Source organism: Sturnira hondurensis, unplaced genomic scaffold (genome assembly GCF_014824575.4).
Source record: "Sturnira hondurensis isolate 20B ecotype Veracruz unplaced genomic scaffold, ASM1482457v3 Scaffold0024400, whole genome shotgun sequence".
Classification (NCBI taxonomy): Eukaryota; Metazoa; Chordata; class Mammalia; order Chiroptera; family Phyllostomidae; genus Sturnira; species Sturnira hondurensis.
In genome coordinates this window covers 686,110-830,288 of record NW_028097031.1, presented here as the reverse complement: position 1 = coordinate 830,288, position 144,179 = coordinate 686,110, and the positions used below count along the sequence as shown (strand labels likewise).

The 144,179-nt window shown below is 39.7% G+C and overlaps 1 protein-coding gene across 1 annotated transcript; it reads left to right on the top strand.

Moving 5' to 3' along the window:
• The first annotated feature begins 33,724 nt into the window (after positions 1-33,724).
• FGF10 (fibroblast growth factor 10) lies at positions 33,725-116,535 on the top strand. The gene is made up of 3 exons (XM_037038491.1): positions 33,725-34,895; positions 107,652-107,755; positions 112,522-116,535. The coding sequence occupies exons 1-3, from the start codon at positions 34,565-34,567 to the stop codon at positions 112,717-112,719; spliced, it is 633 nt and encodes a 210-aa protein (XP_036894386.1). The 5' UTR covers positions 33,725-34,564; the 3' UTR covers positions 112,720-116,535.
• Positions 116,536-144,179: the final 27,644 nt, after the last annotated feature.

The following is a 144,179-nucleotide window of genomic DNA, read 5'->3' as shown; positions in this document are numbered from 1 at the left end:
TGAGGAAATTCCATGCTGTTTTCCACAGTGGCTGTACCAGTCTGCATTCCCACCAACAATGTACCAGGGTTCTCTTTTCTCCACATCCTCTCCAAGACTTGCTTATTCATTTGTTTATGATGATCATTCTCATGCGTCTGAAGTGGTATCTCATTGTGGTTTTAGTTGGCATCTCTCTGATGGCTAGTGATGCTGAGCATCTTCTCATGTTTCTGGGCCCTCTGTATGTCCTCCATGGAGTGTCTGTTCAGGTCCTTTGCCCATTTTTTAATTGGATTGTTTGTCTTCTTGGTGTGGAATCGTGTGAGTTCTTTATATATTTTGGAATCACACCATTGTCCAAGGTATCACTGGCAAATATATTTTCCCATATAGTTGGTTCTCTTTTCATGACATTTCTGACTAAATGAAATGCACCTTCAACTACACCAGCAAAACATGTAGGTCCCCATTAGGCCAATTTTAAAGTTCTTGCAGTTTTGTAAAAACCATCACATGTATACTTCAGAATTTTCCATTCTCAACTACTCCTTTCATGTCCCAAGAAATTTACTCAATTTAAAAAGGAAAAATTTTAAATTAAGTTATAAGAGATTCAGGGAACTTTAAATTCAGTCCAGTTTTTCAAACCACAACTGGGGGAAATAAAAAGTTCTTTTGCAAACTTCAATTTGTGTTATACTCTTAATTTTATTTAAATGTAGATATTTCATAATTTCCATTTTCTTTCATATAAAAAGGGAAGGTCTGAGGGAAATTATGGATATACAGCTTTATGAGCTGAAAGTACCCTGCAGAAGCTAGTCTGTGCCTCGTGCTTACCCTTCATGCAGCTGATGCGGACCTTCCGGAGTTATTATCTATCCTCAGATTGTGTGCATAGCATGTAACTTCAAGGAATTCAGAGCTAGCACATCCCAAAGGCCATTAGAAAAGAAAGAGAAGAATCAATGTCCTACTAGAAATGCATATAAAATTTTTAGTTTGTTTAATACATTGGTAATCTTATTGTAGGTTTTATAGAGATTATTATCCTATTTTGAAATACAGTATTACTGTAAACCAGTCTCTCTGGAAGCATTTTCTGATTTTTTGTGTGTGTGTTATATATTTTTAATATATTTTATTGGTTGTGCTATTACAGTTGTCCCAATTTTCCCCCTTTGCCCTCCTCCACCTAGTACCCTTGATTCCCTCAGGCAATCCTCCCTACCTTAGTTCATGTCCATAGGTCATACATACAAGTATTTGGGCTACTCCATTTTCTATACCATTCTTACCATTTCCTTGTGTGTTCTGTACCTACCTCATTGGTTGATTTTAACATGTCCCCATGGCATCTTCTAAACCATGTAAAGTTTTCTGTAAAGAATCAGGCCTAAATTTGGACTGTGTAGTTTTCAACCACACAGTGCCTAAGTGTTGCACGAACAGGCACCACACACTGGAGAGTGACACTCAACAGCTGGGAGGAATGAATGCTAGTCAGCCAAGAGCTCATGCAACAGGCATCAGGAAAGTAGGAGGAATAAGACAAGAGGAAAGAATTAGTATTTTTAAGTTAATTAACTGCTCTATTTCCTGACTGCATTTAGTATTTGATAGTTTAAAACTGTCATACTAATGGTAGATACAGAGCAAATTCACACAGGAAGTTCAGAAGGTGAGAAGGCACTGGGACCAGCGAAAAGACCTCCACATTCCACTCACTTGTTCGTATAGTTTTCCTAGGGGTGGAGGAGTTGGGTAGTTTAGTATAAAGACCCTGCCAGTCTTCTTTCTAGAAGTAATCAAAAATTATGTTGGTATCTGCAAGGCAACAAAATCAAATGAATGAAATTAAAAGATCAAAGTTAATGGATCTTTATCTTTTGTAGCATTGATTGAAAGAGAAAATAACTTCCTGGAGAACAGTAGGAAGCAGCTGGAGCAGGAAATTGAAAGGGAAGAGGTCTTGAATGAGCAGAAGTAATTCAAGATCAAGTTCAATGGAAGAATAGTACACAAAGGGAGGAGAGAAGGAGAAGAAAATCTGATCCACCAGAGAGATCCTTTGGGAAAAGATCTATAATTTCTAGAGAGAAAGCAACAAGCAGTATTTCTTTAACAAGACAGAAGAGTCCTCTAGAGTTAGGTAATGTGTAGAAATTAGTGGATCTACAAAGAAGCAATAGGAAAATAGAGAGAGCCATTTATTTAAATTGCATGGACAGTCAGTAGCTGTTCTCTGTTCCTAGACTGAAGGCCATCATCTCAGTGTGGGATCCACAGGGACACAGCAGTTTGCTAACTAGTACTGTACCTGGAACAAAGACCAGTCAATAAATGTAGTTTGAAGATGAACAATAAATGAACACATTCCCTGGCTCACCTTCACTTACTTTTAATGTTAAATAGGGATGCATGCAATAAACAGAATCAGAGTTCTAAGCTGGGAAGTACAGGATTATTGATAGCACGGTCTCATCTATGCTCCCATTTTGGAAGAGGTGAGGATTTTGTAGGTGGAAAGAAGACTGACCAAGTGATGGCTAGTTTGATAAATAGAGATACAGAATAGGATCTGATTGCTGCACCGAGGATTATTCTGCCAGATTGATGAACACCTGACCGCAGAGCATTACACAGTATCAGCTGGAAGCCTGCCAGGTTTATACTAACTTTAAACTCAAAGTCTAGGGAGAGGGAGAATATTATCAGATAAAACTAGAAAACTGGGTATAATGAAGGACTCCTGCCATTACAACAAAATAGGTTATGCGATTGGTCCAGATGAAATCATTCATAGTTAAAGCGACTAAAAAGAAGGTCAGGCTAGGGTGGAGGGGTTGATGGTGGGAAAATGGAGACAACTGTACTTGAACAACAATTTAAAAAAAAGAATTCTACGGTGTATTCAGAGCTCAAAGTATCAACAACATTTCGAGTTTAATTCCAGATAGGAAATTAAGGTTTGTTGTTTGAAACTATGATTAAAACAACAACAAAAAGTTGTGTACTTTGCTGTAGTAAAACCTTGAAAGAACTAGATGGAGCTGAATTCTACATGTCATGCAGATGTGAGCTTGTGTGGAACTGGAATTTTTTGCCAGCATGAAAAAAACTTCAGTGAAGGTAGAGGAAGGGGGGACACGGTGAATGTTAGAGAATGCTCTACAGGCAGTTACTGAAAGAAGATCTTGTTCCTACTCTCAGAACCACGGTAATTTTGGAAGTGTGCCTGGGGATAGCTCAAGGTAAAAGTCCAGAGCTGGTCATGTTATGAACAGTGTTTACCTAAGGAATTAAAGGCCTTGTATTTGGAAGAAAAAACTGGATGTTAGTGGAACAGAAAACAGTATTGAATGGCAGATTTAACAATCAAGGCAAAATAGGAGTGGTCAGAAGCAGGAAGGATTAAGGGTGAGCTAGTATGTTATGGAAAAGTTTGGGACAGGCAGTTCACAATTAAAACAATAGACAGCAAGAGAGTGTTTGGATTACCCTCACAGGGGATGTTTCGTGTGGGAGGCGTGGGTGTGGGTAGGAACATGAACAGGTGGCAGAGGCAGGGGCTCCAAAGAATCAATGCATGAACTTGAACAGGGAGACAAATATAATTGCGTGGGGAATTTTCAACTTCCTTGTTACCTGTTAAAAGTCTCATGTCGCCAAGAAAAATAGCAGTTGGCCATCATCATGGAAAGCACGGGTTTTATAGCCACTTGGGCTCCATCTGAAAACTCGCTCTGCAGCGTGACCTTGGGCAAAACAATTACCTCAATATTGGCCTCGAATTCCTCATCTGCAAAATGGGTATTATAATAATGGTATATCTACATCACCGTCACATCAGGCAGATCAAATGAGATGATAAATCTAAAGAGTTGTACTGTGAACATCATCATCCCTACATAAATTTTAGTCTGTTCTTATTAATATGTAAGCTATCTGATAATATTTTATCACAAGTCTATCTGCCTAATTATTAAATAAGACTTGGTCAGGGGGGTGGAAATGAGAAGACCTTTGAAAAAAGGGACCTTGCCTAGTCATCTTAGGAGTTCGCTAAGTCCGTGTACCTGTAAGACATCTGGATGTTTTTTTTACTGTGTCCTCTGATTTAGTTGGCCTGGTGTGGGGGCCGGGCATTCTGCCCTTCTAACAAGCTCCCAGGCAACACTAATGGTGCTACTCCATGCGCCACACTTGGATTATTAGAATGGCCATCAACTACCTAAAAGTTGGCACAGGAAATGTGGCAGGACGTCACACGGATTTCCACATGGCAAATTTCTGAGGCAGCGAGAAATATTGGTAGGATTTCTTGGATCAAAGCCTAAAAAAAAGGATGGCTGAAAATCCAAAGCCAATGTTATGAGATGTAGGTTTCAAAAATGATATTCTGACTCTATAATCTCAAGTAATCCTGAGGGTGTTTCTATATAGCTACAGGTACCAATGAAAAAATACAGAAAATAAAAGAAAGAAAAATAACTTAGGAACAAATGAAGCCTAGGCTTGCATAAATAATATTAAAAAGTTGACAAATTCTAGAATTTATTGAGGTTGGGAAAGCCATCTAAAAGTAGGTTGAAAAGATATTTTTAGACAAAGAACAACACAATGAAATAGGCCCTCTGTAAAAAGATCGACAGATCAACAATTATGGAGAGAACACCAAAGTCCTCAGCTTTCAGCTTGCTTCTTCTGGTCATGGTCTAAATTGTAGCAAATGGAGGTTAAAATTGGTACAAAGGACAAGAAGCTAGTACGGGCTGGAACTACCATATTATAGCATCCCATTTCACTAAATGATTTCAAATGTTTCCACTGAGGTTATACTTCATACTAATTAGAGATTGCTACACAAAGCTTTGTGAAACAATGAGGAGCATGAAAGTTCTAGACAACCCTAAATGACCAAACATTGTCCTATTGTTTTAATAGTGGTTTCCGTGAAGCGTTGTCTAATGAATGCTAACGATGCTAATCTTTGGCTGGATTTGAGACATATTATTTTAATGAAAACTAATAAAGACAAGTATTTTTTCCAATTTTTCTAATGAACTCTTATTCATCCTTAAAGAACCTATCCAAATGTAGCTTTCTTGATGGAGTAATTTCTCATTCTCTTACACAGAATTCATTACATTCATTCTCTGTGTTCGCATTAATCTTAGAATAATTTTTTTTTTACTTAACATCTTAACCGTACTTAAGTAACATTACATTTTGGTATCTTATTGGCATGCTCATTTTCCAACCTGACAGAGAATGGCTTATTTTTATCCTTACAGTCTTTATGTTCTGTACAGTGTGTGATACATAGATTAACAAAAGTTTCAAAACTGGAGTCTATGCTCACAGAGCATGTACACCAAACTTGGCCTTAACCTACACTCACAGAAATCCAGGACATGAGAGATGTAAGTCACCAGTCAGTTGAGTGGTGCAGCCACTACGTTTCAAGTGCAAGTTTTTAAACAAGCGGTTTATCCCGGCTACGCACAGTGTGGCCTCTGCAGCCCCTGTCACTTGAGGGGGTGACAGTATCAGCTATGTCATGCACTTGGACAAGAGGCTTCTGTGGTGGACTCTGGCCAGCAGAGTCCACTTGTTGTGACTGAAGATGAGAATAAATGCACAGGTGACAGAAATGCTGTGGAGAAAAAGGGGATGGCATGGCCACTCTCTCAAGAGGAGAGTGCCCCGACCCTTGCCTAGACAGGCTTTTATTGTTTTTCTCAGGTCTTACCTCAAAGAAGGATTTATTATCCATTACATAGAATATTGTTGTCTACATTTTAGGTACAATCAAGGAAATGAAAATAGCATGCAGAGGGGAATGGCGATGAGCTGATTAGCTCCGTCCTTGGGAAAATTCGCACAGGCTTTGGATATTACCTTGAAGATAGACAATACACATTTGTTGTTTTAGATCAGGCTGAGGGAGCTTTAGCAAGAGCAAAATGTAACAGTGTGAATGCATTTTCTAGGCCTGATTCCCATGGGAAAACTTGGATTGAAGACCTGGCTCCTGCCCACCACTTCGCTTCTGTAGGTTTTCCATACAGAGCTGAGTCACATGTGCCAGGCCAAGACAAACCGGTCCCCTGCAGGCTTCATCTCTCTTGCTCTCAGTTTTCACGTGGGTAACAATAGTACTACTGCATAAATGCTGCTGGGCTGATTGGGCGAAACAATAGAGACAGAAAACACTGGGAACGGTGGCCAGCGTGTCAATGCTCTGGTGTTGTTATTGCTGCTATTTGGTCTTTGTTCTGGGTGCTGCCTGTTAAGAACACCATTGATAAGTGGCCCAGTCCAGAGACGAGAGACCAAGAGAACAAGAGAGTCATAATCATTTCATGAGGAAGGATAAACTCTCTCCAGCTGCGAGGCTGAAACTGAGACGTGAGGAGGGGAAGAGATGGAGGGGCAGGATGGTCCTCTTCAAAAACGAGACAGTAAGTACTCTGGTTCTAGTTCACTCGAGAGGACAAAAATGGCACAAAAATTGGAAACCACACAGAGGAAGATTTAGGTTCAAATAAAGAAAAACTTTTCTCACACAGCAAGTAGACTGGGATGTCTCTAGAGCACAGGAGGCAAACACAAGGCCCGGGGACCGAATTCACCCTCCACCTTGTTTTATCCGGCGCCAAAGCCAAGCTCTTGCTTAACTGTTAAGGAGCAGTTACATTTATACAGTCCTAAAATTATGCTCGGCCCTTTGAAGGCGCCCGCAAGGCTGATGTGGACCCCGGTGAAAATTTGGGGCCACGCCCCTGCTCTAGAGGTATTTGAGCAGGATTAGGCAACTTGCTGGTAGAGTTGGTAAATACGAGATCGAATCACTGAACGGCAGGGAGCGTGGATTACCTTGTTCATACATTTGTTGCACTCTAGACCCTTCACTTTGCAGATGAGGGACTGAGGCCCAGAAAAATGAAGAGATGTGGCCAGAGAGAGACACAGAACTCAGTAGTGGCAGGTCCTGGGCTAGAACCCAGTTTGCCCAGTCCCCTCCCTAGGGCTCTTTTTCAGGAAGTCCTTTTGCTTCCGAAAGAAAGTACTGTCCAGAACATGTAGATATGCGCTCCCAAGTACAAGTGTGAAGGATGTGGACAAATGAGGCAGAGCACTTGAGAGGGAATGAGTAGAACAAACCCTGTGGAATGAAGCCATGGAGTCCTGGATACACAATGTCTAGAATTGTCCTGGTGACTTTGTGTATGCTGTTCCCAGACATGAATTTATTTGTATATATAAATAAAATATACAAAATACATAAAACCATAGGGCATTCTAACATGTGAAATTTAAGGAGTATAAACTCTACCAACCTGAGACTGTATTTGCCAATTTTGTTTCATATGTCCCAAATTTCCATCTGAAATAAATGTTTGCTAGGCTTCAGTTCAGTGGTCATATAGATCAACGGATTTCTCTCTGTGTCCACTTAACTGCATCTGTGTGGTATTTAAGCTTTACAAGAAAAACATTTTGAAAAACATGAGTTTTTAACACAGAGACTCTTTGGGAGAGATGATAGGCCCAGATGATTGACACCCAGCAACCGTGGAGTAAAACCTCTTCCATTCAACTTCTGAATTTAGGAAAACCACTTGACTTCTAAAATCCCAGCTTCAACCTCTGTAAAATGGAGGTAACAACAGTACCCATGACACAAAACTGTAAGGATTCATTAAAATGATTCATGCTGGAGTACTACTTAATTTTCAGTTTTATTTGATTAAATTTTTACATTGTTTTTATGTAGGAAATGATTCAAAGAGAAGAGTAAGCAACTAGAAAATGTTGACTTAAGCTAAAAAGAAACATGTAGTTAATTTAATATTATCCTGATGAAGTTTATTGGTGTTGAATCCAAGGGAATTCTGTGCACAGATGTTCTTCTGCAGAAGAGGTTCTGACTACGTGTTGCAGAAACTCACCGTGGAAAGGAAGCTCGTGGACCACTCCCCTCCTGCTCCAACCATCCCTGTATCTTTACGCAGGACAGCAACCAGACTACCCTTGACTGTCTCCAGAGGTGGCGCCCATTGTAACTGCATTTAACAGCAATGCAAATGGTGTGAGGAAAAAAGAGAAATTTCTTTCACAAAAAAACCCCAGGTGGTTTATGAAAGAGTTCACCCTACTTCTTCAGGCATCAGTCATATGAAGAATAAAATAAGAGACTGATTAATGCGTTGATCGATAACATATAAATTTAGATGCTTCAAGTTTATTAGTGATAAAATAATCTACAGATTTTAACTGGGCAATAAACTATATATTCCAAGTAGGTTTTATAATTGCAGATATTTTGTTCAGTGTGGAAAAGATGAAAATGCCTTCAAAATTATTCTTAATACTTGACATATAATTTGTTCTTAATAGATATTAGTTGAATACATGAATAAAAAGTGAATGAACTGATAAGTTGTAGTGAAAAGATAGTTCATGAAAGTTGCTTTAATTTTGCCAGATTTAACAAGTAAGAAACTTCTAATGTTTCTTTTTATTTGAAGAAACTTCATAAATTGTTGTTTACCTGAAATCCAACTTCAACTGAGCACCCTTTATGTGTCCGAGCAAGTTTATACTCAGTGGGGTGGGGGGAAGTCTAAGGGCAAACATACATGAAAACATCAATATTTACCTAGAGTAAAGGAAGAAATGAATTTTCTTCCAAGACTGTTGATAAATACAAGGAAAACACAATATATATGTTGAAAACATAAAACAAAACTTAAAAAGAATTAAGGAGGATAAAGGCAAAACCCCTTTAAAAACACAGCTTTGGAAAAAACCTTGCCAGACACAAAGAGATGTTCTGACCTCCTCTATCCTGTGTGTGTGGGCGTGTTTTGGGATAAACCCTGAAACAGCTTCTACGTGTTTACTGTGCTTTGTCCTTGTCCACTTGGAGGTCATGAGGGATGAGCTGTTGCTTTGGTTGCAAGCACAGTCTTACACTTTGAGTTTCATTGTAAAGTCCTCAAAGATAATTACACTAAAAGTAAAATAAAAATGGACTCACAGCCAAAACCTCAAACAGAATTAGTTTATTCACTGACACTGGGAACGATATACCTGACAGGTTCTTAAATATTAAGAAAAACCTTGAAATCCTAGGCTAGTGACTCTTAAGATCCTTCGAATCCTAATTTATAAATTAACAAAAGTGAAAAATATTAATTATATAAAAATTATATGTCTGGCCGATAATATCGTAAATGCCAGAAATATTAGGAACCACATCTGAATTGTCCACCATTTAGGTATCTGGATTGTAGCATGAATCCTGGTATATAATTGGTACTCAATTATCATTAATCAAATTTAGGGCAAATAAAACATAAATGGGAGCATCACCATCTTTATCTTATGTAGTTAACTTCTCATCAGTATGTTTTTCTGTTCCCTCGTGGCTTCTTGGTGTTTATTGATTAAATGCGATAGTGAAGCGATGCCTCAGTTTCTCTAGCTGTGCAGTGGGAGCAGCGCGATCCCACAGTGTTGTCCCACTAAGTTAATACAGGGAAAGGGCTTCGGGTCCGTAACAGCGCTTGGCACACAGTAAATGCTATTTTCCATTAGCAGCAGTAGCAGCACTTATAGCTGAACCTTTTTCCAGTGAGCATTTCATTCTGTTAAACTCTTTTGTCTTTATAGTCGGGTTAGAAGTCTAGTCGAGGTCTGAAGAGACTCGCCTAGAGTCGAAAAAGAACCCTCATCCCTGCTGGAAGAGTCTAGCCTAACAGTTTCCGTGAAGAACGTTGTTTTCCATACACGTTTGAGTGTTTGTCGCCCCCACAATGCCGCTTCTGTAGAACCCTCTCCTGAATGTTGATTATAACACTGTATCTGTCTGACTGTGCTGGCTGCCCACCACCGCCCGATTTTCCCTTTTATTCTAATAGTCCATGGTGACATCACCATCTCAGCTGCTTTTGATGGGAGAACATCAACTGAAAATGGAGAGTGCTCCAACAAATTGTCTTTTGCAGATCTGTTTAACATAGAATAGTGCGTTTTCTGTATGGGGGGTATTTCGCAGTTACATCAGGACTTCCTATCACCCAGTGTTTGAATAGACCACCATTAACAGACCCGAATTCAACGTTTAGTACATGTTATGGCTTGAAATACTAAGCTATACTAAGCTAATGTTCTTTCTGTATAAACACTAGCTCTCAAGCTCTCTTAAAACAGAGTTTTATTAATAAATGTAATGAACTTAAAACTCAGCCCGACAACACAAATCTGTGGTTGTTATACGAAGTTGTCAAAATCCCCATCCCCCATATTGCCAAAATCACCCTCCTGGATCACCTTGCACAGTGATGAAAGATGGAATACTATTTTTACTGGGCTTTCTTCCTAGGGGAACACAAGTTTCCAATGCGATCGTGTTCCAAATCTGGCAGAAACCAGTGTTCAATCCCCCCAGCTTGTTGCCTCCTGAAATTCGGGAACGGTGAGCCGCCACCCACCGGCCAACCTCACCTCATTCCCTTTCCCTCTAACCCGGTTCAGCGAGTTTTTTCTCTTGCGGTGCTGTAATTTACTTTTTAAAATGTTTCAATGCTAATAAAGTTTTTATTTCTATAAAAATTTGTAACACTGCATCTTCCCTTTTAAAAATTATTCGTGCTCTAGATAATCCAATCCAGTGACACGCTGCCTTGGCTGTGCAGCATCTTAAAAATACAGAGGTTTCTCTCCCTGACTCCTAGAAAAGTGAGTGAACATGTTATGGGTGAAAAGCAGGCATTATATTTTCATATAAACTTTATAGGGTATTCTGATGATCAGCCATGAGATTCTTCTCATTCACCCTAACTCAACAAATTAGTAATATTGTCTTATTACAGACTAAAAAAATAATAAAGGTAATAATAATAAGATGTTAAAGAATAAAGGCAAAATCTAGACATGAAAAAGAAATATATACCGGCCTTATTGCTTTATATCCTAGCACGTCATCTTATAATTGGGAACACCTTGCTCTTGAAAGTCTTGATTTCTGATGAGGAATGGGGGAATAATAGAAAATTGCCTGTGGTACTCTTTAAAATACCCTTTAGATGAATGACATTAGAATTATTTGCTCTTCAAATGCCTTCTTTTTAGTAAGTATTCTGCTTGATGAAAAGAAACACCCGATGTAGAGTTACATATGTAAATGAAGTTCTTTGAGCTAATTATTAGTACCAAATCACAATGTGATGAAAAGATGTATTAATTTGAATTTTAATGGTCAGTTTTTATTTATACACTTTTAAAATAATTTTCAGCTTAAAGGGAAATAGAATATATCACTGCACTTTTGAATGATTTCTTAATCCCAAACATATTGTACACATTGTAAATTCTGCTGGACAGAGGTTACCGTATCATGATGGTTCAATTATGCATTTTAATCTTAATAACGATTCAGAGAGTTCGTTAATCAATATGCATCATGACGAAATAGAGAAATGCCCAAGCCAAACTTTCAGAAGAATCTTAGTAGGGGGGAAATATCTTTTCTTGGAAAGGTTGTACTCTGAAGTTCAAATAACTGTGACCTACTGAGTCATACAATAAACATTAGTATCTGTGTACCATAATGAGAACTGAAAATGAAATGTTGTTTGTAGATTCCTAATATCTATTCAAAAACAACTTATTAACTCAGTTATGCAGGGGCCTATTCTCCAGCGTATGAATTATTTAGTCCCTCTGTTTTGAAAAGGTTATCACAGCTGTCATAACCATGACAATAATAAAGATGCAACTTGGTGAGAATATCCAGGAGATGCTTAAGCACAAAGGCAGGCACTGATTACAAGAGCAAATCGCTTTTAATTGGATGAAGAGCCTATATGCAAAATGCTTTAGCATTGTGAAGACTCATTCTATATGGATTATTGAACAAAAGCATAAAATGAACTGTCCGTGAATTCCCATGAGCTTCTGGTTTGAAGTGAAATACAACAGATATGATCTCTGCCAACACTGGATCTGGGAAAGGAGCTGATATCAGGTATTACAGCCACAGCTTTTATCTGATACCGTTTGCAAACCGAACCAAAGTTCCGCCATTGCTTGGGCCGGGCCGCCCTGAGCCCACCAAATTCCAAGGACGATTTCAGTTTTTCCACCCAAAGAATGTTGTAGTTGGTGCTTCCCCATGGATTAAGTGGGACGTTAACAATAGATGCAATTCATTATAGGATAGATTATTCCAACCCCGGTTTCAAAATAGGTTTCTAAAAATTGAGAAACTCTTTTCATATCACCAAAAATAATGAGCAAATCACTAACTGTACCTAATACTATCATTAAAGTATAATTTGTTGCTTTGTCAATATAAGGCAGTGCTATGGATGAATGTTATTAACGACAAGTTATACAATTTCCCAGCCTGATTCAGGGGAATTATATATGACTAAAACGAGTGTGAACAATGTTAGGTAAAGCTAGCACTAATAACAGCTTTGAATTTTGTAAAGAAGTTTTCCGGTAAATTGTATCACCACAATGGCAAATAATGGCCAGACGAAGAAGCTGTGACATTTGTAACTACCCAGGTGTTACATCCTTTTCTTTAAGTCATTTTATCAACGTCACCTTGGAGCCTCTTTAAACATTAATAAGAGTGATTTAAAACCACCCATTTCTGATGAAAAAATGTATTTTCTATTAAACAGCAGAAGTAACACATTCTTCATTGCACTATAATCCCACCAGACTTAATTTATATAATAGATGGGGAATAAACTAAGAGCTGACGCAATCCTGCTTTGGAACACTCAGCACCTTCTTCATCATCATCAGAAAACCAAGGTCTTTATACCACTATTTCAGGCCTGCCAAACAGTTACCTTAAATTACCTTGCAGTTCCCTTCTATTTCAGTATGTTTCAGCTGAAATATGTAATTGTGACTGATATCATGCTGCTCAACTTCAGAAAGTACTCTTCCTTGAACACCAGCGTAATGAGAGTGACGGTGGATGGCCCGTGAGATGAAAGGGAGAGCCCAGAAGCAGGTCGCACACCAGCCGTCTATAACCAATTGTGCTGCTGGCCAGCTTGGCCCAGAGAACAGCTGTGGTGACTGCCCGGTGCGGCCCCCATTGCTCAGAAAGAACCTGATTTTTTTACATTCTTTTTCTGGCATTACTCCTTTTAAAGTTCATAGAGTAAAGCTTAGTTTTACTTCTTTGATAGTTCTATTATCTCAATACAAGTAGATACTTAAAGTCAAGACTTAGCTACTATTAAAAAATAAGTTCGGCAATAAGACATCAATGACATCATTGCCGAAATCAAACAATTACTCAAGTTTTCTGAACATTGTTACTAGAGTAAAAAACTCTAGTAAACATGTTAGCAAAAAAACTCTAGTAAAAATGTTAGTAAAAAACATCGTGACTATAAAGCTAAAAGTGTTCTTTCTCTCACATTTTGAAAACAGACATATTTGGAGGGGGGAATTACAAATCTTTACATTAAGAGAAGCATCAAATAAAACAATAAAGATAAACTAGTCAAGATATTTAAGAATTAAGAGGAATCCATTAGCATCTATATCTCAAGACACCTTACCCATCGCAGTGCCACCTGTCTGCTGTCACTTTCCTAGCCCTGGCAGGGAAAACGTTTGTTTCCATCACTCGATTCTATTTAAAGCCTTGACTCTCAGAAGGGTCAGAATGAACGTTTCCCTGAGGGCCACCCTGCCTGGGTTTGCGCATGGTCCTCATGAACTGGTGCTGTCACATGCACTCCCAATGTCCCTGTCCCTATTCTCAGTCCCTGCACCTCTGCGCACAATGCGTACTCGGTGACAACACGTCACGGTCTAGAATTCACAGACCATGAGCTCAAAAGCCGTGAGAGACAGAGTGGGTCTCTGTACCGCAGCCAGGTAAGGGAACAGAAAGAAGCAGGACCTGGGGTGAACTCGGAAGCATTCAAATTCAAATTCTTCTTGAAACGAATGCTGAAGCGACCCAGCACGACAGGTTAAGAGGGTGCCTACGGCTCAGCGGCAGCCATGGCCCAACTTTCCGCATGGACCCGGGGTTCTCAAGACTGGCTGCACGTTAGAGGCCCTTCCTGAGGGAGAACGAAAGAGAACCAGCGGCACGTGCCCCGGCCCTCCCTCCAAAATCTGGTTCAGCGGGCCTGGAGGTACTTATGGCAAGTTCCCTAGGGGACACTCGTAGCTGCCGGAGTTGAGAGCTTCTGGTCCAAGGAATAGATTTTAGACCTAATAACTGGATTTTATTGTATCAGAGGAAGAATATTTCTGTTTTTCTCCTCAGATGTTAACTCCTACAGGCACAGGCTGGTAATTCACATATTGATCATAAAGCCCATTGACTGAGCTGGTTTTCAGTGCTCCTCAGAGGTTTCCCTATGCCATCTCTGGTCACCAATTAACGTGTTAGACGGTTAGCTGGCATTAGGGATACAGACCGGCACCCCAGAATGTAACATCTGTAGCTTTGTGTATTAGGAAAGGCTCAGCAGGGACACAGAGCCAGTCGGATACATGTGTGTGCACGCATATCACATCTATCTTTCCCGTTGAGTGAAACACATGAGCAACCTTAAACAGAGCGCCACAGTACACAGGACAGGCTGCCACCAGGCTGGCTCTTTTCTCTACAGGCAAGCGCGGTGCTGATGCTACACTACCGTGGTGTTCTGCTGCCTAGTCGATAGGCGCTTCAGAAAGTGCATGTCAAAGACTCGATGTTCTGCCCCAGGCCTGACCCATCCTAGTCAGCCCGGATCTACCCAGGTACAGTGCGAGAAGTTCAGAGTCATCCCAGACGTCCCCTTTCCTTCAACCAGCACCATAGAGCCTGTTGTGTTGGTCTCTGAAATGTTCCTCGAAGACACCCACTCCTCTGCTTCCCTACCACCCCCACCCAGGCCGCCGCCATTCCTTGTTGGGTTTATGGCAAGAACCTCCTGACTGGTCACCTCACTTGGGCTCAGGTCATTTCACCGCTCTGCTTAAAACTGTCATTTTCTTCTCACTATTTTTGGAGTAAAACTCTAGTAAAAAACCATGGTATCCTCACCGTGACCTGTAAGTTCTTACTGATCTGGCTCCAGCAACATCTGCAATCTTACACAGTCTACACACCAGTTTCCAGCTACTCCAGCTTTTCCCAAGTTTCCGGAACTTTCCAGACTTTTTCCTGCCAGAGTGTTTCTTGGCTTCCCGTTTTCTTTGTCTAGAACACTCTTTCCATGTCTGACCCCCCTCATTTCCACGTTTCCTGATATTCTCTATTAAGTAGCTCTTTTTGTTTCTCTCCTATTCATTTCAACATTTCGCATCTCTCTTATTATTTTCCTACTGAAAAGTAAACCCCGGGCAGAGGCAGAGATCCTGCCTGTCCTAATCCTCCATGCATTTCCAGTGCCTCGCACACCATACACAAAACAGATGCTCAGTAAATATTTTTGAATATCTCAGTGTTGAATGAGTACTTTAACTTCTGACACTTTACTACATCTGTAAATAATAGAATGATCCATATGCCTAGATTTTCCTAAAAGCCTGATTCTATTGCAGGGTGTTGGTCTACTTAACTAGAGTGCTCTCAATAAATGCTTTCAGTTATCATCAACACAGCTCTCATTCATCTACTGATTCAAACATTTGTTGAATGCTTTGTGCCTCATTACAGGAGAGCATAGAGAGTGCACACATGTCTCATCAATCTGTGATACACCTCAGGTTACATTAACATTCGTACTTGAAGATTTCTATTTCCAACTTCCCATCTGGTCATTCAAGAACTCAACTGCCTCGAGCCTTCCCACCACCCCAGGAGCAAAGAGGGTCCTCCATGAACTCCCACAGCAGTTTGTACTGTAACTCCTCAATGCAGTTTTCTATCTAAGCTCTCTCATTCCTGTCACTGCTGGTCTGGTTAGCTCAGAAAATCAGCCTCAGATTACACATCCTTATCTTTTCTTCGGCAACATTAATGCTCTCAACTCTAACAGTACAGTGATATGTCAGTGGCCTTTGCAGTATTCCATCTCATTTTATTAAGTTCGATAGAAAGAGAATAGTGTTCCGTTGCAAGATGGGATGGGAATCTAAACTCCTAAGAGTAGACCCCCCCAGCTGTACCAAGTAGACTCAATACTGCACAAGGCTCAAGACCACAGAAGTGCATTCTTGACCATAGGACAGAACTGCATGGGACCACAGCTTGGCGGGGCAGCTGTCTCCCACATAGTCATTCAGAGACTCAGCCTGATGAAGGTTATGCCATCTCTAGCATGTGGCTTCCACAGTTACCTGGGAGAGGTCTACATCATAGGCAACAGGAAGGTAAGGATTACGATGAGGGAGTTTTATGAACCAGGCCTGGAAGTAGCACTGTGACCTCGTAGCAGAGTCTATGGGCTAGAACTCAGTCATGTGGGAATACCCAGTGCCGAGGAGAGCTGGGAAATGGGACACCTACTCAAGAAGTCACTTTTCAGTAACAATTCATAAGCTTTTGAAGGATAATTGGCTGTGCCTAGCACAGCCCACAGGGCTTCAGAACATAGCAGACAGATCTCCTAGTCCATGCAAGGAGCCATACCCACCCTCCAGGATCCACACAGACTTCTAGGGTAGCCAAATTTGGACTAGTTTCAGGACTGGATACCACAACATACGCAGACTTACAATTCCACTCTGATCTTTAGTTCTTGTTGCTGAATCCAAAAATTCTGCAAGGGGTCAAGCTTCTCATTTGACCTTGCCTTTTGGATTCTTCTACTAAAGCGTAAGTTATATCTGTATGTTTTTAACATTTTGGAAAAAGTACAGTTTTCCACCCAAAGGAAACTCTTCAATCCTCTAAAAGTCCCTGGAAACAAATATATATAATCATGTTGCTTAAAACTATCTTCCAGTCATACCTCATACCTTAACTCCAATACTTCTGGGATCTTTGTTAGGAATTTGAGATGAGCCCCTCCCCCATATTGGTTGAAATTTATGTTGGGCACGGGAGCTAAAGAATTCTCAATTAGAGGTAAATTTGAGCAAACACTGACAATAAATCACTCATTCATTCATGCACTCATTTATCCAATGTGTATAGCTCTGAGGCTCAGAGAAAGAAACTTTCTGATTTATGAACCAAATATAATATTTGAGTAGACTATAAACCACTTTATGGAAGGGGCCATAATATTTACATAATTGATTATAAAGTCTACTTCCATAATAAAATTTACAAGTATATCACAGAGTTCAAAATACTTGGAGGTTTTATACCCTGATTTTTTTGATGAAGGAAATTATACCCTGATTTCTTTGATGACTTCAAGTCAAAAACAGAGTTAAGGTTGGAACAAATGAGGACAGATTACCAGCATTTTCAAGGTGATTCCAGGAAGCAAACAACTGAAACCAATGTATTTCAGAATTGTAAGCATAGGCATGAGTCCCCGTTTCACGGAACTGAGTCTTCAGAACCCTAGTTGAACAATGACATTTGGGAAAGCCAGCAGAAGCCACTCCCCAGCTCCCTCTCTGAAAGAAGACCTGGACAGGCCTGGCCTACCTGCTGGCATTTGAGGGGCACCTCACAAGGTCAGTGTGCCTCTTGCTTGCATCTGTGGTCCATGGCACCAGAGTCCAAAAACTACTCATGTTCAAAAACAGATACCAAGGGTCAACTTGCAAAAAGTGTCCAAATGTGCTGTCAATCCAAAGAAGTCTGAGAGTCAAAGCCAAGAGAGCCCCAAATCCAAGCAACGCTACACCAAGAAGCAACAGGTCAGGACTGGGAACCAGAGAGTAATGACCAGGATCCAGAATGGCCTTTGGCTATTCTTGTTCTAGGTGGGGTATAGGCTGAGACAAACCAATAGGGTGTTTAAAAGACCTAGGACAGAGTGGACAGCAAGCAAATTGGCTTTACAAATTAGCTTAGATAGAAATTAAATATACCACAGGAAATTTCGATGAATATGAAGTAGGTAGTAACAAATGAAACTTGATTTGGAAAAAAACTGATAAATCTTGGCTCTTCTTTAACATTATTCTTTAGTGACTCAATTTTCAAATAGAATTTTAAGTTTTGACCACTAAAGTCATTGGTCCAGCATAAGCAATTGTGAACAGCAGATTTATATAAAATCTAATTAACAGAACACTAAGACATCAATCTCCTTTTAAAACAGTTTAATTTGTCATCACCTAGCAAAGCAGAGACCTAAAGAATGCATTATGACAGTGTAACCATTTAATGGCAGTATTTTTTAATGTAACTTTCTTAGACTCTGGTTCCCTGAAAAACACTCAGTGATAAGAATTCACCGGTAAGTGATTCATGAAGAAAGTGCTCCCAGGACAAGCCAGTAAGGCAAAGGGAGAAGCAGGGCAGGGAGAGGAAAGCCAACCAAGAAGGCAATATCAGCAAAGCCCCTGCACTGGGAGGAGGCTGCAACGTGATCGCACCAGGGATCTCTCCCATGGAGCCAGACTCAGCTTTGCATCGCTCCTGAGCAACATTAGCTAACAGTCACCCTGAACTAACGCCAGGCATTTCTAGCTGTCATTGAGCACAAGCAAATGTCATTCCTCTTTTGAGTAGTCATGGGTACAGGCCATTGGAAGCGAAAATACAACAAACTTCGGGTCAAGATTTCAGTTGTACAATTCTACAATACATTGCCATTTGGTTGGTTGCCTTTTTGTTTTGTTGATGACTTCTTTTCCTGTGTAGAAGCTTTTTAGTTTGATGTAGTCCCATTCATTTATTTTTGCCTTTATTTCCTTTGCCTTCGGGGTTAGTATACAAAAACCTTTTTGAGACCAAGATCCATAAGTTTAGCAACTACATCTTCTTCTATGTATTTTATTGTTTGGGGTCTTATAGTTAAGTCTTTAACCTATTTTGAGTTAATTTTTATGTATGGTTTCAAATGGAGGTCTAGTTTCATTCTATTACATGTGGCTTTCCAATTTTTCTTAACATCATTCATTGAAGAGGCTTTTCTTTCTCCCTTGTGTGTTTTTGCTTCTTTTTCAAATATTAGTTACCCACATATGTGTGGGCTTATTTCTGGGCTCTCAATTCTGTTCCATTGGCCTGTGTGTCTGTTTTTCGGCCAATGCCATACAGTTTTGAGTGTTGTAGCATTGTAGTATAATTTGAAGTCAGGAAGTGTGATACTTCTGGCTTTTTCTTTTTTCTTAGTTTTGCTTTGTTTTTTGTGGTTCCATACAAATTTAACAATTTTTGTTCTTTTTTAAAATGTCATTGCGATTTTAATGGGGATCGCATTAAGTCTGTACATTGCTTTAGGTAACCTGGCCTTTTTAAGTATGTTGATTTTTCCAATCCATCAACATAGAAAAACTTTCCATTTCTTTGTGCCTACTTCAATTTCTTTCCATGTCACAGTTTTCAGCATATAAAACCTTCACTTTCTTTGTTAAGTTTATTCCTAGGTATTTTATCTTTTTGTTGCAATTGCAAATGGCATTTTCTTTATTTCTTCTTCTGACGTTTGATGGTTAGCATATAAAAATACAATGCATTTTTTTACATTGATTTTGTATTCTGCAACCTTACTGGGGGTTTGTTGTTGTTGCTGCTGATTCCAATAGTCTTTTGATGGAGTCTTTAGGGTTGTCTATGTACAGACTCTTGTCTCAGCTTTGCTCCTCTATAAGTAATGTATTTCCTTCTCTCTGACTTCTTTCAATTTTTTCTATCTTTGGTTTCTCTGAAGCTTGAATATAATGTGCCTAGGTGCATATTTTAGAGGTTTTCTCCTCCTTGGTATTCTTTGAGCTTCCTGAGTCTGCGGTTTGCTGTTTGACCTTAATTGAAGTAAATTTTCAACCATTTATTACTTTAAGTATTGCTTTTGTTCACTTCTTTTTCCCTTCTTGTGTTCCAATTATGCATATGTATAGTTCCCACAGTGCTTGAATATTTTGTTCTATTTTTGCACTCTTTTTTTTCTCTCTGGTTTGGGAAGTTTCCATCATCACATCCGCAATCTCAGTGAGTCTTTCCTTAGCATGTCAAATCAACTGGTAAACCCATCAAAGGCATTCTTCATTTTTGTCACAGTATTTTTGACCTCTAGCATTTATTTTTTCTTTCTTTGAATTTCCATCTCTCTGCCTATGTACCTGTCTGTTTTTACATATTGTCTACTTTTTTCATAAAATATTGTAGCATTCTGTTCAGCTCTTAACTTGTTAGGATGGCATGGTGATTTCTAAGCTGTCTACATGTGAGACAAAAAACCCTCAATCTCAATTAAGTTTTTTTTAAAATTTAATCTGGATACCCAGTTATCACAACAGAATTTATTGAAAAGATATTCCTTTCCCATTGGATTGCTTAGGTAACTTCGTTGAAAATCCAATCGCTGTGTAAATGTAGATCTATTTCTTAGGTTTCTATTCTGCTCCGGTGCCAAGCTTTTGCTGTTTGTGTAGAACAACCATGTCTTTTGATCCTACCATTTTGTTTTTCTTGAAGAGTGTTTTAAATATTTTAGGATTTTGGAATTGCTATATACATTTTTAGTCATTTGTTGATGTTTTCATATAAGTCTGCTGAGTTTATGATATGGTTAAATTTGGGGAGAATTAACATCTTAAGAATACTGAATCTTCCAATTTTGAAATCATTTACCTTTCCATTTACATAGCTCTTCTTTATTTTTTTCAAAAATGTTTTGTGTTTTTTAGTGGAGAGATCTCATACATCTCCTGTTTAATTTATCCTTAAGTTCTATGTGTATGGTGACATGCTTGCAAGTAGAATCCTTTATATTTTATTTTCCACTTGTTAACTGCTAATATACAAAAGTACAATAGGTTTTTCGTGTTACTCTAATACACTGCAACACTGTCAAAGTTAGTTACTATTTCTACTATTACTATTTTGGTAGATTCTTTAGGATTTTCTTTATAAACAATCAGATCATCTGTGAATTCAGTGTAATTTTATTTCTTCCTTTCTGGTTGTAATTAAATTATTTATTTCTTGTCTTATTCTGATGACTAGAACTTCCAACCAATGTTAAATAGAAGTAATGACTATTTGTATTTTTTACTTGTTTCCATTATATGGGGAATTATTTAGCATTTTACCAATGTGTATGATATTAGCTGTAGATTTTTACATATGTCTTTTATTAGATAAAGCAAATCCCCTTTTATTTGTAATTAGCTAAGAATTTTTTTACAAATAGATGTGGAATTTTCTCAAATGCTTTCTCTGCACTTATTGAAAAGATCATAATATTTTTCTTATTTATTACATTAACAGAGTGACTTACATAGATTTATTTTAAATGTTAAAACAAATTAGCATTCTTAAGAAAAACCTGCTTAGTCAAGATTTAATGTTTTATGCTATTATTTTGTTATGCTAATATTTTGTTCGTTATTTTTATATTTAAATACACAAGGGATATGGTTTTATGATTGTTGGTTTTTTTGCAACACTTTACTCAGACTTTCTATTCGACTCGTAACAACTTATGAGCAATTTGTTCTCTTTTTCATAAAATGTGTAGTGTATCATTGAGGTTATTTCTTCATTAGTTTTTCTTAGAATTCATCAGTGAAGACATCGGTGCCTGTAGTTCACTTTATGGTAAATTTGCTGTAAAAATTCAACTTACTTAAGAGATACAGGGCTTAAGCTCATATGAGTTTGGAAGTCACTGAGCTTTTGTGAATCTGTTAATTTGTGTCTTTCATAACTTCGGTCACTTTTCCTGATTTTTCTCTTCCTTCTTCTTCTTGCCGTATATTCCTCTTTCTCTCCTTTGGGAAATCAGTTACACATATGATAGAACACACTATATTATGCTGTAAGTCCCAGAGTTTCTTTTTACGTTTTCAAACTCTTTTCCTCTTTATTTTCCTCTTTATTTAACATATGTGTAATTGCAATGACCTAGTTCAGTTTCACTAATTACTTGGCCTAAAATCTTCATTCTATTATTCATATTTTTATTGAGGTTGCTGTATTTTTCATTTCCAGGATTTTTTAAATGTTCATCTCTATTTTGATTTTCTACCTTTGTAGTCATTGTGAGCATATTTACCTGCATATTAATTTACTTCGTGGAGTACAATTCCTTAAAGTCCTTCTGTGCTAATTTTAACATTCAGGTCACTTTGGTAATGGTATCTGCGCACTGTTCCTTCTTTTGAGAAGGGGTCATGTTTTCCTGGTTCTTCATATGTTGAGTGAATCTGGGTTGTAGAGTAGATATTAGGAGTGATGGGCTGTGGATTCAGTTATATTGCTCTGACTTCCATTTGACTGGATTCAATGTACAAATTTTTCAGTAGCTCAAGCCTCAGCTCAGTTATTTTATCCTTAGTTAGGGTCTGTTCACACATATGTGTTACAGTTCCTTATGTAGAGCTTACCCAGGGGATGTGGGGCTCACATTCCCTGCCTCTTCGCTTTACAGAATTGCTCCTCACTTTCCGACAGCCAAGGCCATGACTCTGTATTTTGGTGTTTCCGATCAGAATACCTGTGTTGTGTCATCAGCATTTTAGGCATCCCACCTGGCTGGTCACTGCAGTTTGCACCTCACTTTACAAGCACAAACTCCGCCACAGTTCCGGTGGCCACATCCACATGGGACAATGGCTATGCTAAGAAGAGAGGAGCCTACGTGGTCGGGAGGCTGGGTTCACCAAATGCATTCGAGACTCTATCACAAAGCGAAAGGCTGGTATTGTTCCTCAACAGGCAGCCAGCAGCGCTGCCACGTAACCTCCGCACTGCGAAATACCAGGAGACACGTTTCACATGGACTGACACCCAACGATGGGCCCCGGAATGCTGCAATGGGCTGGTGTTAAAATCAGTAACTTTACGAAAACAGGATCAGGAAAATTACCAAGGGAAATCACTTTTATTTCCATCCAAGTGCAGAGGCACTGGAAGGGGAGTGAGATTAGCATTGGTTCAGAATTCCAGGTATGGAAACCCTAAGCACGGCATAAAGGGAGAAGGGGAGCATTCCGGAGGATGGAGAGTGCTATATTTTCATACTGAGAACACGCACAGATAAAGTGAAAGTGCTAGACTAGGATTTTCTAGAATGTCCATAGTCAGTTTCCTATTTAAAAAAAGCAAAGAAAGTGTATTATAAATAAGAAACACCAGGTGATAATAAAAGCAAACTTGTCTGTTTCAAGAAGTATTCTTCGCAGAGGGCAGGGATAAAGTCCAGTCAGTTCCAAGGTGAAATTGATATTTAAAATTAAGTCATTTTTCCATATAGAAGAAGAGAAAGCCAAGGATTATTTCCTTGGGATAAATTCCTAGAAATTACCTGGTGAGAGATTGCATCATTTCCTGCTTATTCATGCAGCTTTTGATATTTCCTTGTCAATTAATTTCTATTGGCTGAGAATGTCCAACCGCCCACCATCCATGGTCACTGCCAACTTTCAATATTACAAATGCCAGTCATCATGCAGAGTAAGTCTCCTTCCATCAGGAGTATCTCCTAATTTCTTATCTTCAATGAAGTACCATGTACTTGACTTCCAACCTTTTCCCATCCTAATGTACCCAGATGTATTCCAGTTTTTATAGAAACTTGCATAAGATTGTTTAAAAAACTATTTGTCAGTTCCTTTAGTTACATTTGCATTTACTTACTACATTTCTCACTCTATTACTTAGTACCTTTCTAAACAACAACAATTTTACATTCCATTGGCCGTGAAGGATTTGTACATTGAGAAAAACATTTGGAAAGTTGAGCGCACAGCTTCTACAGGCTCTGTAACGAAGGGCCCAGATAATCCCCAGAAAGTGATGTTTCCCCTTAAGGATCATCGTTGTCTCAGTTGCAACTGAAAGGGAAAAAACAAAAATAGAGTTTGGTAATAGATGGGCCGTGTTCTGTCATTCTGTGATTCCAGAATTATTCCATAAAAAATTCAAGTGATAATAAGACCAGGCTGTCAGTGTTAAATGCCATCTGTTCCTGCTACTGCCTGGATGGTAAAATGCATCTTTTATTATTTTGGGTCTCACAGATTAGAGAATTTTAGAGCCAAAAGGTATTTATCCCTTTCCTATATATTCACCTTTGGCCATATAATAATTTGTGTCAGAGGCAGAAATAGAACCTAGATTCCCTAACTTCGAGGTTTGGTGCTCTTCCCTCTTTTCCTGCTCACCTGAAAATGCAACAGTTACAAAGTGTATCAGCCCAACAGATGGTTTGAGTTCGTCTTTCCTCACCACAGGAGCACAGTGGGCGACACTGCTGGGCGGAAGAATCACCACACAGGCCGTCAGCGTGTCATTCTGCATCTCCCTGGCCTCCTGGACAGACTCGGGACTCTCCAGCAGTGTGCGAGTCTCAACACGGAGGGCTGAGGAAGTGTGTTTCCTATAAGAAAGTGTCCCAGGGAATATACTTCTGCCAGGAAATTAACCCAAAATAACATTTAACACCTGGCTGGTGTAGCTCAGTGGACTGAGCGCAGGCCTGCGAACAAAAGGATTGTGGTTCGATTCCCAGTCAGGGCACATGCCTGGGTTGCAGGCCAGTTCCCAGCGGGGGACTCACAAGAGGCAACCATTCATTGATATTTCTCTCCCTCTCTCCTTCCCTTCCCCTTTAAAGATAAATAAATAAAATCTTTAAAAAAACTATTAAAAGTAATAATAATATTTAAAAGCACGCGGCACACACAGCGTCTGCTGAGGTAGATTGGTTTGAGTCTCAAAACACGGCTCAGTTGAAAACAAATCACCTTCACATTCTGTAAATGTTAGAACCTTTTTAAGTGAAAAAAAAATCATTAAAAATGTCCTGGTTACAGGTCCTCTTTGCTCTAAAACAAATACATAAAAATAACATCAGTTATTTTTACCAACTGTAATAAGATGGATACAACAGTGCTGAAAATAAAGTAGAACAAGACAATTGGATAATGACTGATGGAACCAGTCCTAACAATGTCACTCCCTAACAATGTCACTCCCGGAAAACGTGCTCACAGGGGCCACCGTTCTCTCCATCACCGACCCAGGCGCTCAGCCTCTTCCTCAGGAAGCTCACTCTCCGAATGGAGGACAGGCCTCACTCACCCTCTTCTCCCCACCAGAAGCAGAGTGTATGGGTCCAGGCCCTGAGACCCGCAGCTGCTGGGATGAAGGGCAGGGACCAGATCAGCGGCCCTCAGTTTGCAGGCCAGCAGAGCATCACTGGGCCCTTTGCAGGGGGAGAGCCTGGGTGACAGAATATTTCACCTTCCCGTCATCCCCTCTCAACGATGATTTCCTTCCAGCTTCTACCCTTTCCTCATGGGAGCTGGGAGACACAGAACTTTCTCTTCCCACTCCACCAACATCAAGTTGGCCACAAATTCCCATTTTCCCTAGCAGCCACTCAGGGCAGTGGCCTTGGGAAATTCACTTGGTAATAAAGACAATTCAAACAGGAGAAAAGGGATTCCCTCTACGGGACAGAAGCAAATGTTTTCAAGACCGAAAATGGTGTAAATGAAGCTGGCTTTCAAAACTTTATACAAATATTAATTTCTTCCTGAAACATTCATCTGCTGTCATGTGGATTACAGCCTTGTGTATTTGCAGGAGAATTGAAAGGGTCATGTTTATCAATAAAACATTCCTAAGTACCAAAACTAATTAGACTTTATATTGCTAAATCTGGAAGTTGCTTTTTTTAAAAAGAGAAAAAATCCGAGGTTTCTAGCTTTACCAAATATGTGGCTTTCTCACTGTCTGTATTTCATTTCCCTTGCTTATTTACCAAAAGATAAACTAGTCACTTTTTCCCCCTGGCCTTGCTAGTATAAATTTTTTTAAACCTCAGGACAATTTTATTTTGAACTTTGATAATGGAAGATTCTGTCCTTAGGTTTACTATGTTGGTTTTAATTTAAATTTTCACTTAATTTAAAAATGTGTTAACAAAATTTCAACTGACAAAATCAAAGTGCAAAAGCAGAGTTGAAGATACTGGCAGTTTGCTACCTAAATTCTGACTCTTCAGCCTTGAGCAAATGGGGAAATTTTTCCATATGACCTTCATTGTTCTACTTTTAAGCGATTTGGCATCAGGCCTCAGGTCTTAGGTGGTCAGATTGGGATCTGGTGTAAAGAATCCTCAATCCTGGATGCTCAAGAGGCTCACTGGGCATGTCCTCAAGTAGCTTGGAAGGTTTTGTCCCCACGAATTGTGTAGCACCTCTGTGAAGCCATCAGCCTTGGTTGCTAAGCAAAATAACCAAATTATTTTTCATCCTGGAACAAAAGTAGCTCAGGACTCAGGTCTCCGTCCCAAGGGAAAGGAGGAAAAGGGAAACCTGACACAGAGCACAGCCCCAAGTTAGAAAAAAGGCTCTCTTTACTGGGACTGGTGAAGACTCTATGACAGAGGAGAAGAGGCAGGTTCACAGAGCAAATGTCCGCATTTAGGAAAGAAATAAAGACACCGGGGTTTTTTCAGAGTACACATTCAGAACTCAAAACTTTCTGGAAGAAATAATAAAATCGGGCACCTGAAAGAGCAAAATACAAAACCACATCAATGAAATGCACCACTGTCCTGACCCCCTGGGGCCGGCCTTTCAACACAGATACCCCCACAATTTGCCACCTGGCATTTCTGAAGTTCCAAGTGCCCGGTCTGGGGATTCCGTGCTTTTCTCTCTGTGGGACTGTGTTCGAGGACGAGCGTAGGTTCTGGCTCTGCCATTTGGTCCGGTGACTGCACCTTCGTGGACTTCACCGTGTACACTTAAAGGCAATACTCCCTCTCCACTTCGTTTGTCAGTGACAAAGAACTCAAGGCCTAGTCTTGTAACACTTAAACTTCCTTGACAGACCAAATATTCATAGTTGCCTTTCTGGGACAGTGGCTACCTTCCCTGTTCTGCCAAGTAATTCTTTTTCTACAGTTATTTTTGGGTTCAGAAGCTGATCTCTGAGAGACAGAATCTAGCAAAAACAAATTGGACTGCAAAATAGTACTATCAGTTTCTCTTCTTCTGTTCATGCTAAAGTATAAACAAAGGTCAATATAGCACATTTACTCACAAAGAGTTAATGATTTTTGGCCCTGGCTTGTGTAGCTCAGTGGATTGAGCTCGGGCCTATGAACCACACGATCGCGGTTCAATTCCCAGTCGGGGCACATGCCTGGGTTGCAGGCCTGTTCCTGGTTCCTGGCAGGGGATGCGCAAGAGGTAACCATACATTGATATTTCTTTCCCTCTCTTCTTTCCTTCCCCTCTAAAGATAAATAAAAAGTAATAAAATATTTTTTAAAAAGAGTTAATGATTTTTAAGATTAGTAAAAATTTACATTAAAAAACTTCAAAATTTCCATCAGAAACTGGAAAAGTGAATGATAATCTTATTATGGAGCTTTTACTACAGCTTTGCACAAATGTATGTCAGTTATGAACATAATTTTGACTTTATTAAGTTCTTTTGCAAAAGTTATTTATGTAAAAGTATTTTACTGGCTATTTAGCAGTCAAAATGTTTTACTCTTGGACTTTGGATCTCAAAATCATTCACTAACACCCCAAATAATCAATAATCAATCACAACTCAATGCTAGATTATATTTATGGAGGACAAGTGCTGTGTGTCATTTGTTATCTTTTCTACAGTTCCAAGGACACAGCAGGTGGAGCACGCACTAAATGCCTCGCGTGCACTTTGTACGCAATTGCGCTGTCCTGTTAGCTGGCAGACACACACGCTTGGACTACTGTGTGCTGCTTACTTACTGCAGGAGATGTGTGCAGTCGTCATCGGTGCCCTAAGACACAGAATTTACCTGTTGGACTCAGGGGAAGAGACTCAAGCACAGCTGCCAATTACAGAGATGCTGGCTGTAAGGAAAGAGCAGAGGAGGGATGATGTCAGCTGACCAGCAACAGAGAGGAAGTTGTCCCTCCTTGAGCTTCAGGGGCAAGAGAAAGAGTTATTTTTGCAGGGACTGCGGTGGGAAGTGTTGATGGGGGAGAGACAGCCACTGGCAGAAAAGTGGTGCTAAAACAAAGAGAAGGAGGCAGGGAAGAAATACCCAGAGTTCCTTCTCCTCCTGTTCTCTGATCTTCTGAAGCTCCCATTTTCCCACTGACAAAACCAACCGCATGTCCGCTGTCCAGAGGACACTGGGGATGCAGCAATGTCAGCACAGAGCTGGGCAGGGAAGGGCAGAAAATGTATCTGGGGACCAAGCCAAGAAAAACCAGCACCACAAATATTGCATTTTCCCAACATAATCCTATTTCAGTTAACAGTAGTTCATAGTTAATACATCTTCTTCATCAAAGGCTGATAATAGAGGCATAATTTGTCAAAGAGGGAGAAGGGGTATCGGGTCAAATTCTATTTGATCATATGTATGTTTTAATAGGAGACATACAGGACAGCAGATGGACTAGGGGACTCTTTGGGGAGTGATTAAAATAACATGTTAGAAAGCATAAAACGTGCATCCAGGAGTCTGAGAGCAGAAAGAAAGAAGAGAAAGTTAGACTGAGTTGGCAGAAAGGATACGGCCCAAATCCCAGACTGCAGCAGAAACAGTGAGGGATGGTGCCAGGGACACAAAGCAGGGCAAGATTGAGTCTCAATCCTTCGAGAAGCCAGAAAACAGGAGCCACAGTTTCCTTCGGCTCTTTGGGTACAGACTAGGAAAACCATCAAGGAATTTTAGGGGAGACTTCTCCTCCCCTTCTTTCTCCTGCCAAACCTCCCCACCTGCCTTCTGAGGCCTAAGATAAGCCTGTTTTGTTCATTGATTTGTGTTCTTTACAAAGTAAGTTACTGTTGGTGAAGCTGCACTAAGTGCATAACACCTACCTGGCACCTGACAGGCATCAATCAGCATTCATGGAATAGAGACCCATTAAATGAATGGACGAAGAAATGAACACATTATCAGTGCCTGCGGCAACTTCAAAGAAAACATTATGAACTGCCCATTAAATAAAAAACATAGCTATCGTAACTGATATGGGGATGTTTAAAATTTTGACGTAGGACGCAGGGCTAAGAAACTGAGGGCATAGCTCAGCAGAGGGACAGCAGAGAACTCAGAGAACAAAACAGAGCTCTTTGGACACCTCACAGCTTTGTCAGAGGACTGTTCTGTCCACCACCATTGGGGAGGAAACAAACAGCCACTTGGTGCAAACATGCTTGTGTTTGGTGCCAGGATGCAGAATTCAGTTCCAGAAAATTTTGGCGATTTATTGCATGATTTAAACATTCTTATGAAGCATTATTTTTCCATCAAATAATCTTTTTTACTTCATGACCATTTTTTTCCTTCTCAATAAAACATCATTAAGCCAGGGAATAGAAAACTTGCCTTACTTTGAAAACACAAAATGTGTGTGTGTGTGTGTGTATACATATATATACACACACACATATATATAATGCCTATATATGTATATATATGCCCATACCTATGCTTTGAAATACCCTGCTACTTTATGATTAAAATATAGAAAGCAGAATCAAATTATAAATGTACTTTTTTAGAAGGTGCTATAAGTTTTCTAAAAAAGAACTTATAAATCCAGATTATATAGAAAAAAATCTTTTAATATTCTGAAAATACGCGCTATGAGTTGCTTTCTAGTTGTTTTCATTCCACAAACTTTGATAAAAATAGCCCCTTTGCCAAATATGTATCACTATTTATTTGGCTCATCAACTGGTACTTAATTATTCAATAGTAAATTATTTTATTACTTTTCTCTGGCTAATTTTTTTGCCCCAAAGATATACTGTTCTTCCATAAGCAAAGCCTTCTAATGTTTTTATCACTTCTACTCTGTGTCTAAGATATGTTAGAATGATGAGCGGTCAGTGATAGGAGAAGGGGAACAGGGAGGGAGAAAAAGAAAAAAAATAGAACAGGTGCTTAAAAAAATAGAACAACAGCCTAGAGCCTCACACCTGCTGTCTAAACTCTGTTCTACCACTGATTGACTTGTGTACTGGTTCATTCATTTTTTAAATGAATGAGACAAATTCAATTCATGCTAAGCTCCCCACTGACTTTGAAGTATTGCACTACTTACTCTCTGTGAGCTAATAAGACCTCTTTTCCTTTCACTAGATGTCCCTAGTTTAAAAAAACATATGAGGTCTCCCTATTTTATTTGCCCCCAATGTCACTGACTCTAAGCATCCTCTGTAACTACATCCTGGGAAGACAGCAAGCTCCAGCAATGCCTTCCAACTGGCTCCTTCCTCATCCAAAGAGATCTTGGGCCTCATGCTGCTATTGACATACCCATGGGGGCTCCGCCACAGGTTTTGCAGGTGAGGCCTGCACACGCCCACTTTGTAGAACGGCTTGGCTGGCTTTTGACCTTACTTCATTACTATCTGAATCAGCTCCTGACACTGCCAATAACATCACACATAATAAATAGAACACACATCTTATAACTAAAACCACAGAGAGTGCCCAGGTACAGAAAGAATCCAGGAAATGCACACTAAAACCATGACCTGCTCAAACAGAAGAGCTACCGACGGATCTGCAAGCACAGATGCCAAGTGCTTCTCGGGGGTTAAATGGCCACATTTTAAGATTCCTCAATGGCTGCTGCCCTGGCCTCACTTTTAAAAGCCTCCATCATTTCGCAAGGAATCACATTGAACAAAAGGCCACATCTAGTTCCCCCCCAAATCAAGATTTAGCCTGCTATTACTGGAGCTGTTTAGGGCATAGAAATAAAGCATGCCTTCCAGAGGGTGGAAAAAAAAAAGAGAAAAACAGCCTTTTCGAATGAGTAGGTCTCACTCTGATCTGAAGCTTGTACTGTCCTTTTCAATTGCTGCAGAGAAACAATTAATAAAGGAACCCATTAAGACCTGATTATTGCTGCAAAAAAAAGGAAGGTAGAGTTTCAGTCCTTTGAAGTAACTGAGAAAGATTCAGGCCTCATTACAGAGATATAATCTACATTCATACATTTATGTTAGTGATTCGAATCTATTGGGAGAGATTGAATTCCGTTAAATAGAGCATCTTTCGTGCAGCGCCTTTCTCAGGCTTTCTCCGGCTAACCTCAGAGGCAACCTAACAATGCAAAGGCAGTGGACTATTTAGGGATTCGGCTGTGCTGCAAAGAAAGGCCGCACAGAAAAGAAAAAGAAGAGGGAGATATAATCTAAAAAGCTATGTCAGCTTTTCCTTGGGGCCGGTCTGTAAATGCCCTCCCTGTCATCATGCCCTGCCGGAAAGCAGGGCAACGACTCCGGGACTCTCAGCCGTGCACCTGCTGCAGACAGGCTTTTCACGCGGGAGTTTGGAAGATGCGTTTCCCCTAATTTCAGACAGAATAAAAACAGAAAACTTCTACCTTAAAGATCTGAATGGCCTCTTCCACTGGCTCAGAAAGTTAGTAGCTAGATCTGGGTGAGAAAGAGGGGCCGGGGGAGAAGGAGAGAAAGAGAAGAAGAGAAAGAGAGACTCGTTTTGGGGTGGGGGTGGGTGTCTCTTGTAAGTTAAAAGGTTCTCAAGTGGCATCAATAGTGTCGATGTCCAGCATAGAGAAACCTCAAGTAGCTTCTTGTGTTTTGCAATTTTTCACGACAGAATTTTTATTGTATGGTTTCTCAGGCATAATTTTTAAAACCATATAATTTTAATTAGCTGTCAATTCAAACCTTTGGGTTCTGCTGAACAATTGGGCTGAAACCCTGGTCCCTTAGGGGAACTACACTGTCTTTCAGGCATTTGTCAGCTCAAGGAGGAAACTGCGAACTACAACATTGAAATTAGCACTGTGAGTTCAGTTTTAAGTGTCCACACTGCAAGGAAAGAACAAGATTTGTTTGACGTATGTTGTTTATTTGCTTCACTCTCCAATTAATAGCTACGGAAATCAGATCTAATTACATTACATTTAAAATTTTTAAATGCGTGTGTTCACCCTATTGTCAAAATCTTTCTGAATGTGCATTACAATGGCTTAGAAAATAATGCAGTTAAAACCGCTGATTCTAGTTTTAAATGCTCCTATTTCAAAGGCTCTAAATGCACAGGAAAATATATATTCACGTAAAGTCGTTTTTTGGTCACTAAACAACATCAGTGGGCAGTGATTCTGGATGCCGGTCTCAAAGGTGAGGTTTTTCCCTTCTTTGTATCTTCTCCTGTTCCCCATGAAGACTGAAGCCAAACTAACAGTGGAGGGACTCTGGCTTATGGTACCTACACAAGCTCTTCCCACCAGGTGCCTCCAAATCGTAGTTGCAGAGGGCAAACTCCCAAGTTCACCTACGAGCGATTCTTTCTCTTAGAACAGCAGCTGAAATATATTAGGTGAAACCACATGAAATTGCCGGGTTTTTAAGGTGAAAACCCGGCAATTTCACATGGTTTCACCTAACAACAAAGTCCACTTGCTTCACAAAACACAAATATTTCACACCAGTACAGCTTTAGCCACTCCCCCCAAGGAAGCTTTCCCTAGTTTGATGTATTCTTCAAGAAGCGACCCCGAAGGCTCTGTCTCTTACTCGTATTGGAACCGGTGATCACAGTCTTTCTTCCTGTCGCTCTTAATTCTTGCCCAAGGTTTTCTTAACTGAGGACTTGGTTTTGCCTATATGCCCGGGCTTCGTGAGAGTTTCTGTGAGCGACGAGGGCGTAATGGGCTGGAGAGTGTGAACAAGCCAGAGAGACTGATAGTGCAGCGACGTCGTAAAACGCAGCTCTTTAAAACGTTACATTTGAAGATAGAAAAAAGAAAACGCCCCTTCATGGCAAAGTGCAAAGGAAATCGCGTGGAAAAGAGAACAGCAGAATATTAGCCCAGCTGTGTTGGGCTTAAATCTGTGCGGTCCTAATAAAGTGAGTTCGCTTTGAAGTGCACGCGTGGTTCCGTCAACGACTCGGGTTAGCACTGACAGATCCGTCCATCACTGGGGTCCCCGATTTCGTCTGCGCCCAGAGAGGCAACCTTTACGCTCCGTAAGTTTAAAAGGCAGAGAGGGCCCGAGTGTGAACTTTTTACTCCAGCAGCGGAAGGAAAAATCAGTGACTCATTAAAGCGGAGACCTCCTCGGAAGCTGGCAGAGAGGAGGGAAGAAGGCTAATTATGTCTCTCTCTCTTTTTTTTTTTTTTTTTTTTCTGTGCTCGCTTCGACCCGTTTATACTCTGCAGGTCTGGAGGATTTGTCCTCAGCATCCTCTGCTTTCTCCCACCGCCCTCCCCTCCTGCTGGGAGTGCGAGGGGGAGGGAAAAAGTCAGCCAAGCACCAGGCTCCAGGTGGCTCTCAAGTACTTCGCTGCCAAAAGGGGGGAAAAAAGGAAAAGAAAAAAAGAAATCCTACGCAGGAAAACAAGTGAGAAAGGGGCTCCCCGGAGGGGATTGGTTCCGGCTGGAAGGCAGCAAAATTGGGAAAGCCTGAGGACAGGGCTCGCGCTGGTGGCCTGCGCAGGGAGCACAGGGCACCGCGGCAGCAATTAGCCAGAGCTGCAGGCGCAGCGGGGTGGAGGCTGCGGCTGGGGCGCGGGGAGAGGACCCGCAGCCCCCCAGCCCCCGCAGAGGGAGCGCGCTCCCTTCCCCTCGCTCTCGGCTCCCCACTCTCGGCCCCCTCCCCCTCCCTCTCCCTGGCGTTCCCAGCAGCCCGGGGTTTCAGATGTCCCACCGCCGTTTGACCCCCTCCCCCTGCTTCTCCACCCTGCAAATGAGGTTTGACCAGCAGACGCAGAGCCCACCTCTGGCTCAGAATCACTGACATTTAGACTCCTGGCTTCAACCTGTTTACAAGCCGGCTTTCCAAAGGAGGGGGGTGGAGGGACACGGGGCCAAACAAAACACCAACTGCCCAACTGCCGTCCCCCCAAAACAAGAAGTGACTTTCTGCAGACCTCACATCCACAGGCACCACCAAAAAGAGAAAGCAAGAGGCAGAAGAGAACAGCGGCTGGTGACCGGGCAGCTGCCTCCAGCCCTGACAGCCGGGGAGGAGGGACGCGCTGCGGGAGCCGTCTAGGGGCTGGGGCTCCGCAGAGAGGGGCCGGCGGGCGCGACCTCGGACAGGAGCAGAGCGCTGCCCCAGCCTCGCGCCACAACCTCTGTGGGTCTCGTTCGCCGTACTGTCATCTGTTTTTCAGACTGTTTTCTTTTTTCGTCTAACATGGTGAAGAAGGGAGTGAAGAAGAGAACAAAGTAACTCCTGGGGGGGTGAAGATCGCCGGTGACCCACTGCACTATCGCCACCAAGCAGCTCCCGCGACTGCGGCCACCCACCCTGGTCCACCATCGCCCGGAGTCTGCAGGGGCGCCCAGCGGATTCCGGACGGGAGCGAGGAGAGGCAGCGGCCCTTGCGAGGAGTTATGGATGGTGGTGCATTGCCTGCTGGCCAGATCTGCACCCGGAGGGAGCTAACCAGCGGCCGCCACCTCCAGCTGTCTCCTTGCCGAGCACCGGGTCTCACCCTTCCAGTATGTTCGTTCTGATAAGACGATCTCCAGCGCCGAGAGTTTCAGTACAATGTGGAAATGGATACTGACACATTGTGCCTCAGCCTTTCCCCACCTGCCCGGCTGCTGCTCCTGCTTCTTGTTGCTGTTCTTGGTGTCTTCCATCCCTGTCACCTGCCAAGCCCTTGGTCAGGACATGGTGTCACCAGAGGCCACCAACTCCTCTTCCTCCTCCTCCTCCTCCTTCTCCTCTCCCCCCAGCGCCGGGAGGCACGTGCGGAGCTACAATCACCTCCAAGGGGATGTCCGCTGGAGAAAGCTCTTCTCGTTCACCAAGTACTTTCTCAAGATCGAGAAGAACGGGAAGGTCAGCGGCACCAAGAAGGAGAACTGCCCGTACAGTAAGTAACAAGTCTGCACTGCCTCCCTGCAGTCATCCACCCCCACCCCGCAGGGGGGAATTTGTTCCAGATGTGGCCAGCTAAATATTTACGTCCCCAACCCCTGTAAAATGATTAAGTGGAATACTTTCACACTAAATCACCCCCCCGCCCCGTGTATACATTGTGCGGTCGCACCCCTCCCTGCGGGGCTGCTGCTCACCCCCCACTCCCTGTCACCCTGTCTGCCCTGTCTCTTGGCTTGTCACTCGCCCCGCGGGACGCCGCAGAGCGGTTGCCGCGCACCGACGCCCCCTCCGTCGCCATCGCCCTTCCCTACCTCAGCCAAAGGTCCCCTTCCCCTCCCTTTGGAAAATGGCTCGAGTAAACACATTTTGTTTCTTTTCGCTGGCAATCTTATTAAGAGTTTTGGGACAGTTTCCTCAAGCTGAAAATAATTACCCGCTGTCAATTACAGGGGCTTTATGGCAACTTTATTTAAGAAAGCAAAGTCCATTCCACTCGCTCCCCACCCCCAGTCCGTTACCCCACCACCTCTCTAGATAGGAGCGAAAGCATTTTCTGGTTTTGATTGTTTTTTTGGGGGGGTCCCTCATGTTGGCTTGAGTGATTGCAGTCCACAAAGTCCGCTTTTCCGGCACCGCTATTAGTCTTGGGCCTGCCTCCTCTCTGGGTAACATGATGCTCCTGTCTGCGTTGTCTGTAGCATCTGCGCTGCTTTGGGGCGTCCCGTTGTACTGTTTCTTCTGAAACCTCTCAGATTGCAGAGCCTTACTACTCCGGCATTGGGAACATCTGGGGCCGGATTCACACAGACCTCACACAAATTCCATTGTCATTCTTCTGTTTTCAAAGTAAAAGTCATACGTCTGTTTCCATGGCTGTAGTTTATCCGGGGAGCATGAGGTTTTTCTCCTTGCTCAAATTATGCCCTGGATTTCTGGATTTCTTTCCTTTTTGCCCCCTCTCTCTTTTCTTCTTGGGCTCTTTTTCTTCTTTCTTTCTTGCAGGGGTGTGGGCTGGGAGGGGGTGGGAGCCGTAGAAGGGAAGGGTGGATACCATGTCTCTTCTTGAATCAGCCCTGGCAAAGCCAGATGACTCTGTTGGCTTCCTCTCTGAGTTACTTTCAAGTGGTGAGACTTCCTCACTCTCTCCTGATTGCTGTTTGAAAGGGTCCTGGGCACTACAGATAGTAGACAAAGGCATTTCAACATCTTTAAGGACCAGTTCGCATCATCTCAATGGTACTTTCAAGTCACCTTTCAAAGGGACTTCTTTGTGTCAGCTGTTCAGGAATTTGAACCCTGTTTGCCAGTTCCCTTAAATACGTGGGTCCCACATTTCAAGGTCCCTTGGCCCAGAAAGGATCTGGTATGAACAGGAAAGACAGTTAACCAGAACTTAGCATTTTCTTTTTAAATATGGGTGGACGAGAATGAAGACTTCATTTTCGTATGAGGGGGCTCACGTACTTTCAACATTAACTTCTGTTTTCCTCCGCTGCTGCTTCCATGTACTAAAATTAGCAATATGTTTACAAGTAATCATAGTTGTGGAAGGATTCTGAAGTATTCCATTTTACGTTCAATACTAAAAATGTGAAAAGCCCATTGCCTACATATGCTTTCCACGCTGGTTTATAGAAAGTGGCTGGAATAATGTCCTTTACGATAAAGATTTTTCCAATTGTTGCCTGAATTCATTAGGTTCTCTCTACAGAGATGCCACCGTTGATTAAAAATTTGACACTTCATTCGATAGTTGTGGTGGCATCCAGGTAGGGCTGGGGAAGGAGTGGTCCAAACACTGAACAGCGAGCTGAGAGGTTAAAACAAAAAATATCCATGGACCGAAATTTTTTTGTATGTTTAGTTCATAAAGATAACTCAAAGAAACATAATAAAATTCTAGCGCGTTACCCTTGAGCAAACTTTCTGTCTCTCTCTCTCTCTCTTTTTGACACTAACTGGATTTTGCTGTTGTTGTCTGTCAAGTGTTTTTATGAGGTGCTGCAGGGACCCACCCACACTGGTTAATTTATGCAACTTGAATTACTAATTTCTAAAATAGCAATCACTGCGTGATTAATGGTTTCATGAAATGATTTCCAGGGTGCCAACTGAATTATATTTTTACAGGTTAGAATTATCTGCAAAGAGAAAGGTATACAACTTTCATTGCGTAGAAACCAGTGTGAAAATTTTCCATCCTCACTGTCCAAATCTACTCATGTCCCTTCCAGATGATAAAGTGCACTGATAGTTCTTGTTAAAATCACAATATCTTCTATAGTAATGTTATAGGAATCTTAACCAGTGGTTGAAAATGAAAGGGGGGAGGGTCTCACTCCGTTAAACAATGTCAAGCAGTAAATAATTTAGGCTTTTAAAGAACATCTGTATAAGGACATAGCACGTGGAAAATAGAGGTTGAAAAAGCCTTAACTTCACATGTGGCCAGGTAATCAGAATGCTGCTACAATTTCCAGCTGGACTGATGTAGCTGAACTACATGGTATCATTAAGATATTGTCTAAATGCTCCATAATTACATGTGAACAGACTTGTGCCATGCCTACGGGGTAACCAGCCAGCCAGCCCGCCCACCAAATGGTAGCCTGTTAAATATTAGGGTATCTAACCTCTGAAGAGTGTTAGTTCCTTGTCCAAAAACCACATTTCAGTAACATTTTCCTAAACAAGTTATTAATTATTCTCAATACACAAAGCTGTTCTTTTGAGGTTTGCTTATTTGAAGCTTAATTTTCTTTGTTACTTCTGACCCTAGTATTGCTGCTAAAATACAATAACAGCTTATCTAAGAGGTTACATGTTTGCGATGTTCAGAAGCTTAATTAAACAACTGGTTTACTGGCTCTCTGCCAACAAAATGCTCACGAAAGGGAAGTAAGGAAATCACCCCTAAGCATTGCAAAATCATTTTTAACTTCTACCTCCAAAGCTGGTTCCCAGAATTTGGGTGGTTCTAAAAATATTGCATGTGCTAAAGAAACTCTTCTCAATTTGGGTGATTATTGTCATTTCTTTTTTGGAGGGGGGGGTATTTTTTTCTTCTTAGCCGTTATAGGATAGTAGAATAAAGGAGAGCGGAGATGAATTATGCTTCTCCCGTTAGAAGTCCGAGAAAGCCTGAATAATTTAGAGTAGCTGCGGTGTGTCTGTCACTAGATATGCTCAGGCTCATTTAGGGCTGTTTTATCATTCTTTACATCTAGAGCTTTGCCCTTGAAACATTACCACTTGGCTCCAGCTCTGGCCTCCTAGGAAGGCTGGATACAGCTGTTAGGTGCCCTTGCAACTGGGGCTGGTGGACAAATTTCGGAACATAAGTGAAACAGCTGTGAGCTTCTCCCATGCTTGTCACTTGGAGGAAAGGGCAGTGTAGGGCAAAGAAAGTGTAGCCCTCAACTTGAGACAACAAAGGCTGGATATTCTCAAAATGGAAAGCCACCATGCCTACGAGTCTTTCCAGAAAAGGAGCATGGGAGACAGTAGAGAAATCGGTATGTACTGAACACGCAAGACGTGCCTTATCTCATTTAACACCCACAAGAGGCTTATGATTTACATAAAACTACCCACATTCTCCAAATATGAAAACCAAGCCTGAAAAAAAGTGAATTATTCAAGGTCATCAACTAGAATTTGGCAGAGCTTAAGATTCAAGCCCGAGTCCGTGCGGTTGTATCACTCAGTATTCCCCTACCCCTCTGCTACCGGCAACATCGGTACACACGTATCAGAATTACGGTAGATGCCCCCAAACTCTAAAAAACAAATTATGCAAAAGCATAATACCAACAGCTCCTCAGATTAAATTGGAATGGGAGTAAAGTGATGGTGGAAGAGAAAAGAACTACCTCAAAGGTGTTGCTGCAGGTTGCTGCGTGGAATCAGAGTCTGCTGGGCACCCTGGAGGGGGAACGGCTTGTGTGATAGGATGTTTGGGAATATGATCACGTATGTGTACACAAAATACACATACATCCATCTCACTCATTTCAACAGAGGGCATCAGAAATGCATGACTATTTAAGAAAACTCCATGAATGTCATTGTACATAGTAATTGTTTACAGCTGAGGGTGGAATGTTTAATTGATTCCATGTGTAATAAAATAATTGGATTGTAAATACCAATGTGAAATCGGGCTTTTGCAGAAACTTCTGATATATGAATCTAAATGGGGTAAAATCTTAAGAGTCCTAAAGATAGATAGATCCATATACAGAAACTAAAAGCTTTCAAATAAGTCTACAAGTCAAAAAGGCACTTCACTCCCCCCCCCCAAAACTAAAGGTTATTGTTTAGGATTAAAGGTTTGTAGTATTGCTTTTTAATCAAGATGAAAGCTTACTGTAGGAAGTTCAATGAAGTGAGAAAATTGTTGAGGAAAATGGGGACTCATATATTGTCTCCTAAAAATAACACAGCAGCTTCCCAGGAAGAAAGCCAGTATACAACTGAAAGCTTCCACTAGTGTCTTAAAAAGCTGTGGTTGTTTCTAGAGTTTGGTTGCATAATTTATAACCGGCAGCATTTAATCACAAGCACTGAGGATTTATGAAGGGGGAAGGCACTGTATTTAATGTTTACGTGACATTGGTCCTGTTACCTTTACTGCATTCCTACCACGTGGACCCTCCACTTTGATGGCTTTATCATAAATCCATTAAAAATGCACAATTACAGAGTTTCCTCTTCATAAACCTGATTTATAACCATCTACCAGAAAAAAAAACCCACAAGAAAAAAACAGAAATCACATGCCAATACTAAAGTATGAGAATTCAGAGGTGCTGATGTCTAGGGCTTGGGTCACCTATTACCCAAAGGTATGGACTAGTCTTTCCAAACAGGCTTTTCACAATGATGTTTAAGCATGGAATTGAAAAGAAGAATCATGTCTTACAGAACGAAAGAAACTCCATTGTATGCATGTTTCCTGTACATTTTTACTATCCAGTTTAGAGCTCAAAGTGTTAGTCCAGTACATTTTTTTCATGTTTAATGAACTTATAGAACATGAATGAGCACTTTAAATTCCTGCACAATTACCTTAATGTTCAGAGGCAAACCCCATTTATTATCCACATGTCTGACTTTCCACAAGCCAAAATGTTGGGAAAAAGTTGACAGCTCATTTGAAATGGAGCTAATGTTCCTTACATTTATGAGCTGCCTATGAATATCTATATCTTTCCTAAGCCTTAAATGTCTATATGCTTATCCAAAACTGTAGTACAAATGATATTTCTTTATTATGCTTCAGAAGGAAGATGAATGCATGTGTATTAGTTCAAAGTGATTTTAATCTATCTTAACATTAATTCTGTGAACTTTGCAATGAAGAGTAATTCAGATGACGTTTTTAGTATTACTGTTCCAACATTTGTCAGCATTAATAGTTGATGTTTGCTTAATGTAAGTCAGTAAAATATTAGCATTTCCCTCGAAGAAATTAAAGTTCTCTTTTAATTTTCCAGTGTGTTGGCACATAAGATTCATGTTTATATAATTTTAATACAGTTCTATTTGTCTAGAAAAGTAATGAACCTCATTTTGTCTCAAGTCCTCTATACAGAAGTGCTTTAATTGTTCATGGTATATTGCAGTGATGGAAGGTCATTTACATTTGCCATTCGACCAATGGTATTTGTTATTTCGGTTTGCAGATTTAAAGTGTTTACTTTTCATAATTGGTACTCTTCTTTTTTTCAGTGCCTGTTAACTCGACCCCTGCCTGTCAGTCAGTATAACAAGTGATAACCTAGAAACGTGCCTTTAGTGTTAGTGGGAGAAAACAAGGCTACATCCTGGGAAGCCACCAGCGACATTCTGATCCTGAATTAATGAATACAAAATGGTCGTGCCTATCAGATATGGTGGCATACCAAGTATTTGATTAACACGGTTTTTACACAAATAGCAAGTTTTAAGATATCTAAAAGGGAGCCAGGTGACCCACCAAATAATTGTCTTAAAGGCTCCCTGGCTTTTAAATCAGGTCAGTTGTGTTCTTTCTTTGAACACTGCGTTCTAATTGGAACGATAAATCAAAGAGGACGCCCAGAGTAGATTCCCATGGAAGGTGGACAACTGGACAGTGACTTTTTACTGCTGCTAACACGTGCATCCAATTACCATCAATAGACCCATGGTGCCGACAGTAAAGCACTGCCTCATTTTACAGTTCGCCTCATAATTCTTCACCCTCCATCTGTCCAGCTTTCCCTATATCTAATCTGTCAGTGTGCATGTTATCATTAATGAGGAATTTTCGAATGTCTGGCATGCTTCCCACGATGAACAACGACACTGAGATATTAATGAATCATTTGGTTAATCAGAATAGAAGAGGCAAAGTATTAAGTCGATGTATCCCCAACTTCAAGTCACTGTGAACTAAATATAACCTAATAATTAAACTAACACTATAATTTAATTATCAACAGTACAGTTTAACTGCAATTTAGTTTTACATAGTAACCGTTAACTACAAAATTAAGAACTTAAAAAAAAAGACATTTTTCTATCATTATTATTTCCTTTCATGGCCTTTGAGTTAATGCTCTTTGCTGAAAAATATCCATGATAGTTCATGCTTAACCTTTTTCAAGGCATTGCCCTGTATCAGGATAACTTGACATATTCACCGAGTCTTTACAACTCAGGTCCATGAACTTCGTGCTAACAGTTCTGCCTTGAGGCAGTTTTACTTCTGAAATATTGGCCACCTGGGACAACCCTGCCTCTGAGACCTCGAGGATCCCTGGCACTTTATCCCTGGCACTTTATTGAAAGAACCCCTTCACCACTCCATTATTTTCCCCTCCTTTGCTTCTTTTTTTCCTTCCCCTAGCTTCTAAACCCCTTTCATACAGTTTCATCCATTACCGATGCCTAGCATCCACGGCACAGTGCAAGCCAGTGGGCTGGACAGCTGTGGGTGTGTAGCACCCAAAATAGGCAGTTAACAGTCTGTGCCTAAAAGTCTTCAGCAAACTCAACAGGCTCCAAGGGGAGCCTTTCCTAATGCTGACTCACCATTGAAGTCACCCTTCCCCCAGCAAGCAGGCCAATTTCTTACAGCTTGGGCTTTTTGTGAAGTTGGAAAACCACGGATGAGCACCTTCGGAGAATGCATGCTGACTGTCCAGTGACTAAATCATCCTTCTGCATGTTTGCCCCAGATTCGGTATTCTGTTCCAAAGAACGCCTCCTGCAGGTTCGTTTTACCTTTCTCTCAAATTGTTTCAGTGCAGGCAGCGTGCACCAGCCACTCTGTCCGTTTCCTTACCTTTTGCACGTGTATCTGGACTCGCAGAGGAGGGGGAAAGAGAAGATGCTGAGGAAGTCAAATAATTATTCCTCTTCTGCTTTAGTCATCATTTATTTCAAAGAAGATGAATGCTCATTTAGAAGTCTTTACTATTTCCAACTTTCTGAATGCCCCCTTCATTATAAAGCCTCTCTGTGCAGCCCCGCCAAACACAGCTCCTTAAAATGAAACCCATGTTCTCATTCATAGTGGTTATCAAGGGGAAGATGTACAGCACACATGCATGTCCACTCCAAGCGGACCAAATATACACATGTGCATATCTTTATCAGAAAGATTTTGAGATGCCAACAGAAGTTAGAATTCTGTACAAGCTTACTTGTGTTCACATCTTTCACTGACTGCCGAATTATTTTTATTATATGCAGAAGCTGACTCTTTACATATGTTAAGTCGGTTGTCACTGTAATAATGATTAAATGCCAACCTTCTTCTTATAGTTGGTTTCAAATCATGTAGTGATACAGATATAAGCATATTTCCATAGCCTAAATAGCTTTGATGTATAGATAGAATTACTAAAAGAAAAATTAAAATTTCACAACATGGGGAAAATGATAATACATGGATGCTAAACTGCATACTATTTATGATATATAGTGAGCTATATTTAAGGACAATGCTATTAGTAATTGTCATTAACATTGTAATAAGGCAAGCTTTTAGGGGATTTTTTTGATATCTCTGTAGAAGGCTATGGTTCACAAATATAAAACCAAAAGTGCTGGGGATGCTTAATGAACAAAATTACAAAAGGGCTTTAAAGCTGAAGCAGGAAAGATGGTAAAAGGTATACAATTAGGATGTTCAAAGCCAGAGGAAAAGCAGAAGAGGCCGTGGAGCATTCAGACAGACTGGGAAGGGGGGAGGAGCTGTTTGGCTGGAGTGATGGAGACAAGGGTTTTGAACTCCCAGGGAAGAAATCAAGCTAATGAGTCGCAATGCACAAGGGCTGACATGACAAGAAAGGTGTGAGGGAAATATAACCCAAGCCCTGGCATTTGACTGCTTGTTAAATGAACTGAAATGAGAACCTGTGATCTAAAAGGAATCCCGCTGAAGTAATCACAGCCAGGGTGTCAGAGGAAGGAAAGCTACGTTTAAGCTTCTGCTACAGGCAGTGGGCTGCAGGGACTAAAGGTGTGGACTCGAATCAAAAGTGACCCCAAATCCAGGCCTGGATTGAAAGTGACCTTTGGAGACACGGGGGTGGTTGCATTCGAGGCTCCACACTGCCAGAGAATAGTATATTACTTGGGCAAGTTGTCATCAGTAACACAAGGATATTCACAATCCCTACCTCTTTCCTACATGGTAAAGATTTAATGAGGTCATTCCTTCATTCAACAGAAATTTATTGAGTGCCTGCTTTGTGTCAGATACCGTGTGACACCTAAATACACAGCTAAAGGAAACACTGCCGGGTCTGCTCTCACAGAGCTTTCTTCCCCAGTGTCAAAAACTGAGCAAGTCAACAAGGAGATGTGTGATGAACATTTGGGGGTTCTGTAACAAAACATTTGGGAACTCTTCTGAGCCGCGTGGCCAGGGAAGCCTTTGAAGGGGGCAGGGAGGAAACCCCATGGGGCGAGTCTAATGTGCACCCCAAAAGTATGAAAAAGGCACACCAAGCCCAGGCAGGGTGAGAAGTTTGGTGAAGTTGGAGTTAATGCATGTAATAGCCTAATGGTGCTGGGTACATCGTAAGCCCTCATGAGGTGGGTAGTATAAAAAAATAACTATGGTGCTTCCCCTTGTGTGAGGGGAAAGCATTAGAAAAGCAACTAGATGATTTGATGAAGTTGGAATTGAAATATGGGAATTGAAGAAAGAGGCAGGGATGAGGAATACACCTGGCATTTTTTTTTACAAAGGGAAATACCAGAAGCTCTGAAATTATTGAAGATTTAGAATTGCAATGTTTATAATGTTGTGAAGCTTTGAGAAAAAGCTGGTTCATTGCGAGATGAGCTGCAGATATTTGAAAATTGAAAGTAACTTGAGGAGCGAGAGAAGAGCTGCAAAGAAAGGATCGATGGTGGGGAATATGTTCAAGGACTCAACTACAGAACAGAACAAAAGAAAGTAAAGAACAAAAATAGGGCCCAAACAGATAACTGATGGAGCTGGGAAAAGGCAGATTATTTCATAAAAGGCAAAAGGGAGAGTGACTCAGTTTTTAAATATTTCAAAACAAATCTAGTATTTCAAGTTACGATATGGTTTTGAAGCAGGATTATCACAGTTGCTCGGCTTTCAGTAAATTCTGCGGTTCAGGGTCTTGTTTCTCCTCCCGTGACTGTGACCTTTTTGCCCCAGGCCCTCCAGAGAATCTGTGATCCAGAGACAGGAGAATGTCACGGGGAACTGGAAGATAATATAAGGCCATTTATACTACACGCCAAAGAAACAGGGCAGAAAACCAGCAACCTGCAGGAGAGGGAGGGGTGAGCGACTTGAGGAGGGTCACACTGAGGATAAGGGAGTAGGCATAGACTCGGATAAAAAAAGAGGAGCAAGAATATCCTTAAAGAAAGCACAGAACCTTACATGAGTTCTTCCAGAAACAACAGGCAGGCCAAAGGGCTGGGGCAGAGTGGACGAACTAGTGGGTATGTTACGAAACACACAGCAAAATGCACTGAAATGTGTTATCACCTGCAAGCAAAGCAGGTAAATATCCTTTGATTTGAGTACTTAGGTTTTTTTTGCTAAAATATTAGGTTAGCAAGGTTTTCACTTAAAACTGGCCTTTATTTGTTTATTTTACTTTTTGAAGTAGAGAATAAACAAAGAGAATAAACAAAGAGAAAGGACCTCAGAGGAGTATTGGGGAAAACTATAAACGGCACTACAATGGACATGACCTACATACATTACGATTGTAGTTTGATTGGAAAACAAAAACAGTACTTGTTTTGTACTAGGAGCATGAGACTGTAGTGCTTCTGACATGCACCGAATGCCATCGTCCTCAGCATTCCTGATTTGCTAAATGGCCGTAACTTAAAAATGTAATAGGCCCCACTGCAGCAGTGAACACACTGGCATGTCCCTGGGGGTCAGGGGGTCTGCCCCTTCCCAGCAGGTCCCCAAGGAGACTCCTGAGGCTCCAGAATTACCTTCTGCCCTCGGGTATTTTTCCTTGTCATTCCTGTACTAAAACGTTTAAAAGAAACAAAGGAGACTAGAGCTCTGCATCTTGCAAAAGAGGTTGCTTAACGACTTCTTTTTAAAACAAATTAGGGTCACAGCACAACAAGACAGCCTTATGCAGCCAAGTCCACTGTCAAGACCTTGGGCTTCTGGGACAAATTTCTTGATGTAGAATCTAGGTTCCTAAACTGTGTGGCCACGGACAAGCCACTCCCTGGGCCTGGATCTCTGTGACTGTACCACCCGCCTCAGTCACTGCTGGAAGGATGGGTTTGTAAATTTACAGGTGAGGCTCTGAATGCAAAGGTCCCAGTACAGGCCCTGGCACACTTTAAGAGTGCAGAAATGTTAGTTCTCTCTACTGTGTTTTGTGCTATGACTACTGTGTTGTTTTTTTACCACACCACTTGATGAAAAGATACCTAAGTCACGGGATACTAAACAGTTTAGAAAGCTGGTATTCTTTCACCTTATTTGACAGGTATAAAGTGCTTGGATGTTCTCATTAACTGGTTGTCAGAAATGGATGAAGCGATCATTGTTGCTGCTGTGCGGTGTTTAGATGAGAAAATCGGGTTTAACGGTCACGGTGCAGCCTGAAGCCAGCCAGCCAGGCACACATGGTCGGACCTAGGCCGTCTTAGCTGGTGTGACCCTCTGTCTTGGGATGCCTGGGACAGCCTCAGTGTGCAGCCCTTGTTCTAATATATTGTTAAGGGGACACCCATTCATTCTCAAATGACCCATTACAAAGTCACCCCTGTCCTAGCCTGTCTGGCTTGTGTGAGGCACAAATCTAACCAGCTGCTTTCCTAGCAAATACGTGTCTCCCCAGCATCCTCAGATAGCAGCTACATTTTTTTTGCATGTCAGGAATTGTTCCCTGCTGACCCCCTCCCACCTCATGTCCTATGATCCTCCCCACTACAGATACACTGGGCTCATTTCAGTTCCGGAACGGGCCACTCTTCTCAGGTGCAGCATTTGCGCACAGGACTAGGTCTGGCTGGGGTGATGTTCCGGCCCTCACTGTCCCCGGGACTCATTCCTTTCAGGTGTCAGGTAGATGTCATCTCTGGGAAGCCTTCCTCACCACTCCATTTTCCCAGAGCCTGTATCTAATATTTTAACCCGGTCTCGCATTTTATTAATTTGCCCAGGCCATTTCCTCACACACAGAGAGCTTGTTGAGCGGGAGGGCTGGGTGTCCCCACTGACCTTTGCCTGTAGGCCTTAATACAGTGCCTGGCATATAACGGCTCCTTTCTATGTATTTATCGGGTAAATTGCTCCCTGTAACTGCATCCTTGACACAAGTCACCGAGACCCTCTTTGGTTTGGTCGCCTGGCTTAGAAAGTGTGATTAATAACACTACCTACCCAAAAAACTATGGTTGAAGTCAACTGTGTTTTAACACTTCACTTCAGTTCTACGTTGTACAATTCTGAGAAGTTAGAAAATAAGTGAGAGCCATAAACTACTTAAATGAATGTTGAGTATTTAATCTCATAGAAACGTGTGAGTGGAAATCGTGTGTAACCCTTTCAGTGGATTGTCTCCCATATACATCTCCAACTCGCCTGAGGTTACTATTGGCTTTGTTCAGTGGGGATAAATGAGGACTGGACTCCATCCGAAAACTGAGGCTGGCTGTGAGACGGTTACGGATGGTTTCAGAGCTGCCTCTGGGTTGTGGGGTAATTCGGTAACCACTGAGAAACAAGCAATCCTTGGTACTTCGTGTAGCGAAGAATAATGAACTGCAAAGAGTGGGAGTGAAGGGACCTGGTTCATAGTCTTGGCTGTGTTGGCACATCTGCCATGCGATCCTTGGCAGGTCTGCACGTTATCTCGCCCTCAGAGACTTAATCTATGAAATGAGTGTACTGAACTAAATTATAATTCATATTTGTGTTCAGTGTGCTCATTTTCCATTGTCCAGATGAAGGACTCGATTCGAGGAGCATACCTATTAGCAGATAACAGATGCAGAATGCTGAATAATAGCCACCTGCAGATACCAGGCCCTGATCCCTGCAGCCAGTGACTGTGGTTACTCCACAGGACAAAATTTTTATAGATGTGATCAAGTTATGGATTTTGAAATGGGGTCACTTGTTCTTATTATAAGAGAGACCGAAAACGGTTAAGCACATGGAGAAGGCAGAAAAGGATTTGATGATGGAGTCAGAGAAAGAGAGATTTGTAGACGCAGTGCTTTGGCTTTTAAGACAGATGAAGGAGACCTGAGCCAAAGAATGGAGCTGCAGAAGCTGGCAGAGGAGAGAAGCAGTTTTTCCCTCTGGACTCAATGGGAGGAAACTGGCCCTACTATCGACTCGATTTGGGCCCGGTGAAACTGATACTGGACTTCTGGCCTCCAGAACTGTGGGGGAATAAATTTTTATTGTTTTAAACCACCAATCTTTGGTAATTAGTTTTAGCAGCCACAGGGAACTAATATAGATTTTGGTACTCAAAGTGGGGTGCTCCTGTAACAAATCCCTAAAAATGTGGGGTGGCTTTTGAATTGGATAATGGGTATAGGCTGAAAAAAGGTTGAGGCACTGGATAAAAAAAAATGCCTAAACTGCCTTCAACAGACTTCTGGTAGAAATATAGATGTTGAAGGCACTCTGGTAAGGGCTCAGAAGAAAGAGAAGAGCACAGTAGAGAAAGCCTAGGTCATTTTAGAGAATACATGTATCTTTATCAACAGAATATCGGTAGAAACATAGCTGTTAAAAATGCTCCTGGTAGGAGCCTGTCGCTGGAAACTGGAGTGAAGGCAATCCCTGTCCTAATGGGGCAGACACTTAGTTGAACTAGGCTGTCGAGTTGCATGGAAAGCAGGACTTGAAAGAGATGAACTTGGAGATTTAGCTGATGAGGTTTCCAACAAAAATGTTGAAGGTGAAGCTCATTTTCTTCTTGCTGCTTATCGTAAAATGTGAGAGGAAAGAGGTGAAGTAAAGAAAGACGTGTCAAATAAAATAAAACCAGCTCTTGATAATTTGTGAATTTCTCAGCCTATCCAGATTGCAAAAGAGGCTAAATTAGGAGGTTTATTCTTTGGAAAGTTTGCTCCAAGGCCAAAGATGTGGCTGGTTGGCCTTAGGCTAGTGCTGACAGATTAGACATGGGATTGGTGGGTTTTCCCCAGCCATCTCAACAAAGCTGGGAAAAGAGATCGTCAAGGAAAGACCTCAGGAGGACGATATACCCAGGAGACACACAAACTTTTTCAGAATGTTGTATCAGCAGAAACACTGCCAGCTTGGACAAAAAGTGCTGGAGTTAGGACCAGATAAAAGAAAGCTCTTGGACTCCCAAAATTCTACAAACAGGAAATAAGCTGGTAAAACTATGCAGTTGCAAACACATGGAGTCTTCCAGCAGAAGGAAGAATCGTGGCGACCACAAAGCCTTGGGCACAGAGGGCAGAACCATAGGCACCGAGGCAGAGAACCCAACCGTAGGCCCAGGAACCTCAAGCACAGCGGACTATTCCTAGGCTTCGGAACATAATTTCATTTTTCCTGCTGGATTTTGAAATTGGTTGGGACTGATGAGGCTTCCCTTCCTTCCATTTTTCCCTTTCTGTAATGAGAATGTTTATAATTGTTGTGCTATGCCTATCCCACCCTTCTGCTTTGCAGCAGATACCTCATTGTCTAGTTTTACAGATCCAGAATAAAGAAATTTTGCCTCAAGTTGGGTCATAGCCAGAGTCTCACCCATACCTGATTTAGATTATGTAGATGATGAGATCTGGGGTGTTTGAGCTGATGATATTTAAATGATTTTCGGACTGGAGCTTCTGCTATAATGGGTGGTGACTTTTGGAGGTGGGGTGAACTTAGTTTACATGTGGGATGGATGTGAATTCTGGAGTCTAGGAGGTGGGCTGAAATACGATGAATAATGGCCATTTGAAGATATCGGGCCCTAAACTCTAGAACCTGTGACTGTTATATGAGTAAATTTTGACTATATAAAACATTATTCAGTAAAGTTTCACATATGTGATTGAAGTAAGGATACTGAGATTGGGAGATTATCCCGGGTTGTTCAAACACCACCAGAAATGTCTTTACAGCACAGAGACAGTGGAAGACTTGATGTACACACAGAGGGTAGAGGGTGATTTGATGATGAAGGTGTAGAGAGAGAAATCTAAAGATACTATCTTGTTGGCCTTGAAGAAGGAGGAAGAGTCCTGAGTGAAGGAATGTGGCCCAAGGACTGGTTTGCCCCTAAGAACCCTGGCCTCTTAATTTCAGTCCAATGAACCTGGTATTGGACTTCTGGCTTCTGGTACTGTGAAAGGAGAAGTCTCTACTGTTTTAAGCCACCAATTTTGTGGTTGTTTTGTTATAGCAGCCACAGGAAACTAATACAGTAACCCATGATGACTTTGTGTGGTCCAAATTAAGGACAATGTGACCAAACAGTATCTTAGCATAGGAAGTACTAAGCAGTGACTCAGTCACAGATGTGAGTCAATTTATCCGCCTCTTACCAATTGCACGACTGAGATAGGTCTCTGAGCTTCTGAGCCTCCAGCTGATGAAGGAAGATTAGAATAATTTATGCAAAAATATCTAGCAAAAGTATCAGGCTCATAATGGAACCCCAAATTTTAGTTTGGTTTAAGTTGTTCAGTTTAGGTGACTATCTGTAAAACAGTGTTTAAAAATATAGTACATTTGCCGAGTCTATTTGCTGCTGGGCACTATGAGAACAAAGGGGTGACTTCGATGGTTTTGTGCAGTACCTGGCTGTATAGGTGGTCTGTTTTTGCATTGGGTCATAAATTCAATCTGTATTAAAGAGAGCATTCTCTTCCTTCTCATGAGTCCAAGAACCACTCTCCTGAAGTCGCATGCTAAACCCATGAGAACCTTTCCCACCTAAAGTGGATCCTTTATAGTTAAGGATGACAGAAGAACCATTTACTAAATGGATAATTAGTACAATTAAAATGTGAGCGACCTTCCTGAAGTACTTCAGTGTTTAACTCTGTTGGAGTTGGTATACATGTGTTGCTTTGACACCTGCACTGTCTATCCTCTCTCAGTAGGGATGACATCCATGCAACATCCTATGTTTCGGCTTCTCACATCTAAAAACGCTTCCATCAAAGTGCCACTCTCAAAATCTAGTAATCATGACTGTTTATGTCCCTGGAATTTTTAAGGCCTGGAAAAAAAGCATGGTTCCAAACCTGGCCTTTCCTTCCACAGAAAAGTAGCTTCTCACACTCAGAGGGGCCAGGCAAGTCATAGTAGATGGATGTGTGGCTCTGTGTTAGGGCACTGGGACTTCTTACGAGCGGAGGCCGACAGCGGCATCTCCAAATGTCATGTTATGAGCTCACTCCCTTTTCTCTTCCACACTCATTGTTAACTGAGTGCTGGGGCCACAGTCATTTGAGAAGACAGGTGATGGTGGTGGCACTGGGAAAGGTGGGTGCAGTCGGGAACAGCTGCAAGGGGCATGGCTCCCAGGTCTGACCCAGGATCAGCTGGAGCGAGCTGGAGGTGAGGGCCGTTCCACCAGCCCTGGTGGCTTTGAAGAGTTCTACTTCTGTTCTCCAAGACCAGGCGAATAGCATCAGTCCTTCCAAATCAACAGGCATCTTTTGAAACTTTCTCGACAATGGAATGGCTATCAAGAGACAATTGTGAGTTCGTTTGAGATCCAGCCCCTACCATCTCCCTCCATAAAAATAAGGTTCCTCTAACACATACTTAGAAGAGAGGTTTGAAGCAAATGGAGGAAGAGGCCAGATTTTAAATAGCTGGTAATACCAAGTACTAGGTATTTCTCAAATTTGGGCCTATGGCCCTCGTGATCAGAATAACTAGGGCGTTTGCTTAAAATACAAATTATAAAGTCCTATTCCAGAAGTACTGCTCAGGGAAAGAGGGATGGATAAGGGGTGCATGCAAGGAAACCTGAACTTCAATAAATATCCCAAGCATTTCTTAGTCCCAACCCACCTCTAAGAAACAGTAAAATTAAGGTTGACACTGTTCAGTGTGGATGTGATGCGACGAAAGGCCGAAGGTGTTCGGCAGAATGAATTTCTTACACAGGGTCCACGTTCACAGATTTCCCTTCTCACACATATTGTGGCCAAGGAGAAACTGCCAGTATAAAGAGGAAGTCATTTTTGAAGTTAAAACATATGCTAATGTTTAAATACTTCTTGGTTGGTAGGAGATTTTCCAGTAACTCTGAGATTAGATCCATTTTCAACTCAAGATTGTAAATGTGCTAAATCTGGGTGAGGGGCGGGAAGACGGGGTACCCACTAAAGCTGGCTGTTTGTCCTCAGGTCAGAGAACTCTCCCTCTGCTATTTAGGAGGGAGAGCTTGGATGCTACACCAAATGACAATAGTGTAAACACACTCCCAGAGATTCGGGGCTCCTCCCTATTTTTTTTAAAGCCACAGGAATTTGTGGACAACCGCCTCTAACCCCAAGAGTGTTGGCCGGAGCCTGGCCCTCAACGTGACCACTCGAGCCTGTGGCACAGCTTCCAGAGCCAGACACGTGGAACAGGGAGTATTGATGAGATTCCCTCATTTCCTTGGGAACATTCTTTTGAACTCAAGCAGCCCCTTCACATCTTATCTGTTACTGAGAGGAATTCCTCTTTATTGTGAGAAGTTCTTTCCCTCAGCTGTGGAAATTTGTTTTGTTTCAGTTCCTGCAAATGACCCTTTGGTCAGGTATTGGGGTAAAATGGCCTGCAGGAAAGCTGCGACCATGTCCATCTGGGGTGTCCCGTGGCTAGGAGAGTTACGGGCCCCTCTTGGTAGCCTGACATTTCTTTACACCTCCAAAAGACACCCGAGACTAGATGAACGGCCCTATAGGACAGGAAATGCCTCCTGCCAAGTCACGGGGCATGTGACTCTGGAAATGCTAGTAAAAATTAAAAACACTTAGCACACCCTCTGATGTGTCTTTATTTTTCCTCTAGATGTCTTGTACTCATATTTCTTCTTTGCACTGAAGGAGTCCTTTAATAAGATTAACCAGGATCTGTTCAGCTGAGTTTAGCAGTACGTAACCACTGTCATTGGCCTTAATTTATTAGCCCGGAGTGGTTATGGTACCGGCCAACTGAAAGTGCTGTGACTGGGTTTTTCACAATCCAAAAGGACTCCGTGGGGCTTGAAATTATTTGTTATATCCTGTTGTGCTATGAGTATATGAGGCATTCGGCCAGAGGCATTTGGCCCTAATATTTTGTGCTCCAAAGAATACTTCAAATTATTTGAACTGTTACAGAATCTGAAATAGAACACTGCGTATTCTGTTCGGCACAAAAGAGGCCATCCATCAATTGTCATATCACTTTTCCTCTTGGTGACAGTGGTTATAAAATAAAAGCATGCTGTTCTGGACTCTCCTAAAATCCCATGCCCTTACTTAGCGATGGAGACTTGCGTTGAATGAAAACGTTTTCAACTAGTGACAGTGACATTTTGTGATGCAGTGGAACTGAATACTAGAAAGAGAAACATTAGAACTTGTAAGAAGTTATAATATTAAATTCATCTTCTTTTATATTAAAAATGAAGCATTCAGTAATATTCCTACAATCTTTTAAATTGACTACATAAAAACCCCTGTTTTTCTGTGTCGATCGTGGAAAACATTTTGAGGCAGTTCAGTTTTAATCAGCATATGGGGGAGTTCTTTGTGGACCAGTTTATCATTTTGGATACTGGCAGAATCCACTGAATGAAGCTGCTTTTTTTTTTAACTGATGTAACAAGGATTGTTTTAGATAACATTGGATGATCGATTTAAACAGATTGAACAGTAGCAGCCATTTCAGTGCTGTTTTTATAATGGGATAAAATAATGATAACAGCTAATGGTATCGAATGCTTAGTTAGTGCTAAATAGTTCACATGGATCCTCGTTTAATCTCCAAACGGCACTAGGGTGTGAACGTCAGTGTCTTTCTCATTTATAGATGGGAAAATCTGAAGCTGCTAAGGGACTGAAAAACTTAACCGCAGTCGTATAGTTAATAAAAGTGGCGGAGCTAGGGTTTGAACCTGGTGAGGGTGACTTCAGTGCCCATGCAATCAATCACTATAATATTGTGCCCTTCCATAAGATAAAATATAAACCAGTCTACTTTGAGATCCTTTAGCCAAGCAGAGGCAAACCCAACACTATGGTACATCAGCATATTACATTTTATAGCTAGAAGAGCCTATGTAGTGTCCTATGCTTTCTTTATTCAACTCCACCTACATAAAAGATGAAAGAATATCACTCCTTACCATTGACAAATTTGTACCTGAAGCTGCAAAAATCTACCTCCTGATCATTTTTTGTCTTGATACTTCCCATGACAAAAAAAATAAAAACAGAGAGAGAAAAAAATATGTGATTTTCCAGCAGTGACCTCTTTAAAGAGTGATAACTGGACATATTTTAAAAATAAAGTTTTATTGTACATTAACTTTTTTCAGTTTGAAATTCTTTCTGTAATTTATTTAATATCAAAGATGATATTTTTAACCCAATTACATATGAGGAAAAAATATTTATTCTGTTTTCTTGTAGTTTGGAAAATATTTGTCTTGATGCCAAACTGCCCAAAGACATCCTCTTTCACTAGGAAAGCAAAGTTTTAGGAGAGTTTACTTAGAATTGCTGATCTTTTTCTTTTTCTTTGGTGTTCCCACAGTGCCCAAGTTCAACACCTGGAGTATTCTCTTTGCTAGAGTCATTCGTATTAAACTCCTCCATCTACATGTAGCCATTTCTTAGTCCAAAGCAGAACTTAAAAACGATCCAAGTATCTAATCAAATGAAAGATTTATTTCTTCATCTTGGCAAATGTCTTTCCTAATGAATTTCAACCAAACTAACCTAGAATTAACTTTTGGCATACCTCATGGTAATGGTAGATTTGCTTTCTACTTTTGAAGGCAAATTGATATTCACAAATCATACGTCACAACCCACTAAAAGTGTCAGAAGCCTACAGCAGGCCCATGGTGGCTTGTTAATCTCTCCTGTTTAAAGGAAACAGACTAATTCACTTAAATATAATGAAAGCCATACCTACTCCAGCCCAGTCCCTCAAAGAGTTCCAGCCATTCAAGTCCTGCCTTCTTTCTTCGCCTCCTTTCCTGGCTTGGACCATTAAACATGAAGCGAAGAAGCAATGATTCCCTTAATTTTGCCATGTCTGAGTTACTTCAGATGCCACATGTGTCTGAAATGTAGAAGACTTTTTTCTTTTTTGCACTGAAAATATATGCAAGTAGGGTATCCCTGCCCACCTTTCACCATTGTTTTCAACAAAGCATAAATGATAAACCAGGATGTTGAATTGAGGGGCCAGATGTATATATAACCTTTTGCCCTCACTATTCTAATTGGCTTCCATTAGGGGGAGGGAGAGAAAAATAAAATAGTACAACACAGGAATTAATAGATAGAGGGGTGTGAGAGTGAACTTTTATAGTGGATTGGCTGAAATTGACATCCTAGGATCGGGACGGAAGCACCGTTTTCAAAAGGATCAAACCAAAGATGATCGGCATAATATTAACAGAAAGAGGAAAAATTCATCTGACTCTATGTGTCCAGAAATTGTCCAACTGTGATAAATTGTCCCAAAGACACATTATTTTTAACCTTTCTCCTATTGACATTCATTGCTGTACTTGGAAGAGTCGGATCTTCTCTGCCCCCTGCACATGCCCCGCCCACATCGGGCTAATAGTTGTGTAGTGAGTTTCCCCCTTCCTTGCACGTGTCTCCTTTCTGACACCACTATTTGTGGCTCTCCATGCTGAAACTAACTGCCACGTGTGGGTCTTCCTATCACATACCCTGAACCGAAAACTTCCTAGAATGAAACAGTTTTACTGTTGACCTGTGTCTTAATCAAGGCCTGAAAATCTGAGTGTTAGGATATTTAGGGGCAAGCAATTCCCATTGCAAGCCTACTGTACATGTTAGTCATGTCCTGATGGAACGGGAGTATTGTGGAGCAAGAAGGGGGTTTTGAGTTTTCTTCTAAATGAATTTTTAAATAGCATTACAGAATCAGAATTTGTGAAGAAAAGAAGACAAGAACAACCACTCAGAAAAGTTCTTCCCTTGGCAAATTACGTGAGAACTGAATTGGCCCCCGGGAAAGGGCGTCAAGAGGCTGCAGTGAGCTGACTGATTGAAGAGCCCTGGAATGTAGCAGTGTCTGGGGTGCCCCGGGACAACCTGCCAGGGCCTTCTGACAGCTAATCTCGGAGTATGAAGTCTTGGTGGAGGCTGTAGGCTTGGAAGGAGCTTTCCAAGGTCATCTGGGTTACCCCTACTCTTCGCCCAGAAACCATACTCTTTGTCATTGGAGATATCTCACACCCACACTGATGTTTGAGGAGAATCATCACAACTGGAGACTCTACCGTACTCCATAGCCAATTCTGGTGTTTAGATATAATGTCTAGATATATGCATATTGAAAATTTTTAATTTAACCCTTTGGTTATCTAATTTTAGCTTATTTTGCATTGAATTCTCCTCATGAAAAATGAGTCCAAATATCCTGTTTAAAACCTTTTACATTTTTCATGTATTACTGTCTTAACTATTTCATGGATGCTGTATTGCTTTCAGTATACAGGCTGTTTATCCTCTTTGTTAAGTTTAATCCTAAGTATTTTACAGTGATGCTGCCGTTACTGGGATAGTTTTCTTCTTTTTCAGAGAGTTGGTTGTTTGTATAGAGAAATATGGCTGATTTTGTATCCTACAGCCTTCTACTTTCCACAGTATAACCATCGCAGAAAACCACCCACAGAGATTATACTGCTATATTTCTAGCTTAATTTTCTCAAATCAAAGGGATTCATAGTATGACTGAATTCATTTGGACACTTTCTTTGGTTGACAGGATACTTTTACATATAGGATCATATTTGGTTTTCCCAGCAGCTCTTTCAATTAGGCAGGGCAGGTGGCAATATCTTCATCCCGTCTGGGCACACACTGATGATACTGCACATAAACTAGGATCCTCTCCTCCGATGTCTAGTCAATAATATTGCTGCTGCACTTACCATGTCTCCTGGGTCAGGGTTTCTTAGCCACAGCATTGTGGGTATTTTGGATTGGGCAATTCTTTGTTGTGGGTGGCTGGCCTAAGGACTGTAGGATGTTTAGCAGTGTTCCTGGTCTAGGTGCCACTAGGTAGTAGTAATACCCTTTTCTCAGTTGTGACAACAACAACAAAATTATTGTCATAGGCCATGGGCTGGGTGAGTGACGGTATTAACTTACTGTTAGGTGTCATGAAATTCCCTAGAGTTGCATGTGTATCTTCATATTAATATGCAGAGCACTGTGGCATCGTCAGCTTTTTGATCCACTCAGGAAGGATATCATTCAGCACCTCCTCTTAATGCTACGAAGGCCTTTAGCTTCCCATCATAAAGGAGTTTTCCATCTCTCCTAGAAGAAGACTCACAGTAAGAAATGTTAATTGGATTTTCTTTGCTTCTTTAAGGTTTAAATTGCAAAAGAAGACATGTAACTTAGAGTTTGGAAGTCTCTTAGCCACCTAGGCTTTGGTCTATAGCCCAGGTCTGAGCCTGAGTCTTTCTTTTTTTAGTCCGAAGCTGTGAGCTTCTGAAAAATTTCGTGAATTCTACAGTATAACTCAAATATGAGGAAGTCATGTTTATTGCCTGGGACTAATTCGTCACCTCATTGCCCTCTGATGGAGAGGTACCTCACCTTGTATAGTGGTGGGTATATGAGAAAGCTGGGAGACAAAGGAAGGAGGAAAAAATGTATCAGTGGAAACCAAGAAGATAGCTAATGAGAACAAATAAAATAATTAAAATTTCCAGTGGACCAAGACTGTTTACAAATTTATGAGTGATTTCAAGTTGATACGTAGACAGTAACACTCTACCTTCCAAGTCAATGATAAATTTCCTAATGACATAGAACTAATACCAAGTTGCCAAAAATTACTATCTTCACATTGCAGACAAGGTCTCATGGGTCAGCGAAGAAAGATATTGTCACTGATCTTATTGGAAAGTCACATTTAAACTGGACAAATTCTTCACACTCTATTTTCACTTTTCTATAAACTTATCATTTTTAGTCATTGTTGAGTATATAAAGCAATTTGTGTGAAACTTGCTCAGTCCAAATTCTTACAGGAAATTTATAGCAGTCAAGCTTTATTTGAAATGTCTTTAAACCATCCATCTCTATTGTTTTTGAAATCACTATTATTTTAAAAATATCTAATGGCTGAATCTTGCTGGGTCACCACAATTAGTAATTTTATTTTCTTATCAAATTTTATTACTTCTATTTATCTAAGTTTCCTAATGACATTCACAATTATATATTAAAAGAAAATTATTTCTAATTGAGATACATCAGTTATTTTAATGCTAGTCTTCACTTGAAGAGCCATTCATTATCTTTTGTGTTACAAATTGAAAATTATTAATAGGGTAGGAAATGATGGATATTTAGAGATCTGAGCAAGTGAAATGCAACTTATTTATCACATGTAATTTTTGGTAAATTATATTCATCTGGTGTTTTTCCCCTCAACGAACTCCAGGAAAACTGATATTGTTGTAGAATACTGAAAAAGCTACAGAGCATAATTATTCAGAAATGTATTCATTACTTAACAAACACACATATTTCTTATCCTCAACTAAGGACATGCTTATTGACTTTTTTAGAAAGAAGGGAAGGGAGGATGAAAGAGAGGGAAACATCTATGTGTGAGAGAGTGAGGAACCTATTGGTTTGCCTTTCATACACACCCTGACCAGGGACTGAATCCATAATCCAGGGATGTGCCCTGAATGGGAATTGAGCCTGTGCCCTGTTTACAGGACGGTTTGTTTACAGGATGGTAATCCAACCAACTGAGTCACACTGGGCAGGGTGTTATTTAACAAATATTTTCTGAGAACATACTACATAATAGGCCATGTGGAATATCTTGGGGACAGTAAAGATCAGTCACTGCTATCTCCCACATGGGACTTACAGTCTGTAACCAGAGACAGACACCTAAGCACAAAATCCTATAGAACAGCAAAATAACAAAGCAAAGCAATGGAGACACGAAAAGAGGGAAGAGTTTGCGGCAGGAACACTCAGAGAAGAGTGATGTCGATTCAAGTGTCTCCAAGGGTCGGGGAAAACCTCTTCAACAGAGAAGAATACATAGAATATCTCCAGGAGTTGGGGTACCTTGTGGGTAAGGGGAGAGTACAGAGCACACAGAAGGGTAGATTGGATGAAACAATGTCTCATGTTTAGGGGAGCAAAATACACTTTCCTTAGTATTTATTCTCTAGCACATAACATCCATTGATACTCCGTGCTATGTCTACCTAGGAGAGAGAATAATGACAAAACACACAGGACCAAGCTACTGTAAATATGTTAATGCTGTCAGATTCAAGGAAATATACAAGTAGCTACTACGCTCTATGCTGTGTTATAGAAGCTTTACATATGGGTCAGCTAATTCTACCAAAAATAGTATGAAACGGATGTGGGTTTTTTTTTCATTGTTTAAGCAGAACTAGGGGATAATCTGTCAAAGCTGATAAAGACAGCAAGTAGCTATGGGGCCAAGTTCTTCTTCAATCTCATCGTTACAGAATGTTGTCCCTCTTCTATGTGCGTGGTCAGGTATAGTAAGAGTTTTAAGACAGTGTAGTCCCCTCAAGGGACCTTCAGGAATGGAAGTAGAAAGCATAAAGTCATGGGATTTGTTTGGACAGAGGAAATACCGATCACTTTTCTAGTAAGAAAGCAGCTGAGAGAGTGGTAGCAGGTGACTGTGGTAGAGACTTTTTTTTGAGAGAGACTTTTTGCAAATGCAGGTAAAAGGAGCAAGAAATGGTGTCCAGGTACTTAGGAAATGGAAACTACAAAACTGCTGAGCAGACAAATCAAAATCAGCGAAAAATGTCAAGTAAACTTACAGAAAACATCAAATGCAGATTTATTAAGTGCAATGTAATAATGAGTTTGTGAGGCACAAAGAATCTGTCGAAGTCCAATGTTTCTAAGGCTTGCCAGACTGTCCAAGACAGGCTTCTCTCTTCTCCTTGGCTCAGCTCCTAAACAGAGCTATTATCTGGAGAGATAATTCCGGATGCTCTGACCCCTTCCAAAGTCTCATGTGACGATCAGTCATCTGGAGTAGAACTCTTACTCTCATTGGGTTTTCAGAATGATGCACCAAGCTTTGCTCTCCTAATTAACCCTCTGGGTCATCTCCATGCACCCAGTAGTTCTTGAAGACTGTCAGAATTCTCAAATCTATGACATTGCCCTTGGGGAGGGGAGGGCTGGGTGGACCCCTTGAGTGGCCTACGGATGCCTCAGCATTGAAATAGAAGTTTCTCATGAGTGTCTGAAAAATCTCAGCTGTTATTTTCTCCAACTTAAAATTTTCTTGAACTCAGAAAGCAATAAACTACAAGCTAGAGAGACCCAGAGAGCTTCTGTGGGGCGGCAGAAGCTGTTTCTTAGCTGAACTAGCAAACTCTTCATTGTCATCATTCCAGTCAGGATTTCAACACTGAGAAATAAACTTGACAAAGAGAGTTGCATCCACAAGGCCATCTTTCCATTTAAGATTTTTATTATTGCCTGTGAGTACATAGAGTGCCTATTAACACAGACATTTCGGGGCCCGTTGGTTTACGTTTTATATGGGTCAATGAGATAACTAGAGCAATTATTCAGAAAACATGAGAAGTCAAAGTTAGAAAAAATTAGGAGTGTGTCCATGTTTTCATCAGCAGAGTCCTCCATAGAAGACCCAAATCTTAAAATATCATTTTGCAGATAAAGCCATGCCCTTAATATTGTTTGTCAAACATGCAGTTTGGGATGGAGCAGCTAGAGGTGTCTTGCTCCTCTGAGTGGAAGTGATAACGATTGTTATCATATGCTTGCAGCAAACCTTCATTAAGAACCTGTGGGCTTACGGTTCTAGCTCCCAAGCTAAAGAGTCTTACTGTCTCATTTAGGACACAAGGTTGATAGTATAATAATAAAGATCTATAAAAATACCTAATTATTGATTGCAAGTGAAATGGTAGATAAAATCAATACAGAGGCAGGCATGAAGAAGCCAGGAAGAATTGCACAATCAGAGAAGTGGCTGAGACAGCAAGGAATTCAAGGTGGTGGCCATGGATGAAGATAAAAATGAAGCCAGTGTGTTCAGGGATCCAGGACCAGATGAGTGTGGCAGAATGAATGGTGGCCACAGAGAAGGGGCAATGGAGGACCAGCAGGAAAAGCTTATGGGGCGTAGCAAAAGCCATCAGAAAATCTCAAATGTGAGAAAGTTCCGTGAACACCTTAAATGCCTTACCCTTCAAAACTACTTTTCTCCATGCAGTATATATTGAACAATTAAATAAAATCGGGTTTAATTAAAGAGGATTCTTACGTGGTTAAGATGATGTCATTTCAGAGTGGAATAATTCTAACACTTGGACTTCAAAATTCTCCAAATGTCATTGTGAGCCAGGACATTGGACGGACAGTGCTACATTCAGAGCTTTTTGTGGTTTTCAGGACTAAGAGGATAGGAATGATTTGAAAGGGCAACTTTTAGGGCTCCTAAAGGTTACAGGTATTCCAAGAAGGCGGTTCAGTTCAGGAAGATGGCATATTCTACCAGAGCTGTCCAACCCTTTGGCATCTGGAAGAAGAAGAGCTGTCTTGGGCCACACATTAAATACACAAACAGTAATAAAAACTGATGATCCAAAAAGAAAAGGTTTTAAGTAAATTTACGATTTTGTGTTTGGCCACATTCACAACCATCCTGGGCCACATGTGGCCTGTGGGCCACACAATAGACACTTCTGTTTAAACATAGATTTCATATTTTCAAGATGGACTCAGATCTTCCAGTCCAGCCAAATTAGACCACCATCACCTAGCCAGCACAAACTCTCTGGGGCCATAATGGGCCACACGCAAATGCTATTGTATAGGTGCGCACCGAGAAGTCCGATGAAGGGCACTCTCCCCTCTGATTCAGTCTGCGGGATTGGCCCCTAAGATGTTATGTAGTTCCAACTCCCCCAGCCCCAGTAATGTGGAGGGCTGTGTGGTTTCCTGGGAAAGCTGTCTGATGACCAAATGCTCGGCAGAATAATTAAGGATAATGTTCCTTAGGAGATCCAAAACATGTCCGCGTTTTTGAATACTCATGTGGTTTTTGCATTACTGTCTTTCCAATGTGTGTCAACATCATTTTTCCTTGCAAAATCCCCTTTGTAAAAATGTGCAGGTTCAGAACATTCCTAAAGCAGAAAGAAAACCATCAAATTAAAAGAGAAACTAAGAAAATAAGCACTCGGTGAGCTACTGTGGATGGTCCAGGAGAAGTGCATGGTGATACCCCAACTTTACAGATGTTGGCTCTCATTCGGAGGCTTCCGATGGGGTGTGAGACCGCACAGAATCCATTGCTGAAAGGCTTGAGCCCCTGTGCGGGCTGCGGCGTGGAGGTTTGGGACTGTGAGCATTGCATCGCGTTGAAAACAAATGCACCACAAAAGGAGAGAGTGCCTCTTGGAGAATATCATTCTGAAATCTTCTATTTTGGGAGGCTAATCCTATTCATTATATAATTCCATTTGTTTCTTTTCAAAAGAGATACATCAATTTAAGATACAATGTACTAACTTTCAGTGTTGTCATGGGTAGAACATGTACCATTCAAACTGATGTGTGGAGATAATGTGCACCACATGGTTTCTTATGTCTATATGTCTGGCTTTAATCACCGATTCTTCATGAAATGTTGCAATCCCGGGGTGAGCTAGCTGTGAGATTCTTCTGGGGTGCGGGCTGGCCTGTGGATTATAGGTGGGACTGCATGACGAGGCTACTGAGGTTAATTACGTCTGAGGGTTTGCAGTCCATCCACATCTGTTGACACTCTGTGCACACTACATAAACAATCTGGAGGGAGTGAGCCCTTTATTAGCAGAGCAAGAAAGCAGCGAGCTGTCTGTGCTCTGTAACGTCCTTTTGTTCTTTAGAGCTTCTGACTCAGCCCTTCTGTTTGCTTAACGTATGCTTAGTCAAAGGTCTGGGTAGTAAGCCAAATCATTAAGAGCCAAGAGGATCAAAATGTGAAATACAAATTCTCTATCGAACAGAACGGTTCTCATTTGAAGTTTCTGGGCTCCAGCGCAGCAGTCCACACTGCGCGCCCAGTGTTTACCCGGCACTTGAATGTTCGTGATTCGTGCTGGGAGTCTTTCTAACGTGCAGAAGTTTTGTAAAGAAAGCCAACAAGCACAGATGCAAGATCTCCCTGGAGTATGTGGTCGGTGCCTTATCCATTGAAGCTTGTGCCACGGAGAAGCCTCCCAATTCTCAATGAGTCACGGTGCCCTTATCTGTAACTCTTTCGGTATCAGACAAAGGAAGGACGGAAACACACCAGGGGCGCCATGGCCTAGGCTGACTGGGAAATGCCTTTGCCTCCCACCCAGTCTCCTGACTTGGAAGTCACTCAGCCTCTGAAATTGCCCAGCCTCTGAAAGGCACTGGCTCTACTTTTCCTCACATGGGCTCTGCCTCATCATCGTATAATTTGGTGGGTATGGTAAGTTCTGAAGGAGAAGGAGAGAAATGAGCAATTCCTACAGGGCCCCCTAAGTACCTCTATGGCAGAGAAGATTACAAAGCTTTAGGGTCCAGATAACCTGACACGTGAAAATGCGCCATACGTAGCCATAGAGGGAAAACCACAGCTACCGAGAAGTTGAGAAAGCAGGAGAATTTTGCCCCGCATTGCCATCTTTGTCATTAAACTCCTTCAGCACCTCAAAAAGAGAGGCAAAATAGCATCATGGTTCAGAAAAAAGACACCAGCTGTAACACTGAATTTGAATCCTGGCTTTCCCATTGAACAGGGCAGGAGGCCTCAGGCAGGCTACTGAATTCAGATGCTTTTAGTATCTGCAAAACAGACACTAATTGCACCTCACTCAGAGCCATTGGATGGCTAGTTCATATAGTGTCAAACAAAATTTCTATCGGAAATTCTCTAGTACATCCTTTTCTCCGATATCAAGTTCACTGTTAGTCCCTTACCTAGAGATCAATTCTTATATCTGTAAACTAATGAGAAAAGAAATGCACACAGGGTACAAGATCATCTGTTTCCTCCCCAGCCCTAGCAAGTTACGTGACTGGATCTTTTCAGGTTCAGGTTCAGGTTCCCTCCACAGTAAAATGAGGAGCTGGAGGTAGGTTACTTCCTTGGCCCCTTTTGGAGCTAACATCCAGTTACTTCGACTTGAGTTTTGTGAGTGCCAAGGCTAAATAACTCATCGTGTTTCCAAATTGCATTAGAATGGTTTTTTTCTTTATTTTTTAAATTTTTCAACTGCAGTTGACACTCAATATTATATTAGATCCAGGTGGATAACATAGGAGTTAGACATTTCTATAATTAATTACTATATTTGTTTTTCAATAAAATCTTGGGAAATTACAGGTAGTATTAGTGATCTAAATGGCATCCCTCACCTATGCACGCAGGCGCATTTTCTGTAACAGATTTTTTTCCTAAAAATTTTGGCCATTGGAGCAGGAAGTGAAACACTAGATTTCTGAAAGTCAAGTATGTCGCGGGGAAAGGGTGCCAAGGTGACCTGGTTAGTCTGAAGTGTGCAGTTCTCTTCTCTCTCACCTCATTCTTGCTTCTTCAGAGAGGCAGTTGAGTAACGCCGCATCAGTGTGATAAGGGCCTCCTGCCTTTCCAACAGCTAAAACCATCCTGGACACCTTTCCATGGACACTCCCTCCATTTAGAGCATCAGAGAGCTTCAGAGCTGCTTTTAAAAATAGCAGATAAATTGATGCCTTTCTTGAGAAATACTCTTCACCAAAGAGTCGGACTGAGAAATGGCCGACAGAGCCACATCAGATCCTTCCAGGGGATAAAGATAGGGAGCGTTTCTGCATTCAGAAAATATGCCTGGGACGTAGAGACTAGAAAAGGAACAGACACAAACTCCAGTGCATTTGGCTGCCAGTAAAAGAGCTCGTTTTGTTTACATTAGTGCTCTCCAAAGAGACAAGATGAGATTGTCATTATCCAAATGTTGTCCAGTGTTTTCCAGCTCAGTTCCTGAACTAAAACAAGAGATTGCCAAGAAGCGTGTTTACAACATTGAATGCATTGTGTAATAAAGTGTTAGGTAGATCGCTAATAAAATTACTTCTTTTAGACTTAAATCTCAGTTGAATTTGGGTCTGATTCTCTTCCCCAAAGAGGACAAAGAGAGTTGGCTTTTTGATAAACTGAAACATACCCAACTTTTTGTTAATAATAGGGGGCAAGATCCCTTTTCCAGATACTGCTCTGGGGAACTACTCCCTTTCAATGGAAGAAGTTGGCCAATCTCAACTGAATTGCTAATGGCCATTATCTAATTGATTTTGATCTTCGGATTTGTTAAAACTAAGTTGGCAAAGAATAGTTTTTGGTGTCCCTATTGGCTGACCCATGAAGGCCGAGCTGGAGTGGAGCTGGCCGGAGTTTAGGAATGGAACTGAAACTCAACCCTTAGCTCCTCATCATTGATTTCCTAGGGGAGATTGTAACAACTTCACCTCCCACCCTTTCCTGACACGGAGAATTGTCTGATCAGCATTCTCGTGTTAAAGCATTAGTGGACCGAGCCTCTTGGGAAAGGCAATGATGTGCTTTGAGCATTTGGCCCAAAGTACCACTTAAGATCATTTATCTCAATTTATTCTACTTACAAATGCAGATTAGGAAAACTGAATCATGATGCTTTAAATGTAAGTGTGCCCTACTCCCAAAACATCCATGCGGAGTCGCGCCTAAGAACTCTTTTATCCTATGTTGTAGATATGGTTATTACTGCAGCGTTGCTAAAGCATTGTAGGAAAAAAATGGGTTCCTGGATTGTCCTTGTTTTCATGACACCTCTGTACACTAACACCTAATTAGTCACCCTTTGTTTTGAGTTCAGGAATCTGAGATGCTTGTTAGTTCGCTACTTTCTTAGGAAATGGTTCCATTTGAATGTCGATTGTAACTATAGAGAGCAGGATATACCCACACTGTGGAGTTCTCAACAAACTTCCTTCTCCACTGGAGTCTATTCCTATCAACTCCCGATGCACTGTGTTCTCTTTCTGTTAATCATGTCCACAACAAAGACATCGTTATCCAAAGTAGAATAGGAATACACTTTGACTTTTCTATAGATAACCACTTTGGAAGAATATTTGTAATATTAGGTTGGAGCCACGTGCCTCAGAGTTTTCTTTTTTAAATCGCAGGTCTTTGAAGAACCTGGGAAACGATGGCTCTGCTCCCTAAATCAATCGTTGTCTTTCCTCCCCCATTTTTGCAATTCCAAGTACAAGTCAAATCATGTTCTTGTACGTTCTAGCTTCCTTTTCCTTGTCACAGAGAGCAGCCACAGTGCTGCCCTCTCTGACACATCACCTGGGGACCCGGTACATTCGAGGAGGATGCTGTTACTGTCTCTTTCAGGTCAAAGTTTCTATCCATCCTCTGAGCCAAATGGAAAGCCTAATGAATGGAAAAGGGAACTGCTATTGCAACAGTGAATCATGAAAGCTAATAAAACCAAGACCCGACCCAAGCCGCATCTGGGAGTGAGGTTTTAAGGAGAAGGAAGGAATGTGCACTAATTATCAGATTGTTAATATGTTACATGTGTTTTGGAGAGGAGATAGTGTGACTCAGGGCAGGCAGTAGCTGAACCAGTAGTCCTGGGTTTTATCCACCGCAGATTTAGTAGTAAAGTAGCAGCTGTATTACAACTTTTCTAATGGAACCAATTCCCATACATTCCCATACATGACCTGGTGTTGCAACCAAGCATCCCCGCCACTCTCAGCAATTTTAACACTCATGTGGAGACTGGGGTTTGTATAGACCCCTTCTGAACAGGAAGAAAAGATTAGGTATATCCATTAGGCGATGTTTATGGCTCTGTTGTGTCAATAAACAAAATTTGAGGGCTCTTAAGGTCCTCAGATGTGATTAGAATTAAGAGTAGAGTCATCATTTGACTTCAAAAAGTCAATGTAACTGGCTAGGAGGGTGAAGTAGTTGAACAGCCAAAGAAAGATACATTAACTGTAATGCAAATTATACTATATTAATGTTTAATAAGGACTTCTACTTAAAAAGATACCTGTTTTAGCTAGTCTGCAGAATGCCAATAATTACAATAGTAAGGCAACACATATAAGTGTATTAGGCAGAAATATTTTAGTAAGAACTGAGAACATGAACACAATGCCACCAATTTTTTAATTTCTATTTAAGAGTTTTACTTGAAAAGAAGATTTCAGTGTTACTAGAGATGCAATTTAAAAATCTGTGTTCTTTTTTAAGTGGTCTATTTCTTTGTATTCTCAGAAAAGGGAACTTTCTAACTTTCAAAAGGGAAGGTAGATCTAACCTCCTCTAATTCATCTAAACTAGGAAAAAAGGAATGCCACGTAATTATAGCTTGTTACTCACCATCTTATCCTGAGCTTTGCTTTATTACCTAGGTCTATTCCTGTCGGTATGAGATACAAAAATAGAAGAAAACAACCTTCAAATTATTATAAAATAAGTACATTTGTTACAATTTCCTTTTATTTTAGAAATAGAACCATATGACCTAGCCGGATAAATTAGAAGTGCTCTTTTAAGCTAAGCTGTATTCAGGCAAATAAAATAGAACCTTTTCTTTTTAAATCATTTTAATAATATTTATTTATTTATTTTTAGAGAGAGGGGAAGGGAGAGAGAGAGAGAGGGAGAGAAACATCCATGTGCAAGAGAAACATGTATTGGGTGTCTCTCAACGCCTACCTGGGAAGCTGGCCTGCAACCCAGCATGTGCTCTGATCTGGAGTCAAACCAGTGGCGACCCTTTGGTTCACAGGCTGGCACTCAGTCCACTGAGCCACCCCAGCTAGGGCAATAGAACCTTTTCTTCATGAGCAATTACTAAGTTCTTTCTCCCCAATGATGACTTACTTAGTAGACAGTTCATTTAATTGTAAGGCCAATAGGAAGAGTCTGCAAAACCTCTAAAAATTTCCTTATTTCCCAACTTCTGTTGCTGAAAAAAAAAATCAGATAGATCCCATTTTACAAACAGAATCTTCCAATTAGAAGGTATCTAAGAAACACTCATTATGACATTTGGATAGTACCCTCAGAATTCCTTTTTAAAAAAATTTCCACATAATTACTGAAGGGTTTGAGGCAATTTAAAATAAAATGTAAATGCAAACTAAAAACAAATAAGGAAATACAAATAGGAATTATGTAATAAGGGCTCAATTGTATTAGTTTTACTAGAAACTAAGTTAGGGGTTGTTATTAAGCATAACATTTAACTCTAAGCTTCCTGAACCATGAAGAGGGGGAAAAACAGAACAAAGCATATAGTTCTCAATAAGAAAAAAAGAAAAACTAACAACCACTATAGAAAGTTTATCTGACCAATAAAAATAAGTCCTGGCATTAGATTCTTTCATGGCTGCTGAAGAGGGAGGCTGGATTGCAGCTCTGGAAACCAATATTAACAAGGAGAGAGACTGGTCAGACTTTGCTCTAAGTACTTTACCTGCATAATTTAGTACATAATTATCATATGATCTCTATGAAATGAGTAGTATTATCTCTATAAAATGAGAACGCTAGAGCTATATGATTTCGTTCTATCTACATATTGTGCTGTTATATTAAGTCAATTTTAATTTAATTTTAAGACAGTATCTCTTATCTATTCTTTTTTATTAGTTTATTTTTATTTTATTTTCCATTACCATTGATCCCCCTTATACCCCTTTCCACCTCCACCCACTCCCCTCCCCCACAATCACCACACTGTTATCCACGTCCATGAGTTTTTTCTCTTTTTGGCTTGTTTGCTTTACCCCCCAACACCCTGCCCCTGCCCCCAGAGCTGTCAGCCTGCTCTTTATCTATTAGTTTGTCTCTTTGGCTTGTACCCCTATGTTCATTGCTCCATTTGTGTACAAAAGCCAGGCCTGGGAAGCAGCCCGAGTGCCCACTGGGGGGTGTGTATGGGTAACAGGGCTGTGGGGCACAATGGAACACTACTTGGCTCTTATCCATTTCTAATGACCAGTATAGGACATGATATTAAGTAAGCCTGGAAGTTTATTTTTAATTAGAATAAAGCAACTCTATTAGCATTTATTGAGCACATTTTATATATTAACTCCTCTAAATTTCAGAAAAACCCTTGTTAAGTACTATCAATATCCCTATTTAACTGATGAGAACAAAACAGTCACAGACAGATCAACTTGTCCTAGTCGCCATAATCATAGAACCTTGGCATTTTTCCCAAGACAGTGCCCACATGACGTGCTCCTGGAGACCTAAGTGAGCACAGGGGCGGGTCTTTAAAGATTATACCTTGGTAGATTTCCTTAGGCTGTAGGATGCTGATCTCAAAAATCAGCATTTCCACCCAAAAGTCATGATTGGAGCTATGTAGGAGTCGAGTCGAGTTTCTGAATCACATAGTTGACATTTTGTTCCCGGAATGTGAGAGCCTGGCTTGTACCTGGGCCCAGGTAAGGGTGATGCCACCTCTGCATTGGTGTTGCTTTTTGGAGGCATGAAAGGTGCGGCATGAGTTCCCTTGTGGTAGCATTTGCACTGAAGATGGGAGTATCTCTCGTACTGAATCCGTGAGTGCTGACAACAGATCCAATGCACTCCGCCCTGGTGCATGGAATGCGTGGTGTTATCTTCATTCATCAGTCCTGATGTTGTGGCCAGTGCTGAATGACATCACCTGCCCACGTCAGTACATTCCCAAATGTGCTTCTCTTTCATCAACGAAAATTCTAGTTAATTTCTGGTCCACCTTAGCCTGGGATAGAATCACTAACAGTAGAATAATTTATTCTACAAATACCTACTCTTTCTGAATTAAAATTAAAACATAGTTCCTAATTATCTACAAAGTGGAAATTTACATGATTCAATTCAGTATATCCAAATACCAAACTTCTAAGAGTAGCAAAATATCAATAGAAATGAGTCATTGGTACCCCGAAGACTTCCTTTGGTTTTTTGTTTGTTTGTTTGAGTAGTTAAGATTTCAACCATGAGACGTCTTTGAAATCACATACTTCTGCCTTTCCTAAGGAAAGCACACATGGCAGCATGTTTCCCCATTTAATTAAGCACATACAGTATTTATGGTTCTTTAACACCTTCTACTTAATATTCACAAAGCCTCAGCGCTTTTTCTGTCTCGAAATATTTGGAAAAACCACTTAACTTTAAAAACAAATTAGGTCGCATCAAATGGGAGAAATTGAAGTACATGACCGGTGTTATAGCAAGCATACCCTCCAAAAATCAAGAATATAGCAATGGACATTGAGGTTGCTTCCAGATTTTGGCTTTGGTAAATAATGCTGTAAACAATGTGGGGGTGCCTGTATCTTTTCAAGTTAGTCTTTTCCTGTTCTGGAGATAAATACCCAGAAGTGGAATTGCCGAGATGCCTGGTATATCTTTTTTTTTTTTTTGAGGAATCTCCATAGTGGTTTCCACCGTGGCTGCACCAGTCTGCATTCCCACCAACAGTGCACAAGGGTTCCCTTTGCCCCACATCCTTGCCGACACTTATTATTTGTTGACTTTTTTGATGATATCCATTCTGACCGATGCGAGGTGGTACCTCACTGTGGTTTTGATTTGCATTTCCCTGATGATTAGTGATGTTAAGAATCTTCATATAATATGTCTGGTGGCCATCTGCATGTATCTCCATCCTAGATGAGTAGATTAAGAAGATGTGTAATGAAATATTACACAACAACAAAACAATGAACTTGTCATTTGTGACAACATAGATGAACCTAGAGGGTATTATTCTAAGTGAAATAAATCAGGCAAAAAAAGACAAATACCATATGGTTTCACTTATATTAAGAATCTAAAACAAACAAACAAAGCAGAACAAAAACAGACTCATAGAAACAGAGACCAGAGGGATGTTTACCAGAAGGGAGAGGGTAGGGGATGGGTGAAAAGGGGATGGGTGGTCTAGTCAGTAATGTTGTGATAAATTTACATGGTAATAAATGATTACTAAAATTAGTGTGGTGATCACATTGGGGTATAAAAATGTTGGATCACTATATTGTACACCTGAAATGAATATAACCAATATAAGCTTATATACCAACTATTCTTAAAATTGAAATTTAAAAAGGAACATAAGAATGAATTACTGACTTATCTATTTTCTCCCTGTTTATCTACTGGTCTCTGTCATTAGGTGATAGAGTAAGCTACTCCTTTAAGAAAATTAATACATGCCATTATGTCTTTAAAGTATGCCCTGTGCAGCTCATTAGTGTATTTTAATAAGATAAATGTTAAAATTCATGAATTATTATCTTCTCTCAAAAAATAGAATAAGAAATAATTCTCTTTTTTGAAATCCCAGATAATTCAAATTTCAGCATGGCCTAAACTCAATTAGCTCATTTTTACTAATTTAACTAATTTAACATTTACTAATGTCAGAGTCAGCAATCTAACCTGAGAAGATTAATTTCAACAAATGGATATTGTGTATTTTAATTAATTTAAAAATTCTTAGACAAATGCAATAAAATACATTGAATAATTGTCATTGGGAACTATTTTCTAAAATACCTAATGATGCAAATACAAACAAGTTTTCTCAGCACAGAAGTTTCCAGAATCAGCATTCTTCTTTAAAAAAATAACTGTACTCCCATCAAAAATGTGAATTAAAACCAAGAATGACTGTAGTGCTTGCCCAAGCTCTCTGTTTAATCCAGATGCTGTTTTTTTAATGCCATGAAATAAGCATAGAATAAAAATATTCTCCTTTCATTTTTCAAGAATTCTTATTGATCATGTTAAACTGAATATATTTCTTAGATTATATATGAAATACATATAAAATCCAAATATATAATTAAGAGCACATATATCACATATATAACACATATTACATGCACACTATAGGTAATATATACATATATAATTATGTATTGCACATGTGTATGCACATGTAAGTGTGTATGTTTGTGTTACATGTGTATTGTGCATATATGTTTACATATATACACATACCATTTTCTTACTGCTAATAGTATTGCATGCCCATTGTTAGAAATGTGGAAGAAACAGAGGCACCAATACCATAATTACTCCTAATCCTACTACCTAGAGGTGACTGCTATTCTATGTGGATCAACTTCTCTTCACCCCTTTCTCTGTACCTATGATTATGTAATTCTAGATTATGCGGCTACTCCTAGTGGATGTTATACTGTGAATAATATATTTTATTCTGGGTATAGTTTTGTGAATTAAAAATATTTATGAATATTAGTTTAAGACTCCTATAAGATCTGATTTATAGTCATCTCATGGTTTACTTAACCATTAATGTATGATACACATTTACTATATGTATTTAGAAAATATATGCATATCAAGATTAAAATATCCAAAAATAATTCTATTAGTTTAATATTCTTGTTATCTACAAGCTTCAGATACACAAATGAGACTTTCATTTTCTATAGCTAGTAGATAACAATACTAGGATTTGTACTTAAGTCTATACAGTTCCCAACACTATGCTGTTAACCACTCAACTTTAACGTAGTCTTCAAAAGCTGACTTTTTTTTCCAATTTTTTATTTAATTATTTTTCAAGTAAAGTTTTCTGTCTATTACTCCCATCCCGTCCCACCCCCCATGGTTTCCCCCTCCCTCCCATTTCCACCCTTCTCAGTTATTGTCCATGTATCCTTTATATATGTTCCTTTAAATCCCTCCCCTATTTCCCCTGAAATTCCCTCCCCTCTCCCCTCTGGTCACTGTAGACTTTTTAGGTAAAAGAATATACAATTTTTTAAGTTATTGGCATATACTCCCAAACAGCTTTTCATTGTATTCTAAAGACATTTAGCCAGAACAAAATGAGAATATCAAACAATTTTCCAAACCAAGTGTGAGTCAACCTGAGATGACATGTACAACAAGTCCACCTTAGTTTCAGGATAAAGAGATTGCATTACAGCAAGGGAAATAAAATGACTTCACCAAAATTATAGTGAGATGGATATAGATATAAATATAGATATACAGTTATAGATATAGATAGATATAAGTATATAGATGTGAACACTATTACAGAAAAGAAGCCCTGTCTCACAGTGCACCCAGTATTTTCATATAGAAACAAAGATTCATGAAAAGTAAGATTGAAATTTTAGTGGACCTACAAGATTGAGAATTTGGTGCAAGCAAAAATTTAGGTACAGAGGTGATGAAAAGATGTATGTCACTACCTCCCAGAATTCTCCCCAAGTAACGTTGCCAGATAAAATGCAGGATTCCCAGTTAAACATGATTTGGGATAAACAACAAATGATTTTTAGTATAAATGTGTCCAAAATATTTCATGGGATATGTATAACCTAAAAAAATGCATTCATTGTTTATCTGAAATTCAAATTTAATTGGACATTCTGTATTTTTATTCACTAAGTCTGGCAACCTACTCCTAAATTCCTCCAGAGGTAATGGGAAGAATGACAGATTCTACCTTATCTCATATGGGAGTGACTGAAATTTGCACCGAATTTTCTGTATAACTCAGAGGATAGAGCAAACACAAAATGCATAGTTACTGTCAGAATGATTGTAAAATCCAGATCCCATGTTAAGTACCTGCTATGATCTAAACATTTGTGTCCCCTCAAAATTTGCATGTTGAAATCTTGAGTCCCAAAGGCGATGGCATCAATAGGTAGGAATTTGGGGAGGTGATCAGGTCACGAGGCTGGTGCCCTCATAAAAGGGATTAGTGCCCTTTGAAAAGTGACTCCACAGAGCTCCCTAGTTCCTTACAAGGACACAAGGAGAAGTCTGCAACCCAGATGAAGGCTTTCCCCTGACCGTGACCTCAAACTTCCAGCCTACAGAACTATAAGCAACAAGTTTCTGCTGTTTCTAGGTCACCCAATCAGTGATATTTGATATAGTAGCCCAACCAGACCAAGATACCACCCTTTCTTTCTCTGTTCCTAGTTCTTCAATCATGGCAGGACTATTCCACTGGTGAGTTTCTTTCCTGTTCACTTTGTTTAATACTTATAGCATATTTTATCCTACTATTGCCATCCTACTATTGGTCTCATAAAAGAAAATTACAGTTTTAATAACACTGCTGGCCCACCTTGAAATGCACAACTCCTCAAAATAGTTGAGACCTTTCCTTAAAGAAATTCTGTAAGTCTAGCAATGCCCGATTAACCTCTTTATCCATGGTACAGCTAGAAGGCAGGTGGAATCCTTGGGATCTTCTGTTAACCATCCTCATATTTGTAAGATATTTTCTATTTACATTTTATGCCAAACCATGACAGTATTAAGAAAAATGACATATGGCCTGTCATTTGTATGGCGGACAGTTGTATGGCAGACTCCTATATTTAATTCAATAAAAATATAATTTCATGGCCCCAGCATAAATAAAATCATATTACACAGACACTAAAATTAATTTTTGTATATAAGAAAAACGGAAGAAAAAAGGAAATTGTTTTTCTATAGGAACAATAAAATCCTCAAGCCAGTGCCTTTTGTATGTCTCTTATACAAGTTCCAATCTTGTATGAGAGACATACGAAAAGAAAAACAAAACACGAGGGAGGGATTCCCAGCAAGAGAAGGAAGGTTTGCCACGGGTGAGCTGCCATGCAGAGCATCCCTTCAGGTATTTGAAGGGAGAGAGTACCATGATTCATAGTCTAAACTGGAGATATTATGGCACAGGGCTCTCTGTAGCCAGAAGCAGAGAGGATGAATTCATCCATTTATTCATTTGTCCATTTGGGAGGCAAATATTTATTGAGTACCTACTATGTGCAAGAACCTCTTCTAGGCAATGAGTATACAGAAGCAAACAAATAAAAATGTCCCTGCTCTATGAAGTCTATTGTAGAAAAGAGAAATAATTTTCTCAATGCAGATTAATAATTAAAAGCTGAAAAATGTGATTTTAATTTTATTTTTTTTTAATATAGAATAAGGTGCTGCCCTAGAACTGCATTTTCAATCTGGTATCCACTAGTCACAAACAAATATTTTAATTTAGATTATTTATGAGTGAAAAAGAGATAAAATTATTCAGATTTTCAATATCAGTAGTCACATTTTAGGTGCTCAGTAATTACATATAGAACAGCCTACATTATTGAACATTTCTGTCAGTGCAGAAACTTAAGGATAGAACTACTTGAAGACACTTTCTTCCTAGAAGATTTATTAATTTAGGAAGAGATAATACTTGTACTGAAACCTAAAGGATGAAGAAGAGGCTGCTGTGTCAAAATTATAGGAATTATCAAAAGGCACGTTCATTTTTAGTTTTCTTAGAAAGTTCCATACTGTTTTCCATAGTGGTTGTACCAGTCTGCAATTCCCACCAACAGTGAACTAGGGTCCCCTTTTCCCCACCACCTCTCCAGCACTTGCTGTTTGTTTCTTTGTTTATGATGGCCATTCTGACTGGTGTAAAGTGGTATCTCATTGTGGTTTTAATTTGCATCTCTCTGATAGCTAGTGATATCGAGCATCTTTTCATGTGTCTCTGGATCCTCTGTATGTCCTCCTTGGAGAAATGTCTGTTCAATTAGGAGTATATCCTAAGAACCCTGAAACACCAATCCAAAAGGACCTATGCACCCCGATGTTCATAGCAGCACAATTTACGATAGCTAAGAGATGGAAGCAACCTTGATGCCCTTCGGTAGATGACTGGATCAAAAAGCTATGGTACATTTACACAATGGAATTCTATACTGCAGAAAGGAAGAAGCTTTGCAACATCATGGATGGAACTGGAGAGCATTATGTTGAGTGAAATAAGCCAGGCGGTGAAAGACAAATACCATATGATCTCACCTTTAACAGGAATCTAAACAACAAAACAAACAAGCAAGCAAAATATGACCAATGACACTCAAATACGGAACAGGCTGATGGTCCAGAGAGGAGAGGGGAGAAAATCATAGGGGAAAAGGGGAGGGACTCACATGAATAAGTATAAAGGACACATGGACAATAATTAAGGTGGGGGGCAGAAATGGGAGGGAGGTGGGGAGTACTGAGGGGGACCAGGGCAGGGAATATAAAACAGAAAACTATACTTGAATAAGGATTAAGTAAAAAATAAATTTAAAAAATTATAGGAAGTAAAGCTCAGGTACAGGATAAAATTTCAAGAGTCCTGAGGACTTAAGTCAAGAAAAAGAAAGAAGGCCAGCGGAGCTGGGGAGTGGGGTGTGAGGGGGAGAGTGGGAGGCAAGTTTTGAAAGTCACTTGTGGCTGTCTGGCCCATGCTTAGGAGTCTGACACTTATCCTAACTTAATAGGAAACCAGGGAAGGAATATAGATAAATGACATGATATGAATTATGCTTTTTAAATCACTCCATTTGGGGAACAAGAAATGATAGCAAGAGGGCAATGATAGCATTATACCAGTGAAGAAAATGGTGGCTGTGGACAGCACTAGCAACGGAGATGCAGAGAAGGGGTAGAGTTGGGACACCTTTTGGAGGTAAAACAAACAAATCCCTGTTACCGGCGGTAGGGGTGGTGGTGGTAAGGAAGTGAGATAAAGAGTGAATGGTGCTGCACTGAGATGGGGAGGCCTATGGGAGCAAGGAATAGTTTGGGGGAGAAATTTAATTGTTTGATTTGTGTAGATGTTAGGATCACTATTAAAATATAAGGTCAACTGACAAGTAGGTTGTAGCTGATGAGCTTAGGTTAGAAATCAGGGATAGAGATGTTTTTCTATCATGTGTGTGTAACTTAGGTCATGGAACTGGGAGATCCCTGTGGAGACAGAGTAGACACCTGGGTCAAGTCCAAAGTCAACCTGATATCTCTATACTGAGTAGGGCAGTAGGGCAAGGGCAGAAGATAGAACAGTCACTTAGAAAGGGTGCCAAAGAGATAGGGGGCTATTCAGAGAGGGTGGTGTCCCAGTAAACAAGTGAGAACTGGTTCCAGTAGTATGGAGGAAGAGCTCTCTCCAAGGGTGCTGAGAGGAACGGGGACACCACTGGAACCTAGCAACGTGGCAAAATGGTGCCTGATGGGAGTGCCGAATGGAAGCCTGACGTTATGGGGTTGAGGAAGAGAATGAAAAGCAAGAAAATGGGGATATAGAGACAACTTGTATTTTGCTGAGAAGGGGAGAAAAACCTGGAGAAAAGCTTGAAGTCAAAGGAAAGTTGTTTTTAAGATGAGAGAGAGCCAAACATATTGCGAAGAGTGATTCTGTGTTTGGGCAGAAACTGATGATAATGGTCATTCACTGGAGCTGAGGTGAATGGAAATTTAATCATCATGAAAATTTTTATGCATTAATATTCTTATAAACAGAAAAATAAAAAAATGTGTTGAAATCTCATGCTCTCAGAAAATACAATCTTCAGTTTCATTTTACTCATGCTTTCCCCAGTGTGTCTTCAAATCTCATTTCCTCATTCTATCATTCATTATTTTCTAACAAAATAAATAATATGTCAGTAATTCCCAACTTGTTGGCATTTGAGGACTATGTTTAAGGTTAAGCTATTTTGCAGACTCCCACATGGAATTATTATGCTTACATAGTGATAAAAAGCTAGTGTGAATGCTTGAAGAAATTTATCATTTCACCATGACAAACTCTCCATGTGAATTTGGAAAATAATACATATGCGTGAGATACGATGCTTCTTTGGGCCATGCCCAGTGTGGAACGTAATTGTGTATCACAATGACTGACCTCCTCCGAGCATCTAAGAGCACAGGCTGGAGGTCCTTATACAATATAAAAAGAAAAAAGCCAACAAATAATTGTATATACCACTGTAGCCTGGATCAGGGGAGTTAGTGGGAGTATACGAGTGCTTTTATCCAAATTCAAAGTTATTTTTCAAATGGAATCCTTTGAAAGTCCAAAAACTTCCTTTCCTTTACTGACCCTTAGAAACCACTGACCCAGTACACACCATAAAATCAGAACAATGCTGAAATTTACTGTTATTATTAGCAAATGTTTCACAGAAAATCATCTTGAAGGAAAACTTGTACTCTCTCAATACTAAATACTGAAAATACAAAATATTTGTAACTAGAAGCAGAATTGGATCAGAGTCAGGAAAAAAAATCAGTAAACCCTAATTTTGGAAAAAAATTAACTTTTTCCCAAATTATAACTCATCTTAAATCTTACATTTTTACTGTTTGTTTTTAATTTAAAATTTTTGTTTCAATTACATTGACATTCATTACTTTTGTATTAGTTCAGGTGTGCAGCACAGTGGTTAGACAATTGCCTACTTCACAGAGTGTCCCCCCCAATATACCCAGTCCCCACCTGGCACCATAGTTATCACATTATTGACTATATTTCCTTTGTTGTACTTTACATCCCTGTAACTATTTTGTTTGTTTTAAATTTAGGAAGCAAAAAGCATTCTTTTAATCTTTGGGGTTCCATTTTTAATGTTCAAATATATCCTGCATATTTATAGCAACCTAGTGAGAAATACAATTTCTCCAAATGCTATTTTACTAACAATTTGTCTTTCACTGAGTGGTGTCATCGTCAGCCTGAAGCAGAGGAATTTGGTTCAGCCTCCAAACCAGACTTGCCGAGGAACGGCCCTGGGGCCCTGGGCTGGGGAAGCAGCTCCCTCTACAGAAGTTGTCAACCTCACGCGTCTCACTGTTCTTTGTGGATGTCCCTTCACCTGCTCTCTGCCCAGATTTCTGATAGAAATCTCGAACCTCTGGCCTCAGTGCTGCATCCAGATTTGCCCCTCTGTCTGCTTCCGGTGCACAGCCCTGCCCCGACCCACCTGCTTGCAGCAGGGATTTTTTTTTTTTTTTTTTTTTTGCTCTTAACTTAGAAAAAGTGTCATCCTTGGTTAGGCACACGTCATTGAGCTCCTGTAAAGAGAAACAACCCCTCACCTGAATGACCAAAGTATCCCTAAGTGTGTAATTGACCTTTTTAACATGTAGATGAACTTCAGTGTGGGCAAGGTTATATAGAATTTCATTTCCTTTGCTGTAAAAGTCCCTGGGCTTTCTCCTCCTGCCTGGGTTTTACTAGCATGCTTGACCTAAAGCTGGCAGTCAGTAAATACTCTGAATAATGGAGTCTGTTTTTTCCATGAAACCTTTTGTAACTTTCCCAATCCAAAATTCCTTTTCCCTTGAACTCCCACTGAATTGATTGTTCATACTACTTATTTAGAAACATATATTCTAGACGGATTTGTGACATCTATAACTAACGTTTATTAAGTTTTCACAAATGTTTTGCCTCTTCACAGAATGTGCCTTCACAGTGAATTTCGGCGGCTGAATTGAGCGCAAGATCTAGATCTCAGGTGGCAGATACAAGGCCCATGGGCTGAATCCGGCCCTCCACCTTGTTTTATCCAGCCCAGCACCTTGTTTCTACCCGGTGGCAGCACCAAGCTCTTGATTAACTGTTGAGCAGTTACATTTATACAGCCCTAACATTGCATTCAGCCCTTTGAAGGCAACCACAAGGCTGGTGTGGCCCCCGAAAATGAGTTGGACACCCCTGGTCTACATGCTGGCGTGTGACCTCTACTTCTTTGTACCCTGCAGTAAAGAATACATATGCAGGACTTGACAAGTAGTCATTCATTTGTCTGTAATGCTTATGAAGGTCCCATTTGAAGCTAAAATAATATAATTTTATATAGGAGACAAATATTTAAGGAATAAACAGCAACAGGTGACAGGGACTGAAAATTTAAAGTCACAAACTTCCAAGTGGGATTAAATTCACAAATACTAAAAGTGCAGTGGGTTTATGAAGGGGTCTAGACCTAGTTTTGAAAGCTTATGTTACAAAACGCAACACCGCCTCTCTCATCACAGTGGTTTTTCTGCAGAACCTACTGGATTAGAGGGAATGCAGGACGAAGAACACCGATTGTTTGTTGAGCACTTTTCATGCATTGGATCATTTATTTCTTATATAAATGTTACGAAAGAGGGCTGTTTGATATCACCCAAAATAATAAAATCAGACCTGGGGATTCAGGTCTATCTGATTTCAAATTCTAGGATCAATCCACCATCCCCATCACTCTAGGCGATTTTCAGGGATGCTCTATTACTACATTTAGGTCCTAAGAGGCCACTCTGAGCAACCCTGGCAGGGCCCTACTTGAATTAGGCCTTCAAATAATGGCATGAAACCTCTTCCCGGGTGACTGTCCTATAATAGGGGTGGCCTATAAGGTGGATATTCATGGATTCTGTTTTTGGCCCCATGTCCTGAGTTTCAAAGTAACTCACCTACTTGTAAACTCCTTATGTCCTTATTTCCTGATGCTGGGGAGATGGGGTGTGAGAATAGCTCAGACCTCTGTCTGTTTGTCTGTCTGTCTGTCTAACTAAATATGTAAAATAATGACCCATATTATGCTGGTCTTTCATTCTATTCAGTAAATCAGATCCATGACTTAACCACGTAAAACCAAGCATGTAGTTTTACTCTAAATTCTTTCTCCTTTATAATAATCCCCTAAAAGATAAACCTAACCAACTTTATTTAGCCCACTATTTATTATATATATCAAATTTCTAAAAAGATATGTTCAGTAAATCTTCATAATATAAATAGAAAAGCAAATTCTATTATAAAAACATACAGTGTAACATGTCTTAGATTAACAAATGTATGTATTACCATATATTTTGCCAAGAATCTATGTTCAGACTTTTATTCTGGAAACTAGTGATTGGACAGACCCCAGAGATGCTCAAAAATAGAAACAAAGGAAGCATTTATTAGAACAGATTTTTCTCTCATTAGACGGACTCTATTTTTCAGATCCTCATATAAATCCATCCCTAATCCAGGGTGTTCCTCACATTAATTTCTAGGGTTTGTATGGAAAAGTGGCTTTTCTCCTGCCTGAGCTGAGTATATCTTTTACTTCCACATTTGGGGTCAGGGGCACACTATGAGGGGGGCCAGGGAAAGGAGAATGCATAAAATGCTAATTCTCATTTCTCTTCCTGAATTTATCCAAAGGGATATATTCTAAATCCTAGATGGAGAGGAAGCTGTGTATCAAAAAAGCTATTCCACTGGAGCCTAAATTCTCAAAGGACACTCTCTTTCGAAGTTTCATATTTGGTGATGACACCCTTCACCGGTCCAGTAAGAGTTGCAGGCCAGCAGTCATTTACATCAGTCAGTACAGTGATAATAGTGACATTGACATTGTCAATGTCAATCTTTGGCATTGACAAGGGGTGATATCTGTAGCCACCATGATCAAGAAACATTGAACTGTCCTGGGAGTAACACTTCTTGTCTTAATGCCTGCATAGACCATGTTCTCAGACTTTCAGAAGTTTATTACATCCCACATATTTTGATGTTAGGTTGCTGCTGAGTGGGTTTTTAAGAGTTATGCTCTGGCTGGTGTGGCTCAGTGGACTGAGCGCCAGCCTGAGAACCAAAGGGTCGCTGGTTCAATTCTCACTCAGGGCACATGCCTAAGTTGCATGCCAGGTTCCTGGTAGGGGGCACTCAAGAGGCAACCACACACTGATGTTTCTCTCTCTTTCTCCTTCCCTCCCCTTCTCTAAAAATAAATACATAAAATCTTTAAGAAATTAAAGAGTTAAAGGGGGGCATCGAGAGACTGAAAAGATGGGTGCTTTATAGCTACAGGGGCAGATTTCAAAGGTTTATGACTCTTGCTCAACTTTATAACTCCAGGGACTTCTTGAAGGGATTGGAGAAGAAGCAAACCCAAGAATGTCATTTCCTGTTCTTTCAGCCATTCTCATTCCACCTTCTGAATTCTGTGTTGAGCACACTCCTGCGTTTGGCCTTGACACCCACTGTTTCGGTCTCATCGGCTACCGCCTTTGTAGGCATCCCTCTCTTTGGTATTGCCACTCCTCCCCAACGGTCCAAAGTGGTAGACAGGCGTGAAGTGGGAGACTTCATGCTCACTGGGCACTAGTGGCAGATGGTGAGTGAGGAAGAGACGTGGCTACAGTCTAAACTTCCTCTCCCCTAGTCTCCCATAAATTCCGATTTCTTAGCATTGCCTGTCCTATTAGGCAGGTAGCGGAGAAAGAAACTCAATGTGACGGGAAAGGAAAAAGGTTGCATCTTATTTTCAGAGGTGTGTGAGAGTGAAGACCTAACTCAGCAGAGGCAAGAACTGGGTGCTGATAGGAGCCTGAACAGAGAGGGGTGGATGGGCTGCGGCGGTAGTCCTTTGCGCCAGATAGTAAGGAGCTTGCAAGAAGGGAAGGCTCCAGGCCTGAAAGAAGAAGGTGAGAAGCTGAAGAGCAAAGAGCAGAAAGCGAGACGTTAAGGATAGGGGTCAAATGGCCAGAGGAAAACTTTAAGATAAGAGGGTCCCAGTCAAAGAACTTCAAAGAGAAAAAAACAAGTAAGTGGAAAATTCTCAGCACGGGCCTAATAAGGCGGCCAGCAGTCTCTAGAGTGGTGATAGGAGGTTATCACTGCATTTTAGACAATTAGCAAATACACAATATGGAAAATTCTAGGAAAGAACATAGTCCATTCATATGAAGAAGAATAATTTCTAGGGTGACTTATATGAATTATTGTCATTTTGTGCTTTGTATTTTATTTTCCTCAACCCCACATTGCTTTCAGTGTTGTTATCTGTACGTTTCAAAATTAAACACCGACTACATGTTAATATGTGTAACATTTTTGAGGGCTGATTAGTTATACCCACTTGCATTACTGGATCCTGAAATGATTTAGTTATTTAAACCATCACTTTACAACATTTAGAAACTAAGATGCACAGGCTTCAAGTGAAAAGAAATAATGTGATTAAGATGTTCTTTGCCCTGTTTTGAGACAGATTAGATACTTTGGAAATTTTTTTTAAAACAACCTCTTTAAATCATATTGATTGCTTGCTCTGATCACTTTTAGAAAAGCGGCAAAAGGAAAGCAGCTTTTAAAAATAAAATATACATAGTTCTAAATGCATAGGAAATCAGGCACTGGTTTGACTTCCCATGAACAGATACCCACATTCTGACGTTCGTAGCGTGCTTTAAATTCATTGTTAGGTACAATAATAGCTAGTTGGGTAACCTCAATCCAGATATACTTGGCTTTTCTACATTGATTCTCTCCATCATCTCCTTACATTCCTTGGGGAGGAACAACAAAATTCCCCTATTGTCTTTGATACCAAAACAGCACACTAGTCACAAATGGCTAATAAAGTCAAAGACCACTTTAACTCAGCTGTTAGGGCATTTCTGACAAATAAAGTTATAGATAAATTTCACATTGTAATCCAGAACTGGGCAGAGGCTCTTGTTACAATCTAGTCTCTTTATAATAAATGCTTCTTTGAACTTGCACTGCAAGAGGGGAAGGCAAGGGGGAAGCTTCGCTGATCTTTTAAACCTTAGGAAAGGATCTTTTAAACCATCAAAGCCTTAGGAAGCTGAATGCCCGGCAGATGCCTCTGTCAATCTGAATGGGATCTGCACCCCTCGTCCTACGGAGATGTGCCTTTCCACCTCTGATGGCAAAAGGTGCTCCTGTCGCTGAGGGACTCTCAGGGAGGTACACGGACCTGCCCAATTCCCACTTCTTTCCATGTCCCCCCACTTTGGGTATTAAGTCATCTTTTCTAAAAATCAATTTTGTACTCAGAAAAAAAAGTTCTAGATACTCACTGTAGAAAATATAGATGCTTATAAAGAAAAATAGAAATTACCAAGAAAGCCACCACTCAGAAATAATCAGTTATTTTAGATGATCTTTCTGTTTTGTGACACATACTATATGTGAGACTATGTATACAGTAGATATATATATATATTGAATTGTAGCTTTTATATAATTGTGATGCTCTAGTACCATATTTAAAGCTTACATTATTAGCAATTCCTCGAATTATTAAATAATGTTATTTCTATCATTGTCTATGATTGCTAGTGGAAATATAACAATTATATGTTAGAATAATTATTTACTTAAAACATGCTCTCAGTTGGACATTTCTATTGCTTTCAGTAGGTCAGTATTAGATATAATGAGTTCTGTGTACTTTTTAATGCATAAACCTTTTTTGCCATTTCTATTTCTTTGGCATTGATTTCTAAAAGTGAAATTATTTGGTGAAAGGAAATAAGAGTTTTAAGGATATTCTAGCAAGCTGCTTACTTGTTTTAAAAATGTTATACTTTATAGCCCTATCAGCAATGTACCAAATCCATACCAATGGTGGTTATTGGTTCTTTTCATCTTAATTTAGTAAGCAAAATATTTTTCTATTTCAATTGGGATTTCTTTTACTAAATAAAGGGTAAAATATTTTGGATAGTTAAAACCTATACACGTCTTCTCTTAAATTGTATTTTTCTCCTTTTTCCAATTTTCTGTCAAGTTTCAGTTTTTCTCTTTTTTTTACTGAATTTAGGAGGGTGACATTAGTTAATAAAGTTATATTGGTTTCAGGCAGCGGTCCCCAACCTTTTGGGCACCAGGAACTGGTTTTGTGGTAGGCAGGTTTTCCACAGACTGGGTTGGGGGGATGGTTTTGGGATCATTCCAGTGTATTCCATTCAAGGCCCCCCTGAGGAACTGGGCTGCACTGCCCAGTTCCTCACAGGCCCAGAATGGTACCAGTCCATGGCCCGGAGTACAGTTCTAGAACACACCATCTGCACACTGTATTGTGTGTTCACATTCCAAGTCAAGTCTCCATCCATCACCATTTATCCCCTCTTCATTTTTTTTTTGTTGACTTATATGAGCTCTTAATAGACTGGGTTTATCTTGTCAAACTTATGGTAAAAATGTTACCTTTTAAAAATCTTTTGTTTTTTATGAAGTTTTATTTTGATGTACAAATATGTTTTGTATATTGGAAACTGAAATTTTCGCTTTGCCAGCACGTCCTTGTGTTCTGTTTTCTCATACCTGAGACGAGGTATTTTCCTGTAGTTTTACTTCAGATTCTATTTTGGTGGCATTTTTGAAGGGCAATGCTTTTATTAACTTGGAATTTGTTATTGATAAAATCAAAGGATCTAACCAAAACTCTTCAGTTGCCCAAATAGTTAGGTAATTATGTAGTACCCTATAGTGAATCTTTTTCTGATTTTTTCATGCTATCATACTCATAAACTATATTTGACATACTAAGTAATTGTTCATTATTTATTTATCCTTGCTAAAAATTATCTGAAGCCCTGGCTGGCATAGCTCAGTGGATTGAGCACAGGCCTGCGAAACAGAGGATCGCGGTTCGATTCCCAGTCAGGGCACATGCCTAGGTTGCAGGCCAGTTCCTGGCAGGGGACACATGATTCATTGTGTGTCCTCGGCAGAGGCAACCATACATTGATATTTCTCTCCCTCTCTCCTTCCCTTCCCCTCTAAAAATAAATAAATAAAATATTTTTAAAAAAAATAAATAAAATTATTGCTGAAAGGAAATTAAAAAAAAAATTATCTGAGAAAGCATATAAAGAAGATGGTTAGCCCTGACCGGTGTGACTAAGTTAGTTGAGTTTTACTCACAAAGTGAAAGCCTGTGGATTCTATTCCAGGTCAGGGCATGTGCCTGGGTTGTGTGTCCCGTTCCTGGTTGGGGCATGTGTAAGAGGCAACCAATTGGTGTTTTTCTCACTCACTGATGTTCTCTCCCTCTCTTCCTTCCTCTGTTTCCTCTCTCTAAAAATAAATAGATAAGGCCCTGACTGGTGTAGCTCAATGGCTTGAGTGTAGGCCTGTGAACCAAAGCATCACCAGTTTGATTCCCAGTCAGGGCACATGCCTGGGTCACAAGCCATATCCCCAGTATGGGGTGTGCTAGAGGCAACCACACCTTGATGTTTCACTCCCTCTCTTTCTCCCTCCCTTCCTCATCTCTCTAAAATAAATAAATAAATAAAATCTAAAATAAATAAATAAATGTTTTTTAAAAAGATAATGGGTAAAATAAGTAAGTAAAATGAAGCAAAGAAAAACAATAATTGAATTATACATGGTGTCAAGAATGAGTCAGGACAGATTTTCACCCATCAATTGTTATAATTTATGCGAAATGAACCATAAGTAGTGACTCAGGTTTTCAGCAGCTGGTGAGAAGAGGCAAGTTTAGTAATGTTCTGAGATCCAGGATTCACAGGCATAAAAAATTAATGTTTAAAATATCACAAATTATCTGCTCAGTTAACCGTAAAGGAGGATACTGTGTAATATGGTGAAATATATTCTTTCTATGTTTTTTATAACAAACGGAGGAACATTGAATAAAGAAATCTGTTTTATACTAACATTTAATACTATTTTCAAGCCCGTGGCTTTGACTTGCTGGTGAGTTTAATTCCCGAATAGTTTTAAAAATCATATTTCTAAGAATGGATTTCACATTCCTCTTAATATTTAACATTCACTTTTAGAAGAAATTTCGTAGCCACATATTCAGGAATATTCAACCTGAGAGCCCTTGGGGCACCTGGGGCACCCTTGGGGCACTCACATGCGTAGCCATTTGGGAGCAGAACAAGGAGTAACAATCGGAGAGTGAGGATAGAACAGATTTTTAACTTATTCTCACTGTTATGCACCATGCTTTATGTTGCAGTCAAATTCTGAATTGGGCACTATTTGAGAGAGATTAAATTACACCAAATATTATTATATCGTTTAAAATCCTCTATCATTAATAAGGGGAAGTGTTCAAGTGAAAATGATTAGGAGAGACAGAAAACATTTTCCTGTGCCACACAGACTTTCCTCACTCTCAGTTACAATTTCCCCCAGCATTTATGATCGCTTTGCAGGGAGCCTTCCTGGGTTTATGATCAGTGTACTCATTTTCCAGCACATTGAACAATGTCAGATGTCAGCTCTCTTGTTCTCCTGGTATGACCATCTCAGATGGAAGCTACTTTGCATAGTATCGTTTTTCTAGAGCCAGTAGAAAGAATATTAAGCTGGGATTGAAGAAAACCTAGGCAAACTACCCATGGTACAAAGCTAGGCATTTCATTTAACCATTGTGTACACCCATTCTGTACCATCCAAATTACTGACATTCCTTGATATGACCTGTAACTGCACTCCTACTGATACACTTCTGGGACATTTCTGTATTCAGGGGTGTGTGTGTGTGTGTATGAAGTGACCATATTCCTCTTTGTAGCGGGATGAGAAGGCGGCCGACATTACGTTTTGGTGAACTGGAAGAAATCTTATGTTGCCATTGGATTTTAATAAATCTTTGTAGAAGAGGCCTAGATATATTCCAAACACACTTAAAGAAAGGTCTAGAAGAAGTAGTATTTTAAAAATGGATTCTCCCTCTAGTGCCAGGGTGTCCAACTCATTTTCACTGGGGGCCACATCAGCCTTGCGGTTGCCTTCGAAGGGCCAACTGTAATGTTAGGACTGTGGAAATGGAACTGCTCCCTAACAGTTAAGGGAGAGCTCAGCACTGCTGCCGGGTAGAAACACGGTGCCAGGCCGGATAAAACAAGGCGGGGGGCCGATGCAGTCTGCGGGCCTGGTGTTTGCCACCTGTGCCCTAGAGTGCTGGGATAATAGGGTAAAATGGAAGAAGCTGGAAAACCAAGTTAAGGGCATAGCGTGATAGAGCATTTCTAGTCTCATACAGAAAAACAATTGCGGACATCATAAAGTTTCAAGATAACTGAGGCTTACTGAAGCAAAATAGTGGGAAGATAAATTTGCTATAGTGTTTATCACTATTATAAAAAAAGCGGTGACCATTCCTGGTTGTCAGTGCAAAAGAAATGAGAACCTCCTCTCTCCACAGCCTGTGAGCATTTGTTTCCGGAAAGGAAGAGTGAGGCCGAGTGGAGGTAGTGTCAGAGAAGAGAGCTCTGGTGAAGGAATCAGATCTAAAACACAGAAGGCTCTGCCTTCTCTCCCGCCTGCTCCTCCCTCTTCCTGCCATCAGAATCCCCACACGTATAATATGAATGTAGAGATAGGGGAATCCAGACACACATCATTTACTGTTCAAACGGACAGTCTCAGCGTCATCTACTTTCATTGCACTAATGAGGCAGCTGTTGAGGGCATGAAAATCAAACCACATAGAGGGAAAACACCCCCTTCCTTCATCTGTTAGTCAACTGGAGTTAACATTTTGGAAAACAGTAAAATGCAACATGATCTGGTGGTTAAGAGCCTAACCATGTGATGTCATGTGAGAGTTTGGATCTTGACTCTGAGCTCTTTCAGTTTCACCTTTCCTATGTATATAATGGGGTGTACAATGGGACTATCAAGGTAACAACCCGAGTGTGCTTAGCACAGGGTCAAGTACATAGTGAAACTTCATACATCAGAACTATTGTTAATCTCCTACACTTTACCATATATTCATTTCCTTTCTTCCACTCTGGGAAATGAACTCAAGAGAAAACAATACTTTTGTCTTCTTTGTTCAGGTCTATACCCTTAGCACCTGGCACAGCACTTTGAATACACATACATAGTATAATTTGCTTATTTTTGGTTTGCTTTGTTTTGTTTGCTGCTAAACTTAAGTCACTCTGCTGAAATCCAGCTGTGCAACAGTACAGTGCATCTGGCCATACCTACTCATGTTCCATCAACACGGCTTACTTCTAGAATACATTATACAAATATGGTGAATATTTTCTGTCCAGGATGATTTTAATTGACTTAGGTTCAACTAGTTCTAATTTTTTGTAGGCCTGTCTGTTAACTAAGTTTTACTAAACTACAATAAAATATCAGAAGGACACATAAAAGTCTGAGTGCAAGCCTAGTCCGTCATAGTGATTCCAGTTGCACTCAGAAACTTTCTGGAGGTGACCAGTGACCATCAGCAATGTGGTGCTGCCTCCTGAGCCCTTTCAGGAGGGCTGATTTCCTCCTCCCCTTCCTCCTTTTCTTCCTTTCTCCTTCCTGTCCTCCTGTCCTTCTTCTTTTTTCTCCTCTTTCTTCCTCCTCTTTTACTAACTAGAAACTTACTACTTACCACATGCTGAGTATGTTCCCCTCCTTACTTGAAACGAGTGTGTACCAAAGAACACTCACCACTTCAACTCTTGCTTTTCCAAGTGTGGTCCTAGGACCAGAAGCACTGAAATCCCTGGGAGCTACTAATTCAGAAGCTGAGGCCCCATCTGCCTTGGGGATCTGTGTGAAGCCGGAGAAGCTCTATCTTTATCCTATATCTACGGAAGATATGGTTTTACCCACTAGAGGGCGTTATCACTAGGCATTCCATTTATTTCAACTTTGATAAAAAGTTCTTTTAAGAACCACCCACAGTTGCCAAAGGGATAGTATGCTTAGTTCCCCTAAAATAAAAACAGCAAAGTCAAACCAGGTTACACAGAGGAAGGCAACATGTGAGATTAATGAAATACACAGTTCCATGGCATTAGCAAAGCATAAAACCAGGTGCCAAATCTTAAATTGTAGTGTTGGCTCTTGTTCATGGATCATAGAATTGTAAAGCAGGGAAAGACTTTGATAGTCACCTCTGGGGCAACCTCCTTATTTTACAGACGAGGAAGGAGATTCGGAGAAGTTAACTGGCGCTTCCCAGCTCATACAGCTCACAGTTTGCCAAGCCAAAGCTGGACTCCCCACCAAGAGTAGAAGGAGATTTTAACAAGTTGCTAAACATATCTCCATAGTATTCCTGGGTAAAATGGAGTTCATACTTGTCTTTTACACATAGGACAGGTTTTAGCACTGCTAGTTGTTGTTTCTTAAGAGGAGGGAGATAGAAACAAAGGCATTTGTCATTTTTTCTTCAGTTATTTATGCTGATCTCCACTATAGCCTAGAAGTTATGTTGATCTGAACACAGCCTAGAAGTTTTCAACTCAAGCCCCAAAATGTCCACATGGAAATATCAACCAATCACCCAGTGTTGAGTAACCATAACACCCCATGGCATGGCTTCACATTCCTTTTAGCATGATGCTAGCATGCTTTTTGCTCTTGGTGGTCTGTGGTTATGAGTGTTACAATAGCTTGGCTGTTAACTGCTTTTAATTCTCAATTCCATATGTTTTTCTTGCATGCAAAATGGAATCAACAACACTGTGTCACAGACCCGAGGACACAGAAGGTGATGAAAACTGAGCTAGTAGATCCTCATTCATCTGAGAAGCTGGAAGGCTTCACAAAGAAAGGAACCCTAATTGCACATACAACACCCTTACTACAACTTGCTCACATGTCTTCAAAATGACCTTTTAAAGAATGTTTTAAATGTCAATGCTTTTTAAGAAAACACTGAACCAAACATGGAAATCACATGGGAAAAATTTCTAAATCGGCAAGGAAAGAACAAAGAACCACATTTTCAATTTTCTCTGCCTTTTCTCTTTCTCTTATTTACCAATGCAATTACTTAATAAAAACTAAAATCGCATAAAGTGAATAGGCAAGCATTTGGATGTTGATGGGTAAAATGCAAGCAGTTTCTTAGACTGAGTTCCAGGGGTTGAGCAAAACTCCAAGATGAAAAATGTACTGAAGCAAAATCTTTGTGGATTATTACCCCAGCAACAAAGAAACTCCTAAAATAAGTATGTAAATGTTTTAAGGAACAGCTAATCTTGCTTAATGTCTACCTTGACAAAGAAATTTAAACATAGCTCCCAAATTACTTTTTCATAGTCATGCCCCATTTTCTCATCTCTTACTTTTAGCCACAGTTTCTTAAATGACGTTATAACCAACTGTCATAATTTTACCAGCCATAACTGCTTATAGTAGTTACTCACAAGCTTTTAATTATGAAGAATATAAATGCAAAAGATAGTCACTGAGACTGAATTGGAGTCTAACATAAAAGATCTAAGTATTTTTTTCTATTTTAAATAAAATAAGCAATGATCCTAGCAAAAAGCAATTATATCTGATTAATTGAGCTAGTAATCATAATCTATAATTTAAAAAATTTAAATTCTAAATTTGACTTTCCTAAAAAATAGACCATATTATATACTATTTATGTAGGATGTGTGTTCTCTCTACCATAACCACAGTACAACAACCATAAAGAAAAACAGTAGCATTTAATAAGCTTTATATTTTAGCATTCGCATAAAATGTACATGCAGCCATTTTAGAACTATATTATCATTTAGCCTTACCCTACCCATTCCATCTGATAATATCCTGTTTTCCCCATTATAATAAAAGAATGGCTTTCAATTATTGTGAATAATATTAGTGGTATACTCATGCTTATATCTCAAATATGCTTTGAATTTTCTGAGGTGGAGGCAAATTGCCGGTGATATCTGAATGTTTTGATGTAGTTAATGCTAAAAGACTTGGACCTGATTTTAAACTGAATATTTCCCAGATGTGTGGCAGGGTGAGAGGTGAAACAGCTACAGAAACCAACTTCCCATCCATGTGAGACTTACCTGGGAGAATTTTAAGTAAGGATTAATTAGGCCACCAGACCCTGTAAACTGTCAACCTCACAGCTCCTGGAGGTAAAACCTGGGCACCTGCTCAGTTATCACATAAGCTCTATGTTGAGAAAGAGAAGGATCAACTACTACAGGGTCCTTGCACTTTGTTTATCATGCTCTTGGAACCAACTTTCTTTTGAAAATCCAATTTTTTTGTCAGTGCTAAAAAGCTTACTCACTAAGAGATTAAAGAGCTTACAGTTTTGCCCTGGCTGGTGTAGCTCAGTGGATTAAGGGCAGGCCTGCGAACCAAAGGATCGTGGCTCGATTTCCAGTCAGGGCACATGCCTGGGTTGCAGGCCAGTTCCCAGCAGGGGACGCACAGGAGGAAACCATACGTTGATGTTTCTCTCCTTCTCTCCTTCCCTTGCCTTCTAAAGATAAATAAATAAAATCTTTTTTTAAAAAAGAACTTACAGTTTTTGAATAAGTATTGGAAAGATACTGAAGTAGCAAAAATGTAGGCAAAGTACTTAACTCATGAGTATGAGCTTATAAATATAAAAAGACAGCTTAAGAATAATGAGAGGACACTGCTATTAACATGGCTCACCCTAGACAAACTTTTTAGGGGCAGATCCCCCAGGGACACAGAGGTACTGAAACTCCGTGTCTCTGTGGGAAGCCAAGCTACCTGTCAGGGGAAGAGGCATTTGGTACAACTTCACAGTTGTCTGTTCAGATTCAGTAGAGACTAAAGATGCCTTGGATCAAGATCTTGCCAATTACCCATTCTTTGAGGTTGGGTGCTTTAGCTGGACTTGACTTCACCACCTAAAACAAATAGCTCTTCTTTGTTAGAGACTAGGTAGTAATTTTCTCAGAACTACCAGTATTTAGAAGGTCTGGGTCCTAAATGTCAAAGTGAATATTTCTGATAGGGCACATGCCCATTTTCTGATATTTTTAATTTAAATTATCATGGGAATATGAGTGCTGGGTTAAATTGGAGGTACTGATGGAGAAGACATATGTTAACATAAAAGCCTATGATCAATATATGTCAGCCAATTGAGATCTGATCATTCAACACACATAAAAAACTAGAATTGGTAAGGTCAAAAGAAATCAGTGACTTGTACCTATTTGCTAACAGTAACACCAAAATCTGCAGTAACATCAGTTCTTCAAATACGTCGTTATTCTGGATGGGAGTCTACTTGAAATAGTTTCCCTCATATGTCTTTCTCTTTCTCAGGCTTTTTAAATGTATTTATTAGCATGCATGAGATTGTCAGATTATGGTAAGGACTAAGGGAAATGTACAGAATATGAGAAAGTGTCTTGCAAAGAAAATAATTCGTATTTGTTTGGCCTCTAATAAATTTGCCAGAGAATTTTGTCTACCAAAAGAGTGAGTGTGTCAATATTTTGCTTCATTTTAAAAGTCAAAAATCGATCTGACTTCCCAATGTGATTGCCTGACACAGTAGTTACCCAGCAAGGGCAAGTGAAAAAAGAAACCTATCAGATTCCAACGAGTAGTACAATCCTCACTCCACAGGGATGCCGGAATCTGTGGAGGGGTTGAATGAAGGTGAAAGAAAAAGCACAGAGAAAACTTGAACATCAAGTCTAGCCATGTAACAGTATAGAGTGCACATCCCTTGAAGTTTTCAGCGTGAAGACGGCTAAGAAGATGTCTCTGAAGCTCTCTTCTGGGAAATCGGGTTGGTGTGATTGGATAAAACACGTGGCACAAGTCTGTGCAATTAGCTCACAAAGCTCGTACATCAAACATAACTATTAGCGGCTGTTTTTGTCAACGGGCAGATTAGAGAAACAATAGAGAGGAACTGATGGTGATGAACAAGGCAACGGGGTGAAATGGTCGTTCTCTGCCCAGTAGCTTTCATGTCTTGACATAAAGAAAAGACTTCCTTGTCTTCTCTGGACTCAGAGTATTGACTGGGAACGCAAAGAGCAATGAGAGGGCAGTTTGTTGGCTACAGGGCTACAGAGAGGATCTCCCACCAGTCAGAAAGCTGGTGAGCACTCAAGATGAAAAGGCCAATCAGGGACTTAGAGTCAACAAGCAGTTGTTTATATTTGAACATTTGCAACAGACCGCATTACCTCAACATCCTTGACCAAGTTTCTGAGGCAAGGCTTTAGGCTTTGTGGTTAGAGTGCTTCTTTAGAAAACCCTTTAAAACAGGTTCTGATTGCACACCTATGTAAGGAATGGGAACAAAGTGGTCCTTGAATTTTGCTGTGGTTGAAGCAAGTGGAATTTAGTAGGAAAAGACCGAGCAGAATAATTCTGGGTTTAGGCTTGGGGCTCCATTTTATTCCTTCTCTTCCTGTGACATACAAGTCACGGTGGATATTTTTATGCTCAGTTGATGGCTGTCATATAATGTGGTTTTCATAGGGTTACATTTGGTACCCAGTCCTAAGAATATGTGCTCACATCTTTGAGCTGAATACACATACACAAAGTAATGTGAGGCATCGGTCTTCAGGAGAGAGATCATGCCGAGGGGTACGATCTCAGTCCTAAAAGGGTTACATTTAGACAGTCCTAAAATTACATTCAGGCAAGAGATCATGCAAGACTGATTGGGGTATAAAAGGTGGAGGGGAGAGTGGTGCGCTCCTCTCTGTTCCGTGGCTTCTGATTTTACCCCACTGAGTACTCTGGGAAGAGTTGGCACATTCAGATACAGAGGGAATACCTGACAATGGAGATTAGTTTTCCTTGCCTCTTTCCGGAGAAAAAATAAGTTTGCCAAAGTTGAAAAAGGTACTTTGCATATTACTTTCTTCAGATAAACTAATTAATTTTGTTCCATGATTTTATATGGATACCTGCTATGTGGATTGTTTGGAGAATTGGAAGAGTCACGCTTTCAATAAACTAGGGGCAAGTTGAGTCTCTTCCTACCTCCAGCCAAATTCTCTCTTCTCTTCCTTCACCATAGTCTTCCCTTCTGCCAAGTGATCAAAGATTAGACTTTTAAAAGAATCTGGAATCTGCACACTGAATGTTTTCCCTGATATAAAAACATACCTAGATCTTATATCAGTGCATAAAAAAATAAGTTCAGCTACACAGTAGCGGTACCCTCCCCATAAAACTGCTTAGTAGGGTTCTGTCCTGACTTCCATTTCCATGGTCTGACATAGTTTAATCAATCTTTTTAAACTTTGTAAGGGCATGACTACTTTTAATTATTTCCTTTTGATTGGGGTTTTTTAATTTTTAAAATTGTTTTTCTATCTGAGTTGTCTGTGTAAGACAGATGTGCATTCATTTAATAACATGACTATGAAATGCATACTGTATTATGGGTCCTGATATCTGAGTCCGTTTTTGTAAAATATGGAAACTTCAATTATATTCCCTTCTAAAATTATATTATGAGACTAAATTTGACATCCATTTGGACACGATTTACAAAGATCCTTATATGAAAACAAATAGGGTTTACTTTGACTCTTACCCAAGAATAATCTACACTGAAGTATTTCAATGTTTTTACTAAATTAAATTATATTACAATCACGGTTTTTTCCTGACCTTCTAGAATCAGTAGTAGAGGAGGAAACCTTTGAAAGAGCAATTGAATGAAACTATTGAATGTTGCTCAATCTTCTTCATAGATGTTTCTATTTATTTATTAGCCTGACTTGCTGAAAAGTCAGACACTTTACTGAAAATTGTTTTTGCCATGCTGAAGGTAATTTCACAAATTTATTTCTAAATCTTTATGGTCCTTTCTAGCTTCTGTTTTTCCCTATCCCATACTGATATGCCAAAATTTTAATGACCACAAATTATTATAAATTAGACATATTACTTCAGGTGAGCTTAATTATTTGACAATGCAAGCTTATCAGAACTGAGCGAGGCGATTCAAGTTTCATCTTATGATTGTTTGAATTAAATTATATTAAAAATGTATTTCTTTGAGGGGAAATTCTTTTTCAAATTTTGACAAATAAATGTAAATGGAGACACTTCTTCAAACTCAGTAGAATTTTATCCAGCTGAACTGAGTATAACACAAAGAAGCTTAAGATAACTTTTCTTTGAATGTTGTTCTTTTTTCCCCAGAATTTTTAAAGGTTTTAACAATTTTGCGGGGGAAAAAATGAATTGAGTAAAATGAGACATTTACAATCAGTGTGGTTTGAGTGCATATTTTAATATAAGAAGTACAAAATCAAATTAGTCTAGTAATTTTATTTCTCTCAGTGTTTCTTCCCTATTGACATGCAGGTTTTGGTTTCCTTTCTATGTCTTTTTCTTGTAATCTGGATCCCAGAAATACCTTCTATTCATAAGAATTCAAGTACACGGTAACTGTAATCTATCTTCTACCCTTAAATGCTGAACTTTCAGCACATTTTATCCAGAACAGCATGCTAAGACTTGGACCAAGACTAGTATGAAATAACATTTGCCTGAAATATATATTTTTCCTCTTATCTGTCTCTCAATATTGTTTAAAGATCTTCTGAATGTCCCAACACTAAGTGATTCTTTGAAACCACCCCCTACCTATAATGTTCCCTTAGCCATAAGTTTTCAGTTTCAAAATTGGATCAGATAGATGTTTTCTCTTAAAGTATTTGTGCACTTCCTTGAGAGTTCTCTGCTTCAAACCAACTGGTTTTTAAATAAGATGTAATATCAAGATAATTTCTGGTTTTTGTCCACCATGGGAAAACAGATATCAGGAGTCAGGTAGAATTCATTTTGTCTAGTAATCTCTTTAAAGATAGCTTATCAACTTAAGAATTAATGAAACAACAAAAATGTTCATTGAGAATTAAAACGTTCCATTTCCCATGCACAACTATCAATAACAATAAAGGATCTACGTTGGGTCTAGTATCGATCTGTAGTTGCTTGTCAGTAGAGAGGCAGTAACACCTTCCTCCCACCCACATGTGGTCAAGGTAACAGTCTCTCAGAACATCTCTTTCTAGCCCAGTTCTGCTGCTTTTCCCGTGTTGCCTCTGCTAGAATGTCTTACCCTTACACCAACACTCCATCTTTGTCTTTGTACTGTCTCAAAACATAATTTTAAGTACCAGGAAAAAAATCTTTACCTTAATTTCTCTGAAACTATCTCCTGCGGTGTACTCTGCAAAATCCTGGCTGTGTAATTTACTGGTGATTAAAAATGGATGGCGCGGTCCTTTTCGAGTGCCCGCCTCAGAGATCCGTTTTCTTTGCCAGCTGCGTGTTGTCACAATGACAGGGCACCTCCATCCACCTCAGTGTAAAGGGTCACTTCTGCCTTGGTGTGTGGCCAAACCAGGGTGGTCTTCAGACCAGAGGACCATGATGTCCATGGGCATCTTGATTAAACTTCCCCTTTTCAGTGGAAGGCAGAAATTCTTATTTCAAAATCATAAGTTACAGAAACATACCGTTTTATCTATGGCAACTTAATGTTTCACTTTGGCAAGTATATGGGTTATTGGTCTTTTGCACAAATAAAAATATACAAACTGAAAGTAGTATATGTATTTCTTAGCAAGTATCATACTTACTCACTCTCTAAGTGATTATGGAAGGAACCCTTGCAAGAGTGAATAAGCTAATTATATGTTATTCCATACCGTGTTGAAAGCTTGGCAAATTTACAATACACATGAACAAAGTGAGCTTTGAGCTTGGACCTTAAATCTTGCTATACATTCGGCATTTTAAACTACTGTTCATGCTTAGCTAACTTGTGAACACTTCAGTGCATCAGGTAAGTTTTTTTTCGTTCTAGAAACCCAATATCAAGATGTGCTCTACTGATCCATTTTATTGTTCTCATCAAGATGAGGAGAATAGGGACTCTATATTATATTTAGTCATCCTAAAGCAATTCATAAGAACTTGAGTAAATGTGGCGGGCATTTGAGTAAATGTGGCAGGAACACATTTAGGGCATTTAGATATATGGCCAAGATGACCATTTAGCAAAAGATGCCGTGGAGTGATTCCTCTGGCCCTATGCTGGCTTTTGAATTTTTCTCACTTAATTAATTAAATGCAGTGGTTGAGCTCCACTAGGATGAATTGTTTCTGTGTAATGGATGAGGTAAAGCAGCCCATGAAACATTAAGTAGGTGTAAAATCTTTGCCTGGCTGGCAACAGTGTATAGATGTTTACAGCAGCCTCGGGAGTACCAGAAAGAACATGTACGAACTGTTTGGTTCAGGCTAGAAGGAATCTAGAGGTGCTTGGATAAGTCCCTCACTGGCCCTGGGTTTCCAGGGATCCGTGACCATGGCAGGGCATCGGGGACATACCAAACAATCCATAGATTTCATCACACTCATCTCTGATCCCACCATTTACTAAAACCTAGCTTTATCTTAAGCCTCAATTGATCTAACTTTTCTCAGTAAATAAATGAGACTAAGTTTCCTTATTTACTTGATTTTGAGTCTTTGAAATCTGTGCTTTAAAATTCGACCAGTTAGAATTTGGATTGAATATAGCCAACTTCTCAAAATAATTTATAATGCCTTCGTCCCTGGAGGGAGGAGGGAGAAAGTTTTACAATCCACATGCCTCCCAAGGCCTCCTTACCGCAGGAGATCTCATTTAGGGAGCTGGTTGGCTTCTGTTAGAGCATGACACCTTCTAGTGTCCTTCCGAGCTCTCTGTAGATGTGCCCAGCAGCAGTAACATGGCGGGCGTTTGTCTCCTATGTCTACACGGTTGGTTTTGAAAACTCCTCCTACACAGAATGGCAGATTTCCGCTCCTTCCCTCCCTGGGCTCAGAGCGGAAGGACAAGCCATGCAGGATTCCCTCAGGCTTGTTCCCCAAATGGGAAGGGCCGGGGGTGTGATGGGAATAGGGCCCAAGTGGGGTGTGGCCAGGCTGCGCAGCCCAACAGAACAAAGAAAACAAGATTTCTAAATTCCAGAATTTTTTAAAGAACTGATTTCTTTATTAAAAAAAAAAAAACAAGAGGAAAGAACAAAACTAATAAAGGGCTTTGTAAAACTTTATATAAAATATTTTTCTTATACAAATATGTGTTTATCTTAAAAATAAAATAAAAGGCTTGGATGGATGCCATTTATACAGTGGGATAGATGGTGAAAAATAGCATAAAACAAAAGAGCTTAGAAAGGGAAGAGGAAGATACACTTAAAAAAGCCCAGCACACTTTATGTTAATGGTAGTAAGATCAAGAGCAAGGCAGAACGTAATTACTGAAAATAATACTTTTTAAAAGATAAATTTATATTTGTATAAGAAAATATACTTGTATATAAAGTTTTATAAAGCCCTTTATTAGTTTTGTTCTTTCCTCTTGTTTTTGGTTTTTTTTTCAATAAAGAAATCAGTTCTTTAAAAAATTCTGGACCTGGCTGGTGTAGCTCAGTGGACTGAGCGCGGGCCTGCGAACCAGAGTATCGCAGTTCGATTCCCAGTCAGGGCACATGCCTGGGTTGCAGGCCAGTTCCCAGCGGGGGACACATGAGAGGCAACCATACATTGATATTTCTCTCCCTCTCTCCTTCCCTTCCCCTTTAAAGATAAATAAATAAAATTTTAAAAAAAATTCTGGAATTTAGAAATCTTGTTTTCTTTGTTCTGTTGGGCTCAGCAGCCTGGCCACACCCCACTTGGGCCCTATTCCCATCACACCCCCGGCCCTTCCCATTTGGGGAACAAGCCTGAGGGAATCCTGCATGGCTTGTCCTTCCGCTCTGAGCCCAGGGAGGGAAGGAGCGGAAATCTGCCATTCTGTGTAGGAGGAGTTTTCAAAACCAACCGTGTAGACATAGAGACAAACGCCCGCCATGTTACTGCTGCTGGGCACATCTACAGAGAGCTCGGAAGGACACTAGAAGGTGTCATGCTCTAACAGAAGCCAACCNTTCTTTAAAAAATTCTGGAATTTAGAAATCTTGTTTTCTTTGTTCTGTTGGGCTGCGCAGCCTGGCCACACCCCACTTGGGCCCTATTCCCATCACACCCCCGGCCCTTCCCATTTGGGGAACAAGCCTGAGGGAATCCTGCATGGCTTGTCCTTCCGCTCTGAGCCCAGGGAGGGAAGGAGCGGAAATCTGCCATTCTGTGTAGGAGGAGTTTTCAAAACCAACCGTGTAGACATAGGAGACAAACGCCCGCCATGTTACTGCTGCTGGGCACATCTACAGAGAGCTCGGAAGGACACTAGAAGGTGTCATGCTCTAACAGAAGCCAACCAGCTCCCTAAATGAGATCTCCTGCGGTAAGGAGGCCTTGGGAGGCATGTGGATTGTAAAACTTTCTCCCTCCTCCCTCCAGGGACGAAGGCATTATAAATTATTTTGAGAAGTTGGCTATGTTCAATCAAAACTTCTAATTGGACAGTGACCAGAGGGGAGAGGGGAGGGGATTTCAGGGGAAAGGGAGAAGGATTTACAGGAACTAGTATAAAGGACACATGGACAACAACTAAGGGGGGTGGGAATGAGAGGGAGGTGGGGAGTACTGGAGGGGAGTGGGCTGGGATGGGAGTAAAAGACAGAAAACTGTACTTGAACAATAATTAAATAAAATTTTTTTTAACTTCTAATTGGCCTAATTTTAAAGCACAAATTTCAAAGACTCAAAATCAACTAAAATGACTAAATAAGAACACTTAGTCTCACTAATTTGCTGAGAAAAGTTAGATCAATTGAGGCTTAAGATAAAGCTAGGTTTTAGTAAATTGTGGAATCAGAGATGAGTGTGATGAAATCTGTGGATTGTTCAGTTTGTCCCCGATGCCCTGCCATGGTCACGGATCCCTGGAAACCCAGGGCCAGCAAGGGAGTGGGTAAGGATTGATAGTGGGACGTGGGGGTAGATGGGATGGGGAAAGTGGAGACAACTCTACTTGAACACCACAAAAATGCAAAGAACAGAACTAAATTTAAAAAAATTTAAATGGGATCCAATGTCAATTACCTTGGGTCACAGCAAATGACTCAAACATGTAAGTATTTCCAGCATTTTTTCTCCTGGATGGCTGGTAATTGGGATTGAGGGTAGAGGTCTTATCTCCAGGGACATAGAAGTTTTTCTAGGTATTCATGGCATAAAATGAGACATAGGATCTTTTCTCATTTTGTAAGTTAATTAAATTTATTTTATTTTATTTTATTTATTTATTTTTAGAGAAGAAGGGATGAAAAAAGAGAGGTAGAGAAATATCAGTGTGTGGTTGCCTCTCGAGCACCCCGCACTGGGGACCTGGCCAGCAGCCCAGGCATGCGCCTTGACTAGGAAATGAACCAGTGACCCTTTGGTTCACAGGCCAGTGCTCATTCCACTGACCCATGCCAGCCAAGGCATATTTATATTAGCACTTACTAAGGACAATTCTCAAGAATTTTAAATAAATTCTCATTCTTAGGAACATGTAATGTATGTCTTGTTGTGAATATAATCTAAGAACACAGAAGATAATGTTTGAAAACATGGCATGGTTGTAATACCGATAATTATCTATTTCCTGACATTGTTCGATGAAGTTAAAAGGACGAACAAAATCTCTGCTGGTGTTGAGTTTACTAAATCTGTTGAGCTAGCACAGTGTCAGAGGGGGACACATTAGATGATCGTATGCAAATATTTGTTGGCTAATGATCAACGTGAAAGAACCCAGGGTCCCATTTTATTTGCAATAAAGATGCCACAGAATATTAATCTTTAACACACTTTAACAATTAATTTATAACTAGGGATTATTGTTCATAGATTGTATTGCTAGTTTTTGATACTTTTAACATTAGATCAATGATGACAGGTAAATTACAATAGCCAATTAAAATAGCCTTTAAGTTGAATTAGTTTTAGAATATGCCACTGTGTATATCAATGAAGCCAACCATCACTGTGTTTATTTTATGACTTGAAGCACCAGATGAGAATGTAAAAGGTCATTTTGGTCTTTCGTATATTGAGGAAGATACATCTTCTCATATAGAAATGATAGGGACACTGCAAATGCAGGTCCTTTTTCCATGCACAATTCTAAATGAATGTCAAGGGTATCTGAAAGAACTGTGGCTAATAGAGAAACTAAATAGCTCTATTGCATTATGCTGAACAGGCAACCAGAGTCTATAATGGTCCATGGTAGACCAGACATAGATTAACAATTAGCCAACTCTGCTCTCCTCTTTTTAAAGGTGGTGAGATCATTCTAAAGCAAGTGTATGTCTTTAACTCTGGGTCGAGGGTAGGCAATCAAGTGAATGCCTACTGATTTATAGCAATTTCTTGGCCTGAGAATAGTTTCAAGGCCTTGTACACCTTTAATCCCTAGTGTCAACACAGTTAATCCTATAAGGATGTCTATGAAATACTTAAAGGGGTAGTTGAAGACAATTAAGCTCCCACCAACGCTTCCACACTCATATTAAGGAGAAGAAAATAAAGAGTCTGATAATAATCTTATTGCAAGTCTGAAAAACTGACTATAAAAAACAATGTAGTGTATTTGTAAACAAATTCCAAATCCAGATATCATAGTGATGCAGATGTTCAAGCCCACACTTATCAAAAACAAGCATAGCCCAAACCCAGTACTTCTTTCCACATTCTTTAAAAATCGTTCTTTGATGTTAAGCTGCTGCAATTATTTGTATCTATTCCTGTTTGTGGTTCTGTTTCTCTGCACATGTTTCTGTCAATACGTTTTTATGTCAAAGGCCTGCTCTATCTCTGAGTCATAGTTTATAGAACAGTGTGTGGTCTGTGGCCCAGCAGAATCATCATTGCCTGGGAAATTGCTGGAAAGTCAAATTCTCTGGCACCTTCCAGATGATTCTTACACAGGCTCAAGTTTGAGAACCACTGGTCTAAAAGACTGATTAACTTGCCAGCCATTCTGACTCAGCACACAGTAAATATACCTATTCAGTATCCATCACTGAGATTCTGGGCAATCCTGTGAGCCACGGGCAATTAGCCCCAAGGAAACTGAGACTCCAGGAGTATAACTGACTTACCCAAAGTGACACAGCTAGTTAAGAACAGAGCTGAGATGTTAAGACAAAGTCTTCTGCTCTTCTAGAGAGAACTCTTTCTTCCCTCTCATTCACACCCAAGCTCCTCCATAAATTTCAACACATGACATGCAACTCTGCTGTTTCCTTTAAAAATTTGTGTGAGGTCATTGCCAGCCTCATGTGTATGTGTGTGTGTGTGTGGGGGGGGAGTTGGGGGGAGAGAGAGAGGCAGTCACATAGACATGGGCAGCAGGGTGGAGAGAAATGAGAGGAAAGCAAGTACCTAATACAAAACTTAGGTACATTTTGACACTCTTTCAAGGGAGTTCAGCTAGATCCACAGGCCATTTTGAATTTGTTGAATCAAGCAGATAGGCAAAGTCACACAGGTTTAAAGCACGTGGGAGTCCTTAAACGGAGCGATAGTAACAGAACCCCATAGTTCTGTTACTGTGCAACGAGGTGATTTCCTTCCCTAGTCTTCAAACACCCATTCTCTTCTTCCTTTTGGCATGTACCACTTGTGGAATATTTTACTGGGCACATGCTACCCATGAATCTGGTGACACTTTTCTATTCCATAATATCCGTGATATTTTTTGGAGCTCATGTAATTGTCGAGCAAACAAACAAATAAACCAAAAACCAGCACCAGATGCTCATTAAAGGCGACAAAGCAGATTTTGTTCAGACGACCGCAGTAAGAGAGGGAGACTGCAGTATTAGCAGAGCGCAACTCCAACTAAGAAAAAGGCGGCTGCAGTTGTTAAGGGAGAATAGATAGGGAAGCAAGAGGGATTGTGGGGGATTAAAAAAGGTGGGACAACAGAGACCAGAGGCTATGCAGAAATGAAGAATTACAGAATGGGGTGAACGGAGAACTGCTAAATGTGGTTGGGCAAGGTGGGTTGGGCTGATGTATCATTTGAAGTTTGGCAGCACTGAATTGTCTTAAGTAAAGGCTCAGCGCGAGGGCTGGGGCGCCTTTGGGGACACAGTCTAGTGAAGACGGTGGCCAGGCTGAAGTCTGGTCAGGTCTCATTGCAATGCCCAGGAAGGGCCTTTGTGCTGCGTAGGAGTCCAATAGTTCACATAATTTTGTTGAGGCTTCATTTAATTTAGCTCAGTTTCACTTTAAAGAGAGGTGAAAACATTTGGCATTCTTAGTATTTCTAATCACGGTGATGGAAATTATTTAGATATTGAAAACTGCTATACTTTTTTTTTCTGGACGTGATCATATAAGCCTGGAATCCATTGGACTTCCTGAATGTACAGTAGCGCTTGACTGTCAAGAACTGTGAGCGGAGCCGTGTTGGAGACAAATTCCAGGGTGTAAATGTGCTAACTACCAGCTGGAAAGAGATAATTGCTGTTCAGTTTTGTCAGCACCAATGTTTATGAAGCCACATTATATTCCACTTGATCATCTGCAAATTATCTAGTATAATTTTTACAACATAGGAAAATTACTACATTTGTTTTGTCATAGGCATGAAAGATAAAACTAATATAGTTCGTGGTAGACATAACGCTAGATATTTTTATGTTTCCCCTAGAGTTTGAGCGTCCCATTTGTGAAGATGTGCACCCTCTGAATGTACGGGGGAGGACCTATAAAAAAGAGATATCGGGGTTTCTACACTAAACCTCATGTCCTTTTTTCAGAAAAAAATATTACGAAAATTTGCCCATATTTTTGGTTTAATTCTAACCAGATTACATAGTTAGTTCATCTGCTGGTTCTAAGGCAGGCACTTAGGAGCTCCTGAGAGTGTTCTCTATTTACAGCAAAGAAGGGCATCAGAGCTAATCGTGAAGACTGGGTCAGCAAGAGAAGCATTACATTTTAATGATCCTCTCTATGTATGAATAAAGAAATAAGGGGACTTAAAACATTTAGGTTCCAAGTTATTTTTCATAAAGTCACAGAGCTGTAAAATTTTAGTTATCCTAGAAAAATTCATCTATGTAAAAGTTAATCCCTTTGTGTTGATAAAACTATATGCTTCTCTAAAAAAATTCTATGTTTAATGAATACCCAATCTTCCTGTACTCAGCCAGTCAATGGGCCAGTCACTGATTTATTTGTTTATTCAATAAATATATATTGAGCACATATTATGAGCTATGAACTGTTCTAATAAAAATTAAAAGCAGCTGCAATTGCTGTGGTGCTTTGAGGAAGATATACAGTGGAAGAGATGAGACCCGCAGTGATTCTGAAAGGAAGACCACATTTGGACTATCTAGCCCCACACCCCTGGGTACGGCCACATAATCAGTGACGCGTATAGTGTAACTCAACAGTTTGAGCCACAGCAGACTCAGGTTGCTCCACGGGTTTTCCTATATTAGAATATATTAGACCTTCTTAGGACACTGATAATAACTCACGAGGAAAAGAAAGAGAGAGTTATCTTAGAGAGGTTAGGATTTGTGAATTATGTTACATTAGTCATGATCAATTTCAGCACATTGACTAACACTGTCAAACTATAGAGCTTTATAATCTATTTTGAATTAAAATATTTAGGGAAAAATAACAGACGTGACTGATTCTGAATTCACGAGGCCCTGATACTTATGAGCTGCTCCCAAATTTCACAACAAATTTTTTGAAAAGTATATTCCTCGCCCGGGGAAAGCACCACCGTGTTATTCAACAAAGCAGAGCCCCTCCCTTTACCGAGAGTGGCTCTCGAAGGGCCACTGGCAGGGAAGCCGGCTGCGCTCCGACGCACACTGACTTCTCTTCCCTCCTCAGCCGGTCTTTACTCATGGACGTTCCTCTGCCCAGAATATTCCCCTCAACTCTAGAAACTTCCACCCATTCAAATTCTTCCCCTCAAATCCTGCCCCAGGAAGGCCATCTCAAACACCAATATCTTTTTCAGGATGACCTCTTTACTACTTACAGCCCTGACAACACATTTTAGCACTTAATGTATTATTTTGTATCATAATTACTTTAGTTACATTATCCCACCTGGTTTTAAAAGTCCCTGAAAGTAAAGACTGTGTCTTGTTTGTCTTTGCATCCTTTAGAGAGAGCTCACACAAACCCCGCACATTTGTGCTCAATGTGTGTTAGCCGAATAATCTTCAGGATTCCTTCATATATTCTTAATTCTGTTTCTCTAAAATAGAACAATAGGACTTGGCGTTTTTTTTTACACCTAGCTTCCCCATCTATAACCCCATTCTATTAAAGTTTTGTCTTTTACATTGTTGTGTTGTGCCCATGAAAAAATATTTAAAGAGGAAGTTACTATTGAGCACAGTCGCTTTTTTATCCTAATAGCCCAAATCGTCTTGGTCTAATGAGGGCTGGGGAGAACGGGGTCAGATGCTTCTCCCCTGGAGAAGAAGGAAAAGCATAAACTGGGAAAGATACCTATGAATGGCCACCTCCTCGGATTTACTTCTCAAAGATTCATCAAATATTATATAACCTGCAAGTTAAAAGAAAGGAGGGCTTACATGAAAATGATGACTTCTGCTTGTGACATAAATATAAAGTCTGTTAGATTTTCTTCTTTGAAACTCAGGCAGTTTCCTCTGTTGCATGCCTGTTGACGACTGTCATCGCAATGAGTCACTTTGTCACATGGTTTCCCAACAGGATCCCCTGTGGGAACAGGAAAGAGCAGGGAAACATGATGTAGAGGCAGAATAGTCAGAGACTGAGAGCAAGATATTCTGAACATCAAGGTGTAAATGTTGGGTCCATCATTACTGACCTGTGTGTGAGTTATACAACCTCAGTATCCTCCATTTTTTTAAATCTTCAATTGAGAATAGCAATACCTCCTACAATGGTCATAGGGCCATTATGAGAATTAAAGTCATAAACTACAAGAAAGTGCTTTTTATAATATGCAAATGAACATGTGTTGATGAGTTCATACCTTAAAGGTAACCATCAACAGGAAGAAAATGGTTGTTAAAAGTACAGAAAATGTCTCCTTCATCCTTAGTGTGAGCTTGTCAGTCGAGACCTATCTTGCTTTGTTCATGAGAATGTGTGCTGTGCTAGGTCGGCGGCTTCCTGCAGGACACCTGGACAGAACGGTCCATGGCATGCGCTTCTGGCACATGGCTCTCTGGTTATGTCAACTTTGCGATGGGGAGATTCAAGTGTTTCTATTGACTTCCACGTGGCTTATCAACCTGTGAAAGAAAAGGAAGCATCATGTCTTGGGAACAAGCCACCCTTTTCCATTGGGAAGAGTCTACACACACACTTTGTCGACCATATTTAGGATGGTATTTCTTATGATAGCTAATATAGGATGAATGACAACATACGATCAAATTCCAGATTTTGTGGGCTAAACCAATGGGAATTTGTGGGCTCTGTTCAAGACTACCCACTTGGGGAAGAAGTTCCAAAATCTAGAACCTTGGAGGGAAACTTCCCTCTAATAATAATATAGAGGTCACTAAGCTCTAGGCAACTTCGAATTGTTTAATGTATATCTAATTTAACCCTCACAACAAGACTATGAAGGTGGTACCGTTGTCCATTTTACAAAGGAGATGAAGACAGAGGCAGTTCAATGACTTCACACCAGTCGTTCCCCAGTAAATGCCAGGCCGGCATTCAAACTCACCCATTCCTGATCTCGAGGCCTTTGATAACCACACCACTCCCCTACCCTGCAGAAGCTTTCCCAGGAGTTATGAATAGGAAGTAAGAGTTAGTATCCAAGGTCTTCCTGACATAAAATAGGTGAATATTTTGAGTACACTATCAAATGCCTCTTCTCTAGTTTCCTACAGACTTTTCAGAGAAAATTATCTCTAGAGGCATCAACTAAAACTTCGGTATTAAGGGGAATGGTGTCTTCTCTATCAGTTACTCAGTCCCTCAGTTCATTCTTTTCAGAAAAAAAAAAAACCACATAAAAAGTGCTTATGGGTATTCTCCCAACCTAGGGTAGCAAATCTGCTATTTCAAAGATGAAGTGGGTGTGGGATTAGCCTCTCTGTACCTTGAAATGTCAACGCATTTGCCAAAAATAAATTGATCAGTTAAATGTAGCCAAAATATTTGGTTTATCTAAGTGTCCTGCAACGAAGAAATAGCTTACCACTGTTTTTACAGATTGAGGTAAATCTTACATATTATTGACATGTGCTATAGATTTAATTTAATACCATACTACAGATGTGTGTGCTGATAAGCTTTTGTGAAATCTAGGCTAAGATGAGTAGAGTTGTTTCAATATTTATGGGGTTGAAAATGCAGAGTTAGCAGAGGAAGCATTTTAATTAAAACAATATTTCCCCCTATATGCTCAGAGTGAAATACAGGGGAATTCTTTTAAAGAACTACTACTTTTTTTCTATACAGCTTCTGGGTTTTTAGGCACATTGAAAGAGGTTGGAGTTTTATTTCCAGTTTTTAAAACTCTTTTGATTTTAGAACTATCCAAAATAAACTCACTAGTTTCTTCTGATATTTCTCTCTCTCAATTAACTTGATGTGACTCTTTAAGTACAGTCTTTTGTAATTGTATGTTTTAGGTATCCTGAAGATAACTTCAGTGGAAATCGGAGTTGTTGCCGTCAAAGCCATTAACAGCAACTATTACTTAGCCATGAACAAGAAGGGGAAACTCTATGGCTCAGTAAGTATTCTGCTTTTACTTTCAAAATTCACTGCAGTGAGTGACTACCACAGTTTTGGAGTGTTTCTCCCAGACATTGAAGAGCTCTGTTATCATTCCATAGCTAGTAAATAGAGCCGCAGTGGGCTGGTCGGCAGAGTTTCAAGGGCTGGCAGGGCAGTTCTCTGTAACCCCCTGCTGTTCACCCATTAGGGTGCCACACAGGCTGTTGCTGCCGTCAGTCCATGCTCTGCATTGCTCGGCAGTCAGGCTCTCCCAGAAGCATCTAGTCAGACTGGCGTGGGCACTGCGGAAGACTCAGACAAGATCATTGAAAACAAAGATCTTGAATCGAGTAGAAAACCATGTAACATGTGTGTTGCAGCTGAAGATAAAACAGAAATTCGGATGTTTTGTATGCCATTAAAGTCTGAAATGGGGAGATGTAGCAAAAAATGTATCATTTCACATGCTATTGAATCAGCTCCAGAACTTTATTTACCTAGACAATAGACAATGGTGATTAATTCTGTCATCGAGCTGGAACAGCGGATGCTTTGAGTAGATCATCCCGGTGTTCCATAGCAAGGATTAGGAAATGTCACTTTAAAATGTATAAATAAACTTATTTTGTTAAATAACATAGGACAGGAGTGCCAGCAGCTCTCACACTTGAATATGTGTACGGATTTAATAAATCACTGGATTTATTAAGACATATCCCCAGATCTTCTGAACTAGTAAGTCTGGTAGAATCTAAGAATTTGCACTTGAACAAGGTCCCAGGTGTTCCTAATGCTACTGGTTTGGCAACCACAAGTTGTCAATCATGGGAACTTGTTTCCATAGTTGGTCTGGATAGAGGATAGTCTTGTATTTCATTCCTATCAGGTCCACTTAAAATTGGAGAGTCAGATGTAGTTTGGTTCAGTCCCTTTGGCTGGAGTAAATACTTTTTGGATGGGGGGGGAGTCAGAAGAATTTTAGTTAAATTTTCCATTATATGTTGCTCTATTAAGGAGCCTAGAAAAGTAATAGACTATTTTAAAAAGTGGTTTTAGTTAGGGGTTCATATCATAATCACTTTTGAGGCTTTTTCTTTTTTCAGTGAGCATGGCTAGGTCCCTCCTTAATTACTACTACCAGAATTCCTGGGTAAAAAGAGATTCTGATATATACCCACAGTCAAGATGAATACTTTAAAGTCAGCTACTATGAATGTAGATTGAAGAGGAAATGTAAAAAATTAATTTCATTAAAAGATTGAAATCATTTTTAATTGATAAAGTACACTTTTTAAAAAGGTGACACCAAGGAGAAATAAGTAACTCTCAAATTAACCATGGCATACAAGTATTTAACACTGTTCCTCCTTCTCCCCCATCCTCTTCTCTGCCCCAGCTCGGCCCATGCACTGCACCAACTCTTCTTCCCAAGCTCTGAGGTCTATGAATTATTTCATTTTCTCTCTCCACCTAAAGTAGGTGCCCAGCTGCTTTCTATTACACTCCCTCATTTTAATGATCTGCAGTGTGGCTCTTATCAGATATTTCTCTCATTAATGTGTTTTTAGTTGACTCTCTTCTCCTAGTAGATGAACTTCAAGAGGGCATGTCTGCCTTGTCCTCTGCCATTTTCTCAGCACTTGGAACCATACAATCCACAGAGTTGTGCAAAGCTCAAGCTTAACAACCTCTCCACCTAGCTCAGCCCATTGCAGTCTATGCTCTCCACTTCCAGCCCGTCTCAGAAAGAAACTCATTCTCTAACTGTAGTGCACTGCCCTGTGATTTTGCACTACCATCAGGAAGAGTGAAAAATGATAACTTTTCAAATTGAGTGGAATATCTCGTCAAGTTGCATGTCTTGTTCAGGATGGAATTGGAATAGGAATTTAGCATCTAAAGCACAGGTGGCAAACACAACACCCATGGGCCAAATCCGGTCCTCCACCTTGTTTTGTCTGGCCTGGCACCTCGTTTCTATCCCATGGCAGTGCTGAGCTCTTGCTTAACTCTTAAGGAGTAGTTACATCTATACAGTCCTAAAATTACGTTCGGCCCTTTGAAGGCGACCTCGAGGCTGATGTGGCCCCTGGTGAAAATGAGTTTGACAGCCCTGCTCTAAAGGGTATACCATCGAAATACATGAGCATACACCTACTATAATTCTTTATGCCATGTGACAATGCTTGTAATTCCTGCCTTCATTGTGGGGGGAGATAAATTCCATTGATGTCATAAGCCTTCTTAAAAATATGTTAGGTACCCAGAGTGACTGATTAAACCAGTTCCTTATTCTATCCTCTCTTGTGTTATTTTCCTCTATTTCCTTTCGGAAAATATGTATTTCTCATATTTTCATTATTCGTTTTCTGAACAATGCATCTATTGTATTATTGGTCTTCTCTTGATTGACAGAATCAAGAAAACAAATTAGAAAACTGAATTTAAACAGAACAGGCCTTAAAGAGCGTGATGTAAGGACCAAAGAAACTTACTGTTACTTCAAAGAAATCCAAACCCTTTTTCTAAACTAAGGCCCTACTTTGAGATTTTACTGTAACCTAGGTTTAAAAAAACTTTAATACTTATGATTTGCCTAAATGCTACAAACAACCTAGTTCTTGGCTCCTCCTGTAGATATTCTGGCGCTGCATTTGAGCTGTGCTCTAAATATTAAAAACATCTGAGAAGAGGTGTCTGCCACAGGTACACCTCACTTTCAGAAGCACTGACCTACACATTTATTTCAGGGAGGAAAAATAGTTAAGTATCCACTGCTCCGTGTCTATACACAGCTGTTTCAAATACAAAGTTACTTAAAATCATCTTAATCCTCCCGGTGTCTAAACTGCACCCAGTTTATTGAAATTAATATAATTATCCATGTAAAAATCATCTTTGCTTTAAAAATCATAAAGTCTTATTTATTTTTTAATGTATTAATTTCGAGAGAGAAAGAGAAACATTGATTTCTTCTTCTACTTATCAATGCACTCATTGGTTGGTCCTTCTTTGTGCCCTACCAGGGATTAAACCTGCAAACTTGGCGTATCAGGACAAGGCTCTAACTGACTGAGCTACCCTGCCAGGGCTAGAAACCATCGAGTTTTAAGCAAACTGAGATCAATAAGTAGGAAAACACCCTACTAATGATTTAAAAAGGCATAATTTTTTTCAAAGATTTTATTTATTTGCCTTTAGAGGGGAAGGGAAGGAGAGAAATATCAATGTATGATTGCCTCATGTGAGTCCCCTGCTGGGAACTGGCCTGCAACCCAGGCATGTACCCTGACTGGGAATCGAACCGCGATCGTGTGGTTCGCAGGCCTGCGCTCAATCCACTGAGCTACACCAGCCAGGGCTAAAAAAGGCATAATTTTTATCCTATTAAAATCTTTACCTAAAACTATCTACCTTTTTTTTACTTTTAACCAAATAAATCATTCAAATGTTACTTTTAAATATTACTTTATACAAGAGAAGCACACAGGATAAATTAATTCCAGGTAACCAAACTTAAACTAACCATAATTAAAATAAACTCTAGCTGTTTAGGATGACCCTGACAATTTTCAAAATTATGATCTAACTCACAGAAACCTGGATATTTAAGATACATATGTTCAGGAACTTTAAATTAAGTAGAAATTTCAAACAAGTGAGAGAAACTGTTTGAACTGCCCAGTAGAGACCTCACCTGAAATATGCCTCCAATGCCACTGGTTTGGAGGGAGAAGGGAGAGCCAGAAGAGAAAAAGCCCCAATTCTTGAGCTTCTCAACTCATGAACTATAGTTTGGCTGTAAGGGAAGAAGGACATTTTTGAAGCCAGAGTCAAGAGATTAGTGAGGTACCTTCCCTTTGTTATTAACTCCAGAGTGAGATCCTGGATTTATGGAATGAATAAGACATCAATCCTTGTCCCAAAAGATTCCCTTAAAAACACATGGTCCCTTGAAACAAAGCCAAAGCATGATAGCCATAGAGTGGAATTTCCCAAGATCAAAGTCGTCAGGCTTATCCAATATAGGCAGTGCTAGTCACCATATTTATAATTTCTTTGATATGGTAATTTACAAAGTCAGGCGCTCCATTTCCTACCTTTCAATCATTCCTAGATCTCAGAATAAAACCTATCAAAATTCTAAATTATGGAAAATGGTAAATAATTTCCAAAATTGAGAAATCTGGAATTTGGAAGAGAGGAAGACACCCCTGCCTCCACCCAGCCTTGTAGTTATTTAGATCTATTATGGTTTGCTGTGAGATCCACTCTCTCATCAGTGTGGGTGTATTCATTGTGGATTTACAGGTAAAGTTTGAAAACTTAAAAAGTCCACCTTTTTTTGTAATTTCATTCTTCCCATGCAGCACCCTAGCTATTACTCTGAAGAAAAAAAAAGATTTTAACACTGTTCTTTGCCATAGACTCATCACATAGATTGTTAATGGCATGTTTGTTTCATGATAATCACATGGGCACTCACACCATGTCATAGTCAAGGCGTGCCAGCCGTTTAAGAGGGCCCCAGTATGTGGTTATGATGGCCAATTAAAATAACTATGTGCCTTCAGACATAGAACCTGCTTAATGCTTATGAGTTTTACTCTTCTGTTGTGGACATTGTGTATTAATTGCACAACTTATGGACAAACGTCTGCAGCAAACGAGCTACAGCAAACTACAGCCTTGAACTGGGGTTCTACGGATGGTTTGTGTCAAATGGAATCAAGTATTGTCATCGCAGGAATGAAAGCTCTTGTTTTGTTGTTTTCTTTGCAGAAAGAATTTAACAATGACTGTAAGCTGAAGGAGAGGATAGAAGAAAACGGATACAACACCTATGCATCCTTTAACTGGCAGCACAATGGGAGGCAGATGTATGTGGCACTGAATGGAAAAGGAGCTCCCCGAAGAGGACAGAAAACTCGAAGGAAAAACACCTCAGCTCATTTTCTTCCAATGGTGGTGCACTCGTAGAAGGCAGCGCTCGTGGGTGCGGCAGAACCGAAGGCTTTTTGGCCAGGAATAGTGGGTATTCTTCATGAAGATAGTAACTCAAAAGGCAAAGACGCACAGCAGATATCTGCTTGCTTGAAAGAAAGGAAGTCTTGGATGGTTTTGGTACTCACTGATGAAGTAGGAGGTTTTTTATTTAGTCTGTATCCTGCCTGATAATTGAGATAGAGGCTGATCGAGTGGGATGGAAGTTATTCCCAAGCGAACAACCTTATGGCTAGGTTTTTGCTTGCATTTTGTGTTCTAACATCTGAAATAGAACTTAAAGGACATGAAACAGCCTGTTGAATGATCTTTGGAGAAGTTATTTATGGACCATGAACTCATATCAAAGACCTGCATTGCTCATTCAAGCCTAATGGTTCAATGGGCAGTAAGACGTGCAAGCATGGGCTGGGAAGCACTTGGGTGACGTTTGTGCACAACCAAAGGAGCTCTGGGCATGGCATCATGGAAGCATTGGGTAGGACTCAAAAATGTACACAAGTTAGTGTAAAACTGTTCTAACAAAACCAATAGTATGGTATGCTTGTGCATTCTGCCTTCATCCCTTTCTATTTCCTTCTAAGTTATTTATTTAATAGGATGTTAAATATCTTTCGGGGTTTTAAAGAGTACCCTCAGCAGCCGCCCCTGATTCGCTGCTTTTTCTTTTTCTTCAGCACACCACATGCATGCTCATGACAAAGCGTTTTTAGAACCTGGCAGACACTCCCGGACTAGGACCTGCCATTGCAGAAGCAGAGTGAGTGAGTGCCCCGCGGGCCATCAGTTGACTTAACCAGCACGTCCCAGTGAGAACCATCAACCATACCCAATGACAGTGCTGTGGCATGGTGTGAGTGACAGGTGTCTCCCATCATTTAGAAACATATCACTGCTAAGTCTTCCTTTCCTAAGACATAGACCAGAAGACTAAACTTTTCTCTTCCAATACATCAATGGGTCCCCAAGAATATGCCAAAAGAAGGAAAATTAATTGTAAAGTACACCTTAGTAGCCTAGCCTTATTATTTACTAGTGATTTCCTGTCATGTGTCACAGTGGTAGGTGATGAGGAGGCTGTCTTTGTACATGAGAATACTAAGCCCCCACCCCCACCCCCCGAGCAGGGGTGCATCTTCCCCACGGGAGGTCTCAAGGAACTTGGTATGAAGTGCAACTTTCCCAGGGGCTTAACCTAAGCAGATGTATCCTAGTATATGTGTAACCATGTACTGAAAGCTGTTCCAGCCTTACGATCTAGTCTTTACACAACCAAACACAACTTCCTTTCTGTAAATCTGAAGACTGTAACCATGTTGAAATTCCTCTTGTTAGAGCAGGCATAGGAAACAGTGCATCAGGTTGTATTCTACTGAAGAAATACATAAGCCTTATTTGCAGTGTCTGTAGTGATTTTAAAAATGTAGGCAAATACTATTTGTTCTAAATATTTCAAGTGATAACTATAAGAGCGTGTTGATGCTGCCGGTTTATCTTCACATTTCTTGTTTTGAAAAGGTCTGTGTATTGTTTGGAAGTGATATTTTTGAACAAGGAAAAAGACTCACTGAACATGTCGTTTTACTAAAGTTTAACCTCTGGAAAGGCTGGCAGTTTGTGGTCTTCTCTGATAACTTCATTGTGTCAATGCTTAACCAGCTCTTCCAGTTAATCTGTTATTTAAGAATTAGCTTTATTAAGAAACTTTCCCATCGAGTAATCCTACAAAAGGTCATATTTTTCTCCTTCCTTAAAAAATTTGGGGAGTTCAAAAGAAATGCATCTGAAGCAGTAATTTGGCTTATGGCTTAAGTTGCCTTTCAGGGAACCTGGCTTCCAACTTTCTTTTTGACAAATGAGATAACTAAAAATGTTTAATTTTTGCGGTTGGACTCCGCAGGTAACGGAGTCTGGGAGCTACAGTGTAATGCATTCCTCTCAGAACTAGATTACCTTTGTTCTTTTATTTTAAAATAATAATTGCACCTGACACATGAACACGGACCACCCACAACCCAAATTAAATGTTTGATGAGACCAATACAGTATCCGATGACCGTGGTAACAGCAGATAGAGCACAAACTGGGTTCCAATTTCACATGGCCATTTAGATTGCCACGGAGACCGTGTAAACACTCATCATTACGTACTCAAAACAGCAAAACAGCTTCTAGCAACATGCATCAAAGCTTGCAGGAGCAAAAAATAAAAACCATCTCCCTTTCCTCTCCCCCCTCCAACACACACACACACACACACACACACACACACACACACTGACAGAGATGCGGAAACCGTCTGATAAGGAGTAAGGAGGTTCTCCTACATTTAAAAATGGCATCTTTGCTCGACATTGAGACAGAATTCCAGTCCTCTCTGCCGCTGGCTTGTGCTACTGGAGGAAAAGCAGTTCCAGCCCTGAATATTGTATATTTTTTTAAAAAATCATCATCATTTTGGGAGCTCTGCCTCTGTGGGAACTGTGCTCCCCCAACCCCCGCCCCCCACCCCAAGGTCAAGGTACATCAGCCAGAAACCTGCATCAGCCTTGAGCTCAGGCTCCCGAGGAGACTCCTCATAAAGACATAGCAACCCTCCCTCCTCCCACCTCCCAAATGGCTGAACAGTGTATAGCATGTTACATTTAAATAACTTAATAAAAAGGCTGGGAAAGGAAAATAAAGATATCGTCCTCGTTTGCTTTATTAGCCTAAAACGTCACCTGCTCCTAAAGCGAGAAGCTCCTGTGTCGTGTGCGTGGCAGGATGTGGTTAGATGCCCCGCAGCCCCAAACAACAACAACCGAGAAAACATCACTCAAACATTTGTAAGATTTCTTTAATGCTTCACATGTGTGAGGCCGCTATCCTTACCCTAATAACAACCAAATGCTTTTGATTTTTTCCCACATATCCAGGTCCCCCTCGTTTACACAGTGGATAAAGGAGGATGGATTGAACACGGGGATGGCTTGTGAAACAATGAGACTTTTGGAGTAAGGCCAGGGGGCTGCCAAATCTGATTTCAAGGGGGTAGAGCAGGCCAGTGACTTTGATTGGGAAAGCAGAGAGAAAACAAAATATGGAATAACTTGGATCCAGGACCCACACAAGGTTATCGACACTATTTAAATAGATACACATTTATGCGGCACAGATCTAATGATTTTGATATTGTGAATTCAGGGTTTATGCTTATCTGCAAAAGAAAAATTTATCTTTTCCTTATCATTGTTTAAATACAGATAGCTGTAGGAAGCCATGATATATTTCAGGGAAGATATCATGTTCATTAGAAGTAGCACATTTACATGCAAATACCAGATTGATGAAGAATTCTTTTCTATTTCACTGCACGGGACTTCGGCGACTTACCCTAAGCAGTAAGAAAAGGAAGGGGGCGTTTTGGAAGGAATCCTGGACAGAAAGGGCAGCTCTATGTCCACCAGGACTAGGACATGACGCAGCTAAGACCTGCCTCCTTTCAGGCTCTCGTTATGCTCTTATCTCTGATTGGCTTTATTTGCTTGGCTACTGCTTGCATCCAGTTTACTTCTTTCCAACTCCAACACCCAAAACCTTTTTCTCAAGGCCCTGAAATGGAAACATCCTAGGTATGAGTCACCTGGGCCAAGTCTGAATAATACACCGACCTCTAGAGCACTCCGTGTGACAAGGGATATGGACATTGTGATGACCGAGCTTCAGTCACATGGCCAGGGTGACAAGGCGGGGATTTGGGCACCCTCTGCAACTGGCACTAATGGAAAGCAGTGCACCAAGGGGCAGTGCTGGGCAGTGCAAAACCACAACGGTCTTTATTGGCATCTGCTTAGATGAGACTACTGATTTACGTATCTTTAAATCCTGCATTTTTCACTAATTCTGATTAGCCTCCACCTATTTATTCAAATCAGAGATTTCAAGATCTTATTCTAGAATGCATTTTTTAATGGGGAAGATTGGATTTGTCTTGTTTTGTTTTAAAGCCAAGACCAGGGCCCTGACGATAGCCAGGCTCACTGTAAGTCTGCAGACTTTACAGAATGATCATTGAGATGAATGCAAGTTTTCACTAAGTAAAAAAAAGGTGGTCCTTCTACTAAGTATCAACCTGTATCACAACGTGACAGTATAAGTATTCCTTTAAGTTTATCCCAAGAGTATGTACTAGTATTTTCAAGTATATCAACATGTAGAATAAAATCTAAAAATGAAATGCCATTTGTTTTTTTAATTGTAAAATAAAAAAATAAAAAGAAAAAAACTGCTTTATATCTTTTACTATGTCTTGTGTACATTCAATGAAATTTCGAAAAACTTTATAATGTGCATTTTTCTTTCTTTGGCTGGCTAGAAAGCAATAAAACACAAAATGCCCTTAAGAAGTGAACAACCTACCAGAAACACCTCTGCAAACCCTGTATATTATTTTAAATGGAATTTTCATGATCAAACCGGCGAGATCAGGGAACCGATCTCATTCCCAAGTGGCTAATAATGAACATTTCCAGGTGGTGGCTCATGATAGCAGCTAAGGACCATAGTTCTATACTCAAAGAGAAAGCCATATGTCAACCATATACTCATGTGGCAAGTATTATCTACCATATTTTTATTATCCTACAGAAAGCACCTACATTCATGTTCTAATACAGGCGATCGCGTCCTCTGGAGATGAGCACAGCAAACGGAGAACTGGAACACCCCACAGCCTCATGGAAACGGTAAATCGAACACGTGCCTCCGCCTAACTCAGGCAGGGAGTGACCCCAGCTGCAGAAAACCAAGTGCGGCAAAGCCTCGCCTTCCTAAAATTTGGGTTTAATCACCTTACATATGCCTTAAATGCCCAAATAATCTTACAGTTTTCCAAATGATTTAGTTATCATGTCTGTGGTCAATTAAAGCTGCTGACAACGCAAATATTCCCAGAGAAGTCTTCCAAGGAGAGTGGTTTAAAATCAGCATTTCATGAGGTACTGTAAATCAAGAAAAGGCTGCTTTTTATGATTATAGGGAAACATTTAGGTTAGGGGTCACTTATCAATTCAACTCAACATTAAAAGTATTTAACAGCTGGTATTGAAACACCAGACTTTTCAATAGACATTTTGGGGAGGGACAGTAATGATCAAAGTGTTCAGATATGAACCAATGTCTACAAAAATTACATAAGAAAATATCTGTTTGGGGGGAGCTTTCCTACTAAGACAAACAAAAAAGAAACCCAGAAATGGCATTGTGTAGAGTAGACACAAACAGTATCTTACTAGTTTTCCTGATACATTGAATATTGGATATAAAGTGCATTTTACAATGCAAGCTTAGCCTCATGCAGGAAAAAAGAAACTGAACAGGAACTTTTAAAAATAGTATTTTTAAGTCAGTTTGGCAATCATTCCTTCTTATCTTCCCAAGGAGAACTCTGCATTCCATCCTCCAGGATCTCCTGACAAGTAGTCAAATCAGCATATTTCAACTGCAACAGTTTCTCTTTCTCTTTCTCCTCATTTTTAACTCCAGGTGATGTTAAGTAGCTGTGTTAAAGCTCCTTCCTTAAGACTCAGAGATAGACTTTATTTAGACCAATACCTACTTGAGCTACTTCAAGTGAATGAAGACTCCACAGTCATCTTAGCAGAGATTATTGGAAGCAATTAATTAATATTGGGTACCTGGAATTATTGTTTGTCCCCTGTCTACATCTTTTTTTTATAATTTTACTTTTTTAAAAGATCCTATTTATTTATTTTTAGAGACAGGGGAGGGAAGGGAAAAAGAGAAGAAGAGAAACATCAATGTGTGAGAGATACATTGATTGTTTGCTTCTTGTACGACCCCAACGAAGGGGACTGACCTGCAGCCCAGGCAAGTGCCCTGACTGGGAATCAAACCAGTGACCTATTGGTTCATAGGCCAGCACTCAATCCACTGAACCACACCAGCCAGGGCCCTAGTCTCTATTTTTTAATCATGTCTGTCTCCATGTGTATAAATATTCCACAATGACAAAATTCATGGTTTCTAATCATTTAAGTTATTCATTCCTACCATTGGGGTGAAAATGCATACAAAATGTAGCCACAGGGCCTGTAATGGGTTGGAAGTCCTAACTTCTGCTGTTCTTGGCCACTCACACCAGAGGTGGGTCCCCGCATTCACACTGACAATACCAGCTTCCATCTTTTCAGTCTTAATTTTCCCAGTAGAAGTGCAGAACCAACTTTTGAATCCAAATACATTACTGAGTGGGTTCCTAGGATCCTCCTGTGTGAAACCACAGAACAGGGGTATAATAAGGGTCTCTTTCTCCAAAACCTCTAGTAAATCCACTTCTAAAAACGGATAAGGATCTTCTGTAGATGTAGACACACTTGCCAAATGTTGTCTTCATTTCCTTTTTCTCCCTCTAACCACTTACCAGTGAAGCCAACTATCTCCAAGATTCCTATGGTGCTCCACATTTTACCCCTATTTCTTACCATCTCAGCCTCTATACTCAGCCTGCACAACTGGTAGTTAAACAAGCAAGGGTCCAGCAGGCCCCCAACAGAATAGAATTACTGTGGGAGAGCCCCGTGCTAAGTCACTGCTGCAAACAACCGCCGAGTACTCAGCATCCCACACATCACAGGGCGGTTCAGAGGTTCCCCGGAGTGCTGTCACTGGAAAACTTGTTTGAAATTTGTCTCTTATACCGAATGCAGTACATTGGTTAAAGCGTGGATCTCTGTCATTCTCAAGTTATATCCCAACTTTATAAATAATAAAATGATGGACTGTTTCCTTGCCCAGAACTCAGGGAATGGATGCAGGTCTCCTGACACCAAAACCACTCTGGCCTCCATTACGCGGGCACGCTACCAAAAAATTCAAACTGTACCATTTACAGCCCAATGCTTTTTTCAATGTTTTAGAAATGGAATTCTAAGGATAATGAAGCTGTTTCATTTTAGTGACACATTTCTCTTTATGAAAACTTTTTGGGGAGGAAGAGCATGTATTTTTTCTATCAGAGAGATGATTTTTAATGCTGGTGCTGCTGCTTCTAGCAGTATAAACTTTGAAAAGTTGCCTCATCTAAAATAAGAACGAATGACCAAAACCCTTGAATACACCTGACACGGTGATAAAGATTGAACATTACCATATTTATTAACTGGTTTTTTTGTATAATAGCTAATGAGCAATAAGTGCTCAACACATGCTAATTTTCTGCCCTCTTTTGGGTCAGTTGTAAACATTTACTTAAAAAATTTTCCTAATGTGACAAACTAATGACTGAGTCACCTTCAGTATCTCTATATTCACTTGAGATGACTTTGTTACACAGATATCCAGTTTAATTTATGTATTATTTCTTTCTTCTGACCATTGATTGGACCATCATTGCATGTTAAAACACTACTTCCCAGCACTATGAATAGTGGGCTCAGGGCCAACTCAGAGGAGGGAATGTGTGTCTGAACCACAGTTTTCTCCTTGGAAAGGAGGGCTTTCTGAGGCATTAGAACACAGCAGGTAGAAATACAGTGGAAAGGACTCAGGCATGGATGCAGCTTGCTCACTGCAGATAGGGAGGTGACACTGTCTGTGGACTGAGATTTACAGTATTTCCTTGAAAGGAAGGAATGAGCATTTCTAGAAAGTTACATATGTCTCAGTAGAGCAACAGTTTGGCAATTATTCGGCCTTTTTTACCACCTAATGCAAAGCATCATTTTCATCAACAATAGAAGTGGTGATTGTCCAACCCACAAAGAATAGAGGGTACAAAAAATAGGCAAAGAGAGCTTGCATATCCTGCACTGTGTGGCACCTTCTGCTAAATTCTTAATCCTTTTGAGACTACATTGAGACATAGTAAAAACCATGCCTGCATCTTTGTTTCCAAGAGAGCAATTCAGCATTTAGAATCCTGCAGAGAAATGGTTGGCACATTGCCCTGATCCCCTTTCAGGACCTAGGACTCACTCCCCAGCTGCTCAAAGCAAGTTGCACAACCCACCCTACCCCTACCTCCATGGAATGCACAGCCAAGACAGCTCCATGTTGGGTGAAAAAGCCTTGCCCCTTGGCTCCATCGGGGATAATTCCATAGGGTCATCCCCTGCGGGGTCAGCGGAGACATTTGTTGGGACTGCATCTCAGATCATCTCTCTCCCCTTTGCCTGACTCTGCTCCCTTCACTCCCACCTGGGCGCCCCAAGCACTCTCCAGACAACTTCCTCCCTGCCAGTCTCTATCCCAGAGTCTGTTTCCTCTGGAACTAGATCCAAGACATCTCATATGTGCAGCTGGTTTGTTTTTAAGGCGGGGACAATTTGACAAAATGGGAGCAAATTAGCTATTCCTTCTTCTGAATGATGATTGCCTCTGTTTTAGCTTAAATAGTATATGAGTAAACAAAGCCAATGGGAGAGTTTAGACACACAATGCTTCTAAGGAACAGACCAATGAGAGAGATGCTCGGGACCAGCTCTGTGAGTGCCAACAGCATTGGAGAGTGAGAATGGGATTGCCAGTCTAGCTCCAGGTTAGAAACCAAAGGCAATGGGCACCAAGCTAAGTGCTGACATGAGACAGAGGCAAACCAGTAATGGTCCGAAATCTTTCTCTATTGATGTTATGAAAGAACCAGCAAAGAAAACCTGACAGACAGTTCCATTGTGGAGAAACTAAGGTTAGAGAAGTGCACTCAACATTTCACACACATACAAAAAAAAGTTCCTAAATGTTTCCTTACAGGAAAAATAAAGTCAGTGTAAATAGTAAATGAGAGATGTGTAAGTATAGAAACTCCACTACCCTGAAGAGGTTTCACTTCAATTTACCATGAGGCCAAAAGGCAAAAAAAAATAATATTCCCAAAAGTAAGAAACTTCCAAAGTATCCCATCCAAAAAGTTTCTGGGACCTAAGTATTTGTCTTTTATAAAGAAAACCACTGATAACAATTTGCTATTATTTTTTTCCAAAGTGCTATGTTGAAATTCCATTACTGGGAACCTCAAACGTCATTATCCAGGACAATTCCCTATTATTATGTTGGAAATAGAACTTAATTTTAGGTTTCCAATTCCAAGTCCCAAGTGGGAACTAAATGTCACAGAACAAAATGTCACGCAATGAGATCGGATACTAAAGTATGTGACAGTGAGCAGATGTTTCCCTAACAATTACCACATAGCAAAAGCCAGTCAAAAAAATGAGGTACAGCACTTCTCACAAGTCCAAGTGCCCCCGCATGGTCATTCAGCACACTAGTATTGGCCAGTTTATATTCTGATGAGCACAGAAATACAGAATGAAATGCAAAGCACGATTATTACAGGAAATACATTTTTAAAGAAATTATTTGAAAGGTCTCCAGGGGACAACTCATAGTATCAACAATACAATCCAGGCTCTCAATAAAACATGAAGCAGAGGGAAATATGCCCTTAATTAGCCTCCTAAAAAACTTATCACCACCATCCCTGCCAACCTAACACCTTCCCATGAACTACTTTACCATCTGGGATTCATGAGAAAAGGCAAAAAGAAGACCAATGGGACTTAGGGAGACAGATGTTCAGCTCAGGCATAAGAAGGCAAGATTAGGCCAGGCCGAAGGACAAGATCACCCCCCTTCACCGTGGCTACTCTGCAGGGCCAGATCCCTGAACCTTAGCCCTTGGATTGGTTCCTCAGCATCAACCTCAATTTGCCAATTTCAGGAAGTAAATGATTTGTTTCAGGGCAGATGTCGATACCCACTTCTAACACTGTGGTCAAGTTATAGTGGCGGGTAGTGAAACCAAAGATGAAAAACAGAAACACTCTTCAAGCCCAGTGGCGGCAGATGCCCAAACCTCCGTGAGACAATGGTAAGTATTAGTTTAATGATTTAATGGATCAGAGGAAATAGTTCAATAACCAAAAGTCGGAAATAGATATAGGGATTACAAAGCCTTCTGATAAAAAAATAAATTTGGATTAAAACAAGTCTTAGCTATAATCAACATGGTATAATCTTAGCTATAATCAACAGTTTCACACAAGAAAACTGAAAACCATGCACAGTTCACATGATATGTGTAATATTTATATTCTGGAGGCTCTAAAATATTTTATTGACTAATATAGTTTATATTAATATGCATGAGTTTAACATAGGAGAGGATGACAATTTGGGAAGTGTTTTAAGTTCTAAAATGTACCCTTGAATTTTTTCGTTCTTCAAGGATATTAATGAGAGACCTCACTCTTCATGATATTTAAGATATCACTTAAATAGGTGATATAGGCCACTTATAAAATTTAGGTAGCTGAAATACAACATACTACAAACAGGCTGTTTTTTAATTTCTGAGTTTGCTAATAAATCTTAAAATACAAAAGTATATCATGTTCCTCTTTATTCACTTTCACAAAAATAATCATTGAAATGTTCATATGACTTCAGCAGCCTCAGTACGTAGAATGCAGGAAATAGGTGACCGAGTCAATTTAAAGAAAAAAAGCCCAAGATCTGTCCCTCTGTGATTTTGAGCAAGTCTGTATTCAGTGTGTGTGTTAGGGGCTATTGAGTCGACTCTGACCCTACGAACAAGTGAGGTCTGCGACCTACTGTGTTCTCTCTGCCCTGCTCATCCTGTAGCCTCACGCCTTTGGCTTTTTTTTTTTTTTATGGAGTCAATGCCTCTCATATTTGGTATCTCCTGCTGCCCTCTGTTTTTCCCTGCATCATTATCTTTTCCGTAGAACCCTGACTTCTCGTGATGTGACAAAGTAGGACAGCATCCGCTCTATCATCTCTGCCTCCAGTGATGTTTCCGGCTTTGTTTGCGATAGGACCTGCAGGTTCATCTTTCTGGCAGTCCAGGGTACCTGAGGAGCTCTCCTGCAACACCATCTTTCAAAAGAATCAATGTTTCTGTCAGCCTTCTTTGCTGCTCGACTTTCACATCCATCCCTAGGGATCGGGGGAACAAGGGTGTGGGTGGTTTTAGCCTTGGTCTCCAATGACACAGCTTTGCTTTTGGCGACCTTTCCTAATTCTTCCATTGTGGCCATTCTGAGTCTCAGCCTTCTCTGGATTTCTTGGCTGGATCTCCACTTGCATGGATGACGAACCAAAGTAAGCATGACCTTGAACAATTTCAGCGACTTCCTTATGTATGTCAAAGTTGTGTATTTCTTCTGTAGTCAGGATTTTTGTCTTCTTGATGTTCCAGTGCTGTCCTGCTTTGGTGTTTTCTTCTTTCACTTTCATCAGAAGGTGTTTCACATCATTGCTACCTCTGTCAATCAAATGGGATCATCTCTACATACTAAGTTACTGATATTTCTTCCACAGATTTCCATCCCCTTCCTCTGAATCTCATACTGTTTTTTGCATGATATGTTCTGATGCAGACTAAACAAATAAGAAGATAAAACGCACCCTTGTGTGACAGCTTTAGCTAAAGGAAACCATTCCTTCTCTTCATGTCCTGTCCTGACAGTGGCCTCCTGTCCCCACTGCAGGTTGGGCATCGGCATCAGGACACTCAAGTGCCGAGGCAAGCTCGTTTCTCTCAGAGCGGCCCATAGCTTTTATAGTCCATGCATTTGTTTTTATTGCTGCAAGGCATCCTATGTCATGAAAATAGCCCAATTTATTTACCCGTCCTCAAATTAATGCACATATAGGCTGTTTCTAAATTTTTATAACTACCGATGCGGTAAGTGCCTTGTAGAAGTCCCTTTGTGTAAAAGGTCAAAGGCCTCTTCACCGTGTAACTAGAGATGAGCATCTTCGAACTTTCCCACATGTTGTCAAGATGCCCTTTCAAGAGCCTCCAAAGAAAATGTTGTAGTATGGTTTGTTTTCTTGTCGTTTTAAAGAAGCTCTTTCCTATCTTAATACAAAGATTCCCTCTTCTAACCATGTCTAAAAGTTTTGAAGATTTCTTTCATGTTCACACTTTGAATCCCTGTGAAATTTACTTTTGTTATTATGTGGGATCTGGATAAAATTTAATTCTTTTTAATATGAATAGACAATGCCATCCCTAGTTAACTTCTAGGTCCACCTCTGTCATGTATATAAGACAAGAGTATTAGTTTTTCCGACCAGATCAAAAAGCTTTTGAAATTGGAAGGGGTATTATTAATAATTGGCTCAGAGCACAGGCATGAGCAGGAACAGTGCCAGGCAAACGGAGGCGTGCAGGCATTTTACTCACACCTGAAATTCAAATGTGTGTGTGGGGCGGGGGGGTCTGTTTGTCGACTACTTAGTTTTGTTTGTTCAAACTTACGTGTATTCCTACAGCCACAGCACAGGGTTTTAATGATTAAAGGTTCATAATGCCAGATAGTTTGGGGCAAGTTTTAATAAAATGTTCTGAAAGGCAGAATTGTATAGTATAGAAAGTATTACATGTGAAGTTCAGATAGGAAAATGATATTTGCAGCACATAACCCTGAGAAAGATGAGTATGCAGAACGCCTACACAATTCTAAGGAAACAAAACAATAAGAGACCACTTCACCTCCAACAAAATAAAAAGGAATGGAAATTCTAATGGCACTGAGTGGTACAGAAAATTGTTAAAGTGGAAAAATCTCCTGTATTGCTGTCTCTTGGCAGATGGAGAAAAAAGAGAGCAACCTATGAACTCCTTCTTTACCAAAAACGTTCCAAAATGCTCCGTGGCCCTTTTCTATTGGATGTGAGTTTTCAGATCACTTTGTCCTGTTCCTCTAAAAACGATTTTGGTTCCCTTGGGAGTGTTTTCTGCTCTCAGCGGGCGACCTCACAGCTTGGAATTTAGAGCATGCGCAATGCCGCTTTACTGCACTCGGGGATAAATGCTGTTTACTACACCACGGAATGAAGATGCCATAGGACACGTGTTGCCAAAGCAGCCTTAGCAGGGGCGGGCATGAGAAGGAGGGAGATCAGCCGCCCAGATGTTCCTCTAGTATCACAATGGTCATCATTTTTTAACTTTCAAATTAAACATGTTGAGATGCATGTAGATACAGGTGCAATTATAAAAGAAATAAATGGTGAGATCCTGTATATCTTCGCCTAGTTTTCCCCAATAGTAACATCATGCAAAACTGTAGAACAATATCCTGTACTGGATACTGGGATTAATAGAGTCAACCTATGGAGCACTGTCCTTGCCCCAAGCATCTCTGTGTTGTCCTTTTATAGCCACACCCACATCCTTCCCTCCCTCACCCCCTTCTGAACACCAGGCAAAAACCAGTCTGTCCTCTACTGCTATACTTTTGTCATTTTGAAAAATGGTATATAATAAAATCATACCACTTGCAACTTTTCAAAGGGAGAAGGAAGGGGGAAAAAGGCAAGAGAAGAGAGAAACTAAAAGCATCACTTGGAGTTTTTGATCAAGTTATTCAAAATGCATAGCTTAATTGGGGGAAATAATTTTTTCCAACTAACTCCTTCTCTTGTTTAAACAAGCTCTCTACCTCTTCTTCTGTATGTAGGTTGCCTCCTTCTTAATTACATCCATGCCAACAGTCCTGACAAAGTTGGTGAAGGAAACACTATGGAACTCGACTAAATTCAAATAGCAGAGCCTCATTGTCCTTCTCAATCATGACAGAATAGCAACTGTTTCAGTGAACATGCTGGTCACTTTTCCTTTCCTGTATAAGCATGTACCCTAGATTTGGGAATTGAGGGTCTCTTTCTTGCCGACATGGTGAGCACGTCTCTTACCACTGTCTTCCACGCTCAGTCTCCTCTAGCATGTTGTTCTCACCCCTTATGAGATCCACAAACATGAGGATACCTCAGGACTTTTGCACTTGCTTGTCCTACTTTGTGGGACTCTTCCCCCAGGGTATCTGTGTGATTCACTCATTTCCATCAGGTCTTTACTTTAAAGTCACTTTTCCAAAAGTCCTTTCCTAACTGTTTTGCTTGACACAATAATATCCAACATGTTATACACTGGTTTGTTTAATCTCCAATGGAATTTAAGGCCCATTAAATAGATATCTTCTCTCACTGTTATATCCCCAGAAATTAGACCAGTTCCTATGACATGTAGTTGGCAAGTAAATAATTGTTGAGTGAATAAACACACAAATGAAAACAAGAATTTGCACACCCTTAGAATGCCTGTATATCCCTACTAATTGGGCATGGGGAGATCTTACTGCTGCATATTTGTAAGTTAGGAAAATTCAGAGGAAAATCTGGAAAACAATCACAAAATGAATGACAAAACAAAGGAGAGAACCCAAGTTTCAGGATCCATAGCTTAAACTCTATCCCTCACTCCCATGAAGCTTTTGACAATTCCCTACTTTTGCTTTATTATCTAAATTTTGTTTTATTATCTGCCATTCTTACATCTGTTCAACCGACTGGACATTTTACAGGCAGAGCTTTTTAACTTAAAATCTATAGCAAGAGTTGGCTTCCTCAGATCAGATCTCCATTTCCCCAAGAATATGCTTTCCTTAGTATTTTGGCATTTCCCTCCCTGGTTCTAGTCAGGTCCCAGAGGCCGAAAGGTGTTCCAAAATGAAAAGTAACAGGAAGGAAAAATGAACCACCTCCTGAAGCCTCCAAAGAAGTTTGGTTTCAAGTTTCATTGGCATAGTGGTGTGGATTAGTCAGGAGAGGCGAGGGGTGGGGGGGTGTTACTATTTTATTCAGTCTAAGCATTGAGGTTTGAGATACTTCTCTGTTAAGCTATTCTTAAAGTTTCTTTATTGAAATCTCTCCAGCTTCTCGCTGACTATTTATTTTTAACCAGGTTTCCTTCATGTACACTTAGAGAATTTCCTTAACAGGAGCCAGAACATTTTTAACGTCATCAGGATGGGCCTCATTAAACAGGGGACAGATGCTGGTTTTTCCATAATACATAAAAATCTTGTAAAATTTCTTTTTAATTGAGCATGAAATATATAACAGATTTGTTGCCACCTATGTAGAATGACATATTCAAGAATAAATATACATGATAGTGTACACACACACATATATATAGTTTTTTCAAAGATTTGAGGAAATAAAAAATAAACACCTGCAGAAAAGATTTTATATGTGATTTGTTATGCAGGTGAGCCTAACCTCAAATTTGCCATCCATGTTTGAGACAAGAACTACCTTCTACTCCTTCAGTAACATAAACACATACTGTACAGTGATGAAAATCGTTATCATTCTTGGCCTTTCTCATTATTGCCTTACCCACCAGCAAAGCCCAAGGTAAAATAACATAATACTGTTTTCATACTCTATTTCACAGGCCTATTAAAGACCTGGCCTCAACAATCTCAGTACATTGGAGAGGATATGGACATTGGGGCCCAACATACCTGCATGCAAACACTGCCTCAGTCATTGATTTGCCTAATTGAATGTCAGCTGACTTACAGCAAAATAGAGACTATGAATCTTCTCTTGAAGGTTGCTATAAAGATTTGAACAGAAGGAGTAAAGCTCCTCGCAAAGCTCTTGGTTTACAGGAAAAGTGTAATAAATGCAAAACTGACTGAACTTTGAAAGGAAGCCTAAATGATTTCTTGCTGATATTTCTTTCAAATAAAAAATTGCCAGACACATCCACCTTACTAATGTTAACATTGGAAGGGATCACAGAGAGAGAGCAACTAGGTCAACCCACTCATTTTAGAGATGATAAAACAGAGGCCCTGAGAAAATAACTGATAGGATGAGACCTCAGGTAGCCTGGCTTCAAAGTACTAACAAAAGACTTCATAAAAAATGAAATCCATAATTCTATGACTTATCACTTTCCTTTTCCTGTTGTTATTCCTTCCACCTCTTTTCACATAGATATTTCTCCCTATTTGTTGGAATTGGAACCTAAATATAATCTTACAGTTTTTTTAAGTCTATGAATTAAGAAGTGGGGGAGGAGAAATGTAGTTGAAGAAACACAGGAAAACAATATCCTGTTGAGAAATTACTGCTGTTTATAGCCTTAAATTCTGGACAGCCAAATGTCTTCACATTTACACTCACTCAGTTGGAATCTTTTTTTCTTTACATCAGAGTAAAAGACCACTGGGCTCTGTACCATGGTCTTTGACCAGGCAGGGGGTGTGGAGAGGAAGGGGTATGTGTGTGTCAACTGTGAGTTTCCCTGGTGATTCTTCATCTCCCTCTCCTTCATTGATGATCACTAGATTAATTCATAGGATCAAAAGTGGGGTGTTCAAACCACAACATTCTCTGTGTTCTGCATGAAAAATTATATTATATATTTTAAGCATTCCTAATCCCTAGAAAACACAGAAAGACCATTGACCTCTCATAGTCCTTTGTCCAATGCTCATGAGCACCCATGCAGGTGAGACAACCCGAGGGAAGAGAAGGGCAAACAGTGAGACAATGAAGAGTTGCTTGCTTTTATGCATACAGTGGAATATGCATACAGTGGAATTCACAAATGGCCAACTAAGTAGATTCTCAAGTTATATTATTTAGTTTTAATTAAACTAACCCTAACAACATAGACAATTGGCTTTAAAGGCCTTCTATAAATAGTCAGAAGAAGGAAAACATTACTAATAGAAACATAAGCAAACAACGAGAAAATAGCAGAACTGGCCCTTTTACTCCTTAGAGAAAGCTTTTAGCTGCATTACAAGGTTCGAAATGGCAACTATGCAATCTGATCTGACATGGTAAGCTATGTGTAGTTTTTTTTTTTAAATAAATAGTCTATGTCTTCAAAATAAAGTTTTATCAATGAGCTTCAAAGTAAAGCTTTTTAAAAGTATATATTCATTGCGTGGTGAGAGTAATTTGAAAATAGAGATTTGGAAATATTTCTATCACTACACAATTTTATGTTGAAAATTATATACATTTATTAACTAAAATTGGTTGTAAAGATTACAGACTTGTGATCTCTTTGGGATGGTAGCAATATAAAAGGAGTCAGACAAATAAATAATCTTGTATAAAGTATAATGTGATAAATAATATAAGTCGTATTACAAAAAAGGCTGGGTAAATTCTGGAAGAGGATCATGGACAAATGATATTTTAATTTGGCTACTAAAACAGGACAAGATTTTAAAGTTGTCATGGCTTATATTTAAATCTTTTACCTACCTCAAATTTATTTTTGTGTATGGTGTAAGTTGGTAGTTGAGTCTTTTTTTGCATGTAGCAAAGCTCCGCCAACACCATTTGTTGAAAAGGCTATCTTTGCTCCATTTTATGCTGCTGCCCACCTTGTTGAATATTAATTGACCATAGAGACTTGGGATTATTTCTGGGCTCTCTATTCTGTTCCATTGGTCCATGTGTTTGTTCTTATGCCAGCACCAGACCGTTTTAATTACAGTGGCCTTGTCATACAATTTGATATCAAGTATTGTGATTCCTCCTACTTTGCTCTTCCTTCTCAAAATTACTGCAGCTATTTGGGGTTGTTTATGGTTCCATATAAATTTTTTAAGTGTTTGTTCTATATCTGTGAAGTATGCTATTGGTACTTTAATAGGGATTGCATTGAATCTATAAATTGCTTTGCATAGTACAGACATTTTGATTATGTTAATTCTTCTGATCCATGAACACAGTATATATTTCCATTTGTTTGTGTCTTTCTTGATTTCTTTCTTCAGTGTTGTGTAGTTTTCTGAGTACAGGTCTTTTACCTGCTTGGTTAGGTTTATTCGTAGGTATTTTATTTTTCTTGTTGCTATATTGAAGGAATTTTCTGTTTCTGCTGTTTCGTTGTTGGTGTACAAAACTGCCCTTGACTTCTGGATATTGACTTTGTATCCCGCTGTTTTGCCAAATTCATTTATAAGGTTGAGCAGTTTTTTGGCAGAGTCTAGAGGGTTTTCTATGTACACTATCATGTCATCTGTAAACAATGATAGTTTTGTTTCCTCTTTTCCAATTTGGATGCCTTTTATTTCTTTTAATTGTCTGATTGCTGTGGCCAGAACTTCCAATACCGTATTGAATAGAAGTGGTGAAAGTGGACAACCTTGTCTTGTTCCTGATCTTAGTGGAAAAGCTTTTAGTTTTTGCCCATTGAGTATGATGTTGGCTGTAGGTCTTTCATATATGGCCTTTATTATGTTGAGGAATGCTCCCTCTATTCCCACTCTGCTGAGTATTTTTATCATAAATGGTGCTGTACCTTATCAAATACTTTTTCCACATCTATTGATATGATTATGTAATTTTTATCTTTGCTTTTGTTTATGTGAGGGACTACATTTATTGATTTGTGAATATTGTACCATCCTTGCATCCCTGGGATGAATCCTACCTGGTCATGGTGTATGATTTGTTTTATAAGTTGTGACACCATTAAAGCCCTAGCAGAGAACATAGGCAAGAAAATCTCAGATATTCTACAGAGCAATACTTTCACTGATATGTTCCCTAGAGCAAGGGACATAAAGAAAGGAATAAACAAATGGGATCTCATCAAAAATAAAAGCTTCTGCATAGCTAAACCAAACAGCATTAAAGTGAAAAGAGAACCAAGCATGCAGGAAAACATATTTGCCAGTGATACCTCGGAGAAGGGTTTGATCTCCAAAATATATAAAGAACTCATATGACTCCACTCTACGAAGACAAGCAACCCAATTATTTAAAAAAATGGGCAAAGGACTTGAACAGACACCTCTCCAAGGACAGATAGAGGGTCCTGAGACATATAAAAGGATGCTCAGTATTGCTAGCCATCAGAGAGATGCAAATTAAAACCACAATGAGATACCACTTCACACCAGTCAGAATGGCTATCATAAACAAAGCAACAAACAACAAGTGTTGGAGAGGATGTAGAGAAAAAGGAACCCTAGTGCACTGTTGGTGGGAATGCAGACTAGTACAACCACTATGAAAAACAGTATGAAATTTCCTCAGAAAACTAAAAATGGAACTGCCTTTTGACCCAGCAATTTCAATGCTAGGATTATATACTAAGAACCCTGAAACACTAATCCAAAAGGACCTATGCACACCAATGTTCATAGCAGCACAGTCTACAGTAGCCAAGTGCTGGAAGCAATCCAAGTGCCCATCAGTAAATGAATGGATTAAAAAACTATGGTACATTTACACAATGGTATTCTACACAGCAGAAGGAAAGAAGGAGCTCCTACCCTTTGTAACAACGTGGATGAAATTGGAGAGCATTTTTCTGAGTGAAATAAGCCAGGTGATGAAAGACAAATACCATATGATCTCACCTATAAGTGGAACCTAATCAACAAAACAAACAAGCGAGCAAAGTATAGCCGAAGACATTGAAATTGAGAACAGGCTGAAAGTGATCAGAAGGGAGAGGGGAGGGGATAATGGGGAAAAGGGTGAAGGGTTTACAGGAACCAGTATAAAGGACATATGGACAATAACAAGGGAGGGTGGAAATAGGGGAGGGAGGTGGAGAGAGGTTGGGGAAAAGGAAGAAAACTGTACTCGAACAACATAAAAAAACAGGATAAGATTTCACAGGTAATTGTTAGATGAGGAGAAAAGAGAGGTAAAGAGCAGAATTAACAGTACTATTAAAAATGGAAGGAAGAGCAGGATTCTTGGGGAAAGGAATGTTGGAATAGTCATGCCACATTTTTTATGATGGTTTTATCACATATGAATGTATTCCTAAACAATTTGTTTAGTATAGCTTACTTTTGAACTTTACATAAATAAACTCTAATTCTATGTACTTCCTCTTACTTTTTCCCCCAAGGTTGGGTTTAAGACTCATCCATGTTGGTAAATAGGTTGCAGTTCATTTGTGGACATTGTTGTATAGTTTTATAAAAATTTCACTAATTATTTATTCTAGTATTAAGGATCTAGAGGTTTTGTTTGTTTACTTTTCCTGTTTTTGCTGCTGTAAACATTGTCTAGTTTGCTCATTCACCTAGGAATAGACTTTCTGGATTGGGTACGTTTATTACTTTACAAGGCAATGGGAATGATTTTCGCAGTGATGGTAATACACTCACAGGGTGTTCCACTCACAATGCCTCCTCACCAACACTCTGTATTTTCAGAACTTAAAAAAAATATTTATAGAAATCTGGTGGTGTGAATGGTGACTAACTTTGACTTATATTTTTTGATTACTAATAAATATGATCATTACATAAGTTTATAGGTCATTCTTGGCTTAAGGTCTATCCTCAATAATTATTTCTTTAATTTTTTGTTATATATACATTTTTAATAGACTTTTTATTCCATTGTAATATGATATTAGGGAACATTTTTTTTTATTGTTGTTCAAGTACAGCTGTCCCCATTTCCCCTCCATCATGTCTCCCCGCCCCACCCATCCCCGCCTCACACCCTTGTACCTACCCCCTTTGGTTTTTTCCACGTGTCCTTTGTACATGTTCTTTGATGGCCCTTCCTCTATTTTCCCACATTATCCCTCTTCCCCCTAACTATTTCTTAAATTAGTGAATAAATGAATAACCAGACAGCAGTATTTCAATTCTATTAAATTATAGTGTTACAGCAGGACTTTGGGTACCCTAATTTTCTTAGGGTACCAAGAATTTTGAAAACCAAACTAACATTATTTGGAAGATGTTGCTACATACTATCTTGTAGGGGTTGTAGTTCCCTTGTATCTCCACAAGGGAAGTGCTCCTAATGTTTTCAGTGGAACAGAGTTTCTAGCCCTAAAGAACTCACATCAGATTTCTGAATGTGCCACGACCTTTGTTGCCTCCAGGTCTTTAAATATACAGTTCTTCCTGTCATTACCGCCTCTATCCCAAACATCTTTCAGGTTACGAGCTCAGGATTCCCTTAGATTTTACAGATCAAAAGATTATTTTTCCAATATTGATACTAAAATGTGATGGTAGATTCTTGCAATTACTTCCTCCTTTCTGTTTTCACACAGTCATATTTTACTTTATCACCCTTCCTCATTACTCCAAGCAGACAAAAATCATGGAGAAAACTGTTATTCTGAAATTGTGTTTTTGAAATAACCATATGTTTATTAATACGTACAGAGTCCAAAACCCCAATGGATATTTTTATTAAAGGCATATTTTAAAATAACATTAATGGCATAGTTGTCATAATCTTTTGTGTGCTGTCATAATCTTTTGTGTGTTCTTTACACTCTTTAACATTTGGGAACAGTTATATTCTTTCCAGTACAAATTATATATATATTTTTTAGGAATATTATTTTCATAAATATATATTCACTATTTGAATTAAACCCATTTGTGTCTTTCTGCCATACTTAATACATGTAGTTTAAATAAAAAAGAAAATATGTTTAATTAACCATTTCAATGAAAATAGTAAAAAATAGCAATTTCCAGAAAAACAAATAAAAGAATCAAGTCAATAGGATTCTGCTGACACTAGATTAAATATTTTTACTTATTCAAGTATGATCATATCGTTTTTTACAAACAAACAAAGTTTCTCCTCTGAGGGCAAAGTAATTTTCTGGGGGAGCCCTTCCCCTCCATAAAATGCAGAATGCAAGAGTGATTCTTAGCGCTTCACACATGGTTTTGGTTTTCATTTGCTTCCCCTTGAAATATGTGTATTATTTCCATGTTTTAGACATTACTGTATGTCTGCATCTGTACAGTATAATATCAGAGATATTCCGTTTTGAAAGTGTTGTGTGTACATATTATTTTTAATGTTATTCTCTAGCACTTTCCTGAGCATAAGAGAAAAATCAGTGCCATGCACCGGAGGCACAAATGTGTTTCATTTCCATCCTTTGGCTCCAAACACTCAAAAGTTTCCCCGAGGGGAGAAGGAAGGCTGCACAGCCTCTTGGTACTTCATTGCCGGCCGGCACTTGGAGAACACGTTTTCTGTCACTCCAAGTAATTATTGGTGTTGCCCTCTCTAAGTCACTAGGTATTCCATTTAAGGAGTTGTAACAAAGGTTTGAATTCTGTCCCAGGAGCACTGAGGTTCACCTTCACCAACAAGAGCATCTTCCAGGGGGGAATAATGTAAACTATTTGAAAACACAGTGCATTACCCCATGAGCAAAGGGGCATTAGAAAGAAACAGAGGTGAGAGGTAAAGTTCCCCCGAGTGCCATAGGTGAGGGGCTGGTGTGCATGTAGCATTGATGATGGCTTCAAATTGACCACACATATACCTCCCTTTCAAAATACTAACGCATTTGATATATTCCTTATGTTTAATCTAGTGAAGCATCTTTTTAGTCTGATTCCAGCATCTTGTAATAGAACTCATGTTTCCAAACTTTTTTTAAATATTTTATTTATTTATCTTTAGAGGGGACGGGAAGGAGAGAGGGAGAGAAATATCAATGTATGGTTGCCTCTGGTGTGTCCCCTGCCAGAACTGGCCTGCAACCCAGGCATTTGCCCTGACTGGGAATTGAACCGCAATACTCTAGTTCGCAGGCCCGCGCTCAATCCACTGAGCTACACCAGCCAGGGCTCCAAACTTTTTAATGTGTTGTATTTCACCCAAAATTTTTGAATACTACTAATTAAAGCTAAATATGAAATTAGTTATTTATTTTACTTAAAATTTGATGTGGGTATAGCTGTTGAGGAAAAAACAATTCCTATACACTTTTTATATTAAAAATACACCTTTTTAAAGAAAGTGTTTTGTTACTTCCTGGTTTGATCTTCCTTTACCTGTAAATTATAGTAATCTACATTCAATTTATACATGCATACACTCACATAATAAAGAAGTCCTATTGGTTGGGAAAAACCTAATTTTCTGCATGCTATATATTATTATAATTTCCACAGAAATAATTTAGTTACATGGATTTTTAAATTTTTTACTATGCTGGTGTTTTTCAACCCTGTAAAGGAATTTTATGAATATTTTTGTTTTAAGTTACTAAGTAACTTTGGTGGTTATCAAATAATTTTGTGGTTTTCTTCTTATGTTTTTAGTGAATAACTCTCACACCATAGATGAGTAGCCTGTAAAATGAATTCAAAAACCTCTCAACTGTAATTCACTGCCTCAAAAGTTGGGCCTGTACACCCAAGGAAAAGAAAGAATTGAGCTGCATCTCAACAACTTGTAGGATAATTAATTAGACCACAAGTTTTGTAACTTCACTGCACCAATTCTATGCATTAGTTAGAATTTACAAATGTCATTTTCCTTGTAATCTCTCTCACACTGTGATCTGTGGTGAATACAGGAAAGTCCACCTAAGACCACTAAATTAGACAACCCAGTGTTTAGGGGGAGGTGGCAACTGAGCAGCCACAGTGGACTTTACAGGAAGTACTTTTGTCTGATTATTAACCACTTATCTCTCATGAGTTTTTCTAACCACTCCTATTTAGGAAGATGCCTAAGTAACTCATTTCAATTTCCTGAAACCAATCCATCCAAGTGACACAAAGATAGAGTGACAGGACTGAGAACAGCAAATTGAGAACCTACTTTCCTATCTCAGTACTAGTTTTTTTATGTATTTGTTTCTTTGCTTTTCAGACATTTGCTCCTAGCAAGGGTTGATGCTGTGGAAAGAGTATGTGATAATACTATTTTCATGGCCCTGTTGGTCAGGTTGGGAAGAAGAGGAATGGAGATGAGACTGATGCAAGTGAAACAAAACTAAGTGTGAATTAGGTCTCAGCCTAATGTTAGCACCCAACTAGAAAGTGACATGGCCACAGGTACCTTAGCTATCTTTGTCAGCTCTATCCTCAGGGCCTAGAACAGTGCCTGGTTGACAGTGTTAACAAACTCTGAGTCTGCACTGTCTTGGCCCTGACCTTGCTGGTGAATGCGGCAGCATGTGAAAGAGGAAAGTTCATTTGACCTTGAGTCAAAACAGTCAAACACATCTTTGATTCTTACAGGGCTGTGAACTGAGAACTTAGAACTAATGAACATCCTAAGTGATTGATAAACAACTCTCCTCCAGCATGCTCCACTGGTTTCCAAATCCTTTGAAAACCATTTCTGATTCTCTTTCCACCAACACTACTACTGTAATGCTACCAAGAATGCTTCACTTTCAATGTACTTATTTTTAAAATATTTTCCTTCACGGTTTTCCTGTGCACATTTTTTTTATTTGTTTAATGTTTTTGAACTCCATTACCACTAGGTATATGATAAGGTACTGAGAGTATAAATATAAATGAGACGTGGTTCATTCCTCAAGGACCTCATGGTATAGTATGCTTGAAATGCAATTGCGATATTAAAAAATAAATGCTATGGCTGGAAGCAGGGAAGCAGGTTATTTCTGGGACCTACTGCCTCCCCTGCTCATGATAAAGCAGTATGCTACTGCTTTCCTTAATTTTGCAACTTAGGTCCCACAACATTTGATGTTACATCTGAGGGGTCTGTATTAACAAAGGCAGAATATCTTCCCAAAGCAACAATGTGTACTCCTTGGGCCCACACTTCACTGTACTGACTACACTATACCACAGCTCGTACCTCTGGAACCCAAACTTCATTGTACAATTACCCCATGTTGAGCTACCTCGTCCATCACTCTCCTTACTACTCCTGCTCTTCTTATCCCTGCCATACCCTCTGGCATGAGTCAATTAAATACAAAATTACCTAAGCTTAGATACTATTTGGTAAGACATTTTATACATCCTAAAGTTTCTTCCCATGGTCAACGAATCCTTACAATTCGATATGGTGACCTCATATTCTGTGTTTTAAGAAATTCAGAATTATTTTTGTGTTCATGGAGATCCGAGGCATAATTCAAGCTGACTCAAATACTGTTGTTACTAAAGACTCAATTAACTCAACAGGAATGTGTTCCCATAGCTACTCCAAGACTTCTGGGTGTTTAAATACACCCCCTTTGGCCACATAAGAGCCTTCACCAAAGAAATAATAGCCAAGTGAGGTTTTCTGCTTAAATCTGCTAGACAGTTCAAATACTTCATTTGTAAAATCCTATAAGGACCTAAATACGTTTCTACTGGTTTCACCTGAATCCAGATCACCAGCTTGTAGGTTTTTAATAATGCACTCTGCTAACTAGACACCCAAATGTAAATAGTCAGTTCAAAACAACCTTGTAAAAACTAATAGATGCCATTTATGTGCACTAAGTCTTGTCTTTGATTTCACAAAATTCTTTTTCCAATGGCATCATTCATATAAAAGAAATATGTTTGTTTTTAAGTTTTTTCTTCTCCACATTAGTGGTAACTATTCACTCCTCATGATTAATATTATAATACAGAGAGTGCACTCCTCTGAACAATGGTGTGGCTACTGTGGCTGGAACGACATAAGATTTTGCTTACAAGGAATTAGCCACCAAAGCAAATAAACTGGTTTTGAACTATACAAGCTTCCCACAAAATGTTTCTGGGATTTTTGACCTTGTTTTTCCTTTGCGTAAACAGAATTCAAGGACTTGCCGACATGAAGTACTCAGACTTCACTTACTGATTCACCCTTTCCCTGTTTCTGAGCTGATGCTGTCCTTCTGTTCTGCAGAAAAAGTCTGATAACAGAACTTTTGGGCTGCTCTCACTTACAGCCCCAGTTCTTCAAAGTTTCTTTGGCAGAGCTGCAGGAGGCTACATATTCTTTTATCTTTCAGGCCAAATTTTATATTTTAAATGTTTTATATATTTAGTTTGTCATTCTTCTTGGAAAAAAATACCAGGAAATAAAACTGGCCATGGAATTCAAAGTCATATAATGGCTATGGTGTTGGGCCATGGGACAATGGTCTTTTACATAGATTCTCTCCCAAGCAGACAGCAGACAGGTAACCTTACTTGTAAATAGCGGGAACTGATTCGAGTATTTATTGCCCCTGAATTTGGAGAGTTTATTTCTTCTGGGTTGACTAGTTCTTAGAAATAATTCTGTATAATCTTGTTTCACTCTGCTTCCTGCACAATTACTTGTAAATCCTGGTTCAGTGTGTGACACATACTAGGTTCTCAAGTATTTGAAGAATGAATGAACAAATGAACAAAATAATATTTATAGGGAAAGACTTGAGGAAAACAAAATCATATCATTATAGAATATATAAAAGCCCCCCAAAATAACTATTTAACCAGCAAATGGATAGCTTTTAGTGTGGCTAACTTTCTACTAGAATTGTGGGTGTAGAAATGCCAGATGTTTCTACTTAGGTCATTGTGGTGGCCTGAAAATAATTATTTCCTCTTTTGAGTGCCTTGAGGGTATGTGGCCAAGAAAAAAGTTTCAATGTCTTGTAGCTGTAATGGAGACACATGTGATGGTGTGTCTATCATCAAGGCAGCTTGGGATAAACACCTTGGCAGCCTCTGAACACAGCTATGTCATATTGTAGAATGCACGTTGTAAAACATAGGCTGAAAAATCTGTATTAAAGAGATAGAAACCCACCATGCTTAAAGTCACGGTTTGAAGAAAATTTAAGAGTAAACAAAAGCTGACCCTATCCAAACCACATCTATGCTTAACTTGCAAGTTATTATCTATTAATAGGCTCATCCTGTAAGCAATTGAGAAAGATTTTTAAAATAAAATGCATAGTGACATGTTGGGTTCCAAGACATCTGAAGGTCTTTTCAACTGACTCCTTTTACAGTCCTGTTCAGGAAATCTTTCACTTGCTGTCTCTTCTTTATAAGGGAGGAAGCCTGTGTTTGGGTGAGAAGATGCTGTGATGCAGATCTACTATTGAAAATACCAGTTCTTGACAGTCTGTGTTGCGTACAACTGAGGAGTTCTGACTGCACCATCAGCGATGAGAAATAACATGAAGAGTATGTCGAACCATGAGAAGTCCAATCCATGGAAGAAATTATTTTCCTTGAAGCGCTCCAAAACTCCAAGTTAAATCCTGACCAAACATCTTAATGGCATACTGTATGAGAAAAATTAAATTAAGTGTACTAAATTCCTGGGTGGCCAGTCATTAAACTTCTTTCTAGGGCAGGGGTGTCAAACTCATTTTCATTGGGGGCAACATCAGCCTCATGGTTGCCCTCAAAGGGCCAAATATAATTTTGGACTGTATAAATGTAACTACTCCTTAACTAGGGGCAAGGAGCTTGGTGCTGCTGCAGGGTAGAAACAAGGTAGAGGGCCGGATTCTGCCTGCGTGTCTTGTGTTTGCCACCTGTGTTCTAGGTGTTTGATTGAACTGAACACAGGTGTTCATTACTAGTATACACCAATATAATTGATGGTTGTATTCTGATGTTATATTCTGTGACTGTGCTCAACTTTTTAGTTCTATACATTCCTCTCCCCAACTTAAGGGGGAAGAATTCAGTTCTTCACAAATAAGTATTTTGTCAGCTCTATTTTTTTTGGGGGGGGGTATATTCCTTCACTGTGTTGAGAAAAAGTAACCATTTTTCCTAGGTTTTTCTTTTTTTGTTTAATCTTTATTGTGTCTTTCCATTACCATTTAGTTCCTTTATACCCTGCTCCCCACAGCAATCACCACATTGTTGTCCATGTCCATGAGCCCTTTTTCCTTTTTGTTCAATGCCTCCACCCTCTAACTATCCCCATTAGCTGTTACTCTGCTACCTATCTATGAGTCTGTCCCCATTTTCCTTGTTAGTTCAGTTTGTCCATTAGATTCCACATGTGAGTGAAATCACATGGTATTTGTCTTTCTCTGACTAGCTTATTGCACTTAGCATAATGTTATCCAGGTCTATCCATACCATTGCAAAGGGTAAACTTTTCTTCTTTTTTATGGCCAAGTAGTATTCCATTGTGTAAGTGTTCCATAGCTGTTTCATCCACTCATCTACTGATGGACATCTGGGCTGCTTCCACATTTCAGTAACTATAAATAATGCTGCAGTGAACATAGGGGTGCTTATGTTCTTTCAAATTCGTGTTTTGGATTCCTTCAGATATATTCCCAGAAGTGAGATCCCTGGATCAAAAGGCAGATACACTTTTTAATTTTTTGAGTTATCTCCACACTGCTTTCCACAGTGGCTGTACCAATCTTCATTCACACCAACAGTACAAAAGAATACTGTTGTACTGTGGAGTACTTTCTCCACATCTTCACCAACACTTGTTGTCTGTTGATTTATTAATGATGGCCATTCTGACAGGTGTGAGATGGTATATCACTGTGGCTTTTATTTGCATTTCTCTGATGATGAGTTACATTGATCATCTTTTCATATGTCTGCTGACCATCTGTATGTCCTCTTTGGAGAAGTGTCTATTCAAATCCTTTGCCAATTTTTTCCTTGGGTTGTTTGTTTTTGGTGTTGAGTTTTGTAAGTTCTTTATAAATTTTGGATATTAACCCCTTATCAGATATAAGAGAGAATATGTTTTCCAATTCCGTGGTTTTCTTTTTATTTCATTGATTATTTCCTTTGCTATGCAAAACCTTTTTAGTTTGATATAGTCCCATTTGTTAATATTTTTTTTGTTTCCCTTGCCTGGGGAGATACATCTGATAAAATATTACTATGAGCAATATACAAGATTTTGTTACCCATTTCTCTTAGGACTTTTATGGTTTCAGGTCTAACATTTAAGTCTTTGATCTATTTTGAATTTATTGAAGTGCATGGTGTAAGAAGGTGGTCTAGTTTCATTTTTCTACATGTATCTAGTCCAATTTTACCAACTCCATTTATTGAACAAACTATCTTTAGCCCAATGTCTGTGCTTGCTTCTCTTTGAATATTAATTGACTTTAAAGGTGTGGGTTTGTCTCTGGGCTCTCTATTCTGTTCCATTGATCTATGTGTCTGTTTTTATGCCAGTACCATGCTGTTTTGATTACTATGGACTTATAGCATATTTTCATATTAGGTAGCATGATTTCTCCAACTGTGTGGAGCCTTTTGTGGTTCCATATAAATTTTTGAAATATTTGCTCTAGTTCTGTGAAATATGTCATTGTTATCTTGATAGGAATTGTATTGAGTCTATAGATTGCTTTGGGTAGTATAGACATTTTAATGACCTACCTATGAAATGGAATGTGCATTCAATTATTTCTATCTTCTTTGATTTCTTTCTTCAGTGTCTTATAATTTTTTGTGTACAAGTCTTTTGCCTCTTTTGTTAGGTTTATTCCTAGGTATTTTATTCTTTTTGTAGCAATTGTAAATGGGATTGTTTTGTTAATTGCCCTTTCTGTTAGTTCATTATTGGCCTATAAAAATGCAACTGATTTCTGGATATTAATTTTATATACTGCTACATTGCTAAATTCATTTATCAGTTCTAGTAGCTTCTTGGTGGAATCTTTGGGGTTCTCTATGTACAATATCATCTGCAAATAAAGACAGTTTTACTTCTATCCAATTTGGATGCCTTTTATTTCTTCTTGTCTGATTGCTGTGGCTAGGATTTCTAATACCATGTAGTAAGAGAGGTGAAAGCAGACATCTTGGCCTTTTCCCTAATCTTAAGGGAAATGCTTGTAGTTTTTGCCCATTGAGCATGCTGGCAGTGGGTTTGTCATATACGGTCTTTATTATGTTGAGATATATTCCCTCTAATCCTACTTTGCTGAGATTTTTTTAATCAAAATGGGTGCTGAATTGTATCAAATGATTTTTGTGCATCTATTGATATGATCATCTGGTTTTTATCCTTTATTTTGTTTATGTGGTGAATCACATCTATTGAGTTGTGAATGTTGTACCAACTTTGTGTTTCCAGGATAAATCCTCTTTTAAAGAGGTATATGATTATGGTATATAATCTTTTTGATACATCAGTATATTCAGATTGCTAATATTTTGTTGAGGATTTTAGCATGTATGTACATCAGAGATATTGGCCTATAATTTTCTTTCTTTGTGGTGTCTTTATCTGGTTTTTAAATTAGGATAATGCTGACCTCATAAAATGAGTTTGGGAGCCTTCTATCCTCTTGAATTTCATGAAATAGTTTGAGAAGAGGTGTTATTCTTCTAGGAATATTTGGTAAATATCCAGTCCAGGGCTTTTGTTTGTTGGGAGTTTTTTGATTACTGCTTCAATTTCACTAGGCATAATCTGTCTACTCAGATTCTCTGATTTTTCATGATTTAGTTTTTGAAGACTGTAGGTTTCTAGGAATTTATCTATTTCATCCAGATTGTCCAGTTTGTTGGCTTATAATTGTTCATGAAATTTCTTTCAATCCTTTGTATTTCTTTGGTGCTTGTTGTTATTTCTTCTCTTTCGTTTCTCATTTTATTTATTTGGGTCATTTCTTTTCTTCTTGATTAGTCTGGTTAAATGTTTGTCAATCTTGCTTATCTTTTCAAAGAACCAGCTCTTGGACTCATTGATCTTTCATATCGTTTTTTTAGACTCTATTTCATTTACTTCTGCTCTGAACTTTATTATTTCCTTCCTTCTACTCATTTTGGACTTTGTTGTTCTTTTTCAAGTTCCTTTAAGTGTGAAGTTAGATTGTTTATTTGTGCTTTTCCTTGTTTTGTTATGTTTTGTTTTGTTTTAAATAGGACTGCAATGCTATGAATTTCCCTCTTAGAATTGCTTTCCCAATATCCCACAGATTTCAGATTGTTGTGTCCTCATTTTCATTTGTTTCAGGTATTTTTTTATTTCTTCTTTGATTTCATTGTTTACCCATTCATTGTTTCATAACATGTTGTTTAGATTTCAGGTCTTTTGTTTTTCAGTTTTCTTCTTGTGGTTGATTTCTAGCTTCACAGCATTGTGGTCAGAGAAGATGCTTGATATGATTTCAATCTTCTTAAATTTATTGAGACTTGTTTTGTGTCTTAATTCATGGTTTATCCTAGAAAATGTTTCATGTTTACTTGAAAAGTATGTATATTCTGCCACTTTGGGGTGAAATGCTCTGAAGATGTCACCTAATCCATTTGATCTTTGTGTCATTTAAGGTTGTTGTCTCTTTGTTGATTTTCTGTTTGGAAGATCTATCTATTAAAGTCTATGGGGTGTTTAAAATCCCCAACTATGACTGTATTTCTGTCATTCTCTCACTTCAGGTCCACCAGGATTTGCTTCACATATATAGGTGCTCCTATGTTGGGTGTGTAAATGTTTACTAGGGTTATGTCCTCTTGTTGGATTGTTGCCTTTACCATGATGTAGTGTCCCTTTTTTTTGTTTGTTTGTCTTTTGCCTTGGTTTTAAGGTCTATTTTGTTGGACAGAAGTACCACTGCCCCAGCTTCTTTTCCTTTCTATTTGCATGAAATACCTTTTTTGCATCCCTCCAAGTCTTTGTATATCTTTGAATCTGAAATGGGTGTGTTGGGGGCAGCAAATATATAGATCTTATTTTCTTTTTTTATTGTTGTTCAGTTATAGTTGTCCCCATTTTCCCACCATTACTCTCCCCTGCCTTACTCACCCTAAACCTCCTACATTGACTTCTCCCCCCATTGTCTTTGTCTGTGGGTCCTTTATACGTGTTCCTTGACTTGACACTTCCCTTCTTTCCCTTGTTACTGTTTTCTTATCCCTTCA

Bases quoted from the DNA above. Each gene is read 5' to 3' on its own strand.
- FGF10 (XM_037038491.1), top strand. From the start codon at position 34,565: ATGTGGAAATGGATACTGACACATTGTGCCTCAGCCTTTCCCCACCTG. The intron at 34,896-107,651 runs GTAAGTAACAAG...TGTATGTTTTAG, and splicing joins GAAGGAGAACTGCCCGTACA to GTATCCTGAAGATAACTTCA. The intron at 107,756-112,521 runs GTAAGTATTCTG...TTTTCTTTGCAG, and splicing joins AGGGGAAACTCTATGGCTCA to AAAGAATTTAACAATGACTG.